At 47.1% G+C, this 144179-nt stretch overlaps 1 protein-coding gene across 1 annotated transcript; it reads right to left on the bottom strand.

Annotated features, from left to right (window-relative positions):
* Positions 1-73141: 73141 nt before the first annotated feature.
* LOC138251216 (tachylectin-2-like) lies at positions 73142-125148 on the bottom strand. The gene is made up of 4 exons (XM_069205632.1): positions 125030-125148; positions 106755-107601; positions 104995-105175; positions 73142-73469 (listed from the first exon to the last, which is right to left on the bottom strand). Exons 1-4 carry the CDS (start codon positions 125040-125042, stop codon positions 73272-73274), a joined length of 1239 nt encoding a protein of 412 aa, XP_069061733.1. The 5' UTR covers positions 125043-125148; the 3' UTR covers positions 73142-73271.
* Between the last annotated feature and the right edge of the window lie 19031 nt (positions 125149-144179).

Here is a 144179-nt window from a genome sequence, read left to right as displayed (position 1 = left end):
CGGTGAGTACTGCATATACAACACAGGGGAGTGGGGAGGGAAAAGAGAGTGACACACACACGCAACATGCAACACCCCCACCCACAACAACATACACACAAATACATGCTGCAACATTACATTTACACCCCTCCACCCCCCCCCCTGGAAGAACGCAAGGACAAAAGGAAATGAGTTGAACGATTGTAATAAATAAAAATCCATTAGTCAAAACTTGAAATACAGTAAAAACAATTATGTACACCAACTACACAAGTCCGGATAGTGCACCATTCATAGTCCGTGGACCTCTGGGCCCAAAATGCATGGGTGAGGCCCACACTCGATATCAGACTCCAAACGGAAAGAACACAGCTGGGGCATCAGATCAAAATGAAACTGGACCCTCAGGGGGAAGGAAAGGGGGGGCACCTCAGCCGGATGAGTGCACGACGCCAGCTCCACAAGGGGGCCCCATGCCCACTGCTGTATCCTGGGGAGTGCAAAGCCACAGTCTCTCAAGTCTCTCCAGTGGGTGGTTTGCCCACTGCATTATCCTGGGGAGTGCAAAGCCACAGTCTCTCAAGTCTCTCCAGTGGGTGGTTTGCCCACTGCTGCATCCTGGAGAGAGCAAAGCCACAGTCTGGTTCTGGAGGGGGCTTTGTGGCCAGAGTGCGTCATCCTGCCAAGGACTGAGGTAGTGGATGTGATACTCCACTGGTTCTGGAGGGGGCTTTGCGCCCAGAGTGCTTCATCCTGCCAAGGACTGAGGTGGTGGATGTGATACTCCACTGGTTCTGGAGGGGGCTTTGCGCCCAGAGTACTTCATCCTGCCAAAGACTGAGGTAGTGGATGTGATACTTCACTGGTTCTGGAGGGGGCTTTGTGCCCAGAGTGCTTCATCCTGCCAAGGACTGAGGTAGTGGATGCCTTTCTCCACTGGTTCTGGAGGGGGCTTTCTGCCCAGAGTGCCTCATCCTGGCAAGGATTGAGGTAGTGGATGCCTTTCTCCACTGGTTCTGGAGGGGGCTTTGTGCCCAGAGTGCTTCATCCTGCCAAGGACGGAGGTAGTGGATGTGATACTCCACTGGTTCTGGAGGGGGTATTGTGCCCAGACTGCTTCATCCTGCCAAAGACTGAGGAAGTAGATGCCTTTCTCCACTGGTTCTGGAGGGGGCATTGGTGCCCAGAGTGCTTCATCCTGCCAAGGACTGAGGTAGTGGATGCCTTTCTCCACTGGTTCTGGAGGGGGCTTTGTGCCCAGAGTGCTTCATCCTGCCAAGGACTGAGGTAGTGGATGCCTTTCTCCACTGGTTCTGGAGGGAACTTTGTGCCCAGAGTGCTTCATCCTGCCAAGGACAGAGGTAGAGGATGTGATACTCCACTGGTTCTGGAGGGGGCATTGTGCCCAGAGTGCTTCATCCTGCCAAGGAGTGAGGAAGTGGATGCCTTTCTCCACTGGTTCTGGAGGGGGCCTAGTGCCCAGAGTGCTTCATCCTGCCAAGGACTGAGGAAGTCGATGCCTTTCTCCACTGGTTCTGGAGGGGGCTTTGTGCCAAGAGTGCTTCATCCTGCCCACGACTGAGGTAGTGGATGTGATACTCCACTGGTTCTGGAGGGGGCTTTGTGCCCAGAGTGCTTCATCCTGGCAAAGATTGAGGTAGTGGATGCCTTTCTCCACTGGTTCTGGAGGGGGATTTGTGCCCAGAGTCTTCATCCTGCCAAGGACGGAGGTAGTGGATGTGATACTCGACTGGTTCTGGAGGGACCTTTGTGCCCAGAGTGCTTCATCCTGCCAAGGACTGAGGTAGTGGATGCCTTTCTCCACTGGTTCTGGAGGGGGCTTTGTGCCCAGAGTACTTCATCCTGCTAAGGACTGAGGTAGTGGATGTGATACCCCACTGGTTCTGGAGGGGGCTTTGTGTCCAGAGTGCTTCATCCTTCCAAGGACTGTGGTAGTGCGTGCCTTTCTCCACTGGTTCTGGAGGGGGCTTTGTGCCCAGAGTGCTTCATCCTGCCAAGGACTGAGGTAGTGGATGTGATACTCCACTGACGGTGCTGCAACATGCAAGCTGCCCAGGCTCCTGGAACTGACCACCAGCCTCGTTCGACTGACCACTGGGGATGGCAGCCATGTCTGCGGTGGTGCCACTGGCTCAGGATGTTGCGGGACACTGGCGGTGCTGCCGACGGTGTCAGTGGCATTGGTGCTTGCTGCGGACTCTGTGGCATCGGTGCTGGCGGCGGGCTCTGTGGTATCGGTGCTGGCAGCGGGCTCTGTGGCATAAGTGCTGATGCGGGCTCTGTGGCATTGGTGCTGGTGGCAGTTGTCGGAGGCTGACCTTGCTTATAGTGGGTACCCTGTGGTACTTACACCCTGTGCCAGGTCCAGTTATCCCTTATTAGTAGAATAGAGGTGTTTCTAGCAGCTTAGGCTGATAGAAGGTAGCTATGGCACAACAGCTTAGGCTGAACTAGGAGACATGCAAAGCTCCTACTATACCACTTATATCATATGCACAATAACATAAGAAAACACAATACTCAGAGTTACTAAAAATAAAGGTACTTTATTTTTATGACAATATGCCACAAGTATCTCAGTGAGTACCCTCAGTAAGAAGGTAAGTAATATACACAAGTTATATGTACACAAACCCAAAACAGGTAAGTAAGAGTAAGAAAAGTAATGCAACAGTGTAAAATTACAATAGGTTGCAATAGGTGAACATAGGACTAGGGGTAACACAAACCATATACTCCAAAAGTGGAATGCGAATCACAAATGGACCCCAGACATATGGGAGCTTGTAGAGGGTCACTGGGACTGTAAGAAAACAGTCAGGGTGTCCAAGATATCCCACCCCTAGACCCTGAAAAGTAGGAGTAAAGTACACCTACTACCTCAAAAGACCACAATAGTCGTGATAGGGGGATTCTGCAAGAACCACAAACACCAGCAAAGCACTGAAGACGGATTCCTGGACCTGAGGACCTGCAAGGCAAGGGGACCAAGTCCAAGAGTCGCGATAGTGTCCAGGGGGACAGGAGCCCAGAAAACCCCAGATGAAGGTGCAAGGAAGCAGCCTCCGGATGAAAGAAGCTTGAATTTCTGCAACAACGAAGAGGACTAGGATCTTCTCCTTTGGATGGAAGATGTCCCACGTCGCGCAGAATACCGCTAACAAGCCTTGCTAGCTGCAATGGTCACAGTAGAGGTTTTTGGGGGCTGTTGTGGACCAGGAAAGACCAGGATGTCGCCCCTTGGAGGAGGAGACAGAGGGGGCACGCAGCAACTCAGAGAGCCCCCACAGAAGCAGGCAGCATCCGCAGAAGTACCCGAACAGGCCCTTAGAAGATTTGTGAACTGGAGCTGGCTCAGAGTCACAAAGGAGGGTCCCATGAAGCCAGAGGCCAACTCAGAGGGTTGAGCACTACAGGACGGAGTGCTGGGGACCCAGGCTAGGCTGTGCACGAAGGAAATCCTGGAAGAGTGCACAGGAGCCGGAGCAGCTGCAAATCACGCATTACACAGGTTTGTAGTCTAGCGTGGGGAGGCAAGGACTTACCTCCACCAAACTTGGACTGAAGGATCACTGGACTGTGGGAGTCACTTGGATAGAGTTCCTGTGTTCCAGGGACCCCGTTCGTCAGGATGAGAGGGGACCCAGAGGACCAGTGATGCAGTCTTTTGGTACCTGCATTACCAGGGGGAAGATTCCGTCGACCCACTGGAGATTTCTTCTTGGCTTCCAGTGCATGGTGAAGGCAGGTGACCCCCAGAGCATACACCACCAGGAAACATGCGAGAAATCTGGCAGGATGAGGCGCTACAATGTTGCTGGTAGTCGTCTTGCTACTTTGTTGCGGTTTGGAACGCGTCCTGGAGCAGTTAGCGGTCGATCCTTGGTAGAAGTCGAAGAGGGAAGTGCAGAGGAACTCTGGTGAGCTCTTGCATTTGTTATCTGAAGAATACCCCAGAGAGGAGAGCCTAAATAGCCAGAAAAGGAGGTTTGGCTACCAAGAAAGGAGGATTGTCTACCAAGAGAAGTAAGAGCCTATCAGAGGGGGTCTCTGACGTCACCTGCTGGCACTGGCCACTCAGAGCAGTCCAGTGTGCCCCCAACACCTCTGTTTCTAAGATGGCAGAGGTCTGGGACACACTGGAGAAGCTCTGGGCACCTCCCCTGGGAGGTACTGGTCAGGGGTGTGTGCACTCCCCTTTCCTTTGTCCAGTTTCGCGCCAGAGCAGGGCTGTGGGATCCCTGAACCAGTGTAGACTGGCTTATGCAAAGATGGGCACCATCTGTGCCCATCAAAGCATTTCCAGAGGCTGGGGGAGGCTACTCCTCCCCAGCCCTTCACACCTATTTCCAAAGGGAGAGGGTGTAACACCATCTCTCAGAGGAAATCCTTTGTTCTGCCTTCCTGGGCCAGGGTTGCCTGGACCCCAGGAGGGCGGAATCCTGTCTGAGGGGTTGGCAGAAGCAGCAGCTGCAGTGGAAACCCCGGAAAGGCAGTTTGGCAGCACCCGGTTTCTGTGCTAGAGACCCGGGGGATCATGGAATTGTCCCCCCAATACCAGAATGGTATTGGGGGGACAATTCCATGATCTTCACCATGTTACACGGCCATACTTGGAGTTACCATTGTGACGCTATACATAGGTAGTGACATATGTATAGTGCACGCGTGTAATGGTGTCCCCGCACTGCCCTGAATGATGTGGTAGCACCTTGGTTAATGCCAGGGTGCCCACACACTAAGTAACGTGGCACCCAACCTTCACTAAGTGAAGGTTAGACATATAGGTGACTTATAAGTTACTTATGTGCAGTGAAAAATGGCTGTGAAATAACATGGACGTTATGTCACTCAGGCTGCAGTGGCAGGCCTGTGTAAGAATTGTCTGAGTTCCCTATGGGTGGCAAAAGAAATGCTTCAGTCCATAGGGATCTCCTGGAACCCCAATACCCTGGGTACCTAAGTACCATATACAACAAATTATATGGGTGTGCCAGTGTGCCAATGAGAATTTGTAAATTTAGTCACTAGCCTGCAGTGACAAATTTAAAAAGCAGAGAGAGCATAAACACTGAGGTTCTGGTTAGCAGAGCCTCCGTGATACAGTTAGGCACCACACAGGGAACACATACAGGGCACATACTATGAGCACTGGGGTCCTGTCTAGCAGGATCCCAGTGACACAGGGGCTAAAACATACATACTGTGAAAATGGGGGTAACATGCCAGGCAGGATGGTACTTTCCTACAGCGGTCTTTGTGGTGGCGGTGCTGGTGGCGGGCTCTGTGGCGGCGGTGCTGGTGGCGGGCTCAGTGACTGCGGTGCTGGTGGCGGGCTCAGTGACTGCGGTGCCGGTGGCAGCTCAGTGACTGTGGTGCTGGTGGCGGTGCAGGTGGCGGTGCTGGTGGCGGTCTTGTCCGCCGTGCAGATTGGCGTCGACGTGGACCTGCCCTTGATTTTCTGGCCCTTCCCCACTTTGGATGGTGGCGCAGCTGTCTTACCACTATCCACTTTTGTTTTGCCTGAGCCCTTGGTGGCAGATGTTTTTGCCTTCTCCCTTTGGGATGTGGGCAACTTTTTTACTTTTGGAGGTGGCGGAATGTCCTTGCCCTCGCTCCGTGGAACACTGACAGCCCTGTTGCTTGGCGCACTCCAAAAGCCGGCAGATGCTGGCACCACTGTGCCCGGTGATGTGGTGGCTGAGGTGCTGGGTTTGGACCTGGAAAGGCGGGCCCTAGGGGACGGACGGGGGGAGGTGTAGGGAAGAGGTCCACATTAGACAGGAAAAGCTTTTTAGACACACTGGGATGGGTAGATGGAGGGGGTTTAGGAGTGGAGGAAGAGGTAGTGGTTGTAGGAGGTGTACGTTTGCTGACTTTGGGTGAAGGTGCATGGGCTGGAGGCTGTTGTGAGGTGGATGGCTGTTGGGTGGGTGTGTGGCTGCGTTTGTGTAGTTTGGGAGGAGGGCTCACAGACACACTGGTAGAGGACACAGGGGATGTGTGAATGGTAGTGGGGGTGGTGAGTGCACTTGAGCGGTGTGTGTTGATGGGCGTTCTGGTAATGGAGGTAGTGGATGAAGATGTAGTGCATGCAGGTGTGAGTGGAGATGAGACAGGGAGGGAGGAGGGAGACGTGGAGGAGGGGGACACAGTGGAGGCAGTGGATGTTGGTATATGTGCATGGGTATGATGCTTGTGTGAGTGCCTGTGGGATGTGTGGTGCTTATGTTTGCCAGAGCCACCCTTGTGTGTTGAGGTGTGTGCATGCTGGTCTGATGGTGTGCTTGGGATAGGCTGAGGTACAGGGGATTGGGCCTGGGTGGAGGAAGTTGGAGGGGGGAGGCTGGACACAGGGACAATGGCTGCCGTCAGTGCTGAGGCCAGAGCCTGAAGTGCTCACTGTTGGGCTGCCTGGCCAGAATGAATGCCCTCCAGGTATGCATTTGTTTGTTGCAAATGCCTCTCAACAACCTGGATGGCATTCAGAATGGTAGACTGCCCAACAGTGAGGGATCTCAGGAGGTCAATAGCCTCCTGACTGAGGGCAGCAGGGCTGACTGGGGCAGGGCCTAAGGTTCCTGGGGTGAATGAGATGCCCACCCTCCTGGGTGAGCAGCCACGGGACACACGCTGAGGGGCTGCTGGGAGGGCGGTGCTGCTAGGGGGAGTGGCGGCTGTACCTGTTGATGCGGGGGCACAGAAGGGCCCGCCACCGCAATGGATCTCCCATCAGAGGAAGAGTCGCTGTCGCTGATGTCACCTCCTGTCCCCTCCGTGGAGCTCCCCTCGCCCTCCGTCCCACTGGTGGCTTCAGACTCCGTTGTCTTGCCCTCCAGGGCCATGTGGGATGCAGCTCCCTCCTGCTCCGGTGCCACTGCTCCTCCACCTGATGATGCTAATGCACACAAGAACAGGGAGACCACAAAAAGGGGGCGGGAGACAGAAGAAAGACATGTTCAGTGCATGCAATCAGATGGATGTGTCTGTACTCACCTCCTTGTGGCTGCTGTGATGCCCTCAAGCGCCCATCCAACTCCGGATAGGCCACCGCCAGGATCCGGAACATCAGGGGGGATTTGGTGCGACGGGCACCCCTCCCACGTTGGGAGGCCATCCCCAGCTGGGTCTCCGCCGTCTTCTTGATCCAGCGGCGAATGTCCTCCCATCTTTTACGGCAGTGGGTGCTCCGTTTGTGGTGGACCCCCAGGAACCGGACGTCCTGGGCGATGGCACGACAAATATCTTTCTCCTGGTGGGAGCTGACTTAGAGGAATAGTACAGGGGAAAAATAAAATCTTTAACCGTCCGGACCGTCACAGTCATTGGCCCACATTCCCACCCTTGCCCTGACGCACATACACTCACCGTTCGCTCATGCAGGCCTCAGTCCCCCCCGTATCTTCCATCCACATCATTCCAAACAGGCATTGCCCATACAGCATGCTCACAGTGTACTCACCTGTTTGTCTGGAGGACCGTAGAGTAGGGTGTACTGGGGAAGGACCCCATCCACTAACTTCTCCAACTCCTCCAAAGTGAAGGCAGGGGCCCTTTCCCCAGACACATGAGCCATTGTCGCTTCCAGACTGAGGTCACAGCAGCACTTGCAGTGTAGGTCCTCTCTTGTCGAAGGTCAGGTATCAAGTGAGTGAACAGACAGAAAATGGCGGTCATGTCCGCGGCGGTGCGTACCATCACCACGGGCGTACATCTTCATTGGCTCCTGGGACCCATAGGGTCCAATGTTAACCAATGCAGGATTGTGCCGCGGTCTTCGACCGCCTACCGCGACAGTGTACAACGCCAGCGCAGTTACCTCTTATCCCCTTGTCCCACCTTACAGGTCAGGCAGCCGCCATTTCAGGGGGCCACATGACGTTATTTTTAAATGCGTCACACCTATCTAGACCTTGCATACACACAGTGACAGGCACATTGCGGATTGACAAATGTGTGCAATAATTAATTTTTTAATACCTCACTGTTGGCTGACTCTCTGCTCGCTGTTCTCGTCCATAGGGTACTTCCGCTGGGGCAGGTGAGGAGATGGCAGCATCCTCTGGTGAACAGACCACTGGTGGACCTGTCGACAAAGGAGAGAAACACGTAATAGTCACCTACAGACTTGATCGTGCAACAATCCATGAACTGTGTGCCCAGTTGGAGCCAGACCTGATGTCAGCTTTCTCCCATCCCACAGGTATCCCCCCTCTAGTGCATGTCCTATCAGTACTCCATTTCCTGGCAAGTGGGTCTTTTCAAACAACAGTGGCCATTGCATAAGGGGTGTCCCAGCCAATGTTCTCTAACGTGTTGTCCAGAGTTTTGTCTGCCCTATTGAATCACATGCGCAGCTACATCATTTTCTCTCAGGTGGAGGATTTGCCCACAGTGAAAGGTGACTTCTATGCCCTGGGACATATCCCCAACATCATAGGGGCCATTGATGGGACATATGTGGCATTGGTACCCCCCGCAGGAGTGAACAGGTGTACAGAAACCGGAAGAGCTACCATTCAATGAATGTGCAGATGGTGTGTTTGGCCGAACAGTACATCTCCCATGTGAATACCAGGCCAGTGCATGACGCTTACATTTTGAGGAATAGCAGCATCCCTTATGTGATGGGGCAATTCTAGAGGCACTGTGGGTGGCTAATAGGTGAGGACAAGGACCCTACACCATGTGAATAGTTGTCTGGGTCTGGTGTTGTCCCTAAGGGTTAGTGTGTGTCTAACAGTTGTCCCTCGACATTTGCAGGTGACTCTGGGTACCCCAACCTGTCATGGCTACTGACCCCAGTGAGAAATCCCAGGACAAGGGCAGAGGAACGCTACAATGAGGCACATGGGTGATCTAGGAGAGTGATCCAAAGGACCTTCGGCCTCCTGAAGGCCGGTGCCTCCATATGACAGGTGGTTCTCTCTACTACTCACCAAAGAAGGTGTGCCAGATCATCGTAGCCTGATGGATGCTGCACAACCTGGCTTTGCGACGACAGGTGCCTTTTCTGCAGGAGGATGGTCCAGAAGGAGGTCTTGTGGCAGCTGTGGAGCCTGTGGACAGTGAAGAAGAGGAGGCAGAAGAAGAGGATATTGACAACAGAAACGTTATCCAGCAATACTTCCAGTGAGACACAGGTAAGAAGATGTCACTGGCTCACACATCTCATACAATTGTTAGACCTATCATATGTCTGTCACTTTCACCCAGTGTATGGACCCTGACTTGTCACTTTGCCTTTCCATTTCACAGATGTGGGTCCCACTGTGTGACCTCTGCTATATTACCTCATGGACTAGAGCTGTGTGATATAGGTATGTTGACAATACAATCAACATTGCTATTTTCCTTAGGTATTGCAAATACACATTTGTGAAAGCACAGACTGACTCCAGATTGTTTTGTGATTCAAGGGTGTTTATTTCAGTGCAAATTAGTGAAAGGGGTTGTAAAATGGGCAGGGGTGATGTTGGAGGATTGTCCATGGCAGCGTCCAGTCTATTTATTTCACAGGTGCATTGTCCAAAGGGGCATAGGAAGTGGAGCTAGGGCAGTTGATGGATGGACAGGGTGACGAAGTGGGACAGAAGGATGACATTCAGGGTGGTCTCATTTCCTGGTGGGGGTCTTGGCATTGTTCTCTGTCTTTGTCCTGGATCTCAGGAACCGTTTGCGGGTTGGTTCTCCATCTGCAGGGGGTGGGGTGCTGGTGTCGTGGTCCTGTGTCGGTGCCTCCTGTCCACTAGCGCCGGCGGAGGTGGTGGGCTGTTCATCATCCAGGCTAGTGTCAGGGGCCCCTTGTTATGCCACAGTGTCCCTCCTGGTGTTCACAAGATCCTTCAGCACCCCTGCAATGGTGACCAGGGTGGTGTTGATGGACTTGAGTTCCTCCTTGATCCCCAAATACTGTTCCTCCTGCAGCCGCTGGGTCTCCTGAAATTTGGCCAGTACCGTTGCCATCATCTCCTGGGAATGATGGTATGCTCCCATGATGTTGGAGAGGGCCTCGTGGAGAGTGGGCCTGTCCTCCCCCGTCGCACAGCAGTCTTTGCAGTTCCCCTGTTTTCCTGTTCCTATGTCCCCTGAACCGTGTGCCCACTGCCCCCAGGTCCCTGATGTTCTTGGGGTGGTAGGTTTGCCTGGGTTCCCTGTAGTGGTGGACACACTGCTGCTTGATGTGTCCTGGGGACAGAGGGATGGGCCCGCTGGGTGGGTGCTGTGCTGGTGTTTCCTGAGGGGGGAGGCTCTGTGGCATGTCCCGAGGTGACTGTCCCGAGGCCCCAGATGGGCCGGGCTCGTCATCTTGATCCAGTAGGACAGAGCTGCTGTCATCACTGTGGGCCTCTTCTGTGGGGGGAGTGGACATGTCTGTAACCTCCTGTCCGGTGATGTTGGGTAGGGGTCCTGCAGGGGTGTAAAGGCATGATTATTGCATCTGTGTGTGCCATCATGTGCAATGGGTGGGTGACCCTGTACTCAAGTGCTTGCATTTTTGTGTAGGACCTTGTGTGATAGTTGGTTTGGGGATCTGTGGGGGTATCTGTAGTGGACATGCTTTGGTGATGGGTGTCCATGCTTTGTTGTTGCATGCAGGGCTTGGTATTGGGATGTGTGGGTTGTGATAGTGGGGCATATGTGTGGTGTTGGAGTGATGGGGGTGAGGGTGAGGGTGGGGTATGTGATAGCATGCAGGTAGGGTGGGGGATGTAATAGTTAAGATTTGACTTACCAGAGTCCATTCCTCCTGCTACTCCCGCGAGGCCCTCAGGATGCAGTATAGCCAAGACCTGCTCCTCCCATGTTGTTAGTTGTGGGGAGGAGGTGGGGGTCTGCCGCCAGTCCTCTGTACTGCAATCTGGTGTCTTGAGACCACGGAACGCACCTTCCCCCGTAGGTCGTTCCAGCTGTTCCTGATGTCATCCCATGTTCTTGGATGCTGTCCCACTGTGTTGACCCTGTCTACAATTCTGCAACATAGCTCCATCTTCCTAGCTATGGAGGTGTGCTGCACCTGTGATCCCAATAGCTGTGGCTCTACCCGGACGATTTCCTCCACCATGACCCTTAGCTCCTCCTCAGAGAACCTGGGGTGTCTTTGCGGTGCCATGGTGTGGTGTGGGTGATGGGTGGGGTGTGTTGTGATGTGTGAGGGGAGATGTTTGTGTGTGTTGTCTGAGGTGCTTGGATATTGTGTGAGTGATGGTGTTGTGTGCCTGTGGATGCTAGTATTGTTGATGGTGGTGTCTCTCTGTGTGCTTCTTTCTCAATTTTTGTCGTAGGGGTTTGTGGGTGATGTGGATGTGTGTTTTATATTGTTTTGAGTGTGTGGGAGTGGTGTGTGTATGTGTATCAGGTGTGTGTATTTCAAATTGTCCAATGTGGTTGTGTTTTGTATATGTGTGTGTGTTTTGATCGCGGCGGTGTGTACCGCCAATGGAATACCGCGGTTGAAAGATCGCCGCGTGGATTCGTGGGTTGTGATGCTCTGGATGCAAAAAATTGAGTTTTTAATCCTGAAGCAAGGTACAGGAACTCGTTTCAGCAAGAAAATGCCTTTCTCAACCTATGAGGTGCCATATTGCCTCTCCCCTTTATTTACCACGTGTCAACTATCACCATCAATCACTATTGTGTTTACGAGTTTTCTAAAAGGGTATCTCTGTTATCTTATCCCTGGCTGGATTAATCCTGGTCACATGATTTCTGGACATGACAGATATAGTAAACATGCCAAGCATTCTATACTATCTTTACATCGCACAATAGCGGCTTGTAATTCGTCTTTGTCATTTCCCCACAACAATACATTCATATTGAATCTTTTAGCCAACACAATCTATTTAGTAATAACTACATCCATTCAAATAAATTTATATTATGTAAATAAAGTTTTTGGGCTTAGTCATAACCGTCCCAGGAATATGTGGGAGCTTCCATGATCTCACCCTAGTTGGCGAAGAATCTTAGTTACTTTGTTTCACTCTTCTCAAATCTTCTTGTCGTCTATCTATAAAGAACATGCACAATGATTACCCTTTACAACCTATTAAAAAAAACTATACAAGCTAAAACTATACAAGCCTGCTTGTCACCTTACTACAGAAACTAAGCATTGCATTAAAAGTACAGTTAGTTATTCTACCATGGCTTCGTCATATATCTACGTGCATTTCTGCTCCTGCATTCATCCCATCAGGTTCTTTACTGTCTAGTAAAATTATATATTTGGATTCCATTATCCTGAGATCTCTTTCTCTATTCCCTCCTCTTACATCTTTTTTGATCCCATTGATCACAAAATACTGTATATCATTTATTCTTCCTTCATGTATCTCATTCATGTGTCTTGCTTCTGGGTAAGTGGTATCTTTATTATTCATCGCTCGCAAGTATTGTAGAATATGTTTATGAGTGGTACTTCCAACATATAATTTCAAGCAAGGATATCTCCAAGCATACACCACATGATTACGCTTGCAGTTATAAGTTCAACGGATCCTATGTATGATCTTCCCATCTATTGACATTTCTTTTACATTCTCTCCATTTTTACAAGCTTTACATGTAGTGCAAATTTGGAATCCCTGTCCTTTCATCAGCCATGTCCCACTTTATGTCCTTCTCACATCACTTCTGACCACCTTATCTCTAGTAGATACTCCTCTTCTATATGTGATCATGGGCCCCTGAGATAGTCCATTTCCTATTATGGGATCACTTGTCAAAATCTGCCAATATTAGTTAAGAATAGCTCTTACCTTTCCATGTGCTACACTATATGTAGTGATCAACTTTGGCTATAGGGCTTTTTTACATATACGTTTAAAATGTGAGCCTAACTATAACATTCCTGTAAACTTTGCTTTTTTTCAGTGAATTTCTATGGGATTTTTTAAATTCTATTTCCTAACTATAACGTCCCTGTAACCTTTGTTTTTGTCAGTGAATTTCTATGTTTTTTCTTTAAAATGTATAGTAATTCCCATTACTATACATTAATCCAACCACCACTGCGCATGGCCTTAGGCCATCCCCCTATAGGCATCCAAACTTGCACTGTGCACACCTTTTGCCCTTGCGCAGAGGAGGTTGCCCACAAGACTGGCCTGCAGCCAGTCTCAACCCCATACTGCGGACGACCCTTTGGCCTTGCGCTGCTGGATTTCGCTGCGACCTCTCTCGGTGTAAGAATAGGTGTGAGAGGGTGTATCTGGGGATGAGAATGGCTGTGTGAGTCTGGGCTGGGTGTGGAGTGCATGCATCAGTTTCTTAATGGGTATGCAGTGTCTGTGCAGGTCTGTGAGTGGGTAAATGAGGGTGTCAGTGGGCCTGTAAGTGGGTGTGTGAGAGTCTGAGTGGGTATGTGAGTAGGTGGTTAAGGGTCTGAATGGAGCTGTGAGTGGGTGCACAAGGGTCTGACTGGATCTGTGAGTAGGTGTGTAGGGGTTTGAGTGGGTATGTGAGTGGAAGAAAGAGATCAAAAGAGAGAAAGAGAGAGGGAGAGGGAGAAAGATAAAGACTTTTTCAGGCTTTGATGGATGATATACTTACGAAAGAGATATTTCTGGACAAATTAAAAAGAAAAATGAATTTATCAATTAAAATGAGTGAGATCGCCTTTCAGTATGAGCCTTAAACATTTGAAGTTGAAAGGAAGTGAAGAAGGTAAATGATTACAGATACACCTGGAGTTGAATCCACAAATCTCAGTGTGAAGGTCTGTGACTTTGACATCTAGGCCACAGGTTACTCTTGACTGTACTTCATCAAGACATAATTCTGACTTGCAACCCACAGATCGTAATATCAAAAAGATAGAAGGAAGGTTTAACAGTCAAATCAATAGTAAATAAAGAGAGACACTGGCATGACATGCTAGGATTTCAACGCTCCAGCTTCTGAGTGGCAGTCCAAGAGTTTTATCAGGGAGGCAAAAGTGACTCTGGTCTATGCTGCATCCAAATGTAACTATAACATTCAAACCGAAGATCTTGCTAATCTGACTCATTGAAGTATTTGTATGGGGAGACCTTTGCAATAACAATCTCTCTTTTTCTCTCTCTCCTGCATCCCATAATAGGATGGAAGCGAGAGGGAGAGAGAGTGACAGGACCGAGGGGGAGCCTTAAGGCCCTCGCTGTCCTAGCATCACCCTAGAAGCCGGGAGCTGCTTCAAATAGCAGCTCCCTGCTTGTGGGAGCAATGTTTTCAAATTTGTGTGCAGGAAAGACAGATGAAAACTCTGATTTTGGCAGCGGGAGCTGTTTGACAGCTCTCGCTGTCAGAAACCAAACTTTGTTTGCTTTTGCTTCCCTCCCATCAAGCAAAAGCAAACAGCTATGAGCCAGGGGTGGGCACTCTGCGAGATAGCAGGAGCCAGACTTTGGGGGGGCCATCAGTGTCTCCTCAAGGGGGCCACGCAGAACCAGCCAACTAGCATAGCCCTTGGCAGGTGTTGGTCCCTAGGGCTCACTTTTTTATTGAATCCCAGGGGCAGAGGTCCCCGGGGCTGCGTGGGAGGCCGAGGGTCTCCCTCACACAAATACAACATTTTGCCCCAGGGAGCTGGTGGTCCCCGGGGAGCACACGGCCCCCAATTACAATAAACAATGCCCCCAGGACGTGACACCTGCCCCTGAGCTTTAAAAACCGAAGCACAGGAGTCAACGTTTTGCTTTTTTTTTTTCACCAGATCCATGAATTTTTACCACTACCAGAGCTAACGGGTTGTGGTGTCTGCACCCTGGCCTCTTTTCTTTTTTAGCGCATGCTGAGTCCAAAGACAGCTGCCAACACTTCAAGGTTTGAAATGTTGACAGCAAATCAGGTTGCGAATCCTTTGTGCCCCTATGCATACAAATTTGGTCTTTCTTCAATTTCTCAAAAACTACTGAATGGATTTACACCAAATAACAAAAAGGGCTATTTGTGGGCCAAGAGCTCGCTACCTTGCTGCCAAATTTAGACTAATTCTGTCTAGAGGTTTTGGCGCCATTAAATTTTTCCTATGGGAATTAACGCTGGAAATGCTCTAATTTTAGCCACCCTTTATCTCGGCACCTGCTTAATTGATCACCCCCTAAACTTTCCAGACAGCTGCTCACGTAAATGTTGAATTATTTGGGAAGATTTGTCAAGTGGTGCCAATGATACAGGCAAGTAAAAAACAGCATTTTATATGAAAACTAGGTTCTATCTATAACTGCCTAATGGCGACCGCCAGTAGGTAATATAAAGGAAAACGTCCGGAACAACGACTCCCGAACAACGATTACATTGTTAACAAAAATTTTCTCTGCCTTAACCACGCATGTGCTGAACAATGCACATGCGTGGTTGAGGCAGAGAAAAAGGGTGAGTGCATCTGGAGAGGACGTGGTCAGGTAAATGGGACTGGGGCAGGGTTTAGGGGTGGGGGCTGGATTAAGGGCTTGGGGCAGGGGTGGAGGGGTAGGGGTAGTTTGGTTTTTGGGGGTGGGAGATCGGGATAGTTAGGTTTTGGGGGTGGGGGGTCCGGGTAGTTTGGTTATTGGGGGTGAGGGGTGAGGGGTAGTTTGGTTTTTGATGGTGGGAGGTCACGGTACTATTATTTTTGGGGGTGGGGGTCGGGGTAGTTTTTTTGGGGGAATGATGGGACGTTGTAGGTGTGTTTTTGGGGTGGGGTTGTGGATCATGGTAGTTTGGTTTTTGGGGGCAGGGTGGGGGGATCAGGGTAGTTATGTTTTTAGGGGTGAGGGATCAGGGTAGTTAGGCTTTTAGGGGTGGGGGTCAGGGAAGTTTGGTTTTAGGGGGTGGGGTGATCGGGGTAGTTTGGTTTTTGGGGGTGGGATGGATTAGGGTAGTTAGATTTTTAGTGGTGAGTGATCGAGGTAGTTAGGCTTTTATGGGTGGGGGATTGGGTAGTTAGGTTTTTAGGGGTGGGGGATCGGGGTACTTTTGTTTTTAGGGGCAGGGAGGGGTATCGGGGAAGTTTGCATTTTGGGGGTAGAGGGATCAGGGTAGTTTTGTTTTTAGGGGTCATGGGGGGTCAGTTGTTTTAGGGAGGGTGGGGGAGGTGGGGAAAGGGTTTAGGGCTCAGGGTGGGTGGGAAGTAACTGGGGATGTTTTGTTCTAGGGGTTGGGGAAGTTGTAGTATTAGTGGTGGGGTAATTTTGGGCCTTAGGGCAGGTGGGAGAGTCGCATGCTGGAACCACTCATGCCGTTCCCACACATGTCTTTACTAGGCATGCTTTTACAACGAAAAATCATTGTAAATGCACGCATGGTAAAGGCATTTGTGGTAACAAAGTGGTCATTGTTTCGACCGCGTTGTTCAGGCATACGTGGTTCCAGCATTCATTGTTCCATCATATATTCAATATATCTAAACATGTGCATATAGTTATATATATTTACATAAATTACACATATGAGTATATATAGAAATGTGTAAATTCCACTTACTTTATTTCTACTTACTTCCAGCCTACAGTCAGAACTGCTGGACGGAATTCCACCACATTTGGCAGTAAGGTAGCTTTTGGTTAGCAGATTGTGCTTTCACTTATTTGGTGGAAATCCGTTCAGTAGTTTTTATAGGAATGTAACAAAATCAAAATTTCTATATCTCTGGCCACTGTGACTTTGCGATTATTTCGTGAATATTTTGTTGATATTCACGAATATTTGCAAATGCACGTGTGAAAAGAAGCACTGTAATTGGTTGACCGCAACCTGACTAGAAACTTGCGGCTGCCATTTTGTTTCACTAGACACGGTCCCCAGGGGTGAAAATCCTAATTGAAAGTGGCATAAGGGGTCAGGGAGAAGGTACCCAGACTCCAGGGGTGTGATATAGGTGTGATTTAGGGGCAGATATCCGCCAACCATATTATGACCCACACACACCAATCCGTCATTATTCAGACACACACACAAATCCGCCAGCCCAAAGTTCAGTGATAAAGTGGCAGTAGCAAAACCCACACCGTTACGCCAACAGAACCACGCCCATCACATTATGATCCACTAATCACCACGGCAGGCACTCAATGGCGGTAAAACAAAACACCACCACATTGGCCAATTCAAACTACACACACCTGACACCCATACACACACCACACCCACACATCCACACCACTATAAAACAGACACCCACACTACCCACAACCCTTTATGACTACAAACCATTGCCAACAGACTGACATCACGACTACTGACAAGACCAGACTCACACACCACCATCACCTATACACCGCCCACGCACCTTACAACACACACCCTAACACATCACCCTCACACCCTCACAAACACCACTCACACTACACTCATGGCACCACAACGACACCCCAGATTCTCTGAGGAGGAGCTAAGGGTCAAGTTGGAGGAAATTATCCAGGTAGAGCCACAGCACCCCAGAAGGGATGATATCAGGAAGAGGTGGAACGACCTACGGGGGAAGATACGTTCCATTGCAGCAAGACACCAATTTGCTGTACAGAGGACTGGTGGTTGACCCCCACCTCCTCCCCCACAACTTACAATAAGGGAGGAGCAAGTCTTGGCAATCATGCATCCTGAAGGCCTGGCAGGAGTAGCAGGAGGACTGGACTCTGGTAAGTCAACTCTATTAAACTCTATACTACTACTACCCCCCTGCCTGCATGCCATCACATACCCCCACCCTCACCCTCACGCCCATCACTCCACCACTTCCCACACACCCCACCACCACATCTCACTCATCCCAATGCCAAGACCTGCATGCTCTACCAATGCATAGACACCACACACAGCCCAGCATGGACACCTATCACTAAAGCATGCACACTAGAGAGAATCAGCTAGCCTACCAAATAACAACTCACACAAGGCAAAGCTGCCAGGGCAATAAAAACCCTAGTGTCCACCCATGCACAATACGTCACACACAGAAACAATAACACTGCATTTACATCCCCCAGGTATCCCAGCCAATGTCACCGGAGAAGAGGTGCCAGCAACATCCAGTCCCCCCACAAAGGAGGCCCACAGTGATGACAGCAGCTCTGCTAGCCTGGATCTGGATGATCAACCTGGCCCATCAGGGACCTCCGGACAGTCGGTTACCCAGGCACAGTCACACACCACCACTGAGCCTCCCCCTCAGGAAACACCACCACATCACCCACCCAGCAGGCCCATACCTCTGTCCCCAGGACACGTCAATCAACAGTGTGTCCACCACTGCAGGGATCCCGGGGCGCACCACAAACCCAGGACAATCAGGGACCTGGGGTCAGTGGCAGTGGGCACACGGTTCAGGGGACAGAGGCGCAGGACATCAGGGAAGCTGGGAGGACTGCTGTGTGACGGGGGAGGGCAGGTCCAGGGAACCTGCCCTCCAGGAGGCACTCACTGAGATCCTGGGAGCCTACCAACATTCCCAGGATACGCTGGGCCAGATTCTGGACAAGATGCAGGAGAACATGTGGCTGAAGGAGGGACAGTACCTGGGTATCAGGGAGGACTTGAAGTCCATTAACATCACCCTAGTATCCATTGCAGGGGTGCTGGCAGACATGGCCAACAGTATCAGGGAGGCAGTGGCACACCACCAGGCCCCTGACACTAGCCTGACTACTTATCAACCCCCCCCCTCAGCCGCTTAGAGTAAACAAGAGGCCCTGCCACAGGGCCAACAGGCCACTAGCACCCCTCCCCCTGCAAAAGGAGAACTACCCCACAAATGTTCCATGCCATCCAGGCAGAAGCCAGAGACTATTGCTAAGACCCCCGCCAGGAAAAAAGACTCTCCTGATTGTCACCCTTGTGTCCCACTCTGTCACCCTGTCCACCTTGAACTCCGATTGCTCCCCTTCCTATGCCCCCTTGGACACTGCACCTGTGATACAAATAGACTGGACTCTACACTGGACTTTCCTCCATCATCAACTCAGCACATTGCACTACCCCTTCTTGTTCAGAGCACTGCAATAAACACACTTAGAAAAAAATAAAAGTATGGTGTATGTTAAATGTATTCGTTTGACAAGGTTCAAACATTGCAATTCAACTGTACAGTAATGTTTACATAGGAAAGACCTATAGTTGGCTGCACTGGACACACCAGGAGCAATAGTGGGGCACCAACATCTGCTAAAAGAGATGCCAAAGGGTACAGTGAGAAGGAATAGAAGTAGGAATTCACAGCCTGCCAGTGACAATGTCACACATCAAACTGTACATGAAATGTGAAATAACACTGTCTTACCTGTGTGTCATTGGAAGTATTGACGAATGACTGCACTTCTGTTGTCCTTATCCTCATCCTCTGCCTCCTCATCTTCACTGTCCACAGGGTTCACTGCTGCCACATGGCCATCTCCAGCCTCCTCCTCCTGCAGAAAAGGCACATGGTGGCACAAGGCAAGGTTGTGCAACATACAGCATGCCACGATGATCTGGCAGACCTTCTTGGGTGAATAGCACAGGGATCCACCAATTAGATGGATGCAATGAAACCTGGCCTTCAGGAGGCCGAGTGTCCTTTGTATTATCCTTCTTGTTCGTCCATGTGCCTCATTGTAACGTAGCCATGAGAGGTTGGGGTAACCAGGGTCACCTGCAAATATCAAGGGACAACTGTTAGCCACACACTCACCCTTAGGACCAACAACATACCAATACATCAACATCCACTGGGTGGGAACCGGGGCTCACCTATTAGCCACACCCTGTGCCTCTGGAGTTGGTCCATCACATTTGGGATTCTGCTACTCCTTGGGATAAAGGCATCATGCACAGACCCAGGATACTTTCCATTGGCGTGGGAGATGTACTAGTCTGCCAGGCACACCATCTGGTAATTAATAGAGTGAAAACTCTTTCGATTTCTGAACACCTGTTCATTCTTCCAGGGGGGACAAATGCAATATGTGTTCCATCAATTGCCCCAGTGATGTTGGGGATATGTCCCATTGCATAGAAGTCAGCTTTCACTGTGGCCAAATCCTCCACCTGGGGGAAAACGATGTAGCTGCACATGTGTTTAATCAGGGCAAGCAACACTCTGGTCAGCACTATTGAGAACATTGGCTGTGACATTCCTGCTGCCAAGCCCACTGTCACTTGGAAAGAACCAGTTGCCAGGAAATGGAGCACAGATAGCACTTGCACAAGAATGGGGGATCCCAGTGCAGCTAGCAGATATTAGGCCAGGCTCCAATTGGGCACACAGCTTCGTGATTGTGGCCCTGTCAAGTCTATAGGTGAGGATAATGTGCTTGTCCTCCATTGTTGTTATGTCCACCAGGGGTCTACACATGGGGGGATGTCTCCATCTCCTATTCATTTGCAGAGGTTGCAATCTATGTGGCAAAAGAGTGAGCAGCTGGTCATTATCTGTACGTTATAACCACTACAGTTCTATGCATAATGTGATGGTTACATTATTTAGGTGTGATAGGTCCAAAATGTCAATTTGTGTACTGTGACACAGTTAGGATCCATGGCCTGAACCCTCCCCAGAAATGGCGTCTGCCTATCCAGTATGGAGGGACAGGTGGAAGTGAGGTAATTCCGCTGACATTGTGCACCTTTGCGGGAGGCGGTTGAGAACCTCCGTGCAACTCCTCATTGGTTATCATTGGGCCCTATGGGGTACAGTGACCAATGGTGATCTACGCCAGTGGTGACGGTACGCACCGCCGCAGATGTGACCGACATTTTCTATCTGTTCACTCACTTACTACCTGACCTTCAACAGGAGAGGACATACACTGCATGTGCTGCTGTGACCTGTGTTTGGAACCGACCATGGCTCGTGTGACTGCGGAAAGAGCCCCTGCCTTCACCTCAGCGGAGTTGGAGAGACTGGTGGATGGGATCCTAGCCCAGTACTGAATGCTGTATGGACCTCCAGACCAACAGGTGAGTACACCGTGAGTACGATGCATGGGCCATGAATGCATGGAGTGCTGTGTGTGAAGGCCTCATGTAGGGGGTTGGTTGGTGGATGGGCCATGGGCAGCATGCAGCATGTATGCTGGGCCATGGCTAATGGGGATGGGAAGGGCCATGGCGAGCCATAAGTGTAACAGGCAGGACGGTCAGACTAATACCTTTCCCTGTGTGTATTTCCTTGCAGGTCAGCGCCCATCAAAAGAAGGGCCAAGGACGTGCGGATCCTGGGGGTCTACGGCAGGGGTCTTGTGCACTGTCCAAAACGGTGGGAGGACCTGAAACGCTGGGCATGGAAGAGAGCGAAGGCCCAGCTGGGGATGGCTTCTCAATGAGGAATGGGTGCCCGTCAAACCCTGACGCCCCCGATGGCCCGCATACTGGCGGTGGCCTATCCAGAGCTAGATGGGCGCTTGGAAGCATCAGAGCAGCAACGAGGGCGTGAGTACAGTGTCCTTCATTACAAATTACACCTGGTGGGGTGGTATCTGGGTGGGGTGTGTGGGCCTTGTGGTTGCCCCTAGGCCAGGCCTGACATTGCAGAGTAGGTCCCATGTTGGGCAGGGTTCTGATGTGAAGGTCCTCCAACTAAGCTAGTAGGCATCCACTACTGGGCAGGGGTCTGTTGGGCTCAGGTATGCTGCAATTGGCGTTAGGTGTTCCCAGCCATGGGCAGGTGTCCAGCATTGTGACTGGTAGTACATTGCCTAGTGCGTAAGTCTGTTCCCTTGTGTGTTGTGTATGGCAACGCTGGTGTTGGTGCTGCCATTGACCAAGTTTATCCTTTGTCTCTCCCCCCCCTTTTTGTTTTGTCACCCTGTTCTTGTGAGCAGTAGCGTCATCTGGCGGAGGAGCAGAGGCACTGGCAACGGAGGGAGCTGGATCCCACAAGACCCAGGAGGCCGTATCCACTGACGGTGAGGGCACCAGTGGGACGGAGGGCGAGGGAGAACCACGGCAGAGAGTGGAGGAGACAGTTCGGACACAGATGCCTCCTCTGTTGGAAGCTCCCTGGTAGTAGCGGACACCTCTGTGCCCACCCCAGCTACAGGTACAGCTGCCACCCCCACACCAGCAACGCCCTCCCAGTAGCCCCTCAGCGAGTTTCCCATGCCCGCTCACCCAGGGGGGTGGGCATCTCCTTCACCCAAGGCACCTCAGGCCCTGCCACAGTCAGCCTTGCTTCCCTGAGTGAGGAGGCTATTGACCTCCTGCGATCCATATCTGTTGGGCAGTCAACCATTGTGAATGCCATGCAGGGGCTGGCAGCCCAAATGCAACAGACCAGTGCATTTCTGGAGGGCATTCACACTGGCTTGGTGGCCCAACAGAGATCAATCCAGGCTCTGGCCTCCTCTCTGATGGCATCCATTGACCCTGTTTCCACCCCCCCTCCAACTTCCTCCACCCAGTCCCATTCCCCTCAACTCCAACCTATACCAAGCAAACAGGCAGACGAGCAGGCACCCAGGACAAAACACAAGAGTGGACACAGCAAATACAAGCACCACACTTCATCCCACAGGCACGCACACAAACGGCATCCAGATGCAGACATACCAACATCCACTGCCTCCACTGTGGCCCCTCCTCCTTCTTGTTCACCTCCCTCCCAGTAGCGTTTCCACTCACACCTGCATGTACTACATCCTCATCCATTACCACCATCACCAGCACACCTTTCAGTACCTCTTCTTTCACCCCTCACTGGCAGTCACCACCCCCACATCCATGCACATGTCCCCTGTGTCCTCTCCCACTGTGTCTGTACCCCCTGCTCCCAAAGTACACAAACGCAAGCACTCAGACACCCAACAGCCATCCACCTCACAACAGCATCCAGCCCATGCACCTGCACCCAAACACAGCAGACTGACACCTCCTACAACCACTCCCTCTTCCTCCACTCCCAAACCATCTCCCTCTTCCCACCCTAATGTCCCTAAGAAGCTTTTCCTCTCCACGATTGACCTCTTCCCTAGCCCTCCTCCGTCCTTCACGTCAGGCCAGGGTGGTCAAAACCCAGGCAAGCACCTTAGCCACCCAGTCCACGGGCACAGTAGTGTCCCTAGCAACTCCAGGTGGGAAAGGGCCCCGGCCACCAGCCAGCAAGACGGAAAGGGTGCCTGCCCCAAGTGCTTCAAGGAAAGGCAAGGAGCCAGCCCCAGCTGCAGGAAGGAAGGGCAAGGAGCCAGCCCCAGCTGCTGTCAAAAGGGGCAAGGAGCCATCCCCAGCTGCTGGCAGGAAGGACAAGGGGCCTGCACCAGCAGCCAGTAAGGGCAAGGGGCCTGGCGCTAGGACTCAGTCGGAGCACTCACCACCAACCATGGTGGTGCAGCCGTCCGAAGCTGCAGGGAATGGGCTGGAGCCTCCCCCACCACCACCAGCAGCACCGCCACCACCAGCAGCAGCAGCCCCGGTGGGCAGCTGTTCGAGGCTGCAGGGGATGGGCTGGAGCCTCCCCCCACCACCACCAGCAGCAGCAGCACCACCACTGCCACCACTAAACACTGTCTCCACCGGCGGACAGTGTGTAGTCCTGCGTCCATGGGCTATTGTGTGGCCTGGCCCCTGCAAATCCTGTGGGTATGACACCCAGTTGAGAGACTGAGACCTTACACTCCCCAAGATCTGCATCACTGGGCACGATGCCCCTTCCAGAACCAGTGGAGAAGCCATCCACTCACCCCATCCTCCCCAGGATGAAGCTCACTGGGCATGATGCCCCCTCCAGAACCAGTGGAGAAGTCACCCACTCAAAAGACTGTGGCCTTGCACTCCCCAGGACAGAGCAATGGACATGTTGCCCCCTCCAGACCAGTGGGCAAGTCACACATTCGAGAAACTGTGGCCTTGCACTTCCGAGGACAGAGCAATGGGCATTTTGCCCCCTCTAGGACCAGTGATGTTGTACCATATTCAGTCTGAGGTGCCCCCGTTTTCTGTCCCCCTGAGGTGCCTGCCTATTTTCGACCTGATGCCCCTGAGTGTTCTCTTTGTGTTGTTGCAGGAGTGAGGTTGGGCCTTGGATTTTGTGATGTGGCCCTGTGGCCCACAAACATTGAGGACTGGGCAGTGTCCCTTGATTTGTAAATATGAATATACTTTTTTTTGGGATGCACATATTCCTACTATATTTTTCTTATTAAACGCACATATTCATACTATATTTTTCTTATTAAACGCACATATTCATAGTATATTTTTCTTATTAAACTCACTTTAGTCTATTGGTGTTGTCCTTGCATTATTCCTGAGGGGTACGGGGTCAATATGTTATGTTACTGCATCTGCTAGTGTGTATGGTGTTGGGGGTGGGGGTGTTGCATGTCGCGTGTGTGTGTGTCACTGTCTTTTTCCTCCCCACCTCCCCTGTGTGCTAGGCGGCTGTACTCACCGTGGTCAACTCACCGTCGTTGGTGTTTGTAGTGGAGCAGCACGTAGAAGAGCATGGGGAATACATGCAACTCGGGCTCTATGGCGCATGGTTCTTCCCAGAGTCTACACAGGTGAGTCGTTTCCCTTCTGTGCAGTGTTTCCGCCAGGCTTTTGATGTTTTTGGTACCGCGGATGGCATGTCTTAATATAGTGGGCGGAATATTGTCTTCCGCCTGGCTGTAGACAGTTACTCTGTCTGAGCTGTTTCCGCCGTGGTCATAATTTGGCCGTAGGTACTGTAGGCCTGTTGGCGGTATTACCGCCACTCTATCACTGACCACCAGGGTTGTAATGAGCGCCAAAGTTGTTTGTGCTGCACATTTTATCAGCCCTTTGCACTCGTTGCACTGTATGCCCTGGTTATTTTTGGTACTTGGTATTCTGACTCGTATTGCCACTCCAGTAGTTCAGGAGCCAGTCCCCAGTTCTTAAACATGTTATCATGTCAGGCCTTTTCTTAGAACACTGCAGTATTTTTTACATAAACACCGCATAGGCCTAAGGGAGGTGGAGGGCATTCCAGTCATGGCTTTCCTGCGACGTACACCATTCCATTGACAGCTTCGCTGATTATGGAGCTTACTTCAGTCAACCAAGAGGATTGCCATCCAGACAACAGGAAGACCCTTGCCACACTTTACAAGTATGGGGTAGGAGTCCTTCCCTTAGACCGGGCCAGGCAGAAGGGTTACCAACCTCCAGGGAAAAGCACCAAATTGCCTGCCCAGAGATTATTGTGACTGCTTCCAAAATCTTCTAATTCTTTGCTCATAGCCACCTTTACAGCCATAAGAATTCTTACTATACTGAACTTGCCATCTTTCTTACCTTAGTCTGTTGTATAAATCCTTTTAAACATCCACAAGAGGTCTAGAAACCCAACAGCAATCCTTGCTCAAAGCTTGGCATGTCATCTCTGTCCTCTGTTTTGAGCCCTTCTTGCAACACAACTTTGAAAAATATAGGAGGATTTTTGCTAGGATCTAAAATCATCCCCAAGTCTCTCTGATGCTGTCAACTCATAATGCAATTGTGGTATATAGTGCAATGCCTACTCAGCATTAGGATAGGGAATGTAGAATGTACAATAGGGAACTTGGAAATTAATGATGGTGTTTTATGAGTTGCTTGTGGCAGTTGCTTCTGGCTCTTGATGGGTGAGATGCCATAAATAAATATACCAGTTTCACTCACTGTAATTGTGTCACTGCTTGCCACCTTCCTGTACACTGGCGAAAAGGGGCACAGGATTATTTTTGAAGAAGTGAGCGCACCTCAACCTCGGAGAAGTGTTTATTTGTCTGCCCTGATACAATGTGATGGCTTACAGAAGGCCAGTCCTATGGTGATAACTAAAGTACTTGCTGCTGAACGTGAAGGTGAGGAGCGGTGAGCTTTTAAGTGGGCTCTGCAGCTCAGTGTTAGCATTTTCCAGCAGAGCTGAAATTCTATGTCAGGACCGGAGCCTTCGGATTATGGTTCTCCTTCTTTGCTGTTTATTATTCTCCAAAATACAGCAGCCAATAAAAACATAGCTTTTTTCAAAACTACAATACTGTTATTATTACCCTCAGTACCAATCACGGCAATTGGTATAAAGCAGTGAGGAACCATAAGTTATCCTCCTTCTTTGCTGCTTCAAGAAAGAGAAGAGAATTGCTTTCATTTTATCTCCATTTGATCTATTCTGACAGTATTCCCCTGCCTCGATCTTGCACACGCAAAGTAAGTTTGGTGATAACGTTTCACTCGTTCTCTGCTCCCCGCGTTCGCCCGCGCTGAATCACATTTCTTTCCAGGCCGCATTTGTTTGTTGCACCTGCCTGGGTGCAGGGAGGCGGAAGGACAGAGTGATTCGGCGCAAGGACACTTGTACTCTCTAGTTAGAGCACGAGCGCATGCCCTGACTCAGTAAGATTGGAGTCGGCTCCCGCTGTCAATTTCGCGGTTGAGCAGAGCGTCCCTGTATGCCTGGGCTGTAATTTGCCTAGTGTAGGTTCATTCCTGAGGGGAAGAAAAATTATTATTGTTATTATTAATCTTTCTACATTTATAACTCAGAGCCAGGACCCCTGGCCAAGGGTCCCCTCTTCAGAGACCAATTTGTTAAATACCTGGGCAAATTTGTCCACACATTTACGGCCTTGGAAAAAGCCCAGACATCACCAAATAAAGTGTTCCAGCAACGCATTTTTGCCAGGGCCGGCAAAAATCGAGGGTGTCTGTCCAGCCGCTCCACCACCCACAGCCCTCTCACAGGCTACAGTACCTTAGGCAGGGGATACATGTCACAGGCCTTAGACACCTTCTACCCTGTTAGAGTACAAACAACTTTCAACACGGCTTCCGCTCCCAGGGCAACTTCAACTCTAGAGCCAGACCTCAAGGCAATCCTGATACCACCTTCGTCAGTAACACCGGGGGACCGAACCAGACAATTCCTACACAATTGGTCTCTTTTAATCTCCGATCAGCAGGTACTAGAGATGATAACAGGTTTTCATCTAGAATTCTTGGGTGAACCTCATCAAACATGCATCCCTTCACTGATCCATTTTTCCCTACTAGACCTTTATTCAACAAGAAATAGACAACCTTTGGAGCAAAGATGCAATCGCCCCTGCCAGACCAACCCCCCTAAATTTTGCAGCAATTTATTTGCAGTGAACAAGAAGGGAGGGGGTTCCCGTTTAGTAACCAATTTGAAAGATTTCAACAGTTGGACCCTTTATCGTCACTTCAAGATGGAGGAAAGGAGACTGTATGGTCTGCTTGGACCTCAAAGACGCCTATCTATCGATCCTGATCTTTCCCCCGCACAGGAAATATCTGCAGTTCCAGTGGAACAACCAATGGTTCCACTTTAAAGTCCTCCCCTTTGGTCTCTCCTCCACTCCTCGGTGTTTCACCAAGATTATGAGCCCAGTGACAGAGAAGCTCCATTCCAGAGGAGTTCGAATGATTGTCTTTCTAGACAACATTCTTCTCATGGTCCTAGATGTCCAATCCCTCATGCAACATCTAGAGTGGACCATTCAATTGCTACAGGACCTGGGCTTCCTGATCAATGAAAAGAAGTCTGATTTGACCCCTTCCCTTGGATTCCAAATCAACTCTTTTACTTCTCTTCTATCTTTTCTGGCCCAGAAGTTACACTTAATCCGGAAGGAGATGCAATCCACTGTTCACAATCACAGGATATCCCTCAGGTTATTAGCCACGATAGAGGGAGTACTATTGTCATCGATTCAAGCCATATTTATAGCTCCCCTACATTACAGAGCTCTCCAGCGCCTAAAAGTTCATCATCTTCAGAAGGGCCTAACATACACAGAGCTCATAGACCTCACTCCAGAGACCCGCAATGAATTGCACTGGTGGCTGGACCACATGTCGGCCTGGAACGTGAGAGCTATTTTCGACTCTCGTCCAGATGTCATCCTAGAACCAGACTCCATCAGGTGGGGCTGGGATGCAGATGCGGCACTATCTCCACAGGTGGCTGATGGTCTCGTGAAGAATAATAGCTCCACATAACTTGTTTAGAGCGCTGTTGGCAGGCTCCTTAGTGTTAGAGACACTAGCCCCAAGTTCCAATTATTGTGTACTTCTACGAATGGACAACATATTTGCAGTCCACTACATCAACAAACTGGTGGGGCCAAAATCACAAGTCCTAATGGAAGTAGCAAAAACCTTCTGGCAATACTGCCTTCAGAATCACATTTCTGTGACAGCAGAATATTTACCAGGCCAGCTCAATGTGGTGGCAGATTGGAATTCCAGATTCCTCAAGGACTCCAGCAAATGGAAACTCCACCCGTCAGTTTTTCAGACCCTTCAACTGAGATGGGGCCAATACCACATAGACTTGCTTTCCTCTTGTCTCTCACACCAACTAGACTGCTTCTCCTCTTGGAGACCGGACCCTATGGCTATAGCCACAGATGCATTTCTAAAACAACAGACAGGGCCTCTTCTTTATGCCTTTTCTCCATTTATAATGATTCAGAGAGTTTTAACACAGACCCTACAACACAGAGCAAAACTGATCCTGGTCACTCCGATATGGAGAACCCAGTCTTGGTTTCCAATTCTATTGGAAATGTCTCAAGACCATCCAGTTCAAATTCCTTCAATTCCCAATCTTTTATCAGATCCATCAGGTCATCCTCACCTTCTCCTCATTCAGGAATAATCACCAGCTCATGGCCTGGTGCATTTCAGGCAAATTTGGTTTGTGCCACAGCTTTCACAGCAAGCTATCTCCTTCATATCACCTTCCTGGGCAGACTGCACTCATAAGCTGAACTCATCTGGCTGGTGTAAATGGGTGGATTGGTGCAACACATGAGATCTAGATCCTTGGGGGGCCACATTGCCTCTATGATCAACTTTCTAGCGGAGATGGCCTCAGAAGGTCCAAGTTATTCTGCTGTCAACAACTATAGATCAGCGATTCTAACATCATCTTAAATTTTCTGCAAAGGTGGCCATGCAATTCAGATTTGTCCAGGAAACAATTGTCAGCAAAACTAACCATTTTACTGTGCCTAGTATCTTGCAGGAGGGTTTCAGATGTTCACTCCCTAGATATTTCAGGCAGGGTCCATTCTTCTGACAGTGTACCTTCTCCATCTTTGGGGGAACTAATACTTTTTCCAGCCACGTAATTTATCCTAATTTTCCAGAAAATCCTAAATTATGCGTAGTGCGATGTTTAAGAGAGTTTGAAGATCGCACCAGGGAATTCCAGCAGTCTCCTGGAGGCCAACTTTTGATTGCCCTACAGAAATCCTTTCATCCGTTGCCTTCTGCTACTTCAGCTTGTTGGGTGAAATGGATTCTGTCTGAAGTGGGCATTGACATTTCTAAATTTGGGGCTCATTCTGTGAGAGGTGCCATGGACTCAAAAAAATATTCTTTAGGATTGCAATTCCAAGACATAATGAGAGCAGTAGATTGGTTGGCAGAATCTACATTTAAAATGTTTTACTTTAAACCTATTCTAGATGTAGCCTCCATTGTACTACAACAGCTTTGAACAAGCATAATCCGAAGCCCCCGGTCCTGACATAGAATATTAATTTTTCTAGCATACAAGTCAAGAATTGTCCTCTCTATTAAGGACACGGAGGCAAGGATTATCGCAACCCACTATTGGTCATTGCCACCCATTAATTTCTGCATGCTGAGTTATGTCATTGATATGATATTGTTGATGGTTTTACTTTCAGGAATATGTGTATATGATATTTATGTATATAATGAATACTAGCACTGTTATTCTGAGCTTTGTGATTCATAAAAGAGTGAAGTTGTTTGAGTTCTTAATGATCACAACAGATGATTACGATGATGTTGTTTTTCTCTTTCGTAGTCTCTGACCAGAAGACTGGGTAATTTAAAAGAGAGGCTCTACCCTTCTTTGATCCGGACTGGCTCATCATGCCACTTAGAGGGGCAGTTCAAGTTTTCGCTTGGATTTGACACAAAGCAGTTTTTTGGTGGGACATTCCTGGCTGATAAGACTAATTAATTCTAGAGCAAAGAAAGGGGAGGATTTATGGTTCCTCGCTGCTTTATACATATTGGTGTGCCATGATTAGTACTGAGGTTATGATGTAATGTTTGAATGTTATGGGTTTTGTAGTTTTGAAAAAAGTTATGTTTTAATTGGCTGTTGTATTATATACAGACACCAACATTTAGGGTAGGCAAGCAGACCTAGATTTTTAAAAGTTGGTATTCTTTAAAAGCAGCAGACAAAAAAGGATTTATTCGCGGGTTAAAAACTTTCGAACGGGGTATAGAATCAACTTATTCAGAGATTGTATGTATCTGAATGTGCAATGCTTTCCTCTGTGCAGACCTGTGTGTTATTTCTAGGACTGTTAGAGGAATCAGTGATTTTTTTTTTTGATTTTTTTTTAACATTCAACTAGGGAAGCTGAGGACACTTTCAAAGGAGTCTGGAAGAATAGCTGGGCTAAGACTGAGGTCCCTGGAATGATTAAGGCATCGACCACAAGAATGATGGCAACATTTTATGCGCTTTGATAGAGAAATGGAGTAGGCAAAGGGATTGGGAAAACATGCGCTGGGTGACTCACAGTGAAGGCACAAGTGAAGAATTCACTAGTGGACATACTAAAAATGAACTGTGCACATCAGAGGTACGGTTTCAGTCTCTTCCAGTTAATTCTAATGCACTCAGGTGGCAGGATGGGATATGTAAATATTAATGGTGCTGCACCAATTTAATAAAAAAATATGAAAGCCATGACATTCATAAATAGTTGAACCAGAGCTGAGTCAGTATTCTGGCATTTCTCTAAAAGCCAAAGCATCATCTAAGCTATCAAAAGGTTACAAGCCACGAAAGGAGGTGGCGTACAACCAAAGCTGCTGATTTTGGAGCTGGGGAACACGGTTCAGGTCATGGCGTTGGCTTATCAACCTGTGATTCTGGGCAAGGTACTTAGGCCCGAATTTATACTTTTTGGTGCAAAACGGCGGTAACTCAGTTTTGCACCAAAAAGTATAGCGCCGCCTTGCGCCATTCCTGGGTGCCAAATTAATGGAATGGCGCAAGCCAGCGCTTACCTTGGGCTAGCGTTAACTAAAATGAAGCTAGCCGGGTGGCTGTGGCGGCCTAGGGAAGGAAGAGGATGTGTGCCAAAAAATGACGCTAGCTTGGTTAGAGGCAAAGAAAATGCCGCTAACCAGACTATGCCATTTCCTGGCACACAACCACCAAAAACATGACTCCTGTCTTAGGAAAGACAGGAGTCATGCCTACCACCCCAATGGCCAGCACAGGGGACAAGTGTACCCTGGGCATGGCCACTGCACCCTGTGCCATGCAGGGGGCCCCAAGTTAGGGCCCCCGAGGGCACTTAAAAAAACAACAACATATTTACCCATACTTACCTGGGATGGAGCCCCCCATCCTCTGGTCTCCCTCTGGTGTGGGTGGGGTGTTCCTGGGGCTTGGGGAGGGCAGCTGTAAACCCATTCCATGGTGGTTAACCATGGAAATGGGTCCACAGGTCCCCTAACGCCTGGTCAGACCCAGGCGTTAAATTATGGTGCAAAGGAAGCTTAGCACCATTATTTAGACCCTCCTCCCACCCGTGCGTCATTTTTGCACTGGGATAAATATGAGGCTATGGGGATAGCACAATTTTTTGGAAGGGAACGCCTACCTTGCATCTCATTGACACAAGCTTGGTGCCATGCATCCAAAAAATGGGGCAAACTCCTATATTTTTAAATTAGACATGTCTAACGTCAAAATATAAATATCGAATTGAGTTTGCTTAAAAAAATGACACAAATTCGTCACAAACAGGGTATAAATATGCCCCTTAATCTACCCTTCCCTATACAAAATGAACGTGTCTTTGTTTAATGTAAATAGTAAAGGGCTCTGGTACGTTTGGGTTGAGTTTTCGAAATATAAAACTGCAAACAAGTAAAAAAGCAAACGTTAAGTAAAAACGCAAGTAAGATTCTTTCTGATTAAAAAATTATTTCACGATTACTCATGTTTCACTTTATGCACTAATCAGCCTTGCATTGACAACTGTTAAAGGTATCTTTATCTGTTTCCCCAGCTACAATACCGTGACAGAATGATATTGGTACATCAAGCGATATTAATTTGTCATGTGAGCCATAGACACGGCCAGTAGTGTTTTTGTAATTGCAGTAACACAGTTGTCTATTAAACCATATTTGTGTTTTTTTGTACAATAATTGAATTTCTTCATGGGGTTGTTCAGAGTTGGCCAATCATATATTTCAGAGTAAAATAAAGGTGATAGGGTGTGGTGTAATGACCAGAACTGCAGGCTTTAAAAATAGGGACCCGGTTCGAGTCTTGTTGTCTCAACACCCAGTGAGTGTGAGCAAATCGCCTATTCCTTGTGCGGAAAATAAAATAGCAGTGACCTTATGTAATGTAACTGGTGATCATGTAAAGTGCTATATAAAACCCCCCTTTTTATAAAAATGTTTTTCATAGAATCCATAAATGTGACTAAATGCGGAAACGTGGTAGTTCGAATCAGGTTACCAAACACATAGGCATCTCTGTTTGTTTTCCCTAACAGCTTACGTTATTTTTAGATACTTTATATTTATGTAATTTTATCAGGCAAACGGGCTAAATAAAATTACAGATGCAGGGCTGAGAGAGCTGTTGCAGTGGCAGTCCTTGCCTCCTAGGCACTGTATTTGCCACTTCCAAAACATAAACCCCGATTGGATGACAATGAGGGACTCCGAGGAAGCATTATTGGAGTTGGGTACTAAAAAAGACTTTTGCGCCCAGACCACCAACCTTGACACGGTTTGAATCCTGGGGTCACCTTAAATTCTGTGATTCTGAACAAATCGCTTCCTCCCTGCCAAGAAAAAAATCTGACCTTGTGTAATGTAATTTTGTTTGCAAGTACAGTAGGTTTTCACTATATAAATAAAATCTTGAGCATACCTGAAAAAATGCCAAACTGAGGAGTTGTAAAGTGGATCATTGGTAAGGGCAGGTAAGTACCTATACTCAGCAATAGGGGGTTAGTGGCCAGTTAGGTCTCCCCAGCTCAACCCTTGGTATCTTGGCGACGAGCAGTTAGACTTAACTTAGGACACAGGTGTGTAAAGCATTTAAAAAACACAAAACAGTAAATAAGTAAAACACAATAAAAATCCAATACCAATTTATAAAAATAGATTATATTTGTATCTGTAAAATGAGAATAAAACAATAAAATTCCAATGTAGGGAATCAGAGATTTGAATTTTTAAAGATTAAAAGTAATTCTAGTCCTTAGAAGCAAATAGCACTCGAAGGGTTAAAAAAAGGTCACACTGGACAGGGACAAAGTTCAAAGTTCAGGCCACCCACAATATAACACTGTTACACTTACTTTTAGAAGTGATTCTTGATATGGGAAAGAGCCAAGAGTTCAGAGGCTCTGGTTTATCTCTTGGGGTCTAGGACTGTAACTCCCATAATGCACCTCTTCAACTTATGGAGCAGTTTACAACAGTTGCTCCAAATGTCTCTAAACATCTGGATCTTCTTCTAGAGGCCTTTTTGGGTCTTTGAAGTGTCCACAACTTGATCCAAGGTTCCAGAAGTTCTGAGTTGCTCCTTCGGAGTTGGGACTACAATTCTCAGAATGCACCTGGCCACAATCCTCAAATGGCCACTGGACGCTGGCCAGCTGGGCTCTTCTTGCACGACTTGATGCAGGGGACTCTGGGTAGCTCCTTTGTACCTATAGCTTACAAGGAGTCCACTCCTGGAGTTGCAAGGCAAAGTCCTTTTAGAGGTGAAGCCCAAGTGTGGAGCTAGTGCAGTCCTTGTGAGTCCAGTGTCGAGCTGCAGGCCAGGGGTATAGCAGGGCAGCCCTTCTTCTCCAGTATCTTCTTCCAGCAGGGATCTGAGGTGTGGGAGCAGTTCTGCCATTTTTATCCTTGCTCCTGGGGTGGAAAGTGGAGGGGGAGGGGGGAACTGTCCAATCACAGGCAGGCCACCACCCTCTTGGATGACCACTTCTTAGGAAGTGTGGCAAAAATCAATCCCAGGGAGCAACATTCTTTAAAAATACAAAATGGCAGAATCTGAATTTTGGAAGTTAGGTCTGGCTGAGTCCAGCCACTGGTGTGTCTGAAAGTCCTTAACGCACCCCTTTCCTAATCTATTCAAGGAGGCACCTGGTTGACTGGGTTTGCAGGAAAGAGGGGAGGCCCTGAGCTGCTCCAAATGTCCTCCGCTCCTTTGACAACCAGTTTGGCTGCTCTCCCCCATCCTGTTTCACCATCTACTGAGGCAGATCTCCTCCCACAGACTCTTCCTTTGTCTTCAGCCCAGGCCACTTCATACCTCATCAAGGCATCCGGTCCAGGTGCCAGAGGCTGGTCAATCAGAGAAGGGCACTACAGAGCTGAAGTTGGCAACTTTCAGGTAAAGTTCTAAAACTCTTTCCCTGAACTAGTTATATTAAATTCAACAATGGCGGATTTATTATAACAATAAGTTTGATACCAAACTTGAAATATCTAGCTCCTTTAGAGACTTTATTAATTAAAATAAAGTCTTCACATTTTAGCCTATGTAGCTCATTCACTACAGTGAGAGAAAAAGGAATGTGGCTATTTTTTCACATCAGAGCTCATAAAATATATTTTATAAGGTCCCTGCTCAAAGGTACACTGCAAGCAACCCTGGGGGGCACCTAGGGCACACCTCAGGGGTGACTTATATGTAGAAGTACTTGTAATTCTAAAGTCAAATTTGAAGGTAACTTTAATTTAAAAGCAGCCAGCAAGGAAGGCCTGCCTTTAACATGCCACTAGGGACCTCACCAGTGCACCCATGAGTGCACTACCTATGCTGGGGTCCCTAAACCTGCATGCATTACCATATACTAGGGACTTATAGGTAAGGTGATACTGCCAATTATAATTTACCTAATTTGCAAAATCATGTTAATAAAGCACAGGCCCTGGGACTAATTAGCAGTGACCAGGGGACCATCAGAGTCAGGAAACACCAGAAAAAAGTGAAAAATGGGGGCAAAAAGTTAGGGGGCGTCTGCAATCAGTCCACTTTCCTCAGATAAGGTCACTGTTTGCTATAAGAATAAAGCAAAACATTTAACAAGTGACTAATTCTGCCATTTTCATCTGAGCATTACCTGACATGTTTTTATGCATTTTTATTGGTTATACACGTTGCTACAATTGAAACTACATATCCCATAATGCTGTGTGAAGAAGGAGAGTAGGAGCACCTACAATGGAATGAGTACTGGTCAGATTTTTTAACTCATACACTTCCAGTGGGGCTGGAAGTACGTCAGTTGTAGAGCCATGTTTTGCAAACGTTGTGATTGCGAGGGCAAGTAAGAGACGCTGAGAATGAGACCCTTGGGAGCGAGAGAGGATGGTGATTACTCATCTTTGTGGGTCCTACTACCTGGTTTTCCTGACTGCTGGGGAGAGTCTTTACAAATGAAATAATCAGAGATTTTGTTTATTCTACCAGGAGTTATCAGGTAATGATTGCAGGGCATGGTATTGTGATTGACTTGTGTTACGAATTTCAAGGAATACAGCTAAAATAAAAAAGGCAGAAATGCACACAAAACACATTTTTTATAGCAATTAATGTGTTTTGTTATTTGTAAAGGTATCCCTTCGTTAAGCTTTTACTAGCCCGCTAGCACTTTCAGCACAAGTTGGAGTAATGGAGTAAGTTAATTGAATTTTTAATGCAAGCAAGAGCAGCCTCCCCAGACCTATTTTATATTTTTTTCAAGACAGTGGACTGGATGCTGCAGTGGATGTTAGGTGCCCCGAGAGTGATGCTTCAGCTACACAAAAAAATAATTCCCCTTGTATTTGGCAAGGGGATCCAGCACATGCTAAAAATGCCACGGAAAGCAGTGTTTTGGGCTGCAAATTTTTAGATAAGAAGAGATCTATGGTTTTGCTGCTATTTTGGGCAGCATAAACTTTACTTGACATGTAAGGGTTAAAGAGCAAGCAAAAAGTTTTCATAATGTGCTCCAACTATATTCATCTACCAGTAGCACCTCCTTTTAAGAAACACAGGGGTCATTCTGACCTCGGCGGTAAAAGGCGCTTTCCGCCGGTCAGAAGACCGCCATAACACCGCCGCGGGCGCGGTAAACCGCCACAGTCATTCTGACCCGCAACTGGCAAACCGCCAAAAACCCGACATCCACAAAAGTCCGCCACACCAACGGCCAGCGAAAAACTGGCGATGACCAAACCTCCACCGTCACCACAACAGAAATACGCCCATGCCATTCCGACCCACGAATCCACGCGGCAGTCTTTCAACCGCGGAATTCCATTGGCGGTACACCCCGCTGCGGTCAAAATACACACACCTTTACAAAACACTACCACAGTGGACAATTTAAAATACACACACCTGAGACACATACACACAACACTCCCACACACCCAATACAATATAAAACACACACCCACATCACCCACAAACCCTTACGACCAAAAAATCCGACAGAAGGCCAGAGAGAGACAGCACAGAATAGAGAACACCATCACACAGAGGCAAACCACACCATCACCCACACAATATCCACGCACAAATCACCACACACCACCACACTCACCACACTCATCAACACATACACCACCCCACACCTCATCCACACCACCCCATGGCACCCCAAAGACACCCCCGGTTTTCAGACGCTGAACTCCGGGTCATGGTGAAGGAAATAGTTCGGGTAGAGCCCCAGCTCTTCGGGACACAGGTGCAGCACACCACCATTGCCAGGAAGATGGAGCTATGGCAAAGAATAGTGGACAGGGTCAACGCTGTGGGACAGCATCCACGAAATCGGGACGACATCAGGAAGCGGTGGAACGACCTACGGGGGAAGGTGCGTTCCATGGTATCAAGGCACAACATCGCGGTGCAGAAGACTGGCGGCGGATCCCCATCTACTCCCCCAGAATTTACAGCATGGGAGGAGCAAGTCTTGCACATCCTGCATCCTGAGGGCCTCGCAGGAGTAGCTGGAGGAATGGACTCTGGTAAGTCAAATCTTCACTACTCTATTCCCCCCACCCCACCAGCATGCCAAATGATACCCCCACCCTCACCCCCACCCCCATCACACCAACTCCTTGCAAATGGCTCACCATCACAACCCACCCATCCCAACACCTAGGCCTGCATGCGTCCACATAGCATGGACACCCATCACCAAAGCATGCCCACTGCACATACCCATCTCCCCCACAAGCCACCGTCACAACAGCCCCCACAAGGGAATGCCAGCACTGGGGTACACGGGCACCCACCCATTGCAAGATATGGCACACACAGAAGCAATAACCATACTCTTATACCCCTGCAGGACCCGAACGCCACCACACCGCCCAGGAGGGTCCAGAAATGTCCATCCCACCCCCAGAAGAGGCCCCCAGTGATGACAGCAGCTCTGTCTCCCTGGACCCAGATGACCAGCCCGGCCCATCGGGGACCTCGGGACAGTCGATTCCCCTCACACAGCCACAGGCCACAGCAGACCTAACCCCCTCTGGGAACACCAGCACAGCTCCCACCCAGCGGGCTCATGCCTCTGTCTCCAGGACACGTCAATCAGCGGTGTGTTCACCACTACAGGGCACCCAGGTTAACCCACCACCCCAACAACAACAGGGACCTGGGGGCAGTGGTAGTGAGCACACGGTCCAGGGGACAGAGGCCCAGGGAAACAGGGGAACTGGGAGGGCTGCTGTGCGACAGGGGGGGGGACAGGCCTAGGGAACCCACTCTCCACGAGGCCCTCTCCTCCATCATGGGAGCATACCACCACTCCCAGGAGACGATGGCTACGGTCCTGGCCAGGTTCCAGGAGATCCAGGTACTGCAGGAGGAACAGTACATGGGGTTCAGGGAAGAACTCAGAAGCATTAGTTCCGCAATGGGGACCATCGTCGTGGCTCTCAACCAGATTGTCACCACATTGCGGGACCATGTGGCACCACAAAGGGCCCCTGTCACTAGCATGGACCAAGAACAGGATACCGACTCCGCCGGCGCTAGTGGACAGGAGGCCCCCACACAACAACAGGCCACCAGAACCCCACCTCCTGCAGAAGAAGAACCACCCCGCAAGCGGGGCCTGAGATCTTGGAAGAAGACAGAGTAGGATGCCAAGACCCCCGCCAGCAAAGGATACCCCCTGATGTCATCCCACTATCCCACATTGTCACCCTGTCCAACCTTAAACTGCCCCTGCTCCATACTTCCACATGCATATGGACAATGCACCTGTGAGACTGAAAATCTGGACTCTGCCATGGACATTCCTCCACCACCACCCATCACCGATTTTCAACCATGTCCCTAAATTGAGCACTTTAATAAAATCACTTATTGCACAAAAATAATCTGGAGTCTGCCTGCATTTTGAACAAATGTATTAGACATAACGGTGCCAAAATGTCCAGTTACATTGTGATGACAACATACCACTGTCACACAGCTGTAGTCCATGGGGAAACAAAGCCGAGGTCACGCAGTGGGGCCCACATCTCTGAAATAAGAAGGGAAAGTCACAACTCAGTTAACATACACTGGGGGGAAACTCAGACAGTAGAGAGGCAGGAGACTGTAAGTAATTGTAAACTGCGGTGTTGATTCTTACCTGTGTGTTATTGAAAATACTGCTGTATCACTGTGTCCCTGTTGTCTGTGTCGTCCCCGTCGTCTTTCTCCTCTTCACTCTCCACAGGCTCCACAGCTGCCACAACACCACCATCTGGACCATCCTCCTGCAGGAAAGGCACCTGGCGTCGCAAAGCCAGGTTTTGAAGCATACAGCAGGCCACAATGATCTGGCACACCTTCTTTGGTGAGTACATTAGGGACCCACCTGTCATATGCAGGCACCTAAACCTGGCCTTCAGGAGGCCGAAGGTCCGCTCAATCACCCTCCTAGTACGCCCATGGGCCTCATTGTACCGTTCCTCTGCCCTTGTCCTGGGATTCCTCACTGGGGTCAGTAGCCATGACAGGTTGGGGTAACCAGAGTCACCAATTAGCCACACACGGTGTCTCTGTAGCTGTTCCATCACATAAGGGATGCTGCTATTTCGCATGATGTACGCGTCATGCACTGACCCTGGGAACTTGGCATTTACATGGGAGATGTACTGGTCAGCCAAACAGACCACCTGGACATTCATCGAATGATAACTTTTTCTGTTCCTGTACACCTGTTCACTCTCTCTGGGGGGTACCAAAGCCACATGGGACCCATCAATGGCACCTATGATGTTGGGGATATGTCCAAGGGCATAGAAATCAACCTTCACTGTAGCCAATTCTCCCACCTCAGGGAAAACAATGTAGCTCCGCATGTATTCCATCAGGGCAGACAACACTCTGGACAACACCTTTGAAAACATAGGCTGAGACATCCCTGATGACATGGCCACTGTTGATTGAAATGACCCACTTGCCAAAAAATGGAGTACTGACAGAACCTGCACTAGAGGGGGAATCCCTGTGGGTTGGCGGATGGGTGACATCATGTCTGGCTCCAGCTGGGCACACAGTTCCTGTACAGTGGCTCGGTCAAGCCTGTATGTCAGTATGACATGTCTTTCTTCCATTGTCGACAGATCCACCAGCGGTCTGTACACAGGAACATTCCTCCATCTCCTCGCAAGTCCCAGCGGACGGTGCCTAGGAAGGACAACATGGAGCACAGAGTCAATCAACCCACAGGTACGTTCCCACAGCTTGCACAGTACACGATTCTCTATGCATTGAATGGCATGTATGAGTGGCGATGCAAGGCCTAGGCCTGTGTGACGCAGTAGAATTTAAGCCATGTGGGCCCTTGAAATGGCGGCTGCCTGACCTGTGAAGTGCAACAATGGGATGTGAGGTCAATGCGCTGGCGTGGCACACCGTGGCGGTAGGCGGTCGAAGACCACGGTGCAAAGCCGCATTGGTTAACATTGTACCCTATGGGTTTCAGGAGCCAATGAAGATGTGCGCCGGCGGTCGCGTAACGCACTGCCGCGGGCGTGACCGCCATTTTCTATCAGCTTAATCACTCGAGACCTGATCATCCACAGGAGAGGACCTATACTGCAAGTACTGCTGTGACCTCGGTCTGGAAGAGACAATGGCTACTGCGACTGGGGAAAGGGCCCCTGCCTTCACTTCTGAAGAATTGGAGAAACTTGTGGATGGGGTCCTCCCCCACAATGCGCTACTCTACAGTCCTCCAGACCAACAGGTAAGTACACTGGGACCATGCTTTACGGCCAATGCCTGGGTTGAGTGTGGTGAATGAACGATGGTGGGGAGGGAAGCGAATGAGGCATGCATCAAACGACAGATGAGAGCATGTGCCACATGGCAAGGGTGGGGATGGGGGGCCACTCACATCGAGCATGCAGAAGGTGATGATATTTTATTTCCTCCCCCTGTACATGTCACATAGGTCAGCGCCCATCAGAAAATCGACATTTGGCGTGCCATCGCCAAGGACGTCCGGACCCTGGGGGTCCACAACAGACGGGGCACCCACTGCCGCAAGAGGTGGGAGGACATCCGCCGCGGGAGCAGGAAGACCACGGAGGCTCTGCTGGGGATGGCCTCCCAACGTAGGAGGGGTGCCACTCGTCAATTGACCCCCCTGATGTCCCGGATCCTGGCGGTGGCCTACCCAGATTTGGATGGGCACGTGAGGACATCACAGCAGACACAAGGGGGTGAGTACCAGCACATTCTGCTATCTTAGCGCGCAGTGGAGGTGTCTGGGTGGGGGAGGAGGGCTGTAGGTATCCCTAGGCCAGGGCGATTTCTGTAGGCTAGTCCCACCCGTAAGGAATGGCCCTGTGCCCCCGCCCCCCACCTCTGTAGGGTGCCAAGTACAGCTATCCATGGCCCTGTGTCACCTATGTGTGCAGTTGTCATCCATTGGCTTGTAGGCCAAGTCCCAATGATTGAGAAGTGTACCCCAAGTGCGCGGCGTAGTGCAGGGGGCTTCTGTGTCTGTCCTCTCCGCCAACTGTGTTGCCAATGCATGCACTCAACATGTCTTTATGTTCCCCCCCCCTTTTTTGCTTTTTTCTTCCTGTTCATGTGTGCATTAGCATCATCAGGCGGAGGAGAAGTGGCATCGGAGCACGAGGGAGCTGCATCTCACATGGCCCCGGAGGGCCATGCAACCGACTCGGAGTTCACCAGTGAGACGGAGGGCGAGGGGGGCTCCACAACGGCGACACGTGGAGACATCAGCGGCACAGACATGTCCTCGGAAGGGAGCTCCCTTGTGGTGGCGGCAACATCCGTGCCCACCGCAACAACAGGTACAGCCGTCACCCAGCGCACCAGCTCCGCCCTCCAAGCAGCCCCTCAGCGTTCGCCCGGTGCCCGCTCGCACACGAAGGCGGGCATCTCCTTCGCCCCAGGCACCTCAGGCCCTGCCCCAGTTACCCCTGCTGCCCTCAGTGAGGAGGTCATTGACCTCCTCAGGACGCTCATTGTTGGGCAGTCTACCCTTTTGAATGCCATCCAGGGGGTAGAAAGGGAGGTGCACCGGAGCAATGCATACCTGGAGGGCATTCATTCGGGTCAGGCTGCCCATCAGCGATCGTTCAACGCTCTGGCCTCAGCACTGCCGGCAGCCATTGTCCCTGTCTCCTGCCTCCCTCCTCCAACTCCCTCCACCCAGTCCCACTCCCCTGTTCCTCTACCTATCCCAGACACACCTACAGACCAGCCTGCACACACCTCAACACCCAAGGGCAGCTCATCCAGACATAAGCACCACACATCACACAAGCATTCACACAAGCAACAGCCACATGCAGACATACCAACAGCCACTGCCTCCTCTGTGTCCCCCTCCTCCTCGTCTCCCTCCTCCCTCCCTGTGACGTCGCCACTCACACTTGCATGCACAACATCATCAGCCACTACGTCCATCACCAGCACACCCACCAGAACACTCCGCACACGTGCAGTCACCACCCCACTGCCATTTACACGTCCCCTGTGTCCTCTCCCAGTGTGTCTGTCACCCCCTCTTCCAAACCACATAAACGCAGGCAGCCACCCACCCAACAGCCATCCACCTCACGACAGCCTACGTCACAAGCACCTGCACCCAAAGACACCACACTTGACTCTCCTACAACCACATCCTCTTCCTCCACTCCCATACCCACTGCACCTACCCTTCCCACTGCTCCTAAAAAGTTTTTCCTGTCCAAAATGAACCTCTTTCCATCACCTGACCCACCCCCTCCATCTCGTAAGAGTCCAATCAGCATCTCAGCCACCACAATCCCTGGACCTACAAGGACCATAGTCCAAGGATATTGGAGTCCACCACCTTCAAGGGCAGCTACATCGGCCAGCAGTAAAGGGACAGCCAGCCCACCCCCTGGGAAAAAATCCAAGAAAGGCAAGGCCCGGCGCGAGAGGACAGAGACGGCAGCCTCCAAAGGCACTACCCTGGCACCGTCAGGAAGTGGGGTGCCACCTGGCACATCTACAAAGGGAGGCAAGGGCCACAGAGACTCACGGAAGGATGGCAAGGGCAGCACGGCCGACAAGTCCGGCAGCAGGCGAGCTGCCCAGGAGGGCCCCACCAGCCCCATTCCGGGTGTGAAGGAGGACACCCACGGGCCCGGGACTCCAGCACAGGAGGGCCCCGCAAGCGAGAAGTCGGATGGCGAGTGAACACCATATATTGTCCGGATCTGGTGCCCTGGAGACACATGTCAAGCACCGCTGAACAGGGCCCTTCAAGACAAGCACCGCTGAACAGGGCCCCGCCGTCTCAAGAACCACTGAACAGGGCCCTTCAAGACAAGCACCGCTGAACAGGGCCCCGCCGTCTCAAGAACCGCTGAACAGGGCCCTTCAAGACAAGCACCGCTGAACAGGGCCCTGCCGTCTCTGCACCGCTCCGCTGGGCTCTTCATCTCAAGCACCGCTCCGCTGGGCCTTTCTTCTCAAGCACCGCTCCGCTGGGCCCCGCCGTCTCTGCACCGCTCCTCTGGGCCCTTCATCTCAAGCACCGCTCCGCTGGGCCCTTCATCTCAAGCACCGCTCCGCTGGGCCTTTCATCTCAAGCACCGCTCCGCTGGGCCCTTCATCTCAAGCACCGCTCCGCTGGGCCCTTCATCTCAAGCACCGCTCCGCTGGGCCCTTCATCTCAAGCACCGCTCCGCTGGGCCTTTCATCTCAAGCACCGCTCTGCTGGGCCCTTCATCTCAAGCACCGCTCTGCTGGGCCTTTCATCTCAAGCACCGCTCGCTGGGCACCGCCGTCTCTGCTCCGCTCCGCTGGGCCCTTCATCTCAAGCACCGCTCCGCTGGGCCCTTCATCTCAAGCACCGCTCCGCTGGGCCTTTCTTCTCAAGCACCGCTCCGCTGGGCCCTTCATCTCAAGCACCGCTCCGTTGGGCCCTTCATCTCAAGCACCGCTCCGCTGGGCCCTTCATCTCAAGCACCGCTGGCCCATTGGCAGAAGGGGCAGGCCCGGATCTGTGTCGGGCAGGGCTGGACGATACACTCTGGGCACCATATCTCCTCCAGTACCAGTGGAGTCTGTAATCCACTTGAGAGACTGTGGCTTTGCACTCCCCAGGATGGCACAGTGGGCAAGCCACCCACTGTAGAGACTTGCGAGACTGTGGCTTTGCACTCCCCAGGATGGCACAGTGGCCATGGAGGCCCCTCGTGGATCTGGCGTTGTGGACTCATGTGGCTGAGGTGCCCCCGCTTCCCTTCCCCCTGAGGTGCCTGTAGTTTTGCTATCTGATGCCCCTGCAGTGTTCTCTCCAATGGATTCGGGTCTCCTGTGTGGGCTTTGCCCATGTGTTGAGGACCATTGGCCCACGTACAATGACTGAAACCCAATTTGGACAGGACAATTTACATATGTGTATATAGTTATAGATGTTCGAATTAATTTTTTACTTAGCCTTACAATATATTTGAATTTCATGATCATATTATTTTGTCTTTGCATTCTTCCGGGGGGTTTGGAGGGTGTCACTCTGAGTTGTTGCTCTGCACTGATGTGTAGGTATTTGTGGGTGAGGGTGAGTGTGTCGCATATGTGTGTGTGCCTGTAATCTTTTCTCCTCCCCCCTCCCCTGTGTCGTAGGTGCAGTACTCACTGTTGTCTTCTGCGCCGGCGTTCGTGCTCCTGGTAGAGGAGCAGGTAGACAATAGCTGGTAGGATGTGTAGTTCTGGTTCCATGCTGTCCAGATTCCTCGTGGAGTGTGTAGAGGTGAGCGTTTTCCCGTTCGTAGTCTGTTTCCGCCGTGTTTTTATCGGCGGGGCTCCCGCCCCGGAAAAGGTGGCGGATTGGTGAGTTGTGATAGGGTGGGCGGTACATTGACTCCCGCCTGTCTGTTGGCGGTGACCGCCGCGCTGTTTGTTTGTCCCGCCGTGGCGGTCGGAGTGTTAAAGTGGCGGTCTGTGTTGGCGGTTTCCGCCAGGGTCAGAATTCCTTTTTTTTTACCGCCTGCCTGTTGGCGGGTTGGCTGCCGCTTTAACACCGACTGCCAGGGTTGGAATGACCCCCACAGTCTTTCTTGTTGTGGCATTCAGGAAATACCTTTATTTTTCTGAGCATTCTTGTCAACTGGCCTTCTGGTTATGCATGTGCTAGCGCGCATCAGTAGGAAGATAGCCTCTTTCTAGCCTTGTTACCCCCACTTTTGGCCTGTTTGTGAGTATATGTCAGTGTGTTTTTACTGTCTCACTGGGATCCTGCTAACCAGGACCCCAGTGCTCCTAGTGAAACCCTATTTGTCAGTGTGTTTTATATGACTCACTGGGACCCTGCTAGCCAGGACCCCAGTGCTCATAATTTGTGGCCTGAATGTGTATACCTGTGTAGTGCCTAATTGTGTCACTGAGGCTCTGCTAATCAGAACCTCAGTGCTCATGCTCTCTGCCTTTAAATTTGTCACTATAGGCTAGTGACCACTTTTACTAAATACAATTGGCACACTGGAACACCGTTATAATTCCCTAGTATATGGTACCTAAGTAACCAGGATATTAGGGTTACAGGAGATCCCTATGGGCTGCAGCATTTCTTTTGCCACCCATAGGGAGCTCAGACAAACCTTTGCACAGAAAAGCCATTTTCACTGCACTTAAGTAACTTATAAGTCACCTATATGTCTAACCTTCACTTGACGAAGGTTAGGTGCAAAGTTACTAAGTGTGAGGGGACCCTTGCACTAGCAAAGGTGCCCCCATATAGTTCAGGGCCATTTCCCCAGTCTCTGTGAGTGCGGAGATGCCATTACACATGTGCACTACATATTGCTCAATACCTATATGTAGCTTCACAATGGTAACTCTGGATATGGCCATGTAACATATCTAAGATCATGGAATTGTTTCCCCATGCCAAATCTGGTATTGGGGTGCCAATCCCATGCATCCCCGGGGTTCCACTACGGACCCCGGGTACTGCCAAACCAGCTCTCTGGGGTTTTCTCTGCAGCTACCTTTGCTGCCACCCCACAGACAGGGTTCTGCCCTCCTGGGGTCTGGGCAGCCCAGTCCCAGGAAAGCAGAACAAAAAATTTCCTCTGAAAGAGGGTGTTACACCCTCTCCCTTTGGAAACAGGTGTTAAAGGCTGGGGAGGGGTAGCCTCTCCCAGCCTCTGGAAATGCTTGGAAGGGCACAGATGGTGCCCTCCTTGCATAAGCCAGTCTACACCTGTTCAGGGAACCCCCAGTCCCTGCTCTGGCGCACAACTGGACAAAGAAAAGGGGAGTGACCACTCCCCTGCCCATCACCACCCCAGGGGTGATGCCCAGAGCAAATATGCCACTGAACCACTACTACCTAAACAACGACTGCCCAACACCGAAAATACCTAAAAAACAAATATTTTTACAACGAAGTCTAAACAACTAAAAAAAAGCATAAACTAAATTATTTCTAAACAACGACCACCTATTTAACGAATACAGGAACCACTAAAGCACGAATATTCCACTGAACCACTACTGCCTAAACAACGACTACCTAAACAACAACTACCTAAACAACGACTCCCCAAATAACTGCTAGCCAAACAACAACTACCCAAACAACGACTACCCAAACAATGACTACCTAAACAACGACTCCCCAAATAACTACTACCCAAACAAACGACTACCCAAACAACGAATACCCAAACAAATACTACCCGACACCGAAAACGCCTAAACAACTAATCTTTTTACAATGAACTCTAAACAACGAAAAATACGATTCATCTGCATTACACCTAAACAACAACGACTTATATATAAAATATTGGAACCATCACAGTACTACGTGAAAAAAACAGCGAAATTGAAAACAACAATATTTTTCCTACATAAAACAAAGAAAACATCAGCAAAAATCAAAAACATATAAACACCGTTTTAATTTAAAATAAATCATTTTAAAATAAATATAAAAAGTACATAACACTAAAGAAAAAAACACTCTATAAAACGATAGTCCTACAACAGTTTCTACACCACCCAGGAAGTACTTCCTCTTCTAAACAAACGATGACTAACATAGAAAAAAAATACAAACTACACGATAAATATACTTGAAAATTATATAAATCTAATATCACAAACGAATTCAGAATAAGAAAACACGTCCAAAACATATTCCATTTACAGTTATAACATTACTTACAAAAACACATATAAATACCAACGACCTCCATTTTGTACTCATTATTACACCGAACAGCTTACAGAGACGATGTGCATATCACTCCGGAAAGAAAATAATCTATAAATTATCCAACACCACCATCTACTGAGATTATAAGGTAAAATATCCTTAAAATAAATATAAAGAAATATACAAACTGTAGGAGGCTGGCCTTGCTTGTAGTGGGTACCAAGGGGTACTTACACTCTGTACCAGGTCCAGTTATCCCTTATTAGTGTAGAAGAGGTGTCTAGCAGCTTAGGTTGATAGAAAAGGTAGCTTAGCAGAGCAGCTTAGGCTGAACTAGGAGACGTGTGAAGCTCCTACTATACCACTGGTGTCATATGCACAATATCATAAGAAAACACAATACACAAATATACTAAAAATAAAGGTACTTTATTTTTATGACAATATGCCAAAAGTATCTCAGTGAGTATCCTCAGTATGAGGATAGCAAATATACACAAGATATATGTACACAATACCAAAAATATGCAGTAATAGCAATAGAAAGCAATGCAAGCAATGTACAGTCACAATAGATTGCAATGAGAGCACATAGGTATAGGGGCAACACAAACCATATACTCCAAAAGTGGAATGCGAATAACGTATGGACCCCAAACCTATGTGAGCTTGTAGAGGGTTGCTGGGACTGTAAGAAAACAGTGAGGGTTAGAAAAATAGCCCACCCCAAGACCCTGAAAAGTAGGTGTAAAGTACACCTAAGTTCCCCAGAGAGCACAGAAGTCGTGATAGGGGAATTCTGCAAGGAAGACCAACACCAGCAATGCAACAACAATGGATTTCCAGACGAGAGTACCTGTGGAACAAGGGGACCAAGTCCAAGAATCACACTCAAGTCGTGAGTGGGCAGATGCCCAAGAAATGCCAGCTCAGGGTGCAAAGAAGCTGCCACCGGATGGTAGAAGCTGTGGATTCTGCAAGAACGAAGAGGACTAGGAACTTCCCCTTTGGAGGATAGATGTCCCATATCGTGAAGAAGCTTGCAGAGGTGTTTCCGTGCAGAAAGACCGCAAACAAGCCTTGCTAGCTGCAAGGGTCACGGTTAGGGTTTTTGGATGCTGCTGTGGCCCAGGAGGGACCAGGATGTCACCAATTGCGTGAAGAGACAGAGGGGGCACCCAGCAAGACAAGGAGCTCTCACAGAAGCAGGCAGCATCCGCAGAAGTGCCGGAACAGGCACTACGAAGAGGAGTGAACCGGAGCTCACCCAAAGTCACAAAAGAAGGTCCCACGACGCTGGAGGACAACTCAGGAGGTCGTTCACTGCAGGTTAGAGTGTCGGGGATCCAGGCTTGGCTGTGCACAAAGGAAATCCTGGAAGAGTGCACAGGAGCCGGAGCAGCTGCAAATCACGGGGTACCCAGCAATGCAGTCTAGCGTGGGGAGGCAAGGACTTACCTCCACCAAACGTGGACTGAAGAGTCACTGGACTGTGGGAGTCACTTGGACAGAGTTGCTGAGTTCCAGGGACCACGCTCGTCATGCTGAGAGGGGACCCAGAGGACCGGTGATGCAGTCTTTTGGTGCCTGCGGTTGGAGGGGGAAGATTTTGTCGACCCACGGGAGATTTCTTCGGAGCTTCTAGTGCAGAGAGGAGGCAGACTACCCCCACAGCATGCACCACCAGGAAAGCAGACGAGAAGGCGGCTGGATCAGCGATACAAAGTTGCAGTAGTCGTCTTTGCTACTTTGTTGCGGTTTTGCAGGCGTCCAGAGCAGTCAGCGGTCGATTCCTTGGCAGAAGGTGAAGAGAGAGATGCAGAGGAACTCTGATGAGCTCTTGCATTCGTTATCTAAAGAATTCCCCAAAGCAGAGACCCTAAATAGCCAGAAAAGGAGGTTGGGCTACTTAGGAAGGAGGATAGGCTAGCAACACAGGTAAGAGCCTATCAGGAGGAGTCTCTGACGTCACCTGCTGGCACTGGCCACTCAGAGCAGTCCAGTGTGCCAGCAGCACCTCTGTTTCCAAGATGGCAGATGTCTGGAGCACACTGGAGGAGCTCTGGGCACCTCCCAGGGGAGGTGCAGGTCAGCGGAGTGGTCACTCCCCTTTCCTTTGTCCAGTTTCGCGCCAGAGCAGGGCTGGGGGATCCCTGAACCGGTGTAGACTGGCTTATGCAGAGATGGGCACCATCTGTGCCCATCAAAGCATTTCCAGAGGCTGGGGGGGAGGCTACTCCTCCTCAGCCCTGATACCTATTTCCAAAGGGAGAGGGTGTAACACCCTCTCTCTGAGGAAGTCCTTTGTTCTGCCTTCCTGGGCTAAGCCTGGCTGGAAACCAGGAGGGCAGAAACCTGTCTGAGGGGTTGGCAGCAGCAGCAGCTGCAGTGAAACCCCGGGAAAGGTAGTTTGGCAGTACCCGGGTCTGTGCTAGAGACTCGGGGGATCATGGAATTGTCTCCCCAATGCCAGAATGGCATTGGGGTGACAATTCCATGATCTTAGACATGTTACATGGCCATTTTTGGAGTTACCATTGTGACGCTATACATATGTAGTGACATATGTATAGTGCACGCGTGTAATGGTGTCCCCGCACTCACAAAGTCCGGGGAATTTGCCCTGAACAATGTGGGGGCACCTTGGCCGGGGACCGCGGATGCACCGCCAACATGCTGGCGGTGCATCCATGGGCATTCTGACCGCGGTGGTAAAGCGGTACATATTAATTTTATCACACCAGAAAAAAATATTCACACTTTCAAAATAAATTTAAAAAAATAGTTTATCAAATTTTAAAAATGACAAAAACAAATTACAAAAAATAAAAAATAAAAAATAATTTAAAAAATAAACTTTTGCATATTTATAATCAAAACTCTACTCTACCAAATACTATTATATTAAACATTCAAATATAATTTTTTAAACATAACTATTTTCAAACAAAAAAATATATACATCTTTAACAACAAAAAATAAAAAAAATAAAAAACCTCAAAAAAATCAAAAATAAAATAAAATCACCTGTACTAAAATAAAATACAGTATCAATACATAAATCATTATCCACCAATAAACAAAATTCCATCCCTAAAAATCTTTTTTACACCAATATAAAAAATACCCAAAGGTATAAAAAAAAATACCTGATTGTAAAAACACTTTTCCACCCATAACCCCTACATCCCCTATATCCCACCCCTAATTCTACTCATACTTTTAATTAAGAAAAAATAAAAAAATACCCAAATACATTAAATAATAATACCTGAGTAGTAATATACTTCCCACCCATAACCCCTAGATCCCAAATATCCCATCCATTATACCACAACTTGTTTTTTTAAAAAAAATTACAAAATAATCCAAATCTACAAATTAATACCCAAGAACTAAAACACTTCACCACCCATGACCCCTCCATTCAATCTATCCCATACCTTATGCCACAATTTATTTTTTTTAAATAATTTTAAAATTACCCAAGTGTATAAAAAAATACCCGAGTATTAATATACTTACCACTCATAACACCTACATCCCATATATCCTATCTATTATCCCACAGCTTATTTTTGAAAAAATAAATAAAATATTACCCAAATATACCAACTAATACCCAAAGTACTGATACACTTCCCCACCCATAACCCCTACATCCCATATATCCCGCCCCTAATCCTACAGCATATAATAAAAAATATATAAAAAATTACTCAACTATACCAATTAATACTTCAGTATTAATACACTTAACCACCCATAGCCCCTGTATCACATATATCCCACACCTAATTCCACAGCAACTTTTCAAAAAAAAAAAAAAAAAATCCCAATCCTACAAATTAATACCTCAGTATTACTAAACTTTCCAAGCCAGAACCCCATTCAATATTTGTAAATATTTAATAAAAATTTACCAAATTATTTAAAATAATACCTAACTATTGATAAGCTATCCCACCCATAACCCCTCCATCTCATCTATCCCAACCCTTATCCCACAATTAATTTTCCAAAAAACAAATAAAAAATTAACCAACAGCATAACTTAATCCATAAATACTAATACAATTCACCACCCATAAAAAACTGCATCCCATATATCCCACCCCTTACCCACATAAATTATAGAAATTACAAATAAAAAATTATCCCACATTATAAATTAATACCTGAGTATTAATACACTCCCCCACCCATAACCCCTAAATGCCGATATTCCACCCCTAAATCCACAACATAAAGTACAAAACTTAACAAAAACAATTGTATGAATTAATACCTGACTATTAATACACTTACCCACCCAAAACAACCACAACCCATACATTCCATCCCTTAATCCACAACATATCTTTAAAAAATATAAATAAAAATACTCAAATTCCTAATAAAATATCCAAGTATTAATACACTCCACCATCCATATCTCCCAATATTAAAAAAAAACAAGTATATAAATGAATACCCAATTACTAATACACTTCCCCACCCATAACCCCTACATCCCATATATCCCGCCTCTAAATCCACAACATAAATTCACAAATGTTAAAAAAAACAAGTATATAAATTAATACCTGAGTATTAATACACTTCCCCACCCATAACATACACAACCCATACATTCCATCCCTCATCCACAACATACCCTTAAAAAAATATGTAAACAATACTCAAATTCCTAATAAAATACCCAAGTATTAATACACCGCCCCACCCATATTTCACAAAATAAAACAAACATACCCAAGTATATAAATTAATACCCAATTACTAATACACTTCCCCACCCATAACCCCTGCATCCCATATATCCCGCCCCTAAACCCACAACATAAATGACAACATTTAAAAAAATACAAGCATTTAAATTAATAGCAGAGTATTAATACACTTCCCCACCCATAACGCCCACAACCCATACATTCATCCCTTAATCCACAGCATATCCTTAAAAAAATATAAACAAAATATACTCAAAGTCCTAATAAAAGACCCAAGTATTAATACACTGCCCCACCCAGATTTCACAAAATAAAAAAAATACCCAAGTATATAAATGAATACCCAATTACTAACACACTTCCCCACCCATAACCCCTACATCCCGCCCCTAAACCCACAATATTAATTACAACATTTAAAAAAATACAAGTATTTAAATTAATACCTGAGTATTACTACAATTCCCCACCCATAACGCCCACAACCCATACATTCCATCCCTTATTCTACGGCATATCCTCAAAAAAAGATAAAAAAATATACTCAAAGTCCTAATAAAATACCCAAGTATTAATACACTGCCCCACCCAGATTTCACAAAAAAACAAAAATACCCAAGTATAGAAATTAATACCCAATTACTAATACACTTCCCCACCCATAACCCGTACATCCCACATATCCCGTCCCTTAACCCAGAGCATGCCACGCCATAACAAAAATACTCAAATGCAAATTGTAATACCTGAGTAACAATACCCAACCCTACTCATAACCCCTCCATCACACATATACCACCCCTAAATCCACATAATAATTTCAATAAATTAAATAAATACCCAAGTATATACATTATTACCTAATGCTTAACAACATTTTTTTTTTAAATACTCAAACATTCAAATTCATAATTGCGCTACATAACTCCAAAAACACTAGACAAAATCAAAACAGTTTAAAATAAAAACTTCAGTATCACTACCCATATAGAAAAATATATAAAAATATACATATAAAAATATATATCTAAAGACATATATTCATAAAAATAATATATTTACATATATAAATTAATATATACAAACACAAACATAAATAAACACAACATATACAATAATACAAATATGAAATATACATGTATATAAAATTAATCATATAATAATTAAACCCTAAACAAATAAATAACAAAACACAAAACTTACCTTTTGCGACCTCTGACCTGTTTTAGGTCTAGAGCTCGCCCCCCACGTCCGCAGCACCAACCTGCTGTCTCCTGCCTCTGACCCCCGCCCACGCTGCTGTTAGCGTGTTCGAGGCTCTCTTGACCCGTTGTGCCGTGTATTCCGCCGTCCTGTAAGTGGTTTCTGTTTTCTTCTGCGCCTTGCCTCTTGCGCGTCTGCCCCCGTTGTGCCCCTCTGATTGCTGTGCCCCGATTGTTTTTTGTGTGCCAGTAGTGTATTTGGTTACTGTTTTTCCGATTTTGTGCCCGACTTTCTTGTGCCTTGTTTAAGTTGTTTTTCGCGCCTTGGGCGCTCCCCCTTGCTCTTCGCTCCCTGCCGCTGCCTCCCTGCGGTCCCGCCCCCCTCGCGCCCCCATTCGCCGCTCCCTCCCACCTCCCGCCTCCCAGCTGCTCCTCCCTCCCCCCTCCCTTCTTAATGGCTGGCACCGCGCGTCGCGAGTGAGCGACCTCTGACCTGTTTTAGGTCTAGAGCTCGCCCCCCACGTCCGCAGCACCAACCTGCTGTCTCCTGACTCTGACCCCCGCCCACGCTGCTGTTAGCGTGTTCGAGGCTCTCTTGACCCGTTGTGCCGTGTATTCCGCCGTCCTGTAAGTGGTTTCTGTTTTCTTCTGCGCCTTGCCTCTTGCGCGTCTGCCCCCGTTGTGCCCCTCTGATTGCTGTGCCCCGATTGTTTTTTGTGTGCCAGTAGTGTATTTTGTGACTGTTTTTCCGATTTTGTGCCCGACTTTCTTGTGCCTTGTTTAAGTTGTTTTTCGCCCCTTGGGCGCTCCCCCTTGCTCTCCACTCCCTGCCGCTGCCTCCCTGCGGCCCCGCCCCCCTCGCGCCCCCATTCGCCGCTCCCTCCCGCCTCCCGCCTCCCAGCTGCTCCTCCCTCCCCCCTCCCTTCTTAATGGCTGGCGCTGCGCGTCGCGAGTGAGCGACCTCTGACCTGTTTTAGGTCTAGAGCTCGCCCTCCACGTCCGCAGCACCAACCTGCTGTCTCCTGCCTCTGACCCCCGCCCACGCTGCTGTTAGCGTGTTCGAGGCTCTCTTGACCCGTTGTGCCGTGTATTCCGCCGTCCTGTAAGTGGTTTCTGTTTTCTTCTGCGCCTTGCCTCTTGCGCGTCTGCCCCCGTTGTGCCCCTCTGATTGCTGTGCCCCGATTGTTTTTTGTGTGCCAGTAGTGTATTTTGTGACTGTTTTTCCGATTTTGTGCCCGACTTTCTTGTGCCTTGTTTAAGTTGTTTTTCGCCCCTTGGGCGCTCCCCCTTGCTCTCTGCTCCCTGCCGCTGCCTCCCTGCGGCCCCGCCCCCCTCGCGCCCCCATTCGCCGCTCCCTCCCGCCTCCCGCCTCCCAGCTGCTCCTCCCTCCCTTCTTAATGGCTGGCGCTGCGCGTCGCGAGTGAGCGACCTCTGACCTGTTTTAGGTCTAGAGCTCGCCCCCCGCGTCCGCAGCACCAACCTGCTGTCTCCTGCCTCTGACCCCCGCCCACGCTGCTGTTAGCGTGTTCGAGGCTCTCTTGACCCGTTGTGCCGTGTATTCCGCCGTCTTGTAAGTGGTTTCTGTTTTCTTCTGCACCTTGCCTCTTGCGCGTCTGCCCCCGTTGTGCCCCTCTGATTGCTGTGCCCCGATTGTTTTTTGTGTGCCAGTAGTGTATTTTGTGACTGTTTTTCCGATTTTGTGCCCGACTTTCTTGTGCCTTGTTTAAGTTGTTTTTCGCCCCTTGGGCGCTCCCCCTTGCTCTCCGCTCCCTGCCGCTGCCTCCCTGCGGCCCCGCCCCCCTTGCGCCCCCACTCGCCGCTCCCTCCCACCCCCGCCTCCCAGCTGCTCCTCCCTCCCCCCTCCCTTCTTAATGGCTGGCGCTGCGCGTCGCGAGTGAGCGACCTCTGACCTGTTTTAGGTCTAGAGCTCGCCCCCCACGTCCGCAGCACCAACCTGCTGTCTCCTGCCTCTGACCCACGCCCACGCTGCTGTTAGCGTGTTCGAGGCTCTCCTGACCCGTTGTGCCGTGTATTCCGCCGTCCTGTAAGTGGTTTCTGTTTTCTTCTGCGCCTTGCCTCTTGCGCGTCTGCCCCCGTTGTGCCCCTCTGATTGCTGTGCCCCGATTGTTTTTTGTGTGCCAGTAGTGTATTTTGTGACTGTTTTTCCGATTTTGTGCCCGACTTTCTTGTGCCTTGTTTAAGTTGTTTTTCGCCCCTTGGGCGCTCCCCCTTGCTCTCCGCTCCCTGCCGCTGCCTCCCTGCGGCCCCGCCCCCCTTGCGCCCCCATTCGCCGCTCCCTCCCGCCTCCCGCCTCCCAGCTGCTCATCCCTCCCCCCTCCCTTCTTAATGTCGTCAAAAACCCACCACCTGACTCAACCGACCCGAGCACTGCCGCCATCAACCTCCATCAATGGATCCTCGACTGCGCCAACACCTTAGCCCCACTCAAAAAACCCACCGCCAACCAAGGAAAGAAAAAAACCAGCCTGGTTCACAGACGAACTGACCGCCTCCAAAAGCATCTGCCAGAAGCTCAAAAAGAAATGGATCTTAGAGCGCACACCCGACAACCTCGCCACCCTCAAAGACGCCAACCGTGAACACCACCAACGGATCCGCGTCGCCAAGCGCGCCCACTTCACCGAACGCCTCAACAACAACGCCCACGACTGCAAAGAACTCTTCGGCATCGTGAAGGAACTCTCAAATCCCAACGCCAACATCAACGACGTCCCCCCTCCCAGAAACTCTGCGACGACCTCTCCACCTTCTTCCACCAGAAAATCGCAGCCATCCACGACAGCTTCAACACCGCACCTCCACCAGACCCCACCCCTAACGTCTCCACCCACGCCTGCTGCCTCACCGCCTGGACCCACGTGGACGACGCCGAAACCATAACACCATGAACACCATCCACTCAGGCTCTCCCACGGACCCGTGCCCACATCACGCGTTCAACAAAGCCAACGCCACCATCGCCCCCAAACTCCGCAAGATCATCAACCTCTCCTTCAACTCCGCCACCTTCCCGGACTGTTGGAAACACGCAGAAATCCAACCCCTCCTTAAGAAACCCAAGGCTGACCCCAACGATCTCAAAAACTTCCGACCGATCTCTCTCCTCCCTTTCCCAGCAAAGGTCATCGAGAAGATCGTCAACCCACATCTCGCCAACTTCCTCGAAGTGAACTCCATCCTAGACCCCTCTCAATCTGGATTCAGACGAAACCACAGCACCGAGACCGCACTCCTCGCCGCCACAGATGACATCAGACATCAAATGGACAACGGCGAAACCTCAGCCCTCATCCTCCTCGACCTATCAGCCGCTTTTGACACAGTCTGCCACCGCACCCTACTGACCCGTCTCCATGAAGCCGGCATCCAAGACAAAGCCCTCAACTGGATCTCATCCTTCCTCTCCGACAGAACCCAGAGAGTCCGACTCTCTCCTTTCCGCTCCAAAGCCACCAACCTTATCTGTGGCGTCCCCCAAGGCTCCTCCCTCAGCCCAACGTTGTTCAACGTCTACATGGCCCCCCTCGCTAAACTGGCCCGCCAACATCACCTCAGCATCATCTCCTACGCCGACGACACCCAGCTCGTCCTCTCCCTGACCAAAGACCCACTCACCGCCAAAACCAACCTCCACGAGGGACTAAAATCCATCGCCGGGTGGATGAACAACAGCCGCCTGAAGCTAAACTCCGACAAGACGGAAGTCCTCATCCTCGGGCGCACCCCCTCGGCCTGGAACGACTCTTGGTGGCCCACTGACCTCGGACCCCCACCCACCCCAGCCAGCCACGCAAGAAACCTCGGATTCATCCTGGACTCCGCCCTCACCATGTCCAAACAGGTCAGCGCCGTCTCCTCTTCCTGTTTCAACACCCTTCGAATGCTCCGCAGGATTTTCAAGTGGATTCCAACAGGAACCAGAAAGACGGTGACCCAAGCCCTCGTCAGTAGCAAACTGGACTACGGCAACGCACTCTACACAGGCATCCCAACAAAAGACATCAAACGACTCCAGCGCATCCAGAATGCCTCCGCCCGCCTGATCCTCGACATACCCCGCCGATGTCACATCTCCCCTCACCTGAGGGACCTCCACTGGCTCCCCGTGGACAAGAGGATCACCTTTAAACTCCTCACCCACGCTCACAAGGCTCTGCACAACACCGGACCTACCTACCTCAACTCCAGACTCAACTTTTATGCCCCCACACGTCAACTCCGCTCTGCCAATCTCGCCCTCGCCATCGTCCCCAGAATCCAGCGCAAGACCTCTGGCGGCAGATCCTTCTCCTTCCACGCCGCCAAAACCTGGAACTCTCTCCCCACCTCACTACGCCAGACCCAGGACCTCCTCACCTTCAGGAGACTCCTCAAGACCTGGCTTTTCGACCGCTAACAGCTCCCCCTCCTCCCAATTCCCCCCCCCCCAGCGCCTCGAAACCCTGACGGGTACATAGTGCGCTCTATAAATTCTATGATTGATTGATTGATTGATTGATTACCTTAAAATTCATTATTACAAAAATGCACTTACCTTAAAATTCATTGTTCTGGCATTAGTTGTTAAGGCAAAATCGTTGTTAAGGCAGTAGTTGTTCTGAACTTCGTTGTTAAGACCTAGTAGTTCTTCAGGATTCGTTGTTAAGGCAAGTAGTAGTTCCAATGTAGTTGTTCGGGTTGTTTCCCGCCCAGAGCTCCTCCAGTGTGTCCCAGATCTCCACCATCTTGGATCCAGAGGTGTGAGGGCACTCTTGAGGTCTCTGAGTGGCCAGTGCCAGCAGGGCGACGTCAGAGACCCCTCCTGATAGGTGCTTACCCGACTAGATTGCCAAAGCTGCTCTGAGGGCTATTTAGGGTCTCTCCTGTGGGCTTTTCCTCAGATAACGACTTGCAAGAATTCACCAGAGTTCCTCTGCACCTCTCTCTTCGACTTCTGCCAAGGATTGACCGCTGACTGCCAGGACGCCTGCAACACTGCAACAAAGTAGCAAGAAGACTACCAGCGACATTGTAGTGCATAATCCTGACGGCTTTCTCGACTGTTTCCTGGTGGTGCATGCTTTGGGGGCTGCCTGCCTTCATCCTGCACTGGAAGCCACAGAGAAATCTCCTGTGGGTCGATGGAATCTTCTACCTGCTTCAGCAGGCACCAAACTTCAGCGTCACTGGTACTCTGGGACCCCTCTCATCCTGACGAGCATGGCTCCTGGAACACAGGTGGTGGACCCAAGTGAGTCAGACTGTCCAGTGGTCCAACTGTCCAAATTTGGAGGAGGTGAGTTCTTGCCTCCCCTCTCCAGACAGTAATCATGTGCACCTCATGAACTGCAGCTGCTAGGGCTTCTGTGCACATTTCCATGAAATCCGTCATGCACAGTCAAGCCTAGGTCCCTAGCACTCTGTCCTGCATTGCTCTACTCCCTGAGATGATCTCCGGCTTCGTGGGACCCTCTTTTGCAGTGTTGAGATGACTGCTGTGTTCAGACTTCTTGAACCCATGTTCAAAGACTCCTGCGGGTGCTACCTTCATGTGCATGGGCTCTCTGTGTTGCTGAGGGCCCCCTCTGTCTCCTCTCCCAAGTGGCGATATCTTGGTCCTTCCTGGGCCCAGACAGCACCCTTTTTCTTTAACTGCAACTCTTGCAGCTAGCAAGGCTTGTTTGTGGTATTTTGCCAAGGAAACAGCTCTGCATCCTCCCGCACTCTGTGGGACATCTTCTGCATGTAGGAGAAGTTCCTAGCACATTTCGTTGTTGCAAAATCTTCAACTTCTTCCATCTGGAGGCAGCCATTTTGCACCTTCATCCAGGGTTTAGTGGGCTCATGCCCCCCCGGACACTTTCGCAACTCTTGGACTTGGTCCCCTTTCTGTACAGGTCCTCAGGTCCAGGAATCTGTCTTCAGTGCTTTGCAGTCTGTTGTGGTCTTTGCAAAATCCTTTATCACGTCTTTAGTGGGTTTCTGGGGAAATAGTAGTACTTTACTCCTACCTTCCAGGGTCTTGGGACGGGGTATCTTGGACACCCTTAGTGTTTTCTTACACTCCCAGTGACCCTCTACACACTACACTAGCCTAGGGGTCCATTTGTGGTTCGCATTCCACTTTCTTAGTATATGGTTTGTGTTGCCCCTAGGCTTTTTGCATCCTATTGTATTCTACAGTGTTTGCACTACTTTCTGACTGTTTTACTTACCTGATTTTGATTTGTGTGTATATTTTGTGCATTTTACTTACCTCCTAAGGGAGTATATCCTCTGAGATATTTTTGGCACATTGTCACTAAAATAAAGTACCTTTATTTTTAGTAACTCTGAGTATTGTCTTTCTTATGACAAAGTACCTATATGATATAAGTGGTGTAGTAGGAGCTGTGCATGTCTCCTAGTTCAGCCTAAGCTGCTCTGCTATAGCTACCTCTATCAGCCTAATCTGCTAGAACACTACTAATCTATCAATAAGGGATAACTGGACCTGGCACAAGGTATAAGTACCATCAGGTACCCACTATAAGCCAGGCCAGCCTCCTACAGCATCCGGCTCTTGTTTTTCACAACCATTTTACACATGAAAAGGCTGGTTTGTTGCTGGGGAGCCAGTTCCCCCAACCCCTTTTTCCTCATGGGAGACTTGAATTTTGGTCTGAAAAGCTCTTTGTCCATTCCCGGGGAGTTCTGGGTCAGCACAGATTTCAGGAAGGAGAATTTGTGCCTCACCTTCATTCTCCCTGCCATTTGAAGAAAGTTCCAGAAGCGGGCCAGGTGTCTGAGCCTCATTGTGTCTGCTGCCGATTCATTGGACCTGAACCTGCCTTAAATGTTCATTTCCATATCTTCTTTAACCTTTGATAGTGATCATTTTATTGCTTGATTAATAAAAACCATTGCAATATAAAACAAACGTAATACAAATAATAAAATTAATTTTTGACAATAAAACGAGTTAAAAGAAAAAGCTAAACAGCTAAAAATCATTTCTAACCAACATAAACGTTTAAATTCAATCTTTAAGAGCTAACCTGCAGCAATTTTCCAAAGTCTGCTTTGTCAAATTTTTACGGAGTAGTTGTGAAAATTGTACCCACTTACAGCAAAATGAAATAGACTCATCCTTAAGTCAAATTATTACCGCCGGTCTACATGAGCGGATATTATTGGCTATAAAATCATGTTTTAATAATTTTCTTCTTTCCAGACCTAGAGCAGGACAAATACAAAAGGCATGCAGCAAAGATTCACTATTATAGCCGCAAAGGCGGCAGTTTTGGTCGATATGCTGGTCTTTCCAGGAAGGGCGATCTTCTTTGGTGTCGAAAAAACCCATACGATATAGCAGGAATCGATGTTTGATGTGAACAGAAAAATGGTCGGCCAAGTACCCCTGTGGGGACAATGTCGAGTAGGACCCCAGGACTGCCCAGGCATGCCGTGTTTTGGCCAGAATGGCTTTGTCTGTGATGAGCGAGAGTGAGCAAACAGTAATGCTAACTAACCTGTTAAATTCTGCCTTCCCAATGTCACGTTTCCAGACTTCTTCCATACCCAGGCTGATGATAAATTGGCTTAGATAGCTTCCCCATGTTCCTTTCATATTACCAAGTTGCTGCACCTGCACTTCTTCCCAGCAGGAGTAGAGTATGGAAGAATCCTCTGCTGCACGTAACTTCCATAATGCTTTAAGAAATGCACCCTGACACTGGAAACTTTGATTTTTTAATCCCATCTCCAGTCTTACCTGTGCCGGGGAGGCAATTTTCGGGATGTTAAAAATTGCCTTATTTGTTTTAACCTGGCTGTTAATCAGAGCAACGATCTTGCGGCCCTTCAATATTTCCGACCTGTATGAGATGGCTGGAAACAGCTGTGCAGGCATGATTTTTAATAAATGGGACCAGTTTGAGCAATCCAGCTTCTTTTTGAGCAGTTTAAAGCTATATGTTAGTGAGTTGGCCTTTGCCTTGATCGACTGTAGCTGGCGCTTCCATTTCAGGCGTGGGTCAAGAAGGACTCCTAGATATTTGTACGACTGCACAATCTCTACTTTTTTGTCTCCCAGGTACCAATTAAATTGTTTATAAGTTGCCCTAAGGAACCTAATCAGTTTAGGTTTATCCAAATTGATTTCTAGGCCTTGTTCGGCCATAAACATGTTAAGTGCTGATGGAATTTGTTGCAAACCTTGGGGGTTATAGCTCAGCAGGACGATGTCATCTGCATATTGTAAGCACCCAATTTTTTCTGAACCCAGTACCGGGGGAGGACTATTCACTTGCGCTAATATGCCAGCAAGGTCCGCCAGATATAGGTTAAAGAGAGTTGGTGCCAGAACACAACCTTGCTTTGGGCCAGATTTTGTAGGTATTCTATTTGTTAATTTTGAACCATCTCCGATTTTAATCTGGACCCAGGTATCAGTATAGAGATCTATAATGGCCCTCAATAGGTTGTTGGGAATACTCCATTTTGCCTGCTTAGCCCACAACCTTTTTCCTGGGAACCCAGTCAAAGCCCGATTTGAGGTCAATTAAACATGCATAGAGGCCCAGCTTGCGACTGGCTTTTCCACTATAAGGGGAAGTGCAATTAAATTTGATGACGTTCCCATACCTGTCCTAAAGCCTGTTTGAAACCTCAGGAGTAGCTTGTTTTCATCAGCCCAGGCTTGAAGATGCTGCAGCAAACAAGAGCCATATAGCTTGGCTTCTACTTCAGTAAGGGCTATTAGCCTATCATTTGAAGGCAGGGTTGGATTTCCGCTTTTACTGATGGTGTGTATTATACTGCCTCTCCAAGATTCTGGGATCTGGTTGAAGTGGGCGATAGAAATGAAGAGTGGCAGAAAGTATTGTGCCCAATATTCTGGGTCAGCTTTGAAGATTGCATTCGGAAGTTCATTTGGTCCAGCTGCCCCTTCAGACTTCAGTTTCTTGATCAAACCGACTAGTTGCGCTCGCTTCCAAACTTGCTTGTGGTCATCCTTTTCAGTGGTATCCATGGTCCTACTCTCAGCTTGGAGCTTTAATAATTGATTATTACTTGTCGATGGTTCGGACCCCATCACTATGGGACGAAGCCTAGCTCTGCCTTTTGACGGCTTGGTTGTCAGTCCGTACAGACTGCTGACATGGCTCACGCAGGCTGCTTGAGTTATCCCACAATTGTGGTGTCTGCTTTTCCCCACTGCCAGGTCATTCACTAACCCCCAAAAGAGCTTGCTGTTTGACATTCGGCTTGCCCATAATAATTTGGACCATGCATGTTCCTGATAGCTTCTTTTTGTGAACTAACAATCGAGATGGTACTTTCTTTTCAATGTCCATAAGATGTGATTTTCTTCACCTTCTCCCCGTTGGAACGCCTTTACCGTTTTCCCGGTTTGATGTGCAATTTGTAATTTCTGGTTGCGTAAAGTTTTATTGAACCACGGCTGACTAACACAGTCCCTGTTGGGTACATAGGATGATCCCCAGCGGGTTGAGTTAGAGGAGGTCGGGAATTTTAACAATAAGCCGCGACATAGCACGGCCCAGTCTTTGTTCCAATCCAGGTTGAGGGTCAGCTCCTTTTGTTGCATATCCGCAAGAGTTTTTCTTTCCCCCAGGGCGCCAGCCATTTGGTACACCTCATCCTTCACTGATGATATCCCTTTCTCACACCATTTCAATCTTTTAAGATTAAACAACTCTGGGGGACTTATTAAATCGTTCGAGGCTGAAGCAACTCAGGTTTATATGCTAGTTCCAAAGTTTGTGGGAAGTGATCGCTTTTCACTATGCTTTTAATTTGAAAATTCCTTACCAGGGCCCTAGCAGAGGAATTTATGAAGTTGTAATTGATGTTTGAACTTTTTTCCCACTTACAAAGGTGATTTAAGCAGGAAAGTCCTTTTCGCTGTTTCCATTTAGTAGGGATAGACCTAGTTTCTCTAACTAATGTCTGTGGGTGCTTGCGCCTTGGTTCTTTGCATTTCCTCCTTTTGGGGGCAAGATATTATGATTGAAATCGCCACTAATGATGAGTGTGGACTCCTGGTATTGTCTCAATATGGTTTTGATAAATTCACCCAGAGGTTCCAATTTCCCCCCTTAAGAACTTTTTTCGGGTGAATGTACACATTTATGAGGATTAGATCTAGTTGGCTACACTGTAGTCTGCCTAATGTGATCTTAGTTGCCTATATCCAGTTTGACTCTATATCGATTGAGGTTTTGTGGTATATGAGGGATGTGGAAATGAAGGATGCCAAGCCCCCCTTTGGATGGTCGTATTTGCTATTGGATCTTGCTGGAATGTATGAGGCGTCGTACCTGGACTCCGCAATCCGCTCTGTGCACGAGGTTTCTTGGAGTAGGATAATATGTATTCTTGGAAAAAGTATTGTATTTCTTGATCATGTTAAAGCGTTTGAATGCCATGGATGTTACATGAACACATTTTGACATATGGTTTAACTGCACCCCAGGTCCTGACTTTATGACTGCTGTCAGGGACATTTTTGCAAAACAGAAGGGAGAGATTCTTTGGAGGTCCAAAATATGTGGCCTATTCCTGTTTCACCATCATGTTTCACAACTGCTAAGTTTCCCCTTGCCAAAGGGATTGTATCTGCCCCTGTCGCCCCTCTTAACACTGATTTATTACAGTTCCTGTGGGCCTGCAATGGACCTCGGTAGCGAGGACGGTCTATTTGGCATAGTTCAATGCCCCATGATAAAAAGGTGTCGGAGTATGATATTAGTTGCTGCACATGGCTTGCTGTAGACCAAGTGGTAAGTGTGGCCTCTCGATCACTCCCAAGTGGATGGAATTTAAACTCAACAGAAAGCAGATCCACTGATGAGATCTGGGATAGGTCTCTTATTTCCCCAATCAGTTTAAGGATGTTTCCTCTATTCAAGGTGTCAAATTTTCCCTCTGATTTAAAATGGGGAATGAGAAGACGTTTATGCACCTCTATGTGCGTCGCCGCCAATGAGACATTTGTAAATACTTCATTGCTCTGGATCGAGCGCTTATAACCTGTATCCGGTTGATGCTGCGGCAGATAGTTTGACTACATGCTTGGGCTGGATGAACTCCTTTCATTCCATCTTTGGGCCTTCACCACCTTCTCATAATCCTGATTGATATCCTCTGTTATTAAATGCGGGTGTTCTACTATGCCATGAGACTCCATGACTAATGGAGAATTCACTGGCGTACATACCCTGGGAACTGGTCTTTTATTGATCGACTCACTAATTGAATATGACACTTTTGCCACATTATTTTTTCCCGCCATTGATTGACTGAGGAGAGGGCTTTGTTCCTTGTATCTTTGGCCCTCTGTTGCTGGAGGTACAGAGGCACTTTGAGAATTTGGGCCTGAACTAGGACATTCATCTACCGTTGTTGCTGGGGGTACAGAAGCACTTTGTGAATTTGGGCCTGAGCTAGGACATTCCTCAACCATTGCGGATAGTTTGATCGCAAATGGCAAAAAAGTATTAGCTTTAGCATTGCTAACGGCTGGCTGCTTATGATGCGTATAAAAATGACATATACTTTTCTGCTTAACTGATCTTGCTTTTTTTCTTTGCTTTCCTTTGCTTCTTCTTTTCCCTTTTTTGACCTTAAATGTACTGGGCTTTGTGAGGCGCTATGGGAAGCATTCACCTCAACTTTTCTAATAGTACTTAAATTCTTGCATTGGCTCCCTATGTGATGGGCCCCTTCCTGAAAACTGCTCAGTTAGTTTCCGGGCTCTATTTGTGTCGTAGATTATGGGGAAGATGCATTGAAGGGTTCTCTTGGCAGATTTTCCATGACAATGTTTTCTTCTTCACATTTTCCTGATTCGTCGAATTCTAAAACACAGAGGGGGTCATTACAACCTCGGCGGTCTTTTCACAAGACCGCCGAGGGACCGCAGTGCTGAAGACCGCCAGTGGTGGCGGTTTTCCGCTCGGCGTATTATGACTGTTGGGAGCTCTACGTCGTTTTTCCGACGGAGAGCCGCCAACAGCCATAGTGACGGGCGGCGGGGAAGTGGATGTTGCTCCACCTCCACGCCAACAGAACACCGCCCAGCGAATCACGTCCTGTGATTCTGCGCAGCGGTGTTCTGTTGGCGGTGTGGTGTCGGCGGAGCTGCCCCAATGGCTCCCGTCCCCTTCCGGAGGATCGACGGAACAGGTAAGTCGATCGTCCGTCAGGGGAGCGGGGTGGGGGGGTGTTGTGTGTTGTGTGGGTGCATGGGGGTGTGCGTGGGTGTATGTAGAGGGGGTGTGTGAGTGAGTGTATGCTTGCGGGGGTGTCGCGTGTTTTGGGAATGAGTGTGTGTATGTCTGTAGGGATGTCTGTGTGGATGTGCGCGTGTATGTTTGAATGTGGGTGTGTGTGTCTGACTGTGTGTGTGGATGTTGGCATGTGTGTCAGTGTGTGTGCGTGTATGTGTGTTGGTGGTGCCTGCGTGCATGTCGGTGTATATGTTTAAGGTATTGTCGGGGGTCGGGGTGGGGAGGGGGGCCTGCCACCTTTGGGGGGTGGCAGGGGTGGTGGGGGGTGTAGGGGAGGGAGTCGGGGTGGGGGTGGGGGGTGGTGGAGAAAGGAATTCCCTGGCACTGATAGTGCTTACCGCCATGGATTTCATGGCGGTTCCTACCGCTGGAAATCCACGGCGGTAAGCCGAGGCAAAATACCGGCGGCGGTATTGTCACGCCCGCCGGGCTGGAGACCCAGGTCTCCAGCCCAGCGGTCGTCTCTGCCCTGGCGGGCGGAACGGAGAAGCGGCGGATGACCATGGCGGTAACCGCCATGGTCATAATTCCAAAAAAAAGACCGCCAGTCTGTTGGCGGTTTTACCGCTGCTTTAACACCATCCGCCAGGGTTGTAATGACCCCCAGAGTCTTTCCCTTGTACTTAGGGCCTGAGCTCTGACTTCCACTAATAAATAATTTAATATGGGGACGATGATCTGAGGATTGTTCCCTGAGATGGCACAGCCACACGCTACTTGTTGCACATAATTCTGTTTTTGAGCTCTCTGGATCACATCATTGAGGCCCTGGAGCCTTGCATCAATATCCACGAGATATCTAGCCATGATGTTTTGAGTAAATCGACTTGAATATCTTGCTTGTATGCCTGATGCTTTATTGCGGTTACCATGACGTCCAAAGTCGACAGGAGTGAGCCCCACGTGTTGACTGGAACGTCCGATTGGGATTGAGAATTGCGGTTAATATTCTGAAATGGACTAAGGGAAATGGTGGTACGCAACATGTCTTCTTCGTGCTTTTGACTGGATTCATGAGGAGGAACAGTTTTCCCTTGTACCGTACTAGTATCACCCTCAAGGGAGTCCATATTGACAAGTTCTAACAGGGAATGGTCAGAAATCTCTAGGATCCACAGTGTGCTTCTTTAGTGGCGGGTTGATCTCGGCGTGCTTCCAGTCATTCGGGAAGGTGGCGGTTTTGATGGAGCGGTTGATTGTCCAGCACAGCTTGAGGGCGATGGTGGTGCTGGCTTGGTTGAAGATGTGGTGTTGATACGGTTCCGAGGGTGCTCCTGAATAGATTGAGTTCATGAGCTTTCGGGTATCTTCTGTGGAGTTGTTGGTCCACTGGTTCAGAGTCGGCTGGGTGGTGGGGTCAGTGGTGGTGCTAGTCTGCAGTGGAGGTGGGATTTGGCTCTTGAACCCTTTGTATATGTCCTGGATTTTGCAGTGGAAAAGGTGGCAAAGTTGTTGCAGAGGTCTTGAGAGGGGGGATGTCTGTGGTGTCTGTGCCAGGGTTCGTGAATTTCTTGACTATGTTGAAAAGCTCTTTGCTGTTGTGTGTGTTGGTGCGATGCGTTCCTGGATGGCAGCCTTTCTGGAGGCTCTGATGCATTTGTGGTGCGCGATGACTGCGCCTTTGTATGCTGGGTGATCTTCCATGTTTTTGCTGTTCCTCCATTTCTGTATAAGTCATCTGCAGGTGCGTTTAGAATCTTGGAGGTCGGTAGTGAACCAGCTGAGATCTGACTTCAAAAGAGGAAGTTAGCTCTTTTTTTTGTATGGTTGAGTACTATGGAAATTTCATAAAAATAAATCTATGTGATAAATCTGCACATTTGAGAGGTCTGTTGGGGAGGAATAAGGAGTTTCTCTGGACTTCTGAGTGCCAACAAGAATTTAATAATTGAAAAATGAATTGAGAAAAGCTCCTAACCTAGAGGCATATATTCCAAGGGGAGGAAACATGTATTGTCACCAATGTGAGTTTTAAGGGAATGGGTGCAATTTTGAAGCAAAGGAAAGATGAGAAGAAATGGCTGATTGTGTTTGTCTCGAGATGTTTACGTGGTGTGGAATTGTACTATTCTGTAATCAAGAGAGAGTTTTTTTGGTCTTTTAATACATTTTGAAATTTTGTTTGGGGTACGACATTTGAAGTATGCACAGAAAATAAGCCATTGAAAGAAGTTTTTCGTTTTTCAGCAGGAGAGTTTAGATTTTATATCCTTTAGAATCAGAAGGTGGTGAGCTTTACAAGACTTCAAGTTTAAAGTGGAGCATGAACAGGGTGTGCACCATTTGTCAGCAGATTGTCTAGATTGGTGTCTACACAGGTGCCTGAAGAGCAATCAGAGGATTATATCAAGAAGAATATTAATGTCTGTGAAGTAACCTTGGGTGTTTTAGCAGAAGAGGCTTGGAAGGATGATAGTACTGTAGAAGTAGGAGATTGGGTGAAAATCAAAGCTCCTGTAGGTTACTCGCTTTGGTCAAAATTCACTAGACCAATAAGAGTGGTCAAGTGTTTCAATAATGCTGTAAAAACTGAGGATGGCAGAATGTGAAATAAAAGTCATGTGGTTGTGTTAAAAATTAAAGTGAGTACTAAAGAAGAAAAGGAAATGGATGACTTTGAAGTTACAAAATGAGAGTTTAAAACAAACTAAGAATATATCAACAGAAGAAAAGGTGACAACAAAGAGGAGAAGCGCTCGCAAATATAAATATCCAGCATTTCTCAAAGAGTATGTTCAATAAATGTAGGTTATTGCATAAGTTCTCACAAATGTAGATATCCAGCATATCTCAAAGGGTATGTGTGATAAATATAGGTTATTGCATTGATATAATTTGTGTATGTACCTACAAGTTATTTTTTCAGGAAATAATTTTTATGTATGTTATAATTTATAATGTATTTGTTCATATTGTTGTTAAAGGGGGGAGCGTTGTCTAATGCATATTCATTGTTAGGTTAGAGAATGTAGAATGTAGGCCAGAGACCTTAGAACTTAATGATGTAGTTTTACAAGCTCAGGGAAAGTTGCTTGTGGCAACCCTTCAATGAAAAATACACAGTAGCTCAAGTAAGTCTCCTTTTGTTCTCTGTTTCTCCTGTGAAATACCCTTCCAACTTTAGAGGACCACCACCACTGCCCATAATCCTTATGTAAACACTGGACATCTGATAATTGTCACTAGTTGTAGTGCGCTTTACCGGCCATTAAAGGCCCGCTCTAGTGTTAAAGGCCCAAGCTGAAGGGGATGGACTTTAACAAGGGAGCAAGACTTTAATTGCCGGGATAGCCGAGCTACAAAGGGCTATAAGGCTAATAGAACAATCTGCCACTAGAGGGCAGAATGTTCTAATCAATAAAACAAAGTCCTCATGGAGCCCAAGGGGATTAAAATCCCCTCGAGCTCCGTGAGGCCTTTGTTCACAGCTGTTGCTATGAACAAAGAACATTGGAATGTTAATACTCTGGGCTTTTACCAGCCAGTAAAAGCTAAGAGCACTCCATTGTCTCCAATGGAGCTCCCAACATTCCAATGTTCTAATATAGCCTTAGAACCCGCCGTAGCGGGCTCTACCGGCTATTAAAGACCCGCTCCCGCGTTAAATGCCCGAGCCGAAGGCGAGTAGGACATGTAGGACATGTAGGTTTTAGGGAACCCAGCATAGGTCGTACACCCGTAGGTGTACTGCTGTTGTGTCCAGGGTCATTTTAATGGCAGGCCTACCTTGTTGGCAGCTTTTAAGTTAAAGTTAAAGTTAAAGCTTTTAAGTTAAGTTAAAGTTAACCCCAAATTTGACTTTGGAATTAAAAGTACTTCTAAAGTCTTAAGCTACATGATTTGTACACATGTCACCCCTAAGGTGTGCTCTAGGTGCACCCATAGTTGGGTGCAGTGCAACTATAAGCAGGGATAAAATTAGCAGAGCTGCACCCCCACCTCAGATCCCTACAAGGAACAACACAAGAAAAAGAAGGACTGCCCTGCTGGACCCCTGACCTCCCCCTGGACACTGCACTCTGAAGGACTGCACCAGCTGCACACTTGGGCTTCAACACTAAAAGGACTTTGCCTGTCTTCTACTGCTTCAATAAGGTACTCCCTGTTTGCTACAGGTATAAAATAGCTGACCAGTGTCCCCTGCATCAAGCCCTGAAGAAACTGACCAGCTGACCAGGGGTCATTTTTGGATAGGAGAAGGTGCATTCTGGGAGCTGGAGTCCTAACCCTCAAGTAGCAACTTGGAGCTTCTGGAACCTTAGGGTGAGTTGTGGACTCCTAAAGGACCTTGAAAGACCTTCTGGAAGAAGATCCAGAAGTTTGGAGAAGATTGGAGAGCTTTTGAAAAAAAGCTTCATAAGTGCACCGAGGCTTCCTGCGCAGCGTATCCGAAGAGAGCTCCAGAGACGTCGGATCCAATTTCAAGTTCAGTTCGGACCAAGATGTCCGTCATCAAAATCATCTAAGTCTGAAAGTAGAATTCTTCATCAAGGTCTCCTGTGACCCATATCCGAAGTGGGCCCCAGGGAGGTCGGCTCCAACTTGCAACTTCGTCCCGGTGAAGAAACTCATCCTGAAAAAAAGACTAAATTAGAAGGTAAAACTTTGACCGATGCCTCCCGCTCTCTGTAGCTGAGCAAGACTCCATTGCGGTCAGCCTCAAATTTTGACTTTGCCCTGGTAGAGGGCGACCAGATGTCCAGATTAGTGCTTTTAGTTTCCATGGGCTAAAAAACAATTAATCTTTAAAAATTCATATCTCAGGTTCCCTTTATTGGATTTATGTTGTTTTATCTAATTTTATAAATTGGTGTTGAATTTTTATTGTGTTTTGCGTTTTATTTATTTGCTGTTTTGTGATTTTTAAATGCTTTAAACACTTGTCTCCTAAGTTAAGGCTAACTTCTCATTGCCAAGCTACCAAGGGCTGAGCTGGGATTAATTTATTGAGACCCTGACTGGACCTAGTGGGGGTTAGTGGCCTATTGCTAAGTGTAGCTACTTCAATCAATCAATCAATCAGGAATTTGTAAAGCGCACTACTCACCCGTGAGGGTCTCAAGGCGCTGAGGAAGGCGGGGGCAGAAGCGGGGGTAAGTGCTGCTACTGCTCAAACAGCCAGGTCTTGAGAGGTTTTCTGAAGGTAAGGAGGTCTTTGGTCTGGTGCAGGTGGGTGGGAAGAGAGTTCCACTTTTTTGTGGCGAGGTGCGAGAATGATCTATTGCTGGTTGTAGTTCTGCGGACGCAAGGGATGGCTGCGAGGGCGAGGTCGGCGGAGCAAAGATGCCAGGTCGGGGTGTAGAAGGAGAGTCCTCTGTTGAGGTATTCTGGTCCAGTGTTGTGCAGTGCTTTGTGAGCGTGGGTGAGGAGTTTGAAGGTGATTCTCTTATCGCACGGGAGCCAGTGCAGGTTTTTCAGGTGGTCTGTGATGTGGCATTGGCGGGGATGTCCAGGATGAGGCATGCAGAGGCGTTCTGGATGCATTGCAGCCTCTTCTGGAGTTTGGCTGTGGTGCCGGCGTATTGCGCATTACCGTAGTCCAGTTTGCTGCTTACGAGAGCTTGGATGGCTGTTCTTCTGGTTTCTATGGGTATCCATTTGTAGATCTTTCGGAGCAATGCGAAGGGTACTGAAGCAGGAGTAGTAGATGGCGTTGACTTGCTTACCTGCCCTTACCAATAATCCACTTTCCAACAATATATATATCAAAACAAAACCCTTTCAGGGTTAGAGTGACACATACATTTTGCAAAATAGAAGAGAGATCTCTGGATAGTTCCCAAGTTTAGGTGTAGAGGAACTCCAGTAAGGAGCACCCTGCAACACCAGTTATACTCTAGATTTGCTCACTTCAAATGTCTGTTTATCTAGCAAAGTTTTTTAGCATAGGATTAGCACAGTGCTATCCACGCCGAGCTAGACAGGGACAAAGTCTTTTGCCATTTGTACCACAAAATCGTTCAGCATAGGACTAACCCAGTGTCATCCTTGCTGAGCTGTAAAATGACACAAAAAATGCTCAGTTTATGGCAATCCAAAAAGTAATTTGCACCGCACTCCATGAACTCTTTCAATCATTTATTGGAAAAATAGGCTGCAACTGCACTGACGTGTTTCGACCTAAACGGTCTTTCTACTTTTTCGATTATGATTGGATTGAGGAGAGTGATCTCTCTCCTGGCACCCACAGCAGCTGTTGTGTGCATTGTGCAAAGTGACCGCATTGTGGATATATATATACTTAATGAAAAAGCCAAAGGTTACAGGGACATCACAGTTAGGTTCTAAATTTGCTCATACAAAACCATAGAAATTCAGCAGTTATAGTTAGAGTTAGTTCAAGTAACTATAACTCGCGCCCTAAGGTAACTATAGCTCACGCCATTGACTGGCGGTGCGCAGCTCAGGTTGGCCACAGGGACTGTCTCTGTTAGTGGATCTGTGAGAGGGTGCGTGAGTGTCTCAGTGGCTCTGAAAGTGAGTGTGTGAGTGTCTCAGTGGGTCTGAGTGGGTGCATGAGTGTCTGAGTGGGTGTGTGAGTGGGCGCCTGAGCCTCTGAGTGCATATATGAGTGAATGAATTAGTGTATGAATAAGTCTGTGGTTTTTCTTCCAAATTTTCCCATAATCGCGAATATTTCCCAAATAATTCACGGAAATTCGTGAATTTTCATGAATATAGTGCGCTGTGACACAAAGTTATATTAAACCTATAATTTGCCCTTAAAACGCACCTACATCACACCACTAGCATCAGGGTACCTTCACCCTAACCCCTTAAGCTACTTTCAATTTGGATTTTAACTCCCCAGGGGACCATGTCCAGTGAAATAAAATGGCGGCTGCAACTTTCTAGTCAGGTTGCGGTCAGCTAATTGCGAAGCTTCTTTAAACATGAGTATTCATGAAAATTCATGAATTTTCACAAATTATTCGCAAAGTCATCACTGCCAGAGATATACTTATATATTTTCCCTTTAATATCTCAAAAATTACTGAACAGATTTACACTAAATAAGCAAAAGCGTGGGCTGTGTACCAAAAGCGTAAAGAGCGGTTCGGGCTGTAGATGTATCCAAAAATCCTATGGGAATTAACATCGGAAATGTAACTTTTTTCAACCCCCTTTTTTCTCTGCCCCTGCTTGACAGATCACCTCAAAACCTCCTGTGTGCAACAAGAATCACCGCAACACTTGTTTTCGAAAATTTTGTGAAGGTTCAGCAAAAGCGTTTCTTCCTATGATAACATGGTCCTAACTATGACTACCTAGTGGCGACATATATATATATATATATATATATATTTATGTATGTGTATATATATATATGTGTATCTATATACATATATATATATGTATATATATATATATATATATATATATATATATATATATATACGCACATTAGTGCAGGCAATGACGCAACTCAGTAATAATATTTCTTACAGAAAATCAATCCCCGTGGGTATAATCAACTTCAAACAGATCCTCCATTTCATATATTTTTAATTAATGCAATCTTCCTTAATACTTCGATTGTCATCTAATATCACACGTCAAAAGTCTTTGTCTATATTGTTGATTCTTAATTCAACACTTGTGGAAGAATATATGATATTAGATGACAAGGAAGATTAAAAAATAAAGTGGTTTCCCATTCACCATAATCACAGCTTCTGAGCTTTACAGAAAGTACAGTTCTAAAACCCATGTGGGTGTCATTGTTTGTCCATTTCATTCACCACTGTCCAATTGCTGTTAGTTTAAAAAAACTTGAACTGCTGTTTTTGTTATAAGTATTGGAAAAAATAAATTTGCTATTCAAATGAATCCTGTTGATTTTCTCAGATCATATCATCATGATGCAGACTAAAAGAGGTCTTCCAAATCTGTAGTTTAGAGTATCATATTTATTTCATTAATACTTGATAAAATTAAACTTTGTAAATGTAAAAATGTGTATCTATATCTGTTTCTCCTGTGCAGATTTACCCCAACACATGCAGATATACATAAATACACAGACACACACACTGGACTCATAACCACCCACCTATTTCCATCAGTATTAACCTACCCTAGTTCTCAACTGCAGTACCCTGGGTCACTTCTCCTTGCGTATGTACTTGCGATACTTCTCGTCCTGTGTTATTCTAGCACAATTCATCCCTTGAGGTTTTCAACAACTTCACTTCTATAAATGAATCTTACATTTGATATTTTCATACACTTGTATACCGCTTGTTTAAAAATATTATAAAAATGATAAGACAAAATGTTGCTTTTAAAGATCTTTATTGCATTTTCTGGTCACTAAGTTACATTTGATTGGGCTTATAGTAATATTTAAACTTTTACTATGCTTCCTAACAGTGACCTATGTTTATCGAGAGTAGGTGCTATATTCTTTATTCATCAGATTGCTTGACTTTCAGGTCAATGTATGCAACTCCTTTCCATGAGCCCGAGACCATTGTTTCATGCCCAAAGATTGTGCGGACTTTGGCCGAGTAGGGCACATCAACGGTGGCTTTCTTGGCTACGGCTATTTGACGGACAGCCTTTCCAGGTTCAACTTCAAACTCGGATGTCATTTTAAAGGTTGTCTGCAACAAAAAAAGAGTTGTTTTATAAGGACACATCAGACAGCCTTACCACATGTTTGTATTACCTATTGCAAGTTACAGTATTCCTTCTTGCTGTTGGTGAGGAGCTACTGCAATGCCTTTTATGAGGTGCCATACAGCCAACATTGAATTACCTCATTTGTGACATGTTGGTTTACAACCTTTACAGTGGTACACGTAGCAAATAGATTACTCCTCTATGAAGAATGCTGAATCTGCCTTTATGCGCACTCCATTGGTTCACGTAAGTTCTATTGGTTTGTATGCACTATACAGGTTGATAAACAGGAATACTGGTTTGAATAATCAGTATGCTACCTAGAGGTCTGCTACTGGTACACTAATCAAGCACAGTGGTTTGCATATTGGTTGATGTTACCAATATGACACTTTAGTGCACTGGTGTATGCATAGTAAATACTATTCTATGTATATTTAAAGGAGTTCCATGCACAATACATTGGTTTCTTGGCATAGAGCATTTCTTTTTATTCATATTGAGTTAGTTTGTAGACATAATTCTGTGATTGGCATGCATGCTCTAGTGCTGTGCATGGGTAACAGATTGATCCACATGTCTAAAGCAGTAGATGAGATGCATAACATACTGGGTTTCCCCTTTTTTACTGGATGTATTTTTAGCACACCATTTGATGTGCATAACATATGGATTTGTGAGATTTACATATGGGTGTCAATGTTTAATGCATGGCTTCATATATATGCTATATTGGTTTTCTCTTGTGATGTACTGGTGGGTGTGTATAATATACTCAACCAACTATGCAGCCTATTGGTTTTAAAGCATTACATGGTGGTTCGCTTACGTAAGTTGCACAACTGCATTGATTGTACACATAATGTATTGATTCACACTTACAAGATACTCATTTGTGCATGCAATATATTGGTTGTCGTGTAAAGTATATTGGTTTGAAAGAATTACGTGATTGTTTGCATGCATGCCGTGCTGGTTGCCATGCAAAAATGGCTGCTGTGCATGGATACAATGCTGCCTTGCATATGTGATATACTGGTTAACATGTGTAACTCTATAGCTTATAAGCATAATTTGTCAGTTCATTCCTTTAACCCTTTCAGTACAGAGGACGGCACTGTGTCATCCTCACACCAGTGTTCATGAGCTAAGGATGGCTCTAAGACGTCCTGGCACATGAGGCAGGAAATCCCTCTGGTGCAGGCACCAGATGGTTTTCCCCCAGCATCCCCAGCTACCGAAGTTATTTCATTGCGGCTGGCAGCTGATGTAATGTCAAAGAACGTGAAAGTGAAATGAGGACATTAGTTCATTTCACTTTCACTGCTTTGGTGCTCTGGGGCAAATCTCAGCCGCCGAGAACCGAAGCTTGGGAAAGGTATTGTTCCATTCCACCACTTCACCAGATTACCTACCCACACAAGTGAGGTAACCATTTCCATCAGAAGACTTAGGGACATTCTGGGTGGAAAGAAGGTTGCTGCCCCCGCAGATTCCAAAACGTTTCATCACAGAAATGTGAGGGAATGTGGGTTTTTTTCAGCCAAAGATTGAGGTCTGCAAGGGATTCTGGGTAAAACAACCTGGTGACAGCCACGCAAGTCACACTATCCTGGATTTCCCTAGATGGCTAGTTTTCAAAAATTTACATGTTTGCTAGGCATCCCTAGGTGCAACATTCCAGAGCTAGAAACATTGCTAAAAAAAGGGTCAATTTTCAGTGGAAAAATGTGATGTAGCCATGTTGCGATTTGATCCGTTTCCTGTCGCAGGCACTAGGCCTACCCAAACATGTGAGGTTCCATTTTTATCAGATGACTTAGGGAAACGTTGGGTAAAAGGATGAGTGTGGCTCCCCGCAGGTTCCAGAGCTTTCCATCACTAAAATGTGAGGAAAATGTGTTTTTTAGTCAAAGTTTGAGGTTTGTAAAGGATTTTGGGTAAAACAACCTGGTGAGAACCATGTAAGTCATCCCATCCTTGACTTCCCTAGGTGTTTAGTTTGCAAAATGTACAGGTCTCCTAGGTTTTCATAGGTGAAGGCAGAGCTAGGGCCCAAAATCTACAGCCAGGCACTTTGCAAAAAAAGGGTCAGTTTTTATTTGAAAAATGTGATGTATCCTTGTTGCACTTAGGGCCGTTTTCCATTTGCGGGTACTAACCCTACCCATAGAAGTTAGATACCATTTTTATCCAAAGCTTTGGGGAACACAGAATAGTAGAACAGATGTTAATACCAATTGTATTTCTCAGCATTTGTGCCTTTCAAATGTAAGCCAGTGTGTAATAAAAGAATGCATTTTGACATCTGTCCTCTGATTCACATGCTGGTATGGGTATCCACAAATTCAGAGATAACCACTGTTTCCAAACTTCATATCTTGTGCCCATTTCAGAAATACATAGGTTTCGTTGATACCTTTTTTCACAAATTATATTTTCCCATATCAATTGCTCTACTCCCAGGACACAATGACAAACCATTGCAAGATGCAGCTCAGTTATTGGCTCTAGGTACCTCGAGTTCTTGGAAAATCCACAAATCCTATATATCTCTGCAACAGAAGTATCTAGCAGATGTAAAGGTATATTGCTTTTGTAAATCTGCCACTGTGACGAGAAGTTACAAATGAAAACCTTGTCATAAATGGATGTTTTTTCCTACTAATTTCCAACATTTTTCTATTTCAATACTTAGGTTTTTTGGAAAAACGTTGAAGGATCTACACAAATGAACCCTGGCTGAATTCTGAATTTTGTCTAGTGTTCAGAAATGTGCAGCTTTCTGAGATCAATCACGGCTTTCACACCCGTTTCCAACGTAAACTGGATTGAGGTTGAAAGCAAAAACATAGGAAAATGGGCTATGTCCCAGTACAATGCCAAAACTATAGAAAAACATGTCTATTCCTATAATCTGGAAAGATTATGATTTTAGCACTGCACACCTTTCATTGATGCCATTTGCAAGGGAAGAAAACGTACACTTTCATCTATAGCACTTCTATTATTTGGCTAATTCCTCAGTCTCCTCCAGGGGAATTCACAAACCCAGGGTACCTTTAGAATCCCCAAGGTGTTTAAAAAAACGGATGAAAGTTTGGCGTGGATAGCCCATGTGAAAAAAGTGTTATGGAGGCTGTGGGAAAACTGGGCTGATTGCAGAAGCCCCCTAATGTTTTTCCCACATTTTTCACTCATACTGGTGTTTTTTATTTTTAATCTGATGGTGCCCTGGGCACTGCTAAACAGTTAAAATGGATATGCAAAATAGGCTAATTATAATTGGCTGTACTAACCTATCTATAAGTCTCTAGTATATGGTAGGGTATGTAGATTGAGGGACCCCAGCAGAGGTAGTACACCCATGGGTGCACTGCTGTGGTGCCCAGTGTCATTCTAAAGGTAGGCCTGCCATGCTGGCTGCTCTTAAGTTAAAGTTAACCCCAAATTCGACCTTGCAATTAAAAGTACTTCCATAGTCCTGAGCTACCTTATTTTTATATATATGTCACCCCTAAGGTATGCCCTAAGTGTCCCCGGGTTGGGTGCAGTGTAACTATAAGCAGGGACTTTATAGAAGATGTTTTGTTTTATAAGCCCTGGTGAGGGAAAAATAGTCAAAGTCGTTTTTCCCCATTGTAGTGAATGGGATTCATAGGCTAACATGGAGAGACTTTATTTTAACATTTTAAGCCTAATTCTCCATAGGAAGGAGCTAAATATGTCAAGTTTAGTGTCAAATGAAATGTTATAATAAATCCAGCAACTTGCCACTGTTGAATTTAATATAACTTGTACCTGGAAAGAGTTTTAGAACTCTTCCAAAAAGTTACCAGTTTCAGCTCTGTAGTGCCCTTCTTTTATTGGTCAGCCTCTGGCAGCCTGAACCAAGCTGCCTTGATGGGTTGTGAAGTGGCCTGGGCTGAAACAAAGGAAGCATCTGGTGGGAGGAGATCTGCCTCAGCAGATGGTAGAACAGAATGGGGGGAGAGCAGCCAAACTGGACTTCATTTGGGGCAGCAAATGTACCTCCCCATTTTCCTGCATCCCAAGACAACCAGGTGCCCCCTGGTTAGATTAAGGAAGGGGTGTGTTGAGGAAAGCTTAGCCACACCAGTGGGTAGCCTCAGCCAGATCTAAACTCTAAGATTTAACTTTTGCCATCTTGGATTTTGGCATGTTACTCCCTGGGATTTATATTTGACACACTTCCCAGGAAGTGGACACTCAAGAAGGTGGTGCCTGCACGTGATTGGGCAGAGCCCCTCTGCTTTCCACCCTAAGAGCAAGGATAAAATTGCCATTTCTGCATCCTACCTCAGATCCCTGAATGAACAAGACAAGAAGAAAAAGGACTGCCCTGTTGGATCTCTGGCTTGCACCTGGACACTGCACTCAGAAGGACTGCACCAACTGCACACTTGAGCTTCACCAAGAAAAGGACTTTGCCTGACTTCTACTGCTTCAGGAAAGGACTCCAAGTTTGCTATACATAGAAAATAGCCAACCAAAGTCCCCTGATCAAGCCCTGAAGAAACTGACCAGTGTACATTTTTGGATTTAAACCAGGTGCATTCTAGGAGCTAGAGTCCTAACCCTCAAGGAGCAAATCAGAGCTCCTGGAACCTTGGGGTGAGTTGGGGACTCCTAAAGAACCTTCAAAGACTTTCTGCAAGAATATCCAGAAGTTTGGAGATGTTTGGAGCAACTTTAAAAAAAAAAGCTCCGTAAGTGGATTGACCTGACGTCGTGAGTCAAGCCGGCTTACATCGACCACGACCCGGCCTGACTTGCAGGTTCGTCCCACTGAAAAGCTCCGGAGCACCAGCCTTCTAGGATTTCACGGGGGCTCATGGAAAGGCAATCCAACAACATTGCATCGAAATCAGCTTGCTGTGGAGGGTTGTCCGAAGTCGGAGAGAAAAAGCTCCAAAAAAGTTTCTAAGTCTGAACGTAAAAAGTTGCAGTGGATCCAAGGAGGGCTGCAGGGAGGTCAGCTTCAATTTCAAGTTGGTCCCGGACGAAGACTTTTATCACAAAAAAATCATCCAAGTCCGAACGTAGAGTTATTGATCGAGGTATCCTGCAAAGCGTATCCGGAGAGGGCTCCGGGGAGGTCGGATTCAACTGGTGACTTCATCCCACTCCAGAAAATCTTCAAGAAAAAGACTAAGGGCCTCATTACGACTTTGGCGGTCTTCACAGAAGACCACCGAAGCCGCTGTAGCCAGCCTACCAGTGCTGGCTGTATACTGGCTGCCCTATTTGGAGTTTTCTGCAGGGTCAGTGGGTGAAAACAGCGTTTCGGCCCACTGGCCCAGCGGAAAACTCACCACATTGACTATGAGCCGACCGCAATGTTGCGGTCTGTCAAGGAGTGAAAAGCGCGATGGGGCTGTCCATGGGGGCCCCTGCACTGCCCTTGCCAAGGGAATGGGCAGTGCAGGGCCCCTATAGGGCCCCTAATGCCCCCTTTCTGCCAGCCTTTGCATGGCGCTCCAACCGCCATGCAAAGGCTGGAGGAAAGGGGACTCGTAATCCCCAGGGCAGCGCTGCCCTGGCGGATTGCGACCGCCGAGACCGCCAAGCTGTTGACAGGTGGCAACCTGGCATTGCCGGCCTTCCAACCGTGGCAATTTCATCACAGTCGTAATGTCACGGCCGGACCACGACTGTGACCCTGGTGGTCTGAAGACTGCCAGGGTCCAAATGAGGGCCTAAGTCCAAAGGTAAAACTTTGACCAAAGCCTCCCCCTCACTGTAAATGAGCAGGGCTCCATTGTGGTCAGCCTCACATGTTGACTTTGCCCCGGTTGAGAGCAACCAGATGTCCAGATTGGTGCTTTTAGTTTCTATGCGCTAAAAACATTTAGGGGGTTATTTTGAGTTTGGTGGGCAGAAAAGCAGTGGTTAGGATGCCGGCAGTGCGGCTGCCTTCCCATGGGCCGCAATACAGGTTCCCCACTGGGCCAGCACGAAACAGCCCACAACATTGACGCCTGCTCATAATGGATCCGGCAGCAATGTTGCGGTGCATAGGGTGCAACAGCACCTATTGCGCTTTTTACTGTCTGCATAGCGAACAGTGAAAAGCGCGACGTGGCCGTCCATTGGGGCCCCTGCACTGCCCATAGCAAGTGCATGAACAGTGCAGGGGCCAAAGCTGGTGGAGAGGGGGCTCGTAATCCGCAGGGCGGCGCGGCATCTCATTGACGCAAGGTAGGTTTTCACAGTAAAAAAATGACACTAACTCCAATATTTTGACGCTACACGGGTCTAGCGCCAAAATATAAATATGGAGTTAAGTTTGCGCTGGATTTGCGTAAAAAAAAATGACGCAAATCTGGCACAAACAGAGTGTAAATATGCCCCTATGTGTTGTTTCTGCAGGGCATGGTTTGTGGAACCAGGCCATGTAAAGGGAAATTTAATCTGCAAGGAAGTACTATATTAGCTAATGTTTCTTGTCGCTAAAGTTTTATTACATTCTAGTGTAGCTTATCTAGACTTTTTTGAAGACAGCAGGTGTCGGCAACACCTGGAAATGTTTCAGTTTGGTGCAAATTTATTGTACAGATATTAAAATCCATTACAATCTAAAACCAAGAACAATCAAATAGTGAAAATACAAAAAGACACCCACGTCTTGACACATACACAAACTGAAAACCCCATGCTACCACTAGAACACAATGCTAATATCAAACATTATAATCACAGTAAAATCTCAATTGCATTAAATACTATACAGAAACAAAATGTATCAGCTCAAAAGAAATAAAAATACACTAACGTCAAAATGGGAACATTCCAATAATAGCAGGAGATCCAAATTACAGGATACTAATTGCACATAATTGTTACTAAAGTAACTTAAAGGATCCATAAAATACTTCCCTACATGCCATACACCCTCCCCATGAGCAACAGACGTATTCAATTTCTAATGCTTGGACATGGAGCGGGCGACTGCATAAGTCCTTAAAGTTCTTACGTGCTTTGGTTAGTCCATCAAGGAATAGCAGCCAGCAACATGGTAAGAACCAAAAACTCAGCAACTGTGCAGGATTCGTTCAAGCCTGAAGAAGCAACAGCAGAGAATAGTTTGCATACTCCATTAATCACTGCTCGCAGTGCCCTTAGCAAACTTGACCTAAGCAGCCTTAATAAATTTGGTCAACAAAACATTCAGCATCATATTGTCTGGATCCAAGCACTTAATGACTGCCTGCCGGTAGGAGCGAACCTCCAATTCATTCCACTTGTTCCGCAGCAAGGATCTACGCTCCTTCTGCAATGCTGGACACAGACAGACCATATGTTCAAAAGATTCTTTCCAGCTACCACAACCCCTCCACGTTACACCCTCCCCAGGGCTGAGCAGCCAAGTGGGTAAATGCTTCAAAAAAGCCCAATCACCCATCCTTAGGGCCATGAATTTCTCTTACATACAAATGCCATAAGAGCAGGAGAAATAACCAGCTCGGGTGGCTGACTGGAGCATATTGAATACCGCCCAGGCATGTTTATGTTTGGCAAGGAGAGCTCGATCTGAGTGGAAGGACCAATGCTGAACACTCTTTTTAATACCAAATTTAAAAAGTGACTTTGATGGATTATTAGCCCAAAGATCTTCAACTCTCAATAACTGTTTACAATCGGTCAAAAAAAAGGGACCCTTTTGCCTCAGTTGCGTTAATTTCGAGCCACAAAACTGACCCCAGACTACCCACTTTTACCCTCCATAGCTTATGACAAAGTTTCAAAAAAGCACCCGCACCTACTGCCCATTGATCTAAAAGGCCAAGTTCCAGCTGAACCTGCGCAGGGAAATGCAGTCTTGGTAACCAACTTATTTAGCAAACGTACCTTTGACCAACGTGACTTCCTGACCATAGATCAATGAGGGAGTGATCTTTGCTCTCATGACGTTTAATAGTGGGAACAAGTTTGGCACCCAAAGAGTTTTAAATACTTTTGAAAGAGTTACCTGCAGAGCCACGGCTTTGACTTCAACCTCCTTTCTCTGCCTAACAAAACTGCCCCTGGCATCAAAATGCACCGCTAAGAATTTAGAACAGTGGTCTGAAATACGTTTGTTGCTCTTATATTACTGTAGGAAGCTGGCCTGGTGTGTGGTGGGTACTTACACCTCATACCAGGTCCAGGTATCCCCTATTAGTTTAGTGTAGGCAGTGTCTACAGGCCAGGCTCTCCGGAGGTAGCTGTGGATGAGCAGCCAAGGCTTTTCTAGAAGACATGCAAAGAACATGCAATACCACTGTAGTAACACATCACTTATACACATGAAAGAAACCACCCAGTGTTACAAAAATAAAGGTACTTTATTATGGTAACACAGCACCAAAAATACAATAGAGGCAATATTCGCTTAGGAGGTAAGTAATACACAAGATATATACACTAGTTGTCAGAAATAGGCATAAGAATAGTTAGAAAACAGTGCAAATAGTGTAAAACACAATGGAGAATAGTGGACCTAGGGGGAGCACAAACCATATACTAAACAAATGAAATGCAAGAGTGTCACCCCCCACTCAGCTTTGTGAAGTGTGTAAAGGGTCACTGGGGGTACCAGGAAAGCACAAAGGTAAGTACCACAACACTCCCCAGCAACCAGGAAAGCAGGAGTGAATTGCTAGAATTTCTTCAGAACACCCACTTAGAAGAAGAGGAATGCAAAACCCAGAGATGACTGCAAGAAACCAGTGAATTCCTGGAGAGGAAGACCTGTGGAAAGAGACACAGCAGAGTCCAGTGGGGGCAGGAACCCCTACCCACCAAGTTGAGGATAGCAGGAGTTGGTCGACGGTAAGGAAGAAAAGTCAGCACTGTAGCCCTGGAGTGGGAGTCGAGTTCCTGGAGGATGCAGGTGATGTCACACGCCTAAAGGAAGATTGCAGTTGGGTTTGCGTGTCCGGATTCCACCAACAAGCCTTGGCACAGGCAAAGCTCGCAGTTGGTGGGAAGTGGTGCTGCCAGGGACCAGCAAGGCACAGGAGGACTCAACCTAGGAAGGGGAGTCAGAGGGGGCCCTCAGCATCACAGAGAGCCCACAGAAGTACAGGAAGCATGCACAGGAGTCCCAAAGGTGGGGACACAGAAGGTGCAAATGGACCCCATGCAGCACTATGAAAAGGAGTCCCACACCGAAGGAGAGTCACTCAGGGAGCTGTGCATCGCAGGAAGGAGTGCTGGGGACTGAAGCTACTCAAAGACTGAAGAACCCTTGGAGAAAGTGACAACAAGCCTTGGCAGCTGGAAAGGACGCGGTGCATGGGGATACTTTCCTGCGTGGGAAGGCAACGGCTTACCTCCGCCGAAGTTGGACAGCTAAAGGACCGTCTGGACCACTTCTGACCACCGCCAGTGTTGCAGGATCCATGCAGCTCAGCAGGAGAGGGGACCCACGCAGCCGGTCGTCGTTGCTGTTGGTGCCTGCAAATGCAGGGGAGTGACTCCTTCACTTCAAGGGAGTTTCCTTCTTCTTTCCTGTGCAGATTGAAGACGGGCTGTCCTCAGAGGATACACAACCAAGGAAATGTTGCAGAAGCTGGAGCCATGGAAACAATGTTGCAGGTGAAGTCTTTGTCTTTGTTGCAGATTGTGGGGTCCTGAAGAGTCCAGATGCAGTTTCTTTGGTCAGAAGTCGAAGTAAGGGATGCAGAGGAATCCTACTCAAATCTCGCAAGCCAAATCTGAGGAACAACCCAAAAGAGAGACCCTAAATAGCCCTGAAAGGGGGATTGGTCACTTAGCTGGGTGACCACCTATTTGGAGGGGGCTCTGACGTCACCTGCCTGACCTGGCCACTCAGACGCTCCCAGAGTTCCCTGCCAACCTTGGATCCAAGATGGTAAAACCCAGAGACCCTCTGGAGGAGCTCTGTGCACCACCTGAACCGGTGTAGACTGGTTTACGCACAGAGGGCACCAAATGTGCCCTTCAAAGCATACCAGTGGCCTGGTGAGGCTACCCCTCCCAAGTCTAGTAACACTTATTTCCAAAGGTAGCGGGTGTAACACTCCTCTCCCAAAGGAAATCCTTTGTTCTGCCTTCCTGGGCTTGAGCTTCTCAAGCAACAGGAGGGCAGAAACCTGTCTGGGAGGCGGCAGCAGCTTTGGGCTGCCTGGAAAACCTCAGAAGGCTGTAGGAGCAATGCTGGGGGTCCTCTAAGAGTGCATGGAACCATACAACCAATACTTGCAAAAGTATTGGGGTATGATTTCAACATGTTTGATACCAAACATGCCTAGGTTCGGAGTTACCACTATGTAGCTGGACATAGGTAGTGACCTATGTCCAGTATACGTGTAAAATGGCATCCCCGCACTCACAAAGTCCAGGAAAATTGATCTGGAGTTTTTGGGGGCACCTCTGTAGTGCAGAGGTGCCCTCACACAAAGGTACCTGCACCCTGCCCTCTGGTCTGAGAGGGCCTACCATAGGGGTGATTTACAGTGACCTGGTGCAGTGACCTGTAGTGAAAACGGGTTCAATGGCAGGCCTGCAGAACCCTTTGCATGGGCTCCCTATCGGTGGCAGAATAACTGCTGCAGCCCATAGGGATCCCCTGGATACCCAATGCCCTGGGTACCTAGGTAGCAAATACTAGGAACTTACATGGGGGGGGGCAGTATGCCAATTGTGGGAAGAAAAAGGTTTCAGCAACCAAGTTTAACTGAGAGGGCATATTCACGGGGGTCCTGGTTTGCAGGATCCCAGTGAACACAGTCAAACACACTGACACACAGGCAAAAAGTGAGGGTAACCAAGCTAGAAAGAGGATCCTTTCCTACAATTACAGATTTACCTCAAAATAGTTCAAGTTTGTGTAACGATCAAGTTGGTATAGCTTAACATTGCCATATCATCAGCATAAAGCAGGTGACTAAGCCGAAGACCACCAATCCTGGGGGGATGAGAATTAACAACATCAAGAGTAGATGGCAAGTCCGCAATAAACAAATTGAAAATCAAGGCAGCACGCATCCATCCCTGCTTCACACCACGAAAAGTGGAAATTTTCCTGGAGAGGAAGTAGCCATCTCTAAGTTTAATGCAGACCCAGGTGTCAGTATGTAACTCTTTTATACCCCTAGGAGCACAGATGGAATTCCCCAATTTTGTAATTTGACCCACAAGGAACCCCTGGGGATCCAATCAAAAGCTGCCTTAAAATCCACAAAACAGCAGTGCAGCACAGAACCTGATATGATTGCCTTGTCCATCAAAATAGATAGAGATAATAAATTGGTGGATGTGCCAGATACAACGGAAAACCCAGTTTGACATATTGGAATAAGATCTTCGACTCCGCCCAGGATTGTAGATCTTCTAACAGATGGCTGGCATAATACTTAGCCTCGTTATCAAGGAGTGCTATTAGCCTATATTTGGCTGGATCTGACCTTGAGCCACTTCCATGTAATGGGTGAATTATAGCACCACATCAAGACTAAGGAATTCTTTAAGACATGGCACAATAGTCAAACAGATTCACAAGGTGGAGTGCCCAATAGGTTGTATGCTGTTTGAACAGCACCTGCAGAAGGCCGTTGGAACTAGGAACCCAATCTCATTTTGCCTTGGAGATAATGAGACAAAGACAATGAGAAGTTAAAGTCGTGACTTATGATTGAGGGTACGGGCCCCAATGGCTGAAGCAAAAATTTAATTGGTGCTAACGTGGAGGTCTGCACCCCCACGCCCGGCTGATTTTCTGCAGGCCTGCTTACAGAAAAATGTCTGTCCAAAAAGGAAGCCCATGCGCCCTCTGAGATGTTAACAGCACAATACGCCCCTTGACCTTTTGTTAGTTTATTAATAAGGGATCACAATTTTCATGAATTTGAGCCCTTGCTGGTGCTGATAAGCTTTGCCCAAAAAAGATTAGAGCATCCCTGATTTTCTTCATAAATGGCCTTCCTGTAATCTTTCTGCAATTCCTTAAACTTAATCTGTAAGACCTTTGAGCCATGGCTCTTCCTGATTGCCCTAGCAGCTTTATTACGAGCTTTCTTTAACTCCTGAATCTTCCTTGAAACAACAAACTGCGTAGTTGAAATAGAGTTATTTACAAGTTTATGAAATCTTGACCATAAGAAGGAGGCAAAATTGGCCCATAGCTTAAATGGACGCACATTGCCTGCCACTGCACAGTCTAGCTGGTTAACACATTCAGCCATTACTGTGCCACTAGTGGAGGAACTCCATTATGAGCTTTAAAGTCTCAATACATACGCCGCCACCCACAGCCCAAGCCACAGCATGGTGATGAAGGCTAGATTTTCTAACTACAGTCTGGGGTCGATGATCACTCACACTGAGTGGATATTGAAAAATTTTCAACGAAGGGGAACATTTCCATATTGCAGATGATATAATCCAAATAGGAACGTGTCCGCTCTTCGGATCTCATCCAACTCAAAGTGTCTTGTGGCAAACGGCCATTCAGAACTTTGAATCCATTGCTGTTTAAATGCATTACCACATACTCACCCAAGGGGCTAGGAAAGCAGTCCCTTGGCCTTGACTGTTCGGGAACTAACAGATAGTTACAAAGATCAGGACCCTCGAACACTTCAGAGGTATCTTGAAACAAATTTGTGTTAAAGTTCCCAGTTATCAAATAATCAGCATAGGGATGTTCACTGGCTAAGTCACTCAGAATCTGCATCAGATGATTCAACTTCCTCCTTTTTTCTTTTGATCCCGGGGCAATGTAAACATTCATCACAAAGTAGGTTTGCTGTGATCTCCAATTTCTAATTTTAATACCCTGAAGCCAGTTTTCCTCCAAACAAGTGGCATTATGCAACCTTTTAATTTAACAGCAACATAGATAGATACCCCATCCCTACGACGGCCACTTTTATACTCTCAATGAGCAACTTTTCAAATTTCAAAAAAACCCTGGCAACGGACAGCTTGCCTCCGCCCATATTTCCTGCAGAGCAATTATTTCATAGCAATTTAAAAATGACAATAAGTCCACAGATTCGATCTTCTGAGCGACCCCGCTGATATTCCAAGAACATAATGTCAGCGGTTTGTGCTTTGGCATAGGAGACACCTCCCACAGAGATCATTCAGACCGCCGATGCAGTAGGGCTGAAGGCAACAAATCCCAATTAGCCCCCAACTGGTTTCCAACATCTGTCCTTCCTATACCATTATGTATAATGGAGCTTCCCTCCGCACCTTTCAAAATTGAAAATGGCTTCAACTCAAGGGGGACCTTAGGACTTGATGGTTCAGACAACAATACAACAGGGTAGCCAGGATTCTTATGGAGAGTGATCATTATATCCCAGGAATTAAATGCATCTTCTCTGGCAAGAATTGACTGTGCTAGAGCAACAGAGACCAATGTCACACGAGTGGCTTTCCAGGTCTGTAAGTCCTTTTGGGGAAGAAATTCGATGGAAACGATATCACCAGATCCAATGTCAATCAGCTCCAGAATTGCTTAGAAATGTCTTAAAATGTTCCCTATATTCAAGATGTCATGGGCACCTCTCAAGCAGTATTCTGGCTTAAAAAGGTATTTAGCAGTTGGGCACTCAGATTGAGATGTTCACCTCCAAGCGATCAGCAAAATAAATAGAATCTTTATAACTTGAAATTGATGGGGGAAGCTGTCTACTTCGAATTTTAAGAGGCACCTAAAAAAGATGTCAACTCTCAGTCCTACTATATCACAACAAGCTGTTTTGTAAGCTGTGGTATGATTTGTTGACGTTACTATGATATCAACAAGGCCTTCCCCCCCAGAACTTGTAGTAATAGATGCAGCCGAGCTGATGACTTTGCTTTTTTTGAGGGGGGCACAATACTTCTTCAGATGTGGTTCCATCCCCATCAGCAGGGGCGCTGGTCGGTAAACTGCGCAGACTCACTTGGTGGTGACAAACCATCCTGTTTAACCAAAGATGGACCGGTTGGCAAAGTTGGGGTTGTTGCCTCCTGGGGCTTTCGTGAATCATCCTAAGCCAGCTGTTGACATTTATTTGCATTACCAGCTAAGGAGAGACTCAGCCTTTTGTTCTGCTGTTTTCGGAGACTTTTCTTTTCTCTCTTGCTTAGTGCATGCCGCACGCAAGGATCTACCTCTAATAAGAATGATTTTAATAAACCTGCTAGTGGAATTCAGTGAGCATAGGGTGACTGAACTGGTTCCATGAATTTGACTCCAGGTAGGCAACCCTTTTGACAGTCTGAGCTGGCAGAAGTACCTTGCTTGGGAACTCTGATGGTTTCATTCTGGCTTGGTTTAATGTTTGTTAAGCTCTTTACAGGAAGGAAATAGTCGTAGAATGTTTTAATTTTGATTTTGTTCGGTGCCAAATCTGGGTGGGACCCCAAATTTAACTAAGTAGCTGAAGACAGTGAGCAGGATGAAAACCTCTTAATTTCAGATAAAACTGAGTTTAAAAAGGTAGGAAGGGATGAAAGGCTTTCTATAATCAGAGAACAGCAGAAAGCTGCTGAGACTAAATTGGTGCTTGCTTGCGCTCTGATAATTAACTGATTTAAATTATCTAATTTATGGTCAATCAGTCACTTCCAGAGTTCAAAGCAAAATGCAAAGTTATTTTTGGACACAGCGTTTCTCCCAGCTGGTTTGTTTTCTCTGTCACAGAATTCTTACATCAGTGTTGATTCAGAAATTTATCAGGAAAAGAAGAGGCACCAATATTTGGGAATGAAAAAAACTTTTAGACCACAAGCCAGTGAAGGAAATGTTCTGAGGCTTTAAAGAAGCTCTTAAACCTTAGAGTAGGGGAGAATGCCTTGAGTCAAATAAGCAATCATTTCATTTCAAGAGTTTAAAGATCCCAGATGGCTATTGCTGCCAAGGAAGTCAGACATGTCCCTTTCTTGGATCCAGGTCAGATGCCTAAAAGAACAAACATTTTGAGAATTTGTATTTTTACACATTTGTTTTTGGATAGACTTCCCCAAGACACTAAGGGCCTGATTCACACAGCTAAACTTATAATTTTGTGTAAGTTTACAATTGTTTGCTATTCACAAAGGGATTTACAAGTAGTATCTTTACTAACGTTTTATGTGCATAGAATCCCCACTCACAAAGATACATCTAGTATATTCCTTTGTGAATAGCAAACAATTGTAAACTTACAAAGTTTACCTTTGTGAATCATGCCCTAATATTTTATCACAACCCAAACCTGTTCAGTAAAGGGAAGCAGCGAAAGCTTATGCAGATCCCATCAGTCAATGCTGCCTTATTACAAAGTCTCAAATTAAAGGTTTTCTACGACCAACATAACTTGAAGCTCCAAAGTTCTGTGTAGTACCTTGAACTGTCGGAAGATGCTGATGACTGCCCCTGCATGAAATGTTCACACTCTCAACTAAAGAAGCATGGATCCTGCAAAAGTGCCATTGAGCTACCCTCCAAGATGGAGCATGCTTTCGAATGAGTGTATTCTGAAACAACAGCTCTAAAATTACCACAAGATGGTTTCATCTGATGAGATAGTCACAATTATCCTGGAGGTCAATTAATCTGGAGTTGATATTTTGAATTATAGCTCTTAGCTGGCAAATGTGTCTGGTACCATTGGGACGGTTCAGTGTGCAATCGACCTTCTGAATAATTTTCAAGTAAATTTGGCGATGTGATTAGCAGATGCTTAAAGAATCCTGATTTCCACACCAATGATGGATCCACTCAAAATAGCTAAAAGTACGGGTGGTCGAAGCAAGTCTTATTTGTTCAATAACAAAAGTGGATTCTGCATTCTAATGGTGATCTTTCTAGTTTGAGAATTAACACACTGCTATACCTATTAGGAAGTTAGGTGTATTAGAACATTAGAATGTGGGAAGCATCGTTAAAAACAATGGAGTGCTCCGGGCTTTTAATGACTGGTAGAAGCCCAGAGCTCCAGCATTCAAATGTTTTCAGTCACAGCTGTTTCTGTGAACAAAGGCCTCATGAAGCCCTAAATACCCTTGCGATCTGTGAGGCCTTTGATGTATGTATTGAAGCATTCTGCCCTCTAGTAGTTGAGTGTTCTAATAGCCTTATAGACCTCCCTAGCTGTGATATATCGGAATTAAAGTCCTGCTCCCTTGTTTAATGCTGGAGCAGGTCTTTAATGTCTTGTATAGCCCTCTATGGTGGGCTATAAGGCTATAATAATAGTGTGGGTATCTGAGTAGCGATTGAGTTTTGTCTTTTGGTTACCCTCTTATGAATGGTACTCTCTCATTCAAAGTTGACTTCATATTCAATAAATGGCATATAGCTTATGGATTTTTTTTTTTTACCACATTAATACATTGTACAAATCCACTTATTAAAATGCCTTCAACGCTGTTTAACGCAAACATAAAAATCACTGCCATACAGCTTCCTAGGTTTACTTCTAAAAATGTTTCAGTTAAAATAATTTTCTGGTCCATGGAAAAAGCTGACAGCAGCAAAATATGTGAGCAAGAAACTGTTTTTATGACAGCAGAAACGGTCAAGAAGAGGATCGAATTCAAACTCCTCGTACACGCCTACAGAGCCCTGCACAATATCGGACTCCACCACCGCCTCACCTGGGACTCCCCTTCCAGACCTCTCCGCTCCTCCCAGCAGTCGCTCGCCAACATACCCCGCATAAAGAAGTCCTCGGCTGGAGGAAGATATTTTTCCTACCTGGCAGCAAAAGGTTGGAACACCTTACCTCTTCACCTCAGACAGTCGCCATCGCTACCTCAATTCAAGAAGGACCTCAAGACCTGGCTGTTCGACCGAACCCTGAGGACACACCCCACAGTGCCCTGAGACCGTATGGTTGAGTAGCGCACTCTAAAAATAATTGATTGATTGATAGTATGCACTGGAATGTTTTCAGGGACAGTGCATTGTATGCTAAGTGCACACCTCTCCATTCATGTATTTGAATTCAGGCCCGATGGAAGACATGCTACTATAAACATGCACATCTCTTTGCCTCATTAATAGCATTATTTGTGAAAGACATGAGTGGCTGCTTCTCATCCCTTAGCAACACTGCAGTTTGTTGTTTAAGGAAGAGGGCTTTCTTATCAGTGGGTCTTCCTCAGTGAAGAGTTTTCTGTTAGGAGAGGTTCAGGTTCAAGGATCTATTCCTCCTCCTCATAGAAAAAAGAACAAACAGAGAAAAGGGGATAAAGTGGTTATCTCTCATTTGTTTTAAAAACATGGCTGCATGAGATTGGAGTCAATTAGTTTACTTCCAGTTCACTGGTTAACTCCTAGCTATAAAGTTTATATTTAAGGAGGTTAGGCTTTTTGTCATTGTTGTGTTAAACTCACTGAAGGGCTTCCAGAAATTGTAAAGAAAAGAGAACACATCAAGAGGATAAGGCTATCTCTGCTGTTGAGGTTCGAGACCTGATTAAGGAATGGGTCACAAAGGCTTTAAAATAGGAAAGAACAGGAGGATGAATAAGCTCAATGATGATTCTTCTTCAGACTCTAAACCAGGCACAAGATCTATCCTTGGTGGTAAATATATATGCGGAGAAGAGTTGACCTGGGTATTGGATCACGTGAGATGTAACTTGAGTTTTCGGGAAGTAGAAGACTTCCTGGAAAATGAAGAACTGTTCTAAGCCTTCAACCATTTCCTTGTTTATCCATGAACAAATGAAGACTCTAATTTAGCATGAATGGAACGATATAGATCATCTCAATATCCCTGGATTCCTTCACAAAATGTATATTTTGGGAGAAGCTGAAGAAACTTTTCTGCATTCTATTAAGATTGATGCTATGCTTGCGTCCCTGATTGGCCACCCATCAGTCAGCCCAGAGGACTGTACACCAAAGGATCAGCTGGATAAAGGAATAGAGAAGGTGATTAAAAGGGCTCATGAAACCAATAACATGTTGCTTAATGCTGGGACATATTCCTCCTATACAGCGCAGTCCTTAGTGAAGGATTTAGAATGTCTTGCAGCTGCCATGCAGGAGGAAGAAGTTTGTTCTGAGTTACTAGTTAACATGGAACAACAAGTTAGAATCCTGTTGGATATCACCTGTGATTCTGTAAGATCTACAGCTCTAGCAACAGATGCCTCAGTCTTAGCCTGAAGACGTGTGGCTGAGGGATTGGAAGGCGGAGGCAGCAGAAAAGTCTGCATAATTGAAGTTTCCCTTCCAAGACGGGAAATTGTTTGAGGATTAGCTAGAGCAAATAGTGAGAAGGGCTTTTAAAGACAGTGAGCACACTTTGCCCTACAAGATAAATGGCAGTTCTTCAAGAAACTATGGGGACAGGAAAAAGGGGTCCTATTATAACAGGCCATCTCTAAGGAAGTGTGTTCTGCCTATAGGGAAAGAAAGGGGTTCAGAACCCTCAGCTTTCAAGCCCAGCCAAGATCCTGACTATGCTGAGGAGGAGATGTTTCCATTTGGGGGGCAGCTGAATTTCTCCTTCATGAAAAGGTAAAGACTGTTTTCCACCAATGGGTTCTGAATATCATTCATAGAAGGTATGTGACAGAATTTAAATACAGGCCTTCAAGCTTGAGAAGTAACCTACTCCTGAACCAAACTTTAGCGTTCAAGCATGGTCAGAACTAGAAGAGATTGTGACTATGCTGAGAAGGAGGGCAGCTGAAAGTTTCCCTTCAAGAAAGGGAAAATGATGTTTTCAATCAATGGGTTAGGAATATTATTCACAGGGGTTGTGTGACAGAATTTGAATCCAGGCCTACAAACTCAGGAAGCATCCTAACCCTGTACCAAACCTCAGCATTCAAGCCTAGTCAAAAACAGCAAAGATTCTAACTATGCCGAGAAGGAGATATTTCCAGTTGGCGGCTGGCTGAAATGTTTACTTCACAAATGGCAAAAGGATGCTTTTGATCAATGGGTTCTGAATATCATTCACAGGAGGTACATGATAGAATCTGAATCCAAGCCTCAAAGCTGGGTAAGCATCCTACTCCTCTACTGAACTACAAAGAAAAAGCATTGGCCTGGATGAAGGGTAAATAGATATTTCTAGAAAAACAAGCAATAGGTCTGGTTCTCAGGAAAGAGAGAGAGCAAGGGCTTTATTCCATTTTCTCCCTGGTGAGAAAATCCTCTGGAGCCTTCCAACTAGTCCTGTATCTGAAGAGAGTCAATAGAGGATAAAAGCTGTACATTTTAAAATAGACACTCTACAAAATATAAATCTTATGGTGTTACCAAAGCGTTACTGGGTAGCTGTAGATTTGCAAGATGCTTATCTTCATATCTTAATATTTCATCATCAAAGTTATCTAAGATTTGCTGTATGAAATCATCATTTGCAGCATGCAATCCTATGGTTTGGGATCCAGTCTATGCCCAAGGTCTTTACAAAGATACTTGAACCTTTGGTAGGCATTCTGCAAAAAATAAGTGGTACTTTGCATCTCTACTTGAACGATTAATTGCCGAATCAGAGTATCAAATAAACAAAGAGAAGGACAGAGTTCTAGAGGTGGTACATCATCATGGATTTTTGATAAATTGGGAAATATCACATGAGTTCATTGGGGCAAGGCTCCAGACAGAAGTTGGACTGGTTTCCTCTCCTGTAATAAGGCAACAAATGATGATTTTAAATCTCCAAACTTTCTCAAGCAAAGTCATCTGATTGCTAGAGATTGGTTAAAAATTCAGAGGGATTTGGCGGCATTTATGTTCCTGGTTCTATGGGCAAGATAGCATATCAATTTCTTTGTCAACCTTTTTCTCCAGATCTGGAATCAAGTTTCAGATCGCTGGAGAAAGACACTTTCCCTATCCAAAGAGGTCAAGAAGGAGCTGGAATTTTAGTTAGATCCAGCACACCTGTTGAATGTTGTCATCTACATCCCCTGAGCTGGTTGATCATAACAGCGGATGCCAGCAAGAAGGGTTGTAGAGCCTGGATGGGTTCTAAGACTGTTCAGGCAAGATGGGGTCCTAAGGAGCAGAGAAAATATTCCAACTGGAAAATGAAAGTACTGCATCGTGTTTTCAAACATTTTATGAGGGCAACAGAGAAAAATTTTTACTCATAAGGACAGACAATGTGTCAACAAACGCTTATTTGAATAAGCAGGAGGGGCACAAGATTCTACTTCTTGGTTAGGTGTGCAAAATACATCTTTCAGTGGGCAAAGGTTCATTTAGAGAGGATTAGAGCATTTTCTACTCATGGAATTCTGAATCAGAAGGCAAATCAGCTAAGCAGGGCGTTCCCTTCTTCTCAGAATTTCCATCTGGACCCTGTAGTATTCTTGGAGATTTACAAGCGGTGGGGAGTTCCGGTGATCGATGTTTTTTGCAGATCAGCAGAACACCCTTCCTCCTCTCTTTTGATCCAGGATGAAGGAAGAGAAGGATTGGAATGTGGATGCTCTTTCTTGTCCTTGCCCTCAGGGAAACTTGTATGCCTTTCCCCTGTTCCTTCTGATATTGAGGCTTCTGCTCAGGGCGAGGAAAGACAGAGCATCAGTATTTCTAATTTGTTTGTCTGGTTACAGTCTCCCTGGTTTCCTCTGCTTGTTAAATGATGGTTGTGGGAAACTGACACTTTGTTGCAGTACCCCCCACTTTTTTCCTGGCTTCTGGATGCAACTTGTACAGCAGTTGTAGGAAAGTACCCTCTTTTGGCATTCTACCCCCAATTTCTGCCTGATGTCAGTGTGTTTGACTGTGTCACTGGAGTCCTGCTAACCAGGACCACAGTGATTTTGCTCTCTCTCCTCTCAAATGTGTCACTACATACTGGTAACCCAGTATTTCATTTCAAATTGGCATATTGGTGCCCCCTTATAAGTCCCTAGTATTTTTACTTAGGTACCAAGGGCATTGGGTTTCTAGGGGATCCCTATGGGCTGCAGCATTACTTTTGCCACCCATAAGGAGCCCATGCAAAGGCTTCTACAAGACTGCCATTGCAGCCTGTGTGAAATGGTGCATGCACCATTTCACAGCCCTTTACACTGCACCAGGTCACTTATACGTCACCTATATGTCAAGCATTCCACTCCTGAAGGCTGGGTGCAAAGTACCTGTGTGTGAGGGCACCACTGCACTAGAAGAGGTGCCCCACATCATCCATGGTCATTTTCCCGGACTTCATGAGTGCGGGGATGCCATTTCACGCGTGCGCTGGACATAGGTCAATACCTATGTCCAGCCTCACAATTGTAACTCTGAATATGGCCATGTAAGGTGTCTAACATCTCGGAATTGTACCCCAATGCTGATTCTAGTATTGGTTTTACAATGCCATGCACTCTGGGGGCTCCACAGTGCACCCCCAGTACAGCCATACCAGCCTTCAGAGGTTTTCCAGGCAGCCCCAGCTGCTGCCACCTCACAGACAGGTTTCTGCTCTCCTGCTGCTTGAGCAGCTCAAGTCCAGGAAGGCAGAACAAAGGATTTCCTTTGGGAGAGGGGCATTACACCCTCTTCCTTTGGAAGTAGGTGTTACAGGCATGGGAGGGGTAGCCTCCCAGAGCCTCTGGAAATGCTTTGAAGGGCACAGATGGTGCCCTCCTTGCATAATCCAGTCTACACCAGTTCAGGCATCCCCAGTCCCTGCTCTGGAGTGAAAGTGGACAAGGGAAAGGGGGTGACAACTCCCCTGTCCAACACCACCCCAGAGGTGGTGCCCACAGTTCCTCCAGAGTGTCCCTGGGTTTTGCGATCTTGGATTCCAAGGTGGTGGGGTACTCTGGGAGCATCTGAGTGGCCAGTGCCAGCAGGTGATGTCAGAGCCCTCCCCTTATAGGTGCTTACCTGAGTATCTGACCAATCCCCCTTTCAGGGCTATTTAGGGTCTCTCTCCTGGGTGCTTCCTCAGATTCAGATTGCTAGACTCCAGCAGGCATCCTCTGCATCCTTTACTTCATCTTCTACCGATGGAACCACAGCTGAACCCTTCAGGAACTCTACAAACTACAACAAAGAAGCAAAAATGACTTCTGCAACATTGTATCTTCAGCTCCTTCCAGCAACTGCAACTGTTTCTAGGTCATGCATCCTCCAAGGACTGCCTGTCTTCAACCTGCACCAGAAGAACCGAAGGAATCTCCAGTGGAGTGACGGAGTCACTTCCTTGCTTCTGCAGGCACCTCTCTGCAGCAATGGCCAGTGGCGTAGGTCCCCTTTCCTGATGATGCGGGTGGATCCAGCCACACGGGTGGTGGACTGAAGTTGTCCCGAAGGTCCTAAGGTTCAGCTGTCCAACTTTGGTAGAGGTAAGAGCTAGCCTCCCCACGCAAGACAGTACCCCGTGCACCGCATTATTTGCAGTTCCCAAGTCTTGTGTGCAACCTTTCACAAAGTTCGTCATGCACAGCACAGCTCCGGCTCCCAGCACTCCTTCCTGTGACTCACAGCTTCCTTAGTGGTCCTCCAGCGGCATAGGATCCCTTTGTGTTGTGCTGCGTGGGCCTCCATTTGCACCTTCTTTGTCTCCGTGTTGTGGGACTCCTGTTTGCGCTGCCTGGTCTTCTGAGGGCTCTCTGAGTTGCTGAGAGTCCCCTCTGCCTTCCCATTCTGGGTAGAGGCCACCAGATCCCCCCTTGTCCCGGGCAGCACCATTTTCCGCTGACCGCATGCTTTGCATGTGCCAAGGCTTGTTGGCAGAATCATCCATCCAGCGTGGGACATCTTCTGTACCAACCAGGAACCCGCATCTGTCTTCTTGGATGCATAACTCACTTTGTCTTCTCACCGGTGGTTCTTCTTTTGCACCTTCATCCAGGTTAGCAGGGGTTCCTGTTCTCTCGGACTCTTCAGTGCTCCTTGGACTTGGTCCCTCTCTTCCACAGGTCTTCCGGTCCAGGAATCCATTGTTGGTGTCTTGCAGTCTCTTCTGGTTTTTACATATTCTTCTATTATGACTTCTTGTGTGTTCTAGGAAACATATTGTGATTTACTCCTGTTTTCCTGGGCTCTGGGGTGGATTCTATTACTTACCTTTGGTGTTTTGTTATACTCCCAGCACCCCACTACACACTACACTCGCCTAGGTGGGAGACTTTCACATGCCACTATTTTAGTATATGGTTTGTGTCCCCTCAGGTCCATTGCAACCTACTGTGATTTTCACTATTTGAACTGTTTTCTAACTGTTTTTACAGCTTTTTCTGCATTCTAGTGTATATACTGTGTATATTACTTACCTGCTAAGGGAGTATGGCCTCTAAGGTATTTTTGGAATTTTGTCACTAAAAATAAAGTACCTTTATTTTTATAACACTGAATATTTTCTTTCATGTGTGTTGGTACTGTGTGACTACAGTGGTATTGCAAGAGCGTTGCATGTCTCCTAGATAAGCATTGGCTGCTCATCCACAGCTACCTCTAGAGAGCCTGGCTTCTAGACACTGCCTACACTACACTAACAGGGGATACCTGGACCTGGTATAAGGTGTAAGTACCTTAAGTACCCACAACACACCAGCCAGCTTCCTACAAGCTTTTGCTGTGATGAAATAAGCCATAAGATGCTTAGGTGCTCATTTTTGACTAAAGCTTAATACATTTTGGTGCAGACAATATTCTATCAGGATAAGGCTTAGTTTAGGACCACCTTTTTTCTTTTTCACATTTGTAAAACCAGCAAACAGATGATCATCAACATAGTACTTTTTAGTCCCATTAATGTAGGGCCTTGGGGAACACTATGGGCCCAATCAGTGTAATCGCTTATCTTCCTTGAAAGGATCTGGGCAGAGAAGAACACAAGAAAAGCAATTGACGGGCATACATGAAAGGATGATAGCACTTTGGCAGAAAGGACACACATGTTCACAATACCAGTGTGTCTGGGATTACATTTGTATACAGAGGTTAAACCAACAACACCCGAAGTCTGGTAGAGCAAGGCAAATAGGTGATTGAAAGGAAGAACACCGTTTTCAGTGTGTGGGGCTGAACAGTGCAAAGGGTTCACACATCAGAAGAGCAGATACAAGATTTAGGTCTCACTGCAGCATGATGAAAGGAGCAGGGGAAACATGTGAGAAGGATCTTAAAAGAAAGATGTCACAGTAGATGACTTGAACAATGAGGGCTGATCCATCAGACAATGAAAGGCTGAAAGTGGCTATAAGCAATATTTAACCATGCCCACAACGTAACCCTGTTGGGCCAAGAACAAATCAAGCAATAGAACTTCTGACATCTTTGCCTCTAAGGGGCCAATATTCCTCTACATGCATGCACACACACATGTGGAAGGAGTATACACAGTATTTGGTCAAAGGGTGGTAAGTGGTCTGAATGATAAACTACTTATGCTGCAAGTTCCAAGCCTTTCAGCTAGCTCCACCCAATTTTCCACATGAAGGCGTAGGCTGTGGAGGTTCCAATGAAGCATGCTGCCCTACTGCTGGCAGAACAGATTCCCTTGAAGAGTAAGTCGAAGTGGATGGCTGAGGTCCAGGGTCAGAGTTTCAGAGTACTGGACTCTTCAAGGCCACTAAAATGACAAGATATTGATCTTGCCTCATTAGAACATAATAGAACAGAACAGACAAGGAAGTGGCCGGAATGCATACAGGTCATGCATAATGTGTACAGAATGACGTAGTACCAGAACACGTACAGAATGTGTAGAAAATTCATATAGAAGGCCAAAGTCATACCAAAGTTGCTCTTTTGGTGGTACTTCATCTTTTTGTAGGCACACCTTAGAGATCTTAGAGGGTGGAACTGAAGAGAACAAAGCAAAGGCATTGAGCATTTTCCAAAGAGGCAAACAGGTCCACCCAGTGCCTGCCCCATAGGGAAAAGAATTCCTAAAATCTCTGGATATCAATGCCATTAGAGGTCAACAAGATGGTGCCTACTAAATGCATCTCCTCTGAGAGACTCACTGTGCACAAACACCTCAGATTACTCAGACTAAGGGCATGTGAGCCCTGCTTGTTACAGTAATACATGGCACTCACATTGTTGTTCAGCAAATTGAACGAAATGTCACAAATAAATGGCACAAACTACCTGAAGGCTAGCCTTGTGGAATGCTAGTCCAAAAGGTTTATGTGTTCTCATTATTCCAACGGGGACCGTAGACTCTGAATTTCCATTTTGTCCAAACACCCTTGAGAGAAATAATGCTTGTGTTACTATTTGATGCATGTTACCACTGTGGCCACTTGCAAAGGAGGATGGAATAGCCTGCCTGCCATCAGATTGGTGCCCACTATCCATCACTGCAAGTCTCACATCAATCTTTTCCAATTCTGCACCAACTAAAGACATAAGTTCCACTGCATAATCTGTTTGTGTGCAAAGTTCATCAGTCAGGTGTAGGAGGCTAACATACCTTGCAGCCTGACAAATGTCAAGGCTTTTTTTCTAGCTTATGGATGCAGTGGGAAGCTCTTCAGAGCAAATCTGTATAAAATGGCTACAATGAAGCATTAGAGGTTGGACGTGGATGTTGTTGGAAAATGGCCCTCTCTGAAGGGTCACTCCAAACATTGTGCATTCCTCCTCCTCTTTTTCTGACCTCATTTTTCTTGGCTTTGGGACTCCGGACACTTTACCACCGCTAACCAGTGCTAAAGTGCATGTGCTCTCTCCCTAAAACATGATAACATTGGTTCCCACCCAATTGACATAATTAATTTACTTGTAAGTCCCTACTAAAGTGCAATAGAAGTGCCCAGGCCATGTAAATTGAACGTTTGTAGTAGGCCTGCAGCACTGATTGTGTCACCCACATATGTAGCCCCTTAACCATGTCTCAGGCCTGCCATTGCAAGGCCTGTGTGGGCAGTTTTGCTCCCACATCGACTTGTTATTTAAAACTACTTGTGAAGCCTTAAACTCTCCTTTTTCTACCTATAAGTCATCCCTAAGATAGGTCCTAAGTAACCGATAGGGCAGGGTGGTATAAAAGTAAAAGGCAGGGCACGTACTTGAGTTTTACATGTCCTGGTAGTGAAAAACCCACAAATTTGTTTTCCACTACTGTGAGGCCTGCTCCTCTCATAGACTATCATCAGAACTGCCCTCATATACTTTTAAGTGGTAGATTCTGACCTGGAAGGATTAGCCCTGTCATGTTTAGTATGGCCAGAATGGTAATAGAACATCCTGCTTACTGGTGAAGTTAATTAGTTTAGTATTACTATTTTAGAAATGACACTTCTAGAAAGTGGGTGTTTCTCTGCACCTACTGCTATCTGTGCCTTACAGCCTGTTTACAATCCACGTCTGGTCTGGGCTGTTTGACAGCTCCCCTTGGGTATTCCACTCAGACAGCCATAAACACAGGACGCTCAGTCACATCTGCATTCATCTGAATACTGAATGAGTCTCCCTGTGCAGGAAGGGTGGAGGGGGTCCCTCTCACATTTCAAAGGCCAGTGGCCTGCCCTCACACAAAGGACTTATAAACCCCCACAGGGACCCTGACAGACAGGACTGGGCTGAAAGGGGGACTTGTGCACTTCAAAATCACTCTTTGAAGCTTCCCCCACTTCAAAGGCATTTTGGGGTATATAAACTGGGTCTCTGACCCCACCAAATCAGACACTTCTGGATCTATACCTGAACTCTGTCAGAGAACCTGCCTGGCTGCCCAAAGGACTCATCCAGATTACTTTGCCGAGAAGGACTCCTGCCCTGCTTGTTGCCCTGCTGCCTGCTGCCTGCTGGCCTCTGACTGTGCTGGACGGACTATGTCTTCCACAAAAGTGCTCTCCGAGAGCTTGCATTGAGCTTACTTCCTGTTCTGAAGTCTCAGGCCCAGCAAAGACTTGATCTACTAGCTTTTAGCTAGCTCTTTGACTTCAGCAACATCAGTAACGACTTCAGCGATGCCAGCACCGATGCCGCAGCCTGCTCCAGCCCTGTGGACCTTGCTGCACATAATGACTGCGGCCTTTAATGCAAATCTGATGTTGCAGCAATGCTGCTGATGCCACGCAGTGTTATCGTGACACTGTGAAGTTGTCACATTACGTCTTGACAGACTGGTTCTGTCGACCCTGCCGGGTCACAAGGAACCAACGCCTCGCCACCGACGCTGCACCAGCTCACCCTGCAAACGGACAAAACCAATGCCCGCCTCCCCGGCCTCGCAGTGTGGAAGTGATGCCTCATCTCCCCGGAAGCCGGAAAGGACTGACGCCGCACCGGCCTCTGCGACACCTCACCTCCAAGACTCCGTGTGACATCTTTGTTTCTTCATTTTTAAAGGTACTATGCCCGGGGTCTCTGCGACTCCATGCCCCGTGCCTGTGGCGTTGGACTGTTGGGAACGACTCAGTCAACGACACCGTGGTAGCCTCAATTGAAGCTATTGTGTTTCTAAGCGCTTTACTGGGAGTTAATCTTCAAAAATTCATAACTTTGCTTGTTTAAATTGGATATTCATTATTCTAACTTTATTTGTATTCAAATAAATATTCTCTATTTTTCTAAACCTGTGTGGTGTGTGTTTGTGGTGTTTTCACTGTGTTATTGTATGAGTTATCGCAAAAAAAGCTTTACACATTGTCTTCTAAGTAAAGCCTGACTGTTCAGTACCGAGTTGAAAGAGGGTGGGCACAAAATAATTTGGATTGTGTTGTGACTTACCCTTACTAGGACTGTGGTCCCTGCTTGGACAAGGGTGTATTCCTCTGCCAACTAGAAACACCATTTCTAACAGGCACTCTTAGTGCATCTCCCCAGATCAGAGGACAGGTTAATGACTGTGCTCATGTTGTAATACGCCTTCACACACACTTGATTAGTGTGACGCTGGGGCTAAAATGAAACCAGATACTGGCAGTTGGGCACTTCAGGGGATCATGATTGTTCACAATGCAAGGGGCATTCCTCTCCATGCAATTGATGGCTTACACCAGCAAACTCTCAGGAGAACGGTGTTGCATCAGAAACATTAGTTCCACAGCAGTTGGTCTGTGGCATCTGGAAATGGGCTGGCTAACAGATAAGGCATCTTATGCTTAGACCAACCAGCTACTAATGCCTCACTGAAAGTTAAGAGTGCATCAGAAGTAAAGACTTAAGCAGTAGGATTTCTGTAAGGAAATTCGATATTTCTCTTGTGATGGAAGAGGGAGTTTAAACACCTCTTCTACTCTCATGTTTACTACTACAAAGTAAGCATGCTTCTCAGTGGAAGGGGTTCTTAGTAGCTTAATGGCCAGAAATCGTCAAGAATTGCATCATTCTAATGCAAAAAGTGTAGATTGCCTGGCTCCCTATCATCCTACTCATCATGGGAAACTATGTTAGGCCACTGAAAGGCATTGGAATCACAGCCAAAACTGACTTCCATCTGAGAAAAAAGTTAATACAGAGAGAGTGGGGGAGACACATTTTAAAAACAGGGTTCTGCTTCAGTATGCAGTATAGAACAACATGCAATAGATTGTTCTGAAGGATCTAGGGGCGGTGATGACACTTTCAATACTGATGACGCTAGAGTAGGTGGTTAGTTGACTGAGCTGAAGGCACCATGTGTGGACCCTTAACAGGGTCAGTAAAGACCATGGGAGAGCCCACTAGCACAAGTGAATTTGGGGGGCCAGTTGGCTCGTTGGGACAAGAATGGACACTGGGTTTGGATGGAACTAAAATGGAAGCTGATTGTGATACCTGCTGGTGAGCAGAAGCAATTGCATGTTTCCTGACCCAATATGCTACCTGGCAGGATTCAACAGGTGAGGAATCTGTGTGAAGTGTCCATCAAAGATTAGTGCATGTACTCTTGAATTGCTAACCAACAGTCATTTCATAGAATATGAATTATTTTATATGTAGAATGAGCCAAGCTTTTCCAATTTTAAACTCTTTACAAAGTCAAAATATGCAATAAGACTTTTTCAAAGCACAGTGGAGGGGAAGAAGAGCCTGACTGAAACTCTGTAAGCTTTTCGAGCTGCAACTCAAGTTAGCCTTGTAATATCTGGAGAGCCAACCCTGTCCGTAGTCACAGGGAAAAGAGCAGAGTGCTCTCTGGTTGTCGCTTGTGGAGATGGGTCTTACCATTTTTCCTGACGATTGGGTACATTTCTTACATCTGGTAGACATTAGCACTGGAAGAGCTCTGCACTAGATAGGACATCCTGCAAGAAATTTGTTGTGGCATGCAGAGCTCATTTTCCAGGCTGAATAAACTAAACTGACATGACAGTTGTGAACACAGCATCCTGGGAAATATAAGCTTCGGAATCAACTGCGCACGTCTGGGCGGTGTTGTTCGAGTACAGTCCCAGTCCATGTTTCTTAACAGACATACTGCACATGCAGAAGGCACCTCAGTATATCTGCTATAATGTGGTTGTCAGGGCACACGTCAGTGCATCCCTGAGGCCAGGAAGAAGCCACACAGAGCAGCAGGTGCAGGATCCCCAGCTCTGTCCAGGCTTCTTATAGGGCCCTGGTTCCAATGCTATAAGGAAGCTGGGAGAGTGCCTGGGATGAAACATCCCTTTTCAAACCTGCTGTTTCTTCTCTTTCTCTGTCTGGCTCCTCGCTGAAAATCATGGGCTGCTAGTTCCAATGCCCATCACCAAATGTGTGCTCTGCTGCTGCAATGGAGCCTCCAAGTTGTCAGCAAAGGAAGCAAGGTAAGTGAAAGATTGTTTGTCTGTTCATATATGTATGTGTTTGTCAGTGGCTGTAAGTGACTGGAATTGAGTGAAATTGTGTGTGTGTGTGTGTGTGTGTGTGTGTGTGTGTGTGTTTTTTTCGAGTGTCAATAAGAATGAAAGTAAGTGAGAATCTGAGTTTGAGTATGTATGAATAAGTGAAAGTGAGTATGATGGATTGAGTGAAGGAACGTGAGTGTGTGAGAAGAAGTGACTGATTGGAGGTTATGTGAGGGAGTGGAAATGAGTCAGGAGTATAGCTATCAAAGGTACAGCAGGTGCAGTCGTACCTGGACCAGGAGTTAGTAAAGTGTGAAAGAGTGAGTGTGTGTAAGTGTATTTCAAATTGAGGAGGAGAATCAGTGAGTATGAGTGTGTTTGTGTGTAATAAAAGTGAGTGGGAGTGAGATTGAGTAAGTGAGAGAATGTGATTAGAAGTGAGCGAGTGGTAGAGAGTAAATGCGAGAGGGAGTGGGCACGTTTGAGGTCGATTTTGAAAAAGAATGGGAAAAACTCCTGGTAGGTATTACTCCCTCCCTCTATCAAAGATCACCAGCCTCCACTAGAGATAAAGGGCCATATGTACAAACACTTTTTCCCATAAACACAGAATGGGTAAAAACCTTTGCTACATCTGGCCCAAGGTTCCATGTATTCCAATTGTCTTGTGGTTCCTGAGACATTCACGTCTGCAAATACAACTTGCCCTGGTACTAAATTATTGCAGTTTCATGTGCCCAATGTCACACATAAATGTCTGCATTAGTTCTGTAATTAGAAAATTAATATACACAGCTCCACATCACAACTTTCAGGCAGGAACATATTGAAGTATACCTTAATACTACAGCATTTTCAATGAACTTCCTTCTAGTGTTAAAAGTGCCCATTGTGGTGACATGGAACGGAAACACACCTGCCTTTGACCCAAATCAAGACCAGCCTACAAATCATACTGACAAATTATCACACAAAAAATAGACCCGTGGCATTTTTACATAGCTCAGAGCGGAGAAAAAGACCCAAACTATTATCCTCAGACCTGCTAACTTCCAAACAAAAGTGGCTGTGTGAGGAGGGATCGTGGCCTTGGAGGAGGCTGGGTTTTATGCTATTGATGCCCCAAGAGACTTTCTGTCTTCGTCACCTGCCCCCATCAAGCTCCTCCTTGCGCCATAAAAACAAAAAAAAAGTTGTTGAGGCTGCTGGTGATGTGCTGGGGTGTTTTCAAACCCCTTAATGGACATTGTCTGATTGCAGCCTCAAAAGACAAGCTGGAAATCCACTCTGTGCAGTGGTTTCCAGCATGGCTTGCGTACCACAGTGTGATTTTGGCTCCTCACCGGGTCACCATGTGAAGGGAACCGAAATCGTGTGACACACGGTGGCACCGTGTGATTTGTCAGGTCTGTATCTGCCCACAAAATCATGCTGGGAAATTATTAGTAGGAGCACAGACATCCAAATGAGTGGATCACGAATACATAAAGATACTCAAATGCTACCTGATGGACACATGGATAGTGAAGGTTCCCTTTGACTTGCAATTGCTGACCCCTATGCAGTGCGGGGTAGCCGATCCCTCAGACGTCATAAATGAAAGAAAAGGTCAGAGATGTTTAAGACATGAGTAAGGTAGGCAATTGTCCAGGGCCCTACCTTTCAAGAGGCCCTCTGGGAAAGTGAAATTTCTCTCTAGCTCACTTCTGTGTATTTTGGCATTGTAACCTTTACAGCATTATTCATTAATGTAAGGCAAGGTAGGGCTTGAATTAGCAAGAAAGAATAATAAAATTCAATAAAATTCAAAGTTGTTCCAAACAGGGGCCCTCAAAATCATTAAGATATCATTGGAAAAAGCGAAGGAGTCCTCACCTCAGTTCTGTTGATTGATGTAAAATTCCAGGAGTGGGAAGTAGATGCCTTTGCGGACATCCGGACACTTGATTTGCCCACAAGGGGGATGCCTGCTTCAAAAGTGGTCTCCGCCTCCAGGCTAAAATCAAAGCCATGCTGGTGGGTGAACTGGCTCTCGGCGATGTACACTTTATTGACTCTGAAATGAGCAAAGAGAGAACATTCTGAGCTTCCAATACTTTACAAAGGAAGGGAAATGTACAGGACAAGCCTCCGAAAGCCCAAGCAACTTGTACAGAGAGAAGAGAATAGGTCATGCTAGAGAGACAGCAAGAATACCTCTACATGAATGTTGCTATGTTACGTTATGTGTATTTATTGAGGGTTTTGTCACCTGCGAGGGTACCATGGGGTTTTTCAGCACATCTTCCAAGTAGAGCCGTGGACAAACCAAGCAGCCCTTCAAACTAGTTCATTTAAAAAAAATTATTTAGAATGCGTGAAGACACTTTTAAGTAATTTCTTCACTCGTCCACTGTTTTGGGTTTAGATTTCAAATGATGAAAAATGCCGGATTTCACTGCTTTTTTCAATATTTTAGACTGGTAGAGAGTTAAAAATATAGGCCAGGGTGGTAGAAAAAGGCCAGGTAGCAGTCCTGGACCAATAGAGATACAGAGCGCTTTACACAGGGCCAAGGTGCAAGGCAGGCAGCACTTACTGTGCAAAAGAATGAGTGATGGGCCTAGTGTTTTACCCAATCACAGGGACAGGCACTATCGAATGGGTATTCTTAATCTGACCTCATGCTTCTTTCATCCACCAGTAAATACCTCTCCCCATCTCAATCTGCATCCCTTCACTGTCACTGTTTATTCATCCTTCTCCCCTCATTTTTCCCCCCTTTTGTGTTTTTCTCCCTCTTGCTCAGGGTCAAAGTGCTATGAGGAAATGTAAGTGCCAGTCCCCAAAAATGAGTAGCAATAGGCCCCACCTGCAACCACTGGCTCAAGCAGTGAGGTCAGAGATTTCAAGAAATAAACTGAGTTTAATATGGAAGTAAATGAAACAGATTTACAGGTGAAGTGAAGATTGCTCTTTTTATGGCCATGGAATCCGTGGGAATCCACGGTTCGTATATATTCAAACATGACTCCACTTGTCTTCAGTCATGTATCTGCTGGTGGAAATTAATAATAATAATAATAACTTTGTATATAGCGCTTCATCCACACTTCTGTTTCTAAGCGCTTCAAAAATGTATTACCAATACTATGTATCTTGGAAATATAAGTACAGATATATTTATTTTCTTCTTCGGGCCCAACTCATTCTGAGAATGGAAGTTGACGAGTCCTATAAACATCAGTGATGATAACAGTTTATTAGCTATACATCACGTAAACCTCACAAGCCTATTTTAGCTCTGGATGGCAGATGGTGACATTTGCCTAGCTCAGCGGTACTCCACTGAACAGCCTGTGAAGGCTGTAGAGCAGAGTAAGCCGTAGAAACAGACACCTACAGGTTGTGAAAAAGATGTGCAGCAGATGCATTGATCCACTGGGCTACCTTGTCGAATAACACATGTGGTAGTGCTCTGGCTGTAGCAAAATGGCATCGGTGACTGGGCCATGCCTGTCTTTTGCAGCTAGTGCGCATGCTCGGTGGACCAGACATGTATGTAAATGGTGAAGATATGGGTATCAGAGCCGAATTGGTTATGATCTCTAAGCCCATCCATTAAATCAAGCTCATAATAAAGGTGGGATACTTGCTCAAATGTTGCCTTAAGGGTGGTTGAGCTGTCCTTGTTGTCATAGACCTTCTCTGTTACCACTTCCGGCTCCAGCTTCAGGACCTTCCCGAGGTCCGTCAGGAATTCGACGCTCAGAACCTTCTGGATGGTTTTATCGTCCGTAAACGCCAACATCTTGTACGAGTTGTAGCCCGAGCCCATATTTCTAGCTGTTTTCAGCCAGGGCTCGTCCTTTTTGGAGGGTGGCCGTCCTCTGTACATCTTTCCGTCTTGAGAGACACACCACAGGTTGCCGTCAGAGCTGAAGCCCATAAAGTGGCTCAGTTGATCCCAGCCAGCCTCTCCAACCACGAAGCTGTGCGCCAGCCAGGTGCCGTCAGTGGTGGACAGGGGGCTGTTTCTTCGAAGCCGTCCTTCGTGCACACCATACATGGTGTCATCTGGGTCAAAGAAGAGCGCATCAAACGCTTCCCACCCGCTGCCCCCGATCTTGCCCGCCTGGCGATAGACCCAGGGCACGTGTGGGTTGTCAGGCTCGGGACCCACGTACCAGGCGCCGCTTTTGGTCACCGCGAAGAGGCGACCCTGGGAGTTGAAATAGAGGAACTTGCACTGGTCCCACAAACCTCTGCCCACACATTTGGCCTGGGAGAACCAGTCATTCCACGGCAAGAAAGGCGATGGCCCCTTGAAGAGCTCGTCTCCCCGCACCACAAACATGTGACCTTTTGGATTGAAGAAGACGTGGCTGGCGTTGTGCAGCTTTCCCAGTCGCCTGGCTCGATTATTGAAATCATCCTTGGGTGATTGGGGGGGCAGAGCGATTATGCACTGGTTGTTTCTATCGATGGCGAACAGCACGGTCTCTAGGATGCAAAATAGAAACACCTGTTAGTCCCCCTCACAGCAGCTTGGAAAAGCATGTGTGGCAACAGCGAACGCACCCGGCCTCCCCCACCACACCCCCTCCCCTTGGACGAATATTGTTCTGGTACATGTCAGGCATAGTTAATACAAATATAGAAGGCCACTGACAACCACATGACTGGATTTTGCTCCAGTTCACTTCCTGGCTTTCCCATTTCTTCCCTTTCCATTCACTGCTTCTGTTTTTCCCTCTAAAGAAAGTTGGCATCTTCATGTTCATTACAGTGGGCATGTTATGCATTGTCTGTTTGTCGCAATCTATTCTAAGGTGGGCATGACTACAGTACAACTATATTTTTTCTTTAATATTGGATACTCAGGCCCAGACTGACAACGCAAGTCTTAAATCAGATTTCCCAAGCCACGCAAAGCTACCTTGCTTGGCCCTGAGCGGCTTGATAAATTTGCGTTTCTCTACCCTTCGGATTTATTCTATGGGTGGAACTTGGGTGTTCCCACGCATGCACCCATGGTGTTTGGCGCATTCCCAGATTTACTAAAATAGTAAACATGGGAATGAGTCAAAATGCAACGCCTTCCCAGGGGAGGCGTAATGCATCCTAACTCAGGAGATCTGACATATTCCTGCCCTCTCCATCTCATGCAGGACAGCAGTTTCTCGTGCTGCATTGCGCTATAGCGAATGGGAGTAACTCTGCCTCTCAATATGTAATATTTACCAAAACCATGCAGTCTACTTTAAGTCTGACTTGACAGTGCAGCTAGTCTATATACAAACACACACATATGACAACATTTATGGCTTCACTTCTGGCATCTCAATTCATTCAGAACATATCTAAGGGTTTTTATTTACACTAAAACTGATGTTTCTATCACACCTAACTATAACGTTACTTGAAACGTTGTTTTTTTCAGTTAATTTCTAGAGCTTTTTACATAAAGTAATACTTAATCACCATAGGTAAATGCAAGCCCCCTGCCGCAAACAGCCTTTGGCAGTGCATGGCAGGGGATTGGCTGCAGCCAAACCCACCCTATAGGGCCAACCCCACAAAGGCTGTGAACAGTGGGGGGTTGGCCAAAGGTCCTGGGGACCCCATCCCCCATGACTGTTTGTTTTTTAAGTAAAAGGAAAGGGGCTGTGTGGGCCCCCCTCCCCTGAGGCTTGTTAGGCCCTGGGGGCCATTTCTATAAAAAAGGGGAGGGGCCATATTGTATCTGTCGTGATGCTGGGGGCTGGAGTCTGAGGAGCCAAGTTTTTGTCAGGGAGAGCAGGTCAGGTGAGACGTCATTCAGGAGGTCCCAGACTTCAATGTCAAATCTGACGAATGAGCTGGTGTTGAGGAGGAGTCAGGTCAGGAAGGGTTGAGAGTTGTGTGGGGGATGGTTTGGGCTGTGTTGTATGTGTTGGATGGTGACAGGGAGTGGATGTGGGTGGGTGGGGGTGCGGGATAAGTGACAGGAAGTGTAGGAAAACGCACCTTTCTTGTTGCCAGGGAGGCCTGGGTGCAGTGCGTAGAGGAATGTCCGGCGGTTCAGGGCCTGGAGGGCCGCAGTGGAGTAAAGTTCGAGAGTGTGGTGGGTGGAGGACCAGGGTTTGTGGCGCTGGATGTGGATGGGTTCAGATAGGTTTGCCTTTGACAGGCCAGCGTGGCACCCGCTGTGTGCATATGCTGCGCACCAGCACTGTGACTGGCATTGAGTATGTGTGGGAGGGTACTGTGGGTGGAACTAGAGTGAGCAGTAGGAGCAGCAGGAGAGCAGGTGAGAGCGCGGTGTGAGGAAATAAATGGGGGAGGCTTTGGGGGAAGGGTGTAAGTGGAAAGGGGGAAGGATGTAAGTGGAAAAAGACTGAGAACAGGTGGCAAAAAAGGAAGCAAAAAGAGGAGAGAAAAGAGGCTAAAAGCAGAGAGAAAGGATGCTAAAAGTGGAAAGGAAAGAGGCAAAAAGCAGAGCGTAAAAGGGGAAGAACAACAGAGAAAGCATACAGGAGTATAAAAGAGGGCAAAAAGCAAGAGGCCAGTAAGATTGAGAGTGCAAAAAATGTAAGGAAATGGCAATGAGGCAAATCAAGAGAGAGAGAGAGAAACCATGCAATGCGGCAAACAAGAGCTGAAAGGAAAGGCAAAGAGCAGATAAAAGGAGGATTACCAAATAGAGACAAGAAGCAGGGAGACAGAGGTGAGAAGCAGGAGAGTGAGGCTGGGAGCCTTGGGACAGCTTTAAAGCTGGGTCTGCAAGGGCCAGGCCGGGTTGGAGGACTGGGCAAGGTAAGTACCTAGCCCTCCGACAAGTCCACAATTAGTTCATTATTAAATATTACGTCAGATGCAATAAGTCTGAACCCTTTATTATGACATGTTACAACAAAGACATTATACCTGACCTCTTTTGAAAAGCATGTGATTAAGTCAATGGCAATTTAATAGTGGACTTGTATTACACTGCTTTAAAGTTTGAAGACTTAGGGCCCAATTATGAGTGTGGCGGTCGTGGCGGTCTGACCACCACATAACAAAACTGGTGGTTCGACTGCCAGGGAACCACCAGCTCCACCAGCATCTTGGATCCCGGCGGCCTGGCAGTGGCAGAGATCTTAATCCGCCTGCATGCAGCGCCGCCCTGCGGATTACAACCTCGCTCACTGTGGTGTTAGGCTGGTGGGGATAGGTGCATGGGGCCACAGGGGGGCCCCTGCACTGCCCTTGCCACTTGGCATGGGCAGTGCAGAGGCCGCCCTATCCAGTACCCTCGCAATGTTCACTGTCTTCTTTGCAGACAGTGAACATTGCGAAGGCGCTGGTGCACCCTGCTGGCTACAGCTTTGCCACCTGTTCAATTATGAGCCGGGGACAATGCTGTAGCCTGTTTCCCGCTAGGCTGGCAGGTGGAAACCGAGATTTCCACCCATCAGCCTAGCGGGAAACTCTTAATGGCTCTGGCGGGGAGGTAGCCAGTGTGGCAGCAACCTCCCCGTCGGACGTTCGGCAGATGGTGAAAACCATCCGCCAAACTTCTAATGAGGCCTTTAATCTGTGTGATTTAATTTAACAACATGCCTGTCTACATGACTGTCCTGCGTAAATGCTTAGGCTTGAGTTGATTATTGTACAGGTTAATGATACATTCCAGGTAGAGGCATGCTTCTTTTTTCTTGGAAACCTTATGTCAGAGGCCACAGGTTTGATTTGTTTATTATGAAAATGTATTACAATGTCAGTAGATCTCACTTAGTTATATTGTAAAATATAAAATCACAATTGATGTAGCAAATGAATATTTCACCCAGAGTACGGCTACCGAACGAAAGTATTTAACAGCATACACATTTATCTAAAGGCAACATAAATTCACTTGAATATAAGACTAGCCCATGGATCATTTCAAATTGAATCATTGAGCTGTCACAGGATGATAGGATTGTAATGTTTTATGTTGATGATATATACATAATAGATGTGTAGACAGAACAGCCATGCTACTTGCAAACAAAGGTTACAATATGAATTATACAAAATCAGGCTATTTCAATGTGTCCAGCAAGGCAAAAGGGATCATAATTGAGTTCCTAGCAAAATAGGAAATACTGGAGCCTCCAAACACCCTCAAAAAGGACATGTTTTTTCTTCAAATGTACGATTTTTAAAATGTGTTCAAAATGGCTACCACTTGATGCAGGTAGAGTGCCGCATGATGCAGAGAGAGTGGAACAATTGCACCACTTCATCACTACTACATTTATGAAGGGAGACTGGAAGGGAGAGCAAATGTCCATTGTTAGAGACTTGCAAAAAGACATCATTGCAGCTGCACATTCACAGACTCGGAACAACATATCTAATTTGATGATAAGGATAGTCCCTAATCACTTTAGGTTTATGTACATATTATACAATGAAGGACAGACAATTGCTTACAAGTCACACGTCCCTTCGCAGTGGAAGCATGCTATAGTCAAGCCGCTGCTAAAAAAAGCCTAATCTTGATGCCACCCTCTTCAACAACTACAGACCCATTTCCTTGCTTCCTGCTGTGTCCAAGCTGATTGAAAAACATGTCAACAAACACCTTTCAGGCTTTCTTGAGGAACATGATATCCTTCACGACACGCAAATGGGCTTCAGAGCCCAACATAGCACAGAGACTGCCTTGCTTATAGTTGTGGAAGAGGTGAGATGTCGTTTTGACCAAGGGGGCTCCGTGGCCATCATTTTGTTAGACATCAGCTCGGCATTTGATTCTGTAGACCACACCATTCTTGTACAAAGAATATTCGAGGCAGGCATGAATGACTGTGCCCTGAAATGGCTTTCTGCTTTTCTGGAGGATTGGACCTTCCAAGTCCTCAATCGTTCTTACCTCTCCAACAGTTTTTCCCTCAGTTGTGGGGTGCCTCAGGGCTCTTCACTGAGCCCCACACTGTTTAATCTCTATATGCTGCCTTTAGCTAAGATTGTAGAACCCTACGGTCTGTAGTTGGTCTCCTACGCAGATGGCACTCCGCTGGTTTTCGCACTTTCCACAAATTCTAATTGGGATCAACCCCAACTCACCCCATGTCTCCAAGCAGTAGCCAGATGGATGGCTGACTGCAAACTTAAATTAAAAGAAGACAAAACTGAGGTGATGATATTGGGGAACCATATTCTTCATAGGTCTCTGTCGCCAGTCCTGTAAGGGCTGGAAAGCCTGCCTCTGCCTAAAGAAAATATAAAAAGTCTAGGAGTCTGGCTGGACTCCCATCTCACCATGGACTTTCAATCAAAAAAGCTGGCTGCCACCTGTTTTAGTCTACTAAGGCTCCTAAGGAAAACCTTTAAGGTACTCTCATTCCTAGACAAAAGGCTTATTGTTCAAGCCCTCATAATTTCCCGCCTAGACTATGGTAATGTTCTTTAATTTAGCTCACCCCAAGATGTGGTAAGGAGACTTCAGGTGGTACAGAATGCGGCTGTGCGTCTCCTTATGAATCTTTCTAGACATCAATACGTCAAATGTTCCATGGCCCCCCTCCACTGGCTCCCAGTTGAACAACACATATATTTCAAATCTCTCTGCATTATGCATTGATCTTTGTACAAGAGGGTCCCTGTCCTCCTTAGGCCTATTGCCTCCCACTATATCCCTCATAGGTCCCTCAGATTCTCGACGGCCTACCTAATGAAGATCCCCTCGGTTAAGAGAGCGAGGCGGGGTGGCAGAACCATGACCTACAATGCAGCCATGCTCTGGAATTTCCTCCCCTTGGAGCTTCGTCAAAACAATCATAAACTCTCCTTCCGTAGGAATCTGAAAACCTTGTTGTTCAAAGCTTAATTCTTCACTCCTGCAGTCTGCTCTGCTTCCGCTTTAGAGCTGGGAGGCCTCTGGATAGCCACAGGCTTTATAAATCCAATAAACTAAACTAAAGTCATCCCTTGTTGTAGAACAGAAATTTGTTGTCCAGTAAAAAAAGTTCTTACTATAGTACAGACATAGTCGAGACATCAATCCTTAAAGAAAGACCCAATGCAGGGAGCAAGAATATAATTTTGCTCTCAGCTATGTTTTAATTCAGCAACTAAAGCAATGAATATCTAATTCTTGATCCTTACATGTTCGCTCGGTGACATTTGGTTGCAAGCCACATACATTTGGACACTGAATTTAAATACAATCCGCCATGGAGAACTCAAGCCTTCCTTGAATTTCAACAGCCAATTCCAAAACTCATGTTAATAAATGATGAAATGAATGACAGACCCTTTGCTATTCAGACAGAGCAGCACAGTCTACAGGAGTCACGAAACAGAAGTACTTCACTATCTGTGCAGCACTAGAAGGAGTACTTGAGGATTCTAAATTTAAGGTGAAGCAAGATTGCACACTTTCCAGACTTCCAAAAACAGATGCTTCAGTCCTAACATTAATTTCTTTGAAGTGTTTTCCAGTGATTACAAATACTCATAAGTGAAACAATATGAATGAGGCAGCTATGGGTGATGGTAGCTGAAATCAAGACACGGCTTCCTTTGGTAGCTGCACAGCACATGCTGGCACATCTGAATGAGGGAATCCACTTGAATGGCATTTCTGCCACTGATTAAGCTGTGAAATATGCAACATAATTGTGCAAAGTAGCAGACGTGAGCCTGTGACAAAAACTGACCCTGAAATGTACTCAGCAAAACCATCATCGCACAGAAAGTAAGCCTACTGCTCTGTTTTGTGGTGAAGCACAACTACATTTTGGGACAAGATGGGCACCTTAAAGTTACAGTGCCAAGAGCAGGAGATCGAGATACACCAAATGAATCAGCTAGTCAGAGCAGCATATAACATGATTAGTTCAGCACATGCAAAGATTTCTGCAAGTATGCACATATTGAAAGGAGATTAATGGTGGCAATTAGTGCCAAAATATATGTTACTGTATGCTGTAGTGCAAAGTATGTGAATTTATGCAACTTTTAACCACAGCGAAAGTGCCAAAGACTCCGCTCATTAAAGCAGGTAAAGCATTCCCAATAAAGTATCTCGATCAGACTGGTATGCTCAAGCCAATAAATAAATACAAATTTAAATTGGTAGCAGTAAATATCATGGATGTAGCCGAAGTGCCAAGACATGGCTGACGTAGTCATGAAAGATTTGTTTTGCTTACTAGCGATGGGTGGAGTATGTATCTTTAACACAGATCGAAGGCCGTCTTTAACTTCAAAAATATAGGCGAGGAACTTACCAAAGTGGAAGTGCACTTTATTCCATCACCCCTTTAGGCGTAATTCACATGAGCTAGTAAAGAGAGTAAATAGCATGCTTAAACACACCTTGTCTGTGAGGGTCTGATGTGATGGTGCAAATAACCTATGCATAACTCTAATAGTTTTAAATATATATAGGTAGTGACCTATGTCCAGTTCGAGTGTAAAATGGTGTCCCTGCACTCACAAAGTCTGGGAAAATGGTCCTGGAGGTCGTGGGGACCCTGAGCTAGTGCAGTGGTGCCTTCACACACAGGTACTTTGCACCCTGCCCTCGGTGCTGGAGGGCCTACTTTATGGTTGACTTATAAGTGACCTGGTGTAGTGTAAATGGCAGTGAAACGGTGCTTGCACCTTTTCACGCAGGCTCCAATGGCAGTCCTGCAGAAGCCTCTGCATGGGCTCCCTATGGGTGGCAAAATATATGCTGCAGTACAAAGGGATCCCCTGGAACCCCAATGACCTGGGTACCTGTGTACCATATACTAGGGACTTATAAGGGGGCACCAGTATGCCAATTGTGGGTGAAATACTGTGTTTACATTAACCAACAACCAATTTTAAAAGGAGAGAGCATAGCTACTGGGGTCCTGATTAGCAGGATCCCAGTTGACACAGTCAAGCACACTGACATCAGGCAGAACATGTGGATAACCATGTCAAGAAAGAAGGTAATTTCCTACACAATCTCCCCCCTCCAAACGAGGGACAATAAGGCTAACCTTGCCAAGATGAGTCTTCATTGTCTAAGTGAAAATATCCGGAGAGTCCATCTGCATTGGAGCGGTTACTCCTAGGTCTATGTTCCACTGTAAAGTCCGTACCCTGTTGGGAAATGGACCAGCTCAACAATTTAGGGTTTTCTCCTTACATCTCCTTATGCCATAAGAGAGGAATGTGGTCTGTCTGAACAATGAAGTGAGTACCAAAGAGGTATGGTCTCAACTTCTTCAAGGCCCAGACCACAGCAAAGTCCTCCCTCTTTATGGCTCACCAACGCTTTTCTCTGGGGGTCAACCTTCTGCTGATAAAAGCTACTGGTTGATCCTGGCCCTCTATATTAAGCTTTGAAAGAACTGTCCCCACCCCTAACTCTGAAGCATAAGTCTGAACTATGAACTTCTTGGTGTAGTTTGGGCTTTTTGGAACTGGTGCAGAGCACACGGCCTGTTGAATTTTCTCAAAAGCTTTTTGACAGGTGGCTGTTTATAATACCTTTTTAGGCATCTTATTTGCGGTGAGGTCATTAAGAAGGGCAACATGGAGCCATAGTTCTTAATAAACCTCCTGTAATACCCAGTGAGACCTTGAAAGGCTCTGACATAGGTTTGTGTGGCAGAGGGAGTGCAATCTAAAATAGTTTGGATTTTCCCCTGTAGTGGTTGAATCTGTTCCCCTCCCACCAGAGGTCCCAAATAATCCACTTTCCCCTGCCCTATCTGGCACTTTGAAGCCTTGATAGTAATTCCTGCCTTTTGCACGTTCCCTAGGTGGACCAGTTGGTCATCCCAGGAGGAGCTAAAGACAGCTATATCATCTAGATATGCTCACTGAAGGCTTCCATAACATTGAGGACTGTATTCACCAACCTCTGAAAAGTGGGAGGTGCATTTTTCAAACCAATGGGCATAAGTGTAAATTGATAATGCCCTCCAATGGTTGAGAATGCAGTTTTAGGTTTTGCGTCATGTGACAATTTGATCTGCCAATACCCTGCAGTCAAGTCAAAGCTGCTTAGATACTTGGCATATGCCAGTGCATCTATTAGCTCATCGGTCCTGGGTATAGGGTGAGCATCAGTTATAGTGACTGTGTTGAGCCCTCTATAATCTACACAGAACCTCATCTTCATTTTCCCATTTTCCCAGAGGTTTTGGTACCAGCACCACTAGTCTAGCCCTGGGGATGTTAGAGTTCTCAATCACTCCTAGGTCTAACATCTTCTACACCTCTGCTTTGATGCAATCCCTTACATGATCATGTTGCCTGTAGATTTTACTCTTGACAGGCAGGCTGTCTCCTGTATCAATGGTGTGTTCACACTATGTGGTCTGTCCAGGTGCAAGGGAAAACAGTTCTGAGAGCTGCCCTAGGAGATTTCCGCAGTCTTCTCTTTGAGACTGAGCAAGGCAATCTGCTAAGACTACCCCCTCAACTGAACTATCAGTTGCAGACTTAGAAAAGAGGTCAGGGAGAGGGTCACTCTCTTCCTCCTGTCCCTCATCAGTGGCCATGAGCAGGTTTAAGGCAGCCCTGTCATAGTAGGGCTTTAGGCGGTTTACATGAAATACTCTTAGAGGACTTCTAGGAGTGCCAAGGTCAACTAAGAAAGTGACCTCACCCTTCTTCTCCACTATGATGTGTGGTCCACTCCATTTGTCTTGGAGTGGTCTTGGTTCCACAGGCTCCAGGACCCACACTTTCTGCCCTGGTTGGTACACTGTTAAAGGTAAGATTTATAGAGAACAAAAGAAATCAATGGTGGCTACCCATTTTGTTGAACAAAGCCATAATGTTTCACAATTGCATTTGTAAAATGTAGAAAATATACCAGAAAAAAATGGTTTGGACATGACTAAAAATCTCCTACAAAGTGAGATTTTTTGGAATAAGGACTCTGGACACAATACAGCCAAAAGGGCTTAACAATTGATTAGAAATATATTGTTATTTATAAATAAGACAGTGTCTGATTATGTTATATCTAAAAATTTAATATCACCAGATTACACATTGGTTTACACCAAATAGTATATTTTGATACCTTTGGAAACAGTCTTGATTTCAGTGTGTGTGAGTGAACACAGTCAGATATTTAAAAGCCCGGTGGATATGACTGTTACATAAATGTAGAAATAATCTCACTTCTGTAGGTGAGAAGAATTTAGGTGGTACATGTTGGTTTCAGTATGTGAATTCACAATTCTGCACCATTTCAAGATGGTACTCATTGGGAACAGCAGTGTGCACTGGAAATGGTCGATGCACCGCTAGTCTCGCATCCAGCATGAATGCATGATGATATCTTTGATAGATAAGTGGAGTCGGGATAGTTGGCTTCACACATGGGTGATGGTAAAACACGTATGTGCGCACTTTAATTTACTTTCACTATATGTGACGGAGGACATCGAGCTAGTTGTGAAACGGGGGATTTAGTTGACAGTGTAGTGCTATTGGTGTAGCATTGAGAATTTCTGAGTTAGCAAGTGGCATGGCTTGCACAATGTTTAAGGAATTAGATTTTCGATCGAGACACGGGTGGTATCTTTTTGTGATACCATTAGCGCACGGTCTAGATTAGGGGTCTCCAACCTTTACTGTAATAAGAGCTACTTATGTTGAATGAAAGTCATCCCGACCTTCTGATATTATTAGTCCTATAATGGTGGCCACATATGACACGTTTACATTAGTGGCCACCATATGCAAGAAGAGCAGCAGTGATCACCTCAATGCATCATCCAGGGCTGCCAGTAGTAATGTAAAAAAGGCTTTGTCAATTTGCAATGTCTATGCAAGGGTGATGCATAACCACCATAGCTGCAAAACCCCGGGCTCCACAGTTACAATAATAGTAACAAGTGACATAATTTCGAAATTCAAACATTTCTCTCCAAACCTCAGCTAATGAGTTCTGAAAACACTCATATTTCAAATTAAAGTATAGCCTTTTTAATTTTGGGATACATAAATTAATTAAACTAACCAAGCATTTCTAATTCAGTAGGTTGGGCTGCACACAGGAGAGTCACTCACAGCAGGCAGATTTGCACACAGGAGAGTCACTCACAGCAAGCTGGGCTGCACACAGGAGAGTTACTCACAGCAGGCTAGGCTGCACATAGAGTTACTCACAGCAGGCTGAGCTGCACACGTTAGAGTTACCCACAGCAGGCTGAGCTGCACCCAGGAGAGTTACTCACAGAAGGCTGGACTGCACACAGAGTTACCCACAGCAGGCTGGGGTGCACCCAGGAGAGTTACTCACAGCAGGCTAGGCTGCACACAGGAGAGTTACTCACAGGAGGCTGGGCTGCACATAGAGTTACTCACAGCAGGCTGAGCTGCACACGTGAGAGTAACTCACAGCCGGCTGGGCTGCACACAGGAGAGTCACTCACAGCAGGCTGGGCTGCACACAGAAGAGTTACTCACAGCAGGCTTGTCAGCACACAGAAGAGTCACTCGCACACAGGAGGGTTACTCACAGCAGGCTGGGCTGCACACAGGAGAGTTACTCACAGCAGGCTGGGCTGCACACAGGAGAGTTACTCACAGCAGGCTGGGCTGCACACAGGAGAGTTACTCACAGCAGGCTTGGCTGCACACAGAGTCACTCACAGCAGGCTGAGCTGCACACGTTAGAGTTACCCACAGCAGGCTGGGCTGCACACAGGAGAGTTAATCACAGCAGGGTGGGCTGCACACCATAGAGTCACTCACAGCAGGCTGGGGAGCACACAGGAGAGTCACTCACAGCAGGCAGATTTTCACACAGGAGAGTCACTCACAGCAGGCTGGGCTGCACACAGGAGAGTTACTCACAGTAGGCTGGGCTACACACAGGAGGGTTACTCACAGCAGGCTGGGCTGCACACTGTAGAGTTACTCACAGTAGGCTGGGCTGCACATTGTAGAGTTACTCACAGCAGGCTGGGCTGCACACAGGAGAGTTACTCACAGCAGGCTGGGCTGCACACAGGAGAGTTACTCACAGCAGGCTTGGCTGCACACAGAGTCACTCACAGCAGGCTGAGCTGCACACGTTAGAGTTACCCACAGCAGGCTGGGCTGCACACAGGAGAGTTACTCACAGCAGGGTGGGCTGCACACCATAGAGTCACTCACAGCAGGCTGGGGAGCACACAGGAGAGTCACTCACAGCAGGCAGATTTTCACACAGGAGAGTCACTCACAGCAGGCTGGGCTGCACACAGGAGAGTTACTCACAGTAGGCTGGGCTACACACAGGAGGGTTACTCAAAGCAGGCTGGGCTGCACACTGTAGAATTACTCACAGCAGGCTAGGCTGCACACAGGAGGGTTACTCACAGCAGGCTGGGCTGCACACTGTAGAGTTACTCACAGTAGGCTGGGCTGCACATTGTAGAGTTACTCACAGTAGGCTGGGCTGCACATAGAGTCACTCACAGCAGGTTGGGCTGCATACAGGAGAGTCACTCACAGCAGGCTGGTCTGCACATAGAGTCACTCACAGTAGGTTGGGCTGCACACAGGAGAGTCACTCACAGCAGGCTGGGCTGCACACTGTAGAGTTACTCACAGCAGGCTGGTCTGCACACCATAGAGTCACTCACAGCAGGCTGGGCTGCACACAGGAGAGTTACTCACAGCAGGCTGGGCTACACACAGGAGGGTTACTCACAGCAGGCTGGGCTACACACTGTAGAGTTACTCACAGCAGGCTTGTCTGCACACTGTAGAGTCACTCACAGCAGGCTGGGCTGCACACAGGAGAGTTACTCACAGCAGGCTGGGCTACACACAGGAGGGTTACTCACAGCAGGCTGGGCTACACACAGGAGAGTTACCCACAGCAGGCTGGGCTGCACACAGGAGAGTCACTCACAGCAGGCTGAGCTACACACAGGACGGTTACTCACAGCAGGCTGGGCTGCACACCGTAGAGTTACTCACAGCAGGCTGGGCTGCACACAGGAGAGTTACTCACAGCAGGCTGGGCTGCACACAGGAGAGTTACCCACAGCAGGCTGGGCTGCACACAGGAGAGTCACTCACAGCAGGCTGGGCTGCACACAGGAGAGTTACTCACAGCAGGCTGGGCTGCACACCGTAGAGTTACTCACAGCAGGCTGGGCTGCACACAGGAGAGTTACTCACAGCAGGCTGGGCTGCACACAGGAGAGTTACTCACAGCAGGCTGGGCTGCACACAGGAGAGTCACTCACAGCAGGCTGGGCTGCACATAGAGTCACTCACAGCAGGTTGGGCTGCACACAGGAGAGTCACTCACAGCAGGCTGGGCTGCACACTGTAGAGTTACTCACAGCAGGCTGGTCTGCACACCGTAGAGTCACTCACAGCAGGCTGGGCTGCACACAGGAGAGTTACTCACAGCAGGCTGGGCTACACACAGGAGGGTTACTCACAGCAGGCTGGGCTACACACTGTAGAGTTACTCACAGCAGGCTGGTCTGCACACCGTAGAGTCACTCACAGCAGGCTGGGCTACACACAGGAGGGTTGCTCACAGCAGGCTGGGCTACACACAGGAGAGTTACTCACAGCAGGCTGGGCTGCACACAGGAGAGTCACTCACAGCAGGCTGAGCTACACACAGGACGGTTACTCACAGCAGGCTGGGCTACACACAGGAGAGTTACTCACAGCAGGCTGGGCTGCACACAGGAGAGTCACTCACAGCAGGCTGGGCTGCACATAGAGTCACTCACAGCAGGCTGGGCTGCACACCGTAGAGTCACTCACAGCAGGCTGGGCTGCACACGGGAGAGTTACTCACAGCAGGCTGGGCTGCACACAGGAGAGTTACTCACAGCAGGCTGGGCTGCACACAGGAGAGTCACTCACAGCAGGCTGGGCTGCACATAGAGTCACTCACAGCAGGTTGGGCTGCACACAGGAGAGTCACTCACAGCAGGCTGGGCTGCACACTGTAGAGTTACTCACAGCAGGCTGGTCTGCACACCGTAGAGTCACTCACAGCAGGCTGGGCTGCACACAGGAGAGTTACTCACAGCAGGCTGGGCTACACACAGGAGGGTTACTCACAGCAGGCTGGGCTACACACTGTAGAGTTACTCACAGCAGGCTGGTCTGCACACCGTAGAGTCACTCACAGCAGGCTGGGCTGCACACAGGAGAGTTACTCACAGCAGGCTGGGCTACACACAGGAGGGTTGCTCACAGCAGGCTGGGCTACACACAGGAGAGTTACTCACAGCAGGCTGGGCTGCACACAGGAGAGTTACTCACAGCAGGCTGGGCTGCACACCGTAGAGTTACTCACAGCAGGCTGGGCTGCACACAGGAGAGTTACTCACAGCAGTCTGGGCTGCACACAGGAGAGTTACTCACAGCAGGCTGGGCTGCACACAGGAGAGTCACTCACAGCAGGCTGGGCTGCACATAGAGTCACTCACAGCAGGTTGGGCTGCACACAGGAGAGTCACTCACAGCAGGCTGGGCTGCACACTGTAGAGTTACTCACAGCAGGCTGGTCTGCACACCGTAGAGTCACTCACAGCAGGCTGGGCTGCACACAGGAGAGTTACTCACAGCAGGCTGGGCTACACACAGGAGGGTTACTCACAGCAGGCTGGGCTACACACTGTAGAGTTACTCACAGCAGGCTGGTCTGCACACCGTAGAGTCACTCACAGCAGGCTGGGCTACACACAGGAGGGTTGCTCACAGCAGGCTGGGCTACACACAGGAGAGTTACTCACAGCAGGCTGGGCTGCACACAGGAGAGTCACTCACAGCAGGCTGAGCTACACACAGGACGGTTACTCACAGCAGGCTGGGCTACACACAGGAGAGTTACTCACAGCAGGCTGGGCTGCACACAGGAGAGTCACTCACAGCAGGCTGGGCTGCACATAGAGTCACTCACAGCAGGCTGGGCTGCACACCGTAGAGTCACTCACAGCAGGCTGGGCTGCACACGGGAGAGTTACTCACAGCAGGCTGGGCTGCACACAGGAGAGTTACTCACAGCAGGCTGGGCTGCACACAGGAGAGTCACTCACAGCAGGCTGGGCTGCACATAGAGTCACTCACAGCAGGTTGGGCTGCACACAGGAGAGTCACTCACAGCAGGCTGGGCTGCACACTGTAGAGTTACTCACAGCAGGCTGGTCTGCACACCGTAGAGTCACTCACAGCAGGCTGGGCTGCACACAGGAGAGTTACTCACAGCAGGCTGGGCTACACACAGGAGGGTTACTCACAGCAGGCTGGGCTACACACTGTAGAGTTACTCACAGCAGGCTGGTCTGCACACCGTAGAGTCACTCACAGCAGGCTGGGCTGCACACAGGAGAGTTACTCACAGCAGGCTGGGCTACACACAGGAGGGTTGCTCACAGCAGGCTGGGCTACACACAGGAGAGTTACTCACAGCAGGCTGGGCTGCACACAGGAGAGTCACTCACAGCAGGCTGAGCTACACACAGGACGGTTACTCACAGCAGGCTGGGCTACACACAGGAGAGTTACTCACAGCAGGCTGGGCTGCACACAGGAGAGTCACTCACAGCAGGCTGGGCTGCACATAGAGTCACTCACAGCAGGCTGGGCTGCACACCGTAGAGTCACTCACAGCAGGCTGGGCTGCACACGGGAGAGTTACTCACAGCAGGCTGGGCTGCACACAGGAGAGTTACTCACAGCAGGCTGGGCTGCACACAGGAGAGTTACTCACAGCAGGCTGGGCTACACACAGGAGAGTTACTCGCAGCAGGCTGGGCTACACACAGGAGAGTCACTAGTTTAGTAAATCAGGCCCATAATGAGTCCATTTAAGTTAAACATAAGAGCAAGGAAGTAGACAGAAAATGAAAATACCCACCACTTTCAACCAAAGCTCTTATGGCACAAAGCAAGTGAAGCGAATTATCACAACCCTCCCCAGAAGAACTTGCTTGTTTTTTCCATCCAATCATCTATTCATTCATCTTTCCATCCTTCCATAAACAAGCTGATATCCACAATTTCACCTTTACAATCTGTCATCCATTCAATCTTTCATCCAACATTCAGGCTGTCACCATTCTGGTTATCCATCCACCCTTCCATATAAGAAGCTATAGATCTATTTTCAAACTTATCCATCTTTTCACTCAGTCCTCCATCCTTCCATCCATTCATGCATCCATCCATCCTTTAAGCCATCTGTGCATCCACCCTTTTGGTCATCCATCCACCAATTCACTCACCCATCTATCCTTTCACTTCGTACATCTTTCCATCCTCCCTTTCACTCATCTATCAGTCCACCCTTTCACTCAGCAATCCATTCTTTAACTCATCAGTTCACCCTTCGACCCATCCATCCACTCATCCATCTTTCCATTTACCCTTTCACTCATCGATCCATCCTTTCACTCACTCATCCATCAATCCATCCATCCACCCTTTCACTTATTTGGCCATTCAATTCCCCGTCCACTCACCTATCCACCCTTTCATCCAGCCATCCAGCTACCCTCCCCTCCACTCATCCATCTATTCTTTCACTCATCTACCCGTACATCCATCCTTTCACTCATACATCTATCCACTTATGCATCCATCTACCTTTTCACTTAGTCCATCCATCCACTCATCGATCCATCTATTTACCCTTTCACTCATCAATCCATCCTTTCACTCATCAATTCATGCATCCATCCTTACCTTCACCTACCCATGATCCACCATTTCACTCACACATCCATCCATTCACTCACTCACCTTCCAAACATTTCACGATAATTATGAGCCTTTGTGTGCCGAGTTGCGGACAGAAGAGGCCCATCAAAAACACGACCCCACTGTATCTGCTAGTGCAGGGGTTGACTACGCCCCTGCATGAAAGTGATGTATGATTTTTTAAATAATTTACATGTATAATTAATAGTCCATTAACATGTATAATTTGCACACTCATACATTATAACTTAATCTTTTACAATTCACATAGAAAGTAGACTTCCGGTGAGTTTTGCAACCCTAGAAATGTGTAATTTATAAATTACCTTGATTAACCGAGCACAGAGTTAGGAGGTTGAGAACTGGGCATATTTTCCTTACGATTCTTACGTCCTGCTTATTTGCCCTCGGTCTACATACATGTTGTGAATGAACATGTAGAAGTAAGTTATATGGTACCAAAATTTCAAACCTTTCCAAATTCTCCTGAAGTTCTGTGGGCGTTGCGGTGGGTTTTCCTATGCAACACTCATGGGTTTTGACACATTCCCAGATTTACAAGAATGTGTAAACATGGGAATGCATCAAAGCTGTGTGCCTCCCCGGGGGCGTAATAACTGTATTTCTCCTTCTATTTTCCTCTTTCTATGTGTGCTGCATTCTGCAGCACAGAGAGTAAGAGTCAATCATCTCCAATGATTGTTTTTGCGTAGGAAGGTATCCCTTCCTGCACAAAAACAATTGTGCCAATAAAGCAGACACCCTTGCACTGTTGGCACTCGGCACCAATTTGTGCACCGGCAGAAGGGACAGGGCATGTGGCAAAAACTAGTAAATGTTGCCCTATAGTTGGTAGCATAAGAATTCCCATGGACTACCCATGGACGCCCCTCCCCCCCGGCGCATTAATTTGCATTTCTTAGGCAATTCTCCGTCACAAATTGTTTGCGCTGAAGATTAAACAATTTTAAGACTCTGCAGCGGTTTGCGTCCATTTGCATCACTTTACTTTGCCCAAAGCAGTAAGAACTCTGCCCCCTGCCAGCTGTCCACATTTCTCAAAATGTTTACGCACATAGCAGTCTCATGCATTTTTCCTCCTTGATGTGCTGCTGGCAATGTTTGTTTTAATATCAGGTAAATAGCCAGTAAATACTGGCCCAATCGACCCACAAACAGCCAAAGCACGGGTCTGGTTGCCCTATAGGCCTGTCGGAGCCAGGACGGAAGCGCGGAACCCTACCTGCTTGAGGCATGGCGGCCGGAGGATGCTCTCGACTCTTCACCGCTGGCAAGAGAGACGAGCGAATGGTACCGAGGCAGGACTGGCGCCTGAATTTATCCTACCTCTGACGCGAACATTTACATAGCGCTAAACAGCCTCGGGCGTTCCGCGGCCTCTACCCGCGCGCTCACGTGCTTGAGAGCGCCTGATCCGGGACTCACGCACCCGCATTGCACCGGCTCATCTCCTGTCACTCTAGGACAGATCGCTGCTTTTAAGGGTATGCACCCCTCTTAACATTAAATACCCTTAGCATCCGACGTTCTTTACTACAATCCGTGCATTAAAAGTTAAAAACACGTGGGAAGCGAGGTTTAGAGAGCAGACCCCACCCAATGGGTTCCTCTGCCAGAAGCCCTCATCGGCTGATTTCGGCTCTACAAATTATGCTGTCATTCAGAGAAGGCAGCGCGTGACACCAGGTGGTTTCTTTTAGATTTGGGGATAAAATAACAAATAACAAACTTCAACAAGAGAAAGATTGCAAGACGGACATTACTACACGGTATTGGCTGAAATGGAAGGAAGACTCCGGCTAAAATGGAGTGGAGGCTGTGTTCAAAAGGGGATGGAGGCCGAGGCTGTAATGGGGTGGAGGCTGTGTTCAAAAGGGAATGGAGGCTGTGTCCTAAAGGGGATGGAGGCTGAGGCTGTAAAAGGGTGGAGGCTGTGTCCTAAAGGGGATGGAGGCCGAGGCTGTAAAGGAGTGGAGGCTGTGTCCTAAAGGGGATGGAGGCTTAGGATGTAAAGGGGTGGAGGCTGTATCTTAAAGGAGATGGAGGCCGAGGCTGTAATGGGGTGGAGGCTGTGTCCTAAAGGGGATGGAGGCCGAGGCTGTAAAGGGGTGAAGGCTGTGTCCTAAAGGGAATGGAAGCCGAGGCTGTAAGGGGGTTGAGGCTGTGTCCTAAAGGGGATGGAGGCCGAGGCTGTAATGGGGTGGAGGCTGTGTTCAAAAGGGGATGGAGGCCGAGGCTGTAATGGGGTGGAGGCTGTGTTCAAAAGGGGATGGAGGCCGAGGCTGTAATGGGGTGGAGGCTGTGTCCTAAAGGGGATGGAGGCCGAGGCTGTAAAGGAGTGGAGGCTGTGTCCTAAAGGGGATGGAGGCCGAGGCTGTAAAGGAGTGGAGGCTGTGTCCTAAAGGGGATGGAGGCTTAGGCTGTAAAGGGGTGGAGGCTGTATCTTAAAGGAGATGGAGGCCGAGGCTGTAATGGGTTGGAGGCTGTGTCCTAAAGGTGATGGAGGCCGAGGCTGTAAAGGGGTGAAGGCTGTGTCCTAAAGGGAATGGAGGCCGAGGCTGCAAGGGGGTTGAGGCTGTGTCCTAAAGGGGATGGAGGCCAAGGCTGTAAATGGGTGGAGGCTGTGGCCTAAAGGGGATGGAGGCCGAGGTTGTAAAGGAGTGGAGGCTGTGTCCTAAAGGGGAAGGAGGCCGAGGCTGTAAGGGGGTGGAGGCTGTGTCCTAAAGGGGATGGAGGCTAAGGCTGTAAAGGGGTGGAGGCTGTCTCCTAAAGGGGATGGAGGCCGAAGCTGTAAAGGAGTGGAGGCTTTATCTTAAAGGGGTTGGAGGCTGAGGCTGTAAAGGGGTGGAGGCTGTGTTCAAAAGGGGATGGAGGCCGAGACTGAGGCTGCGCCCTAAAGGGGATGGAGGCCGAGGCCGTAAGAGGGTGGAGGCTGTGCCCTAAAGGGGATGGAGGCCGAGGCTGTAAAGGAGTGGAGGCTGTGTCCTAAAGCGGATGGAGGCCGACACTCTAAAGGGGTGGAGGCTGTGTCTTAAAGGGGATGGAGGCCGAGGCTGTAATGGTGTGGAGGCTGTGTCCTAAAGGGGATGGAGGCCGAGGCTGTAATGGGGTGGAGGCTGTGTCTTAAAGGGGATGGAGGCCGAGGCTGTAATGGGGTGGAGGCTGTGTTCTAAAGAGAATGGAAGCCGAGGCTGTAAAGGAGTGGAGGCTGTGTCCTAAAGGGGATGGGGGCTGAGGCTGTAAAATGGTGGAGGCTGTATCTTAAAGGAGATGGAAGCCGAGGCTGTAATGGGGTGGAGGCTGTGTCCTAAAGGGGATGGAGGCCGAGGCTGTTAGGGGGTGGAGGCTGTCTCCTAAAGGGGTGGAGGCTGTGTCCTAAAGGGGATGGAGGCCGAGGCTGTAATGCAGTGGAGGCTGTGTCCTAAAGGGGATGGAGGCCGAGGCTGTTAGGGGGTGGAGGCTGTGCCCTAAAGGGTTGGAGGCTGTGTCCTAAAGGGGATGGAGGCTGAGGCTATAATGGGGTGGAGGCTGTGTCCGAAAGGGGATGGAGGCTGAGGCTGTAAAGGGGTGGAGGCTGTGTCCTAAAGGGGATGGAGGCCGAGGCTGTAAAGGAGTGGAGGCTGTGTCCTAAAGGGAATGGAGGCTTAAGCTGTAAAGGGGTGGAGGCTGTATCTTAAAGGAGATGGAGGCCGAGGCTGTAATGGGGTGGAGGCTGTGTCCAAAAGGGGATGGAGGCTTAAGCTGTAAAGGGGTGGAGGATGTATCTTAAAGGAGATGGAGGCCGAGGCTGTAATGGGGTGGAGGCTGTGTCCAAAAGGGGTTGAACTGGGGTGAATGCCTTAGCCGAAAGGGAACGGAGGCCGGGGCTAAATTGGGATGGAGGTTTAGACTCAAGGTGAAATGGGACTGAGGCCAGGTTGAAACGGAAATCAGAGTGAGGTCGAGGCTGAAATGGAATGTAGGCTGAGGCTGAAAGGGGATGGGGGCCTTGGTCTAAATGGAATGGAGACTGTGCCCGAAATGAGACAGAGGCCTTGAATTTCTATATGTGCAAGTACTACTGGGAGGTGCCAATGACTGTACAGCGCCTGGTGCCAATAATTGTACAGCGCCTGGAATGATGAGGCTGGAAGGAGACTTCATGGACAGAGATCCTTGACAATTATGATGTGGAAGAGCGATACCCCTGGACCTTCATTTGGTGTTGACCGTACTGGTAACTAGGCCTGGGTGGAATTTCAATTACAGTGGAGTAATCAGACCAATTTGGGTAATTCTGCGTTACTCTTAGATGTGGAATTTGCGGTAATAACTTGATTACAGTTGCTCATTTCATTAGTAATAATGTGAGGGAAAACAACGGTGAGAGCGAGATACTGTTTATGGCAGCGGTGCCCAACCTTTTGACTTCTGTGGACCCCCACTTTATCATTACTGGAACCCGGGGACCCCCAATTAATAATTATTGGTATCCGGTGACCCCCCACTGAGCCATTACTAAAAGCTGGGGACCTAATCTGTTAATATTAGTTAATTTTCTAAGCAGTTGTGGACCACCTGAGGGGGCTTCACGGCCCCCCAGGTGTCCCCGAACCACAGGTTGGGAACTACTGTTTTTTGGCATATTGCATTTAACACTATTTATGTAGTGCAAAACGCATCCTTGTGTCCATTTTAAACGTGAAGGTGCATTTTGCAGTAAGAAACTAGCACTAAATGCTGGAGTAAGTTGAGGGAAAATCCTACCCCAAGTGAACATTTACTGACCGCAGGCGGCTGCTTGTGCTCATTATTCGTGTTCTGTTGCATTTAGATCTAATTTTAGTGCAAAATGCATCCTCACATCTATTTTGGACGACAGAGGCATTTTTGTGCTAAGAAAATAGTGCTAAATGCTGAATTATACTTCTTCATAATTCTGCATAGGTTAGCTGAATTTTCAGGGTAATTGTGCATCATAATGCGATATGGAATTACGCAGGCTGTGCCCACCCCTAGTGATAACATTTGGAAGACAGGAACAGGACAGGAGCAGGAAAGGGAGTAATATTCAGTAAATAGATTAAGAAAAAATTACCATTATAGAGTCACAGGTTTATGTCTAATATTTTGTGTATCTTTCTGATTTCACAAGGAATTATTAAAGGACACGGGGGCACTCCCTGTAGATTTTGATAAGTATAGCTATATTGGGCTGTAAGAAAGGGAGGGATTCAGCAGAAGTTGTTTTAGGTGATATTTGAATTCACAGGTTTTACTCAATGTAGTTCTCCACACATACACATGCAGAAGTCCCTCTTCCCACTTTCATCTAACCATGGCCCCTACTTTCCTTGCAGCTAATTTTTTAAGTGTACATTCAGAGGTGTAACAAAGCTAGGAAAAGTACTGTACATGTTTGAAAATATCTTAATTGTTCTGACCCTGACCACTTGTGAGATGTGCATCCACCAGCTGAAACAGCCAACAGACACAATTTCCAAAGCATCACGGGCAGTCTGTACAGACTGGGTTTGGTGGCTCAGCGAACTTACACGCCAACTTCAGAAGCCCGTCTTTGAACTCATGGAACAGGCTTGTATTCTGGTGGGTCCACTCAGCCTTTCATCTGCCCAAGCTTGGTACACCTAGTACCATTGAGTTTGGTATCACAATAAAAACCATTCAGCGCCAAGATGTCCCAAGAGGTGAATATATACTTTACAAATACACAAGTTATGTTATGATTTACCACCATTATGCATGTTCAGTTTGGTCGATCACTCAGTGATCCTTAGGGACTGTTCATATTTTCATCATCACCCAATCCTAACTGCAAAACCCTAAAGCATGTTCAGGTTTGAACGTCACTCAACAATGCACATTCCGTCCACTGATTTGCACTGTCACTCAGTAACAATCAGTCCATGCTCATTAATTTCCTTTCCCCTAGAAACCTTGAGCATGTGCCAAGATTTGCACCGTTACTCATCAACCAGTTATGATTCTTACTTGGGCAATTACCTGCAACAATTCAGTGTGCACTTAAATAGAAAACTCATTCAATGCATCTGCAATCACAAGCCACCTGCAGGTGGCGAGCATCTGACTCCATGACAGGGTTTTCTTTTATGAACCATTTTACTTTGGAATTTTAAGCCAGCTGGTTACATTGGCTTGAAACAAAGATACAAATCCCCCTTGTGTGAAATAAATGCAGATATCTAGCCTGCAATAAGAGCGTCCAAATACATGGAATAGGGTATGGGATGTAAAGTAAGGACATTGAACAAACAATGAAGTGAAAAATTAACCAGGACCCTAGAAGACCCTTTTTGAAGAGAGTACGCGTACCAACTGGACCCAAGAGTACATCTACAGCTCCCACAAATGTGTGACTAAATCTAGCTCATTGGAGACATTTCAAATTAAAAATTGTGCATAATTACAGAAAGCACAAACCCAGAATTTAGTGCCCTATTTTATTTATTGTGGAATGCAAACTCTTGTCCATTTTGGACAGGAATGCATATTCTGCTGAAAAATGGCGCAAAAACAGCCTCTTGCTAGTTGTCTGTTCCCGTTATTCCTTTACCCCCTCAATAGGATTTTTACATGAATGGGCTTGAAATCATGAAAAGTGGCATAATGGTATAATTCCGGGAATTTCACACCACAAGTGTGAAAAGAAATTCGGTAAATGACACAAAAATATGCCAGATAATGAAAATGTCACCTTAACCTTAAAAGGACCTTGAAAAATACACTTTTTCTGTTTGAAATGTATGTATGTCTGATGTAACCCCACTAGTACGTCAGGTATCAAACCAGTGGACTGGAAATACTGTCTCTCTGTTTCCAGCTTCTTCCTTCTAAAATTCATGTATTTACTCAGAGACATTCAAAGATATATGTACGGACTTTAGATGGCGCTGTTGCATAGACTAAGGCTCTGTTTTAGCTCTACAAGCTTTGCTTTCACACCCAGGACTGTCACAAGTGCACTTATGTTGATGCACCATTTGAATGCGAAGAAACAGTTTATTGTAGCCCCACACAATCCCTCTCAATACATAGTTGAAGTGTATGCGTTTTTAGGGCACTAAGAGTCCCTAAACAGGGGTCTAGGGACGCAGTGGTAATCTAGAAGGCGCATTTTGTTCTTTACAATATAATACTCAAGAACTGCACTAAGAAGAAGACACTTAGTTGAAAAGTGTTAATTTTAACAGTTTTATCCTATTGCCTTGCTCATCCAGAATAACCACAACAAATATTATTTAAACAAGAAAAATGCATTTTGAGAACAACTAAAATAAATTGAAGATTTCTGCCATTTTTAAAATGTCTTCCAGCAACTTGAGATCCTAAAACCTACTTCTATGCGCTATACTAGGAGAGCATTGAGTAGTGTATCTAGAGTTTCTTAGGAAGAATCAATGAACTGCATACCTGTTTACAGCAAAATGCTGTGATATCAGTAGTCAGGAGAAAGTGTTCCCTTGAAAGGTAAACACACATCAGCATTAGCTTCTCTTGCCCCATACTTGACTAGGTATCACCTTTCTGTGCCGGACGGGATGCAGCAGCATCACCACAGTCTAAAGACCTTTTGGCAGTAACTTGAGCGATAATCCGGGGTGAAGGAACTCTCATCACAAGTGATCAATTAGCGGGCCTTTTATACTATATCTTCTGTGAGACTGGAATTTCAGGCAAAAGCTCCTCCAGTGTGCCCCAGACCTCTGCCATCTTGGAAACAGAGGTGTTGCTGGCACACTGGACTGCTCTGAGTGGCCAGGGCCAGCAGGTGACGTCAGAGACTCCTTCTGATAGGCGCTTACCTTTCTTACTAGCCTATCCTCCTTCCTAGGTAGCCAAACCTCCTTTTCTAGCTATTTAGGGTCTCTGCTTTGGGGAATTCATCAGATACCGAATGCAAGAGCTCACCAGAGTTCCTCTGCATCTCCCTCTTCACCTTCTGCCAAAGGATCAACAGCTGACTGCTCAGGACGCCTGCAAAACCGCAACAAAGTAGCAAAAACTACTACTGCAACCTTGTATCGCTGCATCCTGCCGGCTTTCTCGCCTGTTTCTTGGTGGTGCATGCTCTGGGGGTAGCCTGCCTCCTTCTTGCACCAGGAGCTCTGAAGAAATCTCCTGTGGGTCGACGGAATCTTCCCCCTGCAACCGCAGGCAACAAAAGCCTGCATCACCGGTCCTCTGGGTCCCCTCTCAGCACGACGAGCGTGGTCCCTGGAACTCAGCAACTCTGTCCAAGTGACTCCCACAGTCCAGTGACTCTTCAGTCCATGTTTGGTGGAGGTAAGACCTTGCCTCCCCACGCTAGACTGCATTGCTGGGTACCGCGTGATTTGCAGCTGCTCCGGCTCCTGTGCACTCTTCCAGGATTTCCTTTGTGCACAGCCAAGACTGGCCCCCAACACTCTAACCTGCAGTGCACAACCTTCTGAGTTGTCCTCCGGCGTCGTGGGACTCCCTTTTCTGGCTTCGGGTGGACTCTGGTTCACTCCTCTTCTAAGTGCCTGTTCCAGAACTTCTGCGGGTGCTGCCTGCTTCTATGAGGGCTCCCTGACTTGCTGGGCGCCCCCTCTGTCTCCTCATCCAAGTGGCGACATCCTGGTCCCTCCTGGGCCACAGCAGCATCCAAAAACTCTAACCGCGACCCTTGCAGCTAGCAAAGCTTGTTTGTGGTCTTTCTGCGTGGGAACACCTCTGCAAGCTTCTTCACGACGTGGGACATCCATCCTCCAAAGGGTAACTTCCTAGTTCTCTTCGTTCTTGCAAAACACCAAGCTTCTCCCATCCGGTGGCATTTCCTGGGCATCTGCCCACTCTCGACACTGTCGCGACTCTTGGACTTGGTCCCCTTCTCTTACAGGTACTCAGGTCTGGAAATCCACTGTTGTTGCTTTGCTGGTGTTGGTTTTCCTGGCAGAATCCCCCTATCACGACTTCTGTGCTCTCTGGGGGTTGTAGGTGCACTTTACACCTACCTTACAGGGTCTTGGGGTGGGCTATTTTTCTAACCCTCACTGTTTTCTTGCAGTCCCAGCGAACCTCTACAAGCTCACACAGGTTTGGGGTCCATTCGTGGTTCGCATTCCACTTTTGGAGTATATGGTTTGTGTTGCCCCTATACCTATGTGCTCCTATTGCAATCTATTGTAACTTTACACTGCTTGCATTACTTCCTTTTGCTATTACTGCATATTTTTGGTATTGTGTACATATATCTTGTGTATATTTGGCATCCCTTATACTGAGGGTACTCACTGAGATACTTTTGGCATATTGTCATAAAAATAAAGTACCTTTATTTTTAGTATATCTGTGTATTGTGTTTTTTTATGATATTGTGCATATGACACCAGTGGTATAGTAGGAGCTTTGCATGTCTCCTAGTTCAGCCTAAGCTGCTCTGCTATAGCTACCTTCTATCAGCCTAAGCTGCTAGAAACACCTCTTCTACACTAATAAGGGATAACTGGACCTGGTACAGAGTGTAAGTACCCCTTGGTACCCACTACAAGCCAGGCCAGCCTCCTACATTGGTGGCAGCAGTGGGATAAGTACTTGTAACTACTTACCACTTTGTCATATTGTACTTTTCATAAGAGAAACATATACAAAACAAGTTCAGTGTATGTACACCTAACCAAAATGTTTTGCTTTTCTTCTCTTACGCTTTCTGCTAAGTGCTGAAAAGTACTCCTAAACTTTCTAAAAAGTTTCAAAAAGTTTGAAAACATTTTCTTTTCTGTTCTTTAAAAAGTCCTGAAACTTTTTCTCTCTTCTCACTGTCTCTAAACCTTCTTCTATCATGTCTGATGTAGGAACTTCTCTTAAAATGGTCAATACAACATATGGCAATCTTAACTTAGCCTAAGGAGTCTCTGCATTGATAGAGGTTTAGTGGTAGGAAAGAACCCTTCTAGAGAATTTCTGTCTAACATGCTTATTGAGAATGATAAGGCCCAGGGTGGCACCTCATCTGAAAAGTTAGTAGGTAGCTCACACTCTGACTCAGGGGAGCCCCTTGAGGAAGGTGTACAGGGTTCTCTTCCAAATCTGCCCAATAGCAGACCACCTAGCCATGCTGGTAGTAATAGAAGCTCCCATCATAGTAGGGATGTTTTTGTTCCTGAAGGCCAGGTTGTTAGAGTGCAAGATGTTAGAGGCAGGTCTCCCTCTGTTGAATCCAATATTTCTTCTGTTTCCAAGCATTCCCAACCAACCCACCCTCAAAACAAATTGTTAGAAAGGGAACTCAATAAGTTGAGAGTGGAAGAGACCAGACTGAAGCTTAAACAGCAACAGCTGGCTCTAGACAGGGAATCCCTAGATCTGGAGAAGGAGAGACAGAGGTTGGGGTTTGGACCCCATGGTGGCAGCAGCAGTATTCCTGATAGCAATCCTGTGAGAGAGCATGATTCCAGGAATCTGCACAAGATAGTTCCCCCTTACAAGGAGGGGGTTTACATTAACAAGTGGTTTGCTGCACTTGAGAGGGTCTGTATGGTACAGGGGGTCCCTCAAAGGCAGTGGGCTGCTATCCTATGGGTATCGTTCAGTGGAAAGAGTAGGGATAGGCTCCTTACTGTTAGAGAAAGTGATGCCAATCATTTTGCAGTTTTGAAGGATGCACTCTTGGATGGATTTGGCTTAACCACTGAACAATACAGGATTAGGTTCAGAGAAACCAGAAAAGAGTCCTCATAAGACTGGGTAGACTTTGTTGACTATTCAGTGAAGGCCTTGGAGGGGTGGTTACATGGCAGTAAAGTTTCTGACTATGAAAGCCTGTACAATCTAATCCTGAGAGAGCATATTCTGAATAACTGTGTGTCTGATTTGTTACACCAATATCTAGTGGACTCAGATCTGACCTCTCCCCAAGAATTGGGAAAGAAGGCAGACAAATGGGTCAGAACAAGAGTGAACAGAAAAGTTCATACAGGGCGTCACAAGGATGGAAAGAAGAAAGATGGTGAGAAATCTCAGGATAAGCATGGGGATAAGGGTAAAACTAAAGATCCTTCTTCAAATCCTAAACACTCTTCAGGGGTGCGGATAAATCAAATTCTTCCTCTTCTTCACAACATACACACATTAAAAAGCCTTGGTGCTTTGTGTGTAAAAATAAAGGCCATAGGCCAGGGGATAAGTCCTGTCCAGGTAAACCCCCTGAGCCTACCACCACTAATACATCAAGCTCTAGTGTCCCTAGCAGTAGTGGTAATAGTGGTGGGACTGCTGGCAACAGTCAAACTAAGGGTGTAGTTGGGTTCACTTATGGGTCCATCATAGAAACTAGGGTAGTCAGTCCCAAGACAGTTTCTGTCACACCTAGTGGCATTGGCCTTGCCACACTGGCTGCTTGTCCCCTTACAATGGATAAGTACAGGCAGACAGTTTCAATAAATGGTGTTGAGGCCCGGGCCTACAGGGACACAGGTGCCAGTATCACTTTGGTGACTGAAAACCTTGTGCCTCCTGAACAACACATCATTGGACAACAGTACAAGATTATTGATGTCCATAACTCCACTAAGTTTCTTCCCTTAGCTATAGTTCAGCTTAGTTGGGGTGGAGTTACTGGCCCTAAGCAGGTGGTAGTGTCACCTAGCTTACCTGTAGACTGTCTCTTAGGTAATGACCTAGAGACCTCAGGTTGGGCTGAGGTAGAGTTTTATACCCATGCAGCCATGCTGGGTATCCCTGAGGAATTGTTCCCTTTCATTTCTACTGAAATGAAAAAGCAAAGGAGAGAAAAAGGGCTGAAAACTCAGGGTCCCTCTCCAACAACAGGTAAAAAGGGTATCACAGTAACCCCTAACCACCCTGCCATTCAGGATACCATTCCTGTGGTGGGAAAAACCTCTCCTGGGGTGGCACCTGTACCAAGGGACTCATCAGCTGGCATAGCTGTACTCCCTGAGGTAGAAGTACCTCTCTGTGGGATAACTAATATTGGTGAGAAAAGAGCACCATTTTAGTTAACATGGAGCATCCCTCCAACCATCCCAGAGAAACTTTAATGCAGAAACCCTGCACTGCCTCACAACACTTAGGACAGCAGCCCTGCCCTAGTGTGGAGCTCATAGGACAGCATCCCTGCCCTGCTCCAACTCAAGAGAAACAGCATCCCTGTTCTCTCTTACAGCCATTTGGACAAAGTTTTTGCCCAGCTATGGCTTTACTGAGACAGCATCCCTGTCTGGCATTCTCATCACTAGAAATAGGTCCAGTGGGCAATTCCCACTGTTCTAAACTAAAACTTACTGATAGAAACTCTGAAAATATATCTTCACATTGTTGGTTAGCTAAAAAACTTCAAACAGGGTGGTTTACATCCCCACAGGGAAGTAACCATATAGTGGATGATAAAGGGAGTAACCAATCTATTGCAGAGCTACTCTCCACTTATCACCACTTAGACAATAAAGTCTCAACTGGCCAAGGTTAGCCTTATTGTCCTTCGTTTGGGGCGGGGGGGGGTTGTGTGAGAAAGTCGCCTCTTTCTAGCCTTGTTACCCCCACGTTTGGCCTGTTTGTGAGTATATGTCAGGGTGTTTTCACTGTCTCACTGGGATCCTGTTAGCCAGGGCCCAGTGCTCATAGTGAAAACCCTATGTAGTCAGTATGTTTGTTATGTGTCACTGGGACCCTGCTAGACAGGACCCCAGTGCTCATAAGTTTGTGGCCTATATATATGTGTTCCCTGTGTGATGCCTAACTGTCTCACTGAGGCTCTGCTAACCATAACCTCAGTGGTTATGCTCTCTCTGCTTTCCAAATTGTCACTAACAGGCTAGTGACCAATTTCACCAATTCACATTGGCATACTGGAACACCCTTATAATTCCCTAGTATATGGTACTGAGGTACCCAGGGTATTGGGGTTCCAGGAGATCCCTATGGGCTACAGCATTTCTTTTGCCACCCATAGGGAGATCTGACAATTCTTACACAGGCCTGCCAGTGCAGCCTGAGTGAAATAACGTCCACGTTATTTCACAGCCATTTACCACTGCACTTAAGTAACTTATAAGTCACCTATATGTCTAACCTTCACCTGGTGAAGGTTGGGTGCAAAGTTACTTAGTGTGTGGGCACACTGGCACTAGCCAAGGTGCCCCACATCGTTCAGGGCAAATTCCCCGGACTTTGTGAGTGCGGGGACACCATTACACGCGTGCACTATACATAGGTCACTACCTATGTATAGCGTCACAATGATAACTCCGAACATGGCCATGTAACATGTCAAAGATCATGGAATTGTCACCCCAATGCCATTCTGGCATTGGGGAGACAATTCCATGATCCCCCAGGTCTCTAGCACAGAACCCGGGTACTGCCAAACTGCCTTTTCAGGGTTTACACTGCAGCTACTGCTGCTGCCAATCCCGCAGACAGGTTTCTGCCCCCCTGGGTCCAGGCAGCCCTGGCCCAGGAAGGCAGAACAAAGGATTTCCTCTGAGAGAGGGTGTGACGCCCTCTCCCTTTGGAAATAGGTGTGAAGGCTGGGGAGGAGTAGCCTCCCCCAGCCTCTGGAAATGCTTTGGTGGGCACAGATGCTGCCCATCTCTGCATAAGCCAGTCTACACTGGTTTAGGGATCCCCCAGCCCTGCTCTGGCGCGAAACTGGACAAAGGAAAGGGGAGTGACCACTCCCCTGAGCTGCACCTCCCAGGGGAGGTGCCCAGAGCTCCTCCAGTGTGCCCCAGACCTCTGCCATCTTGGAAACAGAGGTGTTGCTGGCACACTGGACTGCTCTGAGTGGCCAGTGCCAGCAGGTGACGTCAGAGACTCCTTCTGATAGGCGCTCACCTTTCTTACTAGCCTATCCTCCTTCCTAGGTAGCCAAACCTCCTTTTCTGGCTATTTAGGGTCTCTGCTTTGGGGAATTCTTCAGATACCGAATGCAAGAGCTCACCAGAGTTCCTCTGCATCTCCCTCTTCACCTTCTGCCAAAGGATCGACCGCTGACTGCTCAGGACGCTTGCAAAACCGCAACAAAGCAGCAAAGACGACTACTGCAATCTTGTATTGCTGCATCCTGACGGCTTTCTCGCCTGTTTCCTGGTGGTGCATGCTATGGGGGTAGCCTGCCTCCTTCTTGCACCAGGAGCTCTGAAGAAATCTCCCGTGGGTCGACGGAATCTTCCCCCTGCAACCGCAGGCAACAAAAGACTGCATCACCGGTCCTCTGGGTCCCCTCTCAGCACAACGAGCGTGGTCCCTGGAACTCAGCAACTCTGTCCAAGTGACTCCCACAGTCCAGTGACTCTTCAGTCCAAGTTTGGTAGAGGTAAGTCCTCGCCTCCCCACGCTAGACTGCATTGCTGGGTACCGCGTGATTTGCAGCTGCTCCGGCTCCTGTGCACTCCTCCAGGATTTCCTTTGTGCACAGCCAAGACTGGGTCCCCAACACTCTAACCTGTAGGGCACAGCCTTCTGAGTTGTCCTCCGGCGTCGTGGGACTCCCTTTTCTGGCTTCGGGTGGATTCCAGTTCACTCCTCTTCTAAGTGCCTGTTCCGGTACTTCTGTGGGTGCTGCCTGCTTCTGTGAGGGCTCCCTGACTTGCTGGGCATCCCCTCTGTCTCCTCATCCAAGTGGCGACATCCTGGTCCTTCCTGGGCCACAGCAGCATCCAAAAACCCTAACCACAACCCTTGCAGCTAGCAAGGCTTGTTTGCGGTCTTTCTGCGTGGGAACACTTCTGCAAGCTTCTTCACGACGTGGGACATCCATCCTCCAAAGGGGAAGTTCCTAGTCCTCTTCGTTCTTGCAAAACACCAAGCTTCTCCCATCCAGTGGCAGCTTCCTTGCACCCTCAGTTGGCATTTCCTGGGCATCTGCCCACTCTCGACACTGTTGCGACTCTTGCACTTGGTCCCCTTCTCTTACAGGTACTCAGGTCCGGAAATCCAATGTTGTTGCTTTGCTGGTGTTGGTTTTCCTGGCAGAATCCCCCTATCACGACTTCTGTGCTCTCTGGTGGTTGTAGGTGCACTTTACACCTACCTTACAGGGTCTTGGGGTGGGCTATTTTTCTAACCCTCACTGTTTTCTTACAGTCCCAGCGACCCTCTACAAGCTCACATAGGTTTGGTGTCCATTCGTGGTTTGCATTCCACTTTTGGAGTATATGGTTTGTGTTGCCCCTATACCTATGTGCTCCTATTGCAATCTATTGTAACTTTACACTGCTTGCATTACTTCCTTTTGCTATTACTGCATATTTTTGGTATTGTGTACATAGATCTTGTGTATATTTGGCATCCTCATACTGAGGGTACTCACTGAGATACTTTTGGCATATTGTCATAAAAATAAAGTACCTTTATTTTTAGTATATCTGTGTATTGCGTTTTCTTCTGATATTGTGCATATGACACCAGTGGTATAGTAGGAGCTTTGCATGTCTCCTAGTTCAGCCTAAGCTGCTCTGCTATAGCTACCTTCTATCAGCCTAAGCTGCTAGAAACACCTCTTCTACACTAATAAGGGATACCTGGACCTGGTACAGAGTGTAAGTACCCCTTGGTACCCACTACAAGCCAGGGCCCCCTCCAGAACCAGTGGAGAAAGGCATCCACTACCTCAGTCCTTGGCAGGATGAAGCACTCTGGGCACAAAGCCCCCTCCAGAGCCAGTGGAGATAGGCATCCACCTGAGTGATTGTGGCTTTGCACTCCCCAGGATAAAGCAGTGGGCAAACCACCCACTGGAGAGACTTAAGAGACTGTGGCTTTGCACTCGCCAGGATAAAGCAGTGGGCATACCACCCACTGGAGAGACTTGAGAGACTGTGGCTTTGCACTCGCCAGGATAAAGCAGTGGGCAATCCACCCACTGGAGAGACTTAAGAGACTGTGGCTTTGCACTCCCAGGATAAAGCAGTGGGCAAACCACCCACTGGAAAGACTTGAGAGACTGTGGCTTTGCACTCCCCAGGATAAAGCAGTAGGCATACCACCCACTGGAGAGACTTGAGAGACTGTGGCTTTGCACTCGCCATGATAAAGCAGTGGGCAAACCACCCACGGGAGAGACTTAAGAGACTGTGGCTTTGCACTCCCAGGATAAAGCAGTGGGCAAACCACCCACTGGAAAGACTTGAGAGACTGTGGCTTTGCACTCCCCAGGATAAAGCAGTAGGCAAACCACCCACTGGAGAGACTTGAGAGACTGTGGCTTTGCACTCCCCAGACTTGTGTAGTTGGTGTACATAATTGTATATACTGTATTTCAAGTTTTGACTACTGGTATTTTCATGACTACAATCGTTCAACTCATTTCCTTTTGTCCTTGCGTTCTTGAAATGTTGCAGCATGTATTTGTGTGTATGTTGTTGTGGGTGAGGGTGGGGGTGGGGGTGTTGCGTGTTGCATGTGTGTGTCACTCTCTTTTCCCTCCCCCCTCCTCTGTGTTGTAGGTGCAGTACTCACCGTGGTCGTCGCCGCCGTCTTTGTTGCTCCTGATAGAGGAGCAGGAAGACCATCACAGGGAGTATTTGGAGTTCTGGCTCCATGGCTTCCTGGTTCCTCGTGGGGTGTGGAGAGGTGAGTGTTTTCCCTTCCAAGTCCTGTTTCCGCCGTGTTTTTTTTGTGCATTGGTTCTGCCCCGGAAAAGGTGGCGGATTGGCCTCTCATAATAGTGTGGGCGTACATTGTATTCCGCCTGTCTGTTGCCAGTTACCGCCGCGCTGTTTGTTTGTACCGCCGTGGCGGTCAGAGTATTAAAGTGGCTGTCTATGTTGGCAATTTCCGCCACGGTCATGATTCCATTTTTTCCCGCCGGCCTGTTGGCGGTATTACCGTCGCTTTAACACCGACCGCCAGGGTTGTAATGAGGGCCAAAGTCTTTTGCCATTAGTATAGCAAAGTCGTTAAGCATAGGTTTGACACAGTGTCAACCTTGCCGAGCTGTAAAATGACAAAAGCCATTTACCACTCCAGGCACAGTATTACAGCTTTGGACTGGTAAAATACCATCCAAGCCAACCTGGAATGAGTAAAAAAAAAACCTGACACGTGTTTCGCTCTCATTAGAGCTCATCAGAGAGGTTTAGCTTTGTCCAGACACAAGGGAGCACCCAGTATAAGTCAAAAAAATCCCTTTCAGGGTTAGAGTGCTGCATAAATTATGCAAAAAAGAATAGAGAACTCTGGGTAGTTCCCAAGTTTAGGTGAAGAGCAGCTCTAGTAACGAGCACCCTGCAACACCAGCGACACTCTCGATTTGCTCACCTGAAATGTCTATTTTATCTACCAAATATTTAACCATATGATTAACAAAGTGCTATCCACTCCTAGCTAGATAGGGACAAAGGGCCAGATGTATCAAAGTATTTTGGATTCACTAATGGTGATGATTGCAAAATTCCACCACTTGCGAATGCACAATAGACTTCATGACGCATGAAAGGCATTCGCAGTACAATTTTAAGGAATTGCAAAAATCGTGATTCTCTAATGATGTAACTCAATTTTGCGGATCGCAAATTGCGATTTGTTAATTGTTAATCACAAAAACAATGTATGAACCATGCACAAATTGCTAATGTTTGCAAAATAGGGATTTTGCATGTTCAATTTACCACCAACTCAAATCAGCTGATAAGCAGGTGTAGTCTATATAAAGAGACCCAGAGTGCATCAGCTCTTTTCAACAATGGTTGTACTCTACGTCATGGCGAGGAGGATGAGGATACTGACAAGTTTGAGGAGAGGGAGGAGGAGACGGGAGTGCATTTTCAAAGTGCACATTACTTTGTTTGACCAAACAGAGGAGGAGATTTACTACAAGTATAGGTTGAATTCTGCCATGATATTAGACCTAAAATCAGATTTACAACCACAACTGCAGCGACACACACACACACACACAGAACCAATGCAATACACACTCATGTGCAGGTGTTATGCTCCCTGAACCTCTTGGCCTCAGGCAGGTATCAGGGGTAATAGCAGCAACTGAAGGTGTGTCCCAAAGTATGCTGTCACGCTTCTTCCAGTCATTCCTGAATGCAATGTTATTTAAAATCATTGAGCACATCAAATTCCCTAACACCTCACAGGACTTGCACTCACAACATTAAAATTCTGTCAGCTAGCCCAGCATCATTGGTTGCATTGATGGGTCACATGTCACAATCTGTCCATCATCTGACAATGAGTATATCTACAGAAATAGGAAATGTAGCCATTTCATGAACATACAGGTCATCTACAATGCCTCACACAATCAGTGAATAAGTAAAACGCAAAACACAATAAAAATCCAACACCAATTTATAAAAAAAGATTATACTTTTATCATTAAAATGACACCAAAATTATTAAAATTGAATAGGAGGAACCGAAGATATGAATTTTTAAAGAACTCATTTTTTTAGCGCATAGAAACTGAAAGTGCTAATCTGGTCATCTGGTCGCACTTGACCAGGGCAAAGTCAAAGTTTGAGGCCAACCGCAATGGAGTCTTGCTCAAATACAGCAAGTGAGAGGCCTCGGTCAAAAGCTTATCTTCGGACTTAGGCCCTCATTAAGACTTTGGCAGTCTTCCATGAACACCGCCAAAACCCTGGGCAACAGTAGACTGCCAGCATATTACGGGTACTGCCAAAAATCGGCCACACTTTGGGCAGAAATACGGCCGTAGTCATGCTGGTGGGCGGAGGCGCTCTGGCGGTTCGACCACCGGCCCCGCCAGTAGGACACCGTTCGGACCGCCATGGCGGTATGAGTGGAGATGTGCTTGTTTACACCGCCAGCCTTTTGGTGGTGGGACCGCCACATTTGTAAATGTGATGGTTAGGGTCAAAATGACCACCTTAGTCTTCTTCTTCTTGAAGATTTTCTTCAGCTGCGCGGTCACCAATCCGATCTGACCTCCCTGGAGCCCTCTCTTCGGAAACGTGTCGCAGGAGACCTTGGTGAAGAATTCTAACTTCAGACTTAGATGATTTTTCAGGATGGAAATCTTCCTCTGGGCTGAAGTTGAATCTGGATCGGATGTCCCTAGAGCCCTCCTGGGATACGCTGCCCGGAAAGTTACGTTTGGGCTTTGTCACTTTTTTGGAACTTATTCCTTCTGACGGTGGTCATCTTTCCACAGCAAGCAGATTTTGAGGCGAAGTTGTTGGATTTCTTTTCCAGGAGCCCCTGGTGAAATCCTGGAAATCTGGGTCTCCGGAGCTTCTTAGTGGAATGAAACTACTAATCAGGCCAGGTCGCGGTTGAGGTAAGCCAGCTTGGCTCACCACAGAAGTCGGTCCATTTATGTCGCTTTTTACCAAAAGCTCCTCAATCTTCTCCAAACTTCTGGATCTTCTCCCCAGAGGTCTTTGAAGGTTCTCTAGGAGTCCATCATTCACCCCAAGGTTCCAGAAGCTCAGCTGGTCAGTTCCTTCAGGATGATTTGCAGGGGCCTCTGGTTAACTGTTTTTCACCTGCAGTAAGCATCCTCGCTGAACTGTAAAATGACAAAAACCATTCAACATTCCAGACACAGATGAATGGCTTTTGTCATTTTACAACTCAGCTAGCATGGCACTGTGTCAATCCTATGGTTAAAGATTTTGCCGTACAAATAGCAAAAGAATTGGGGCTTGATTATGACCTTGGCGGAGAGGATTACTCCATCCCAAACGTGACAGATATCCTGACAGCTGTTTTACAAGTTCCATTGAATATAATGGAACTTGTAATACAGCAGACCGTATATCCGTCATGTTTTGGACAGAGTAATCCCCTATGCCAAGGTCGTAATCAGGCCCTTTGTCCCTATCTAGCTAGGCGTGGATAGTACGTTGCTAATGCTATGCTTAAAAACTTTGCCAGATAAACAGACGTTTGAGGGGAGCAAATATTTAGTGTCACTGGTATTGCAGGGTGTTCCTTACTGGAGCTGCTCCCCACCTAATTTTGGGATCTACCCAGAGTTCTCTCTTCTTTTTTGAATAATTTATGCTTCACTCTAACCCTAAAAAGGGGTTTGTTTTGACTGGAAAAAGCTGAACTCCTGTTAAGAGCTATAATGATAGCAAATCATGTCAATGGTTGCTTTTACTCATTCCAGGTTGGCTTGGATGGCATTTTACCAGTTCAAGGGTGTAATACTGTGCCTAGAGTGGTGAATGGCTTTTGTCATTTTACAGCTCAGTAAGAATAGCACTGTGTCAATCCTATGCTTAAAGATTTTGTCGTGCAAATGGCAAAAATCTTTTGGACATATTAATGCTCTTTTTGCATCGAATTTGGAATTTTTTTTAAGCAAATTCGGCGCAAACCCAACTCCATTTTTGTATTTTGATGTTAGACACATCTAACGTCAAATTATAGGAGTTTGCACCATT

Source organism: Pleurodeles waltl, chromosome 1_2, assembly GCF_031143425.1.
Source record: "Pleurodeles waltl isolate 20211129_DDA chromosome 1_2, aPleWal1.hap1.20221129, whole genome shotgun sequence".
In the NCBI taxonomy this organism is placed as follows: Eukaryota; Metazoa; Chordata; class Amphibia; order Caudata; family Salamandridae; genus Pleurodeles; species Pleurodeles waltl.
Note: the sequence above shows the minus strand (reverse complement) of the source record. Positions and strands in the feature narration are given on the sequence as shown.

Excerpts from the sequence above, each read along its gene's own strand:
- LOC138251216 (XM_069205632.1), bottom strand. Across the intron at positions 105,176-106,754 it reads ACCCTTAAGGCAACATTTGA|AGTCAATAAAGTGTACATCG; the intron begins GCAAGTATCCCA and ends TGCTCATTTCAG. Across the intron at positions 73,470-104,994 it reads CATCAATCAACAGAACTGAG|ACAACCTTTAAAATGACATC; the intron begins GTGAGGACTCCT and ends TTTTTGTTGCAG.